General features: G+C 34.8%; 10 protein-coding genes and 1 pseudogene across 11 annotated transcripts; 4 read left to right on the forward strand and 7 right to left on the reverse strand.

Moving 5' to 3' along the window:
- Positions 1-24002: 24002 nt before the first annotated feature.
- On the reverse strand, positions 24003-24527 carry LOC108203826 (uncharacterized). The gene has a single exon (XM_017373019.1). The coding sequence runs from the start codon at positions 24525-24527 to the stop codon at positions 24003-24005; it is 525 nt and encodes a 174-aa protein (XP_017228508.1).
- Positions 24528-25109: 582 nt separating this feature from the next.
- On the forward strand, positions 25110-31718 carry LOC108192689 (protein argonaute 1B-like; annotated as a pseudogene).
- Positions 31719-33655: 1937 nt separating this feature from the next.
- LOC108192271 (dynamin-2A) lies at positions 33656-49207 on the forward strand. 2 transcript variants are annotated; one of them, XM_017373022.2, is made up of 22 exons: positions 33657-34008; positions 36692-36742; positions 36823-36943; positions 37095-37184; positions 39039-39100; positions 39266-39380; positions 39485-39827; positions 40183-40330; positions 40751-40852; positions 40944-41063; positions 41850-41933; positions 42064-42191; positions 43265-43349; positions 43471-43609; positions 44523-44599; positions 45588-45644; positions 46591-46735; positions 46866-47014; positions 47301-47414; positions 47500-47567; positions 47890-48059; positions 48402-49207. In XM_017373022.2, exons 1-22 carry the CDS (start codon positions 33874-33876, stop codon positions 48623-48625), a joined length of 2727 nt encoding a protein of 908 aa, XP_017228511.1. In that variant the 5' UTR covers positions 33657-33873; the 3' UTR covers positions 48626-49207. The 2 variants fall into 2 exon arrangements, 1 of the variants encoding a protein (XP_017228511.1); XR_010287825.1 differs by lacking the exons at positions 47890-48059; positions 48402-49207 and having other exon boundaries at positions 33656-34008; positions 46866-47018.
- A 441-nt stretch (positions 49208-49648) lies between these two features.
- Positions 49649-51316, reverse strand: LOC108203828 (berberine bridge enzyme-like D-1). Its single transcript, XM_017373023.2, has one exon. The coding sequence runs from the start codon at positions 51314-51316 to the stop codon at positions 49649-49651; it is 1668 nt and encodes a 555-aa protein (XP_017228512.1).
- A 2477-nt stretch (positions 51317-53793) lies between these two features.
- On the reverse strand, positions 53794-55173 carry LOC108192304 (NADPH-dependent pterin aldehyde reductase). The gene is made up of 3 exons (XM_064084489.1): positions 54970-55173; positions 54721-54790; positions 53794-53948 (listed from the first exon to the last, which is right to left on the reverse strand). Exons 1-3 carry the CDS (start codon positions 55171-55173, stop codon positions 53794-53796), a joined length of 429 nt encoding a protein of 142 aa, XP_063940559.1.
- Positions 55174-59098: 3925 nt separating this feature from the next.
- LOC108203832 (uncharacterized) lies at positions 59099-62157 on the forward strand. The gene is made up of 4 exons (XM_017373025.2): positions 59099-59800; positions 60080-60445; positions 60642-61186; positions 61489-62157. Exons 1-4 carry the CDS (start codon positions 59161-59163, stop codon positions 62134-62136), a joined length of 2199 nt encoding a protein of 732 aa, XP_017228514.1. The 5' UTR covers positions 59099-59160; the 3' UTR covers positions 62137-62157.
- A 2809-nt stretch (positions 62158-64966) lies between these two features.
- LOC108192288 (22.0 kDa heat shock protein) lies at positions 64967-65850 on the reverse strand. Its single transcript, XM_017373024.2, has one exon. It carries the CDS (start codon positions 65635-65637, stop codon positions 65065-65067), a length of 573 nt encoding a protein of 190 aa, XP_017228513.1. The 5' UTR covers positions 65638-65850; the 3' UTR covers positions 64967-65064.
- A 7005-nt stretch (positions 65851-72855) lies between these two features.
- LOC108192636 (mitochondrial import inner membrane translocase subunit TIM17-2) lies at positions 72856-76223 on the forward strand. Its single transcript, XM_017373012.2, has 2 exons — positions 72856-72938; positions 75383-76223. Exon 2 carries the CDS (start codon positions 75389-75391, stop codon positions 76082-76084), a length of 696 nt encoding a protein of 231 aa, XP_017228501.1. The 5' UTR covers positions 72856-72938; positions 75383-75388; the 3' UTR covers positions 76085-76223.
- Positions 76224-76517: 294 nt separating this feature from the next.
- LOC108192279 (2-C-methyl-D-erythritol 4-phosphate cytidylyltransferase, chloroplastic) lies at positions 76518-85916 on the reverse strand. Its single transcript, XM_064084273.1, has 13 exons — positions 85483-85916; positions 84585-84659; positions 83631-83686; positions 82845-82924; positions 82576-82662; positions 81589-81662; positions 81135-81203; positions 80625-80693; positions 80496-80542; positions 79537-79627; positions 78236-78294; positions 77486-77624; positions 76518-76891 (listed from the first exon to the last, which is right to left on the reverse strand). Exons 1-13 carry the CDS (start codon positions 85693-85695, stop codon positions 76676-76678), a joined length of 1275 nt encoding a protein of 424 aa, XP_063940343.1. The 5' UTR covers positions 85696-85916; the 3' UTR covers positions 76518-76675.
- A 7151-nt stretch (positions 85917-93067) lies between these two features.
- LOC108192246 (protein STICHEL) lies at positions 93068-99085 on the reverse strand. Its single transcript, XM_064085623.1, has 8 exons — positions 98770-99085; positions 96499-98696; positions 96072-96291; positions 94868-95392; positions 94297-94508; positions 93770-94224; positions 93315-93396; positions 93068-93224 (listed from the first exon to the last, which is right to left on the reverse strand). The coding sequence occupies exons 2-8, from the start codon at positions 98662-98664 to the stop codon at positions 93111-93113; spliced, it is 3774 nt and encodes a 1257-aa protein (XP_063941693.1). The 5' UTR covers positions 98665-98696; positions 98770-99085; the 3' UTR covers positions 93068-93110.
- Positions 99086-103427: 4342 nt separating this feature from the next.
- Positions 103428-103986, reverse strand: LOC108203827 (uncharacterized mitochondrial protein AtMg00810-like). Its single transcript, XM_017373021.1, has 2 exons — positions 103711-103986; positions 103428-103604 (listed from the first exon to the last, which is right to left on the reverse strand). The coding sequence occupies exons 1-2, from the start codon at positions 103984-103986 to the stop codon at positions 103428-103430; spliced, it is 453 nt and encodes a 150-aa protein (XP_017228510.1).
- Positions 103987-144179: the final 40193 nt, after the last annotated feature.

Genomic DNA, 144179 nt, shown 5'->3' on the forward strand with positions numbered 1-144179 from the left:
AATATGTCAAACCATTTCAATTAATATACATGTGAGCACTGACATATTCCTACTTATAATAAATGAAGTTACAAAAAATCACCTCCTAGGCTATGTGGCATAATCGAATCTTCAGACAAACACACATCCTCCCCAACTGTAACTTTAACCAATAAATGTGTGGAATTAATTAATACACAACCAACAACATTTCAGTGACAGAGCTTAAATATTCTGTTTATAAATGAGGTAAAATCAGAGAACAAAAGCTGGAGTGTGTACCACGCTCGTCCTCCTCACGTATCAAGTCTTCAAAAGAATATGCAAGCCTGGGTTATCTATTCTCCTTCATCATGGATAAATCGTATTTAACTGCGAATGGATTGCAATTTGTATGAAGCGAAAGATGAAACTGCGAATGGATTAAAACGAAGAAGATATGCTTGAGAAAAATCGAGCAACTTACAAACATTGAGGCTTTTTGTTGATTCAGTACAAAAATCACCATAGTCTTGTGGAATCCTCGTTCCTCCATCCATTCGCTCGCAAGTTTGTAAGAGGCGCCAATTTGAATTTCTAAACAAAATGTTTCAGCTTTGAATTGAGAAGATATTAGGTTTAGTGTGGTACTCTCTTAATCCATCGACACGTCACTGGATTCAATGGTGGATTAGCTGAGTTTTTGGGAAAGTAGCTGGCATCAAACTATGTTTATATTATTTAATTCAAAGCTCATACACGTTTCTGTGTCTGGAAGCTGCATTCCGTATATACTCAGTGGCAAGGGATGTAGATACGTATCCTTTGGGGAGGGCTTTTAGGTATTACACCCTCAAAGAGCCTTCAGGCTTTATAATAGAAATAGATGTATTGATGTTTCTGTGTCTGGAAGCTGCATTCCGTATATACTCAGTGGCAAGGGATGTAGATACGTATCTTTTGGGGAGGGCTTTTAGGTATTACACCCTCAAAGAGCCTTCAGGCTTTATAATAGAAATAGATGTATTGATGTTTACAAACCTTTACAAACAGACTCCTGTTGGAACTCTCTCTCCCATCTCTCCCAACAGAGATTGACAACCAAATACTACATAGCCCGCTAATTACAGCACCATAGCCCGCTGTCTACCTCTTCATCTCGGCGCGAGCACTTGTGCTGCTTTTCATTCCATCTCTCAAAAGCTCTTGTTCTACTTTTCATTCCATCTCTCAAGAACACTACGTAGTTCATCCCCCTGGAGGTATGTTGTGCATACATATATATGAATATGGGTTCTCTATGTTCTAAGAGCATCTCCAACGGTGCTCCTAAATCACTCATTAAACAATAATATAAAATGTGGCTCCTAGTAAGTTAATACACTAGAAAACGTGAGAACTCCAATGCTACTCTTTATATTTGGCTCCTTATTCACATTTTATATTTATTTTATATAAATGAGAGGAAAAAGTCAACTAAAAGAGAGAGAAGATTGAAAGGAAATTAATATAATATTGACTTAAGAGCTACTAGATGCTCCTTAAAAGAAAGGAGAGAGAGAAAGCTCCTAAATTTTTAAAGAGCATCTAAGAGCTCATTGGAGCACTAAATTTTAATTTGCTCCTAAAATTTAGACTTATGAGCTTGTTTAGAGAGCCCATTTGAGTTGCTCGAAATAACTAGCTTTCTTTGTTATCCATTGTTTATTTATTTTAAGTTCAGTAATTTAGTTGCTTATAAGGTTTGATAATTTAATCTTTGTTGTGGTGATGTGCGAACTGGAGACATGTGTCAAATAGCAGAAAGATTATATTCAAACATTCTGTGCTGATTGCCAGTAATTTAATTGTGGCTTAATCATATCATACCATATGGATAACATTATCTTCGTATTAAGGATCCAATTCTAATATAAGTTAAAATCCCAATCTGAGTTGATTTTATATTTGTGATAATTAAAGTGTCTTGTTTTGTGCATAAGTGTGTATCAGTAACACTTTGACAACATAATGTAAAAAACACACAGGAGATAGAGTTTCTGCAACAAGGTAATATAATGTAATCAAGAGTCAGGTCAAATTAAGTTTATACTATACTGCATCCATAGTAGTGGATTTCTTGTTTTATTTTTCCTCTTCATGTTAATATATTCTGTAATTTACCAGCGAAGATTATAATTTGTGGGTGCAATGTTAACAGAAAGTTTATGGAACGGACAACAGTAATCTCAAATTTGTTTAGCAGCCCCTCTTCCTTAATTTACCAGTTTCATTTTTTTAGATTATTAAACACCAAAATTCATCCTATGGCTTTTGTTTGAACAAATTCTGTAATCCCCAACACCCATGTTTTTGTTTAGTTTTGGAGTATAAAACCCCAGAAATCATCTGCTCTGTTTTTCCGACATCAAGTGTCTACAAAAGTTGAAACAATAGTCAGTTAGTTTACTATGTAACCTAGGAGTTTAAAGAATTCTTAATCAAACAACTCCAAGCACCAGATTAACTGCAAAAAATATCTAGAACATTTTAATTACGCTACTGTTAGAGCAAGCAAGATGGCAGTTCGCATTTGAGACCAACAGGTATTGTGAATGGTTTCTAACTATCAGTTTCTACATCTGACCAATAGACAGGGAAATGATACTTTACGTATTAATGTAGGGCTGTGGGAGATATTCTTCATCTCTGACAATACTGAAAATCTTGAAAGATGCAGTGTTGCAGGGATTCTCTGCCTAATAAATCATCCTGACTGTTTTTTGTGACTTTTTTCCTGATTGCCCAAATTGTGTGACATATATTCTTTATACTCTGTTTGACCAAACTTATGTGAAACTATAAATAATGCAGGAGCTCAGAAATATACTAAAGTACTTTAATCTTCTCTGTTTGGGCGATTAGTTATGCATCAGTGCAGAATTTACTTAACTTGTACTGCATTCACCTTCACGTGAAGTGAAACTAAAAGGTGTTGCTCTCCTTTCGTTAGTTACAAGAAAACATCTGAATATATTCATCTTTTTAACGAGATAAGTTTTACAGGAGAAGAACCATATTTGTGGTATGACTAGAGATTGTGTCAATGATCCCCCTTGCATAATAGGAATTTGGGCAAAAACAATCTCACTGGACTGAGACCCGTGGAGTTCAATAATCTAAGAAGTGTTATGGAGATGTAAGAGATTTTTATATGGCATGGTTGTGCATATCATATATCCTGCTGATTAAAATTATTCGATTTAACTTGCTGTGTTCTGTATTGTACAGGTCTTTCTCTAGGAATCCCTTGCAATTAGTGTAACTCCAGCTGAGCATGAGGCCATTGAATGCTTGTGTGTTAACTAAAATCTTTTTCCACCACTTTTTATCATATGTCGAAGTATTATAAGCCTACCATACATCTGTGCCGTAATGTATTGCATATTAATAAACTTCCTCCAAATAACTGGAAGCTTAGCCTTGTTGCATTTTATAAAAAGTATGAGTTGCCCTTAGACACATATTGTCTGTACTAAATTTGTGTTATTCTGTAGTAATATTAGCACTAAATATATTTTCTCCAAGGCAGCTAACTTATTCTGTAGAAAGTCATAACGTTTGTCTATCGTAAACTTTGTCAAAACAGCATATCACGTACTGAAGGGCATCATCAAGGCGAAATACGGACAAGATGACTGCAATGTTGGAGATGAAGGAGGTTAATTTTTCCCCCAATGTTCAGGATAATAGGGAAGGATTTCCGAAAGTCAAAGAAAAGAAAGGCTATGGAGATGGTGCGAGTCTATAATTCAAATGTTCATGAAAGGCCTAAACCATCTTCTGATGAACTTTGAAGCGGCTTCATTTAGGAGTACACAGTTTTGCAAGAGAACCACAACATCTGGCTTTTTATATGTCCTGTATATCCTCTGCTGCCCTACCTTGTGTACTTGCTTCATAGTCTGAGTTTCGGAATAGAGCTTGCAGTAATTTATCATGATGAAATCAAGCCTGCAAGTGTAGTTGTAAATTGATTTGGATGTGAGCAGACGGAAGATATCTTCTTGGATTGCTGTAATAGTGTAATGAGCCCTTTCCACCCATGATTATATGCATATTTTGCCTTTCTCGGTCATACAGAAACAGTGTGTATCACATGCTTTTGTCTTGTCGGATGTTTTCTCTTCTGTGTGTGCAATTTTATTTCTTTTGTAATATGTTTCATTAATCTTGTGGTTTTGTTGATTTATGATATATATCAGGTTAGGGGATTTTTCACGGTTTCTGGTTTACTTGGAACCATGTTGTCATCATAAACTAAATTTTCATTTCCTTCCCTCTAGATTCTATATACTTCCCTTTAATCTTGTGGCTTGATATGTTTGTTGGTGTCCTAAGATAGGTGTTTCTTTGATTCTGAGTTTATTTCATATGTATACAAGCTCTGTTTGAAATTTTGGTTCCTACCTTTGCCTAATATATAATGTACCCATCCTAAGCACGACTAATTTATAGCTCAAAATTTACTATTTGTAATTTAAATTCTAACAAATTGAAATTTGATTAAATTATATTAACTTACTGATATATTTTTTCTTAAAATTTTAGTTGTTATAATATTATATATTTAATACCATTATATTAATATTAATTTTTGAAATTCTATAATTTTTAAATTAGGATTCTTTAATATTAATTATTTTGAAATTCTTCAAAAAAATATTAATTTAGAAATATTTTTTTAAAAAAATAACTAAAATTAAGATTCGTCGTGCTTTGAATCGTTAATTACACGTAGAAAATTATTTTCATTTTTTAACTCATGAATTAGTCCAATTTCATAATTTTAAATACGGATTTTCTAGTCCGTGTAATGGACACACACTAAAAACAACTTTCTAGGTAAGTGTTGCATTCCTATTCCCCCCGCACAAAAATTCACGCTAATGGGCACACGATTGAAAGATTCTTTTAAATATCATCATTGCTAAATGTAGTGAACTTCTTCTTTTTTTGTCATAATCACTTTCACGTGGATGAATTGTACCGAAATACAATACCCGGTAAAACAGAGTTCTTTCATTCAAGAAGTTTATCATCTAACCGAAAGACATGCAAAGATATCCTCGGACATTTAGATAATAAAACATTCAAGTATGAATATAGAACCAATGGAATCTGAAAAAAACAACAAAACTAATGTCAGAACAATAATTATATTAAACTAAAAATGATAATTATAAAAATAACTAAAGATTTACTACTATTAAAATCTTTAAGAAAATAAAATAAATAATTTAATTAAAAAATTATATATCTAATAAATCTAACCAAAGGGATTCTCTTTGGTTAGATACGGACGACGAATTTGATAATTAATAAAAAATTATAAAATGAAAATATATTAATGATATTTAAAGTACTCTAAATTGCAAAAACCTGGCATTAACAATAAATATACTAAAATATATATTCCATAAATAATAACTATAAGCTCACTAGTAATATTAATGATATACACATATATATTTATATAAAAGTATAAATAATTTAAATTAGAGCCAAAAAAGCGGTAAGTGCAATATAATACAATGAATAATACTATAAATAATTATCAATAAAATATACTAATTTTATTAGTCATAAAAAATGACATTAAATTACCTTTTAAAAGCACAATTATGCCATCAATTATGGCCCCCAGAAAATGGTACGCAGGCTATTAAAAACCACTAAACAAGCCATAAGGCTTGACCGCCAAGAAATGGTACTCAATTATCTAACAATCTCCACTAAATAAATCACCCACATTCACACATTATATTCAAAGTCATTCATGAATATTAAAAGAAAATTATATGTTATTTTTTTTTTTGAAACAAAGGTGTTAATCTAATAATAAAAGGTCATACGGCATCTATACCAATGATCGAGTCGAACAAACAGTAAATTGCAATCGCATGTTCTCACAAAGAGATAGTTAAACGATATTTTGAAGAAAATGTATGTACAAATACAAGTACCCACTTCATGCATTCTCGTTGAATTACTGGTACCATCTTCATCATGCCCCGATAGAGCTATCGACCAGAACTGCGATTCCATATAAACTTTCACCACCAAATCAAACCCCGCTTACAATTAAGAAGTGAAAAACAAAGCTCTCACCAGGAAGAGAAAACAACCTTAGATGGAACCACAGAAACAAGAGGAATACGACTGAAATCCACCCACTTGAAGTAGAGAAGAAAGACAGCGAAATCTCCGATGATTTTAAATATAGGAATCCCCCGAGAATAGATCTGGAGCAGAACCACAAAAACAAGAAATCAAAATGCAACTCACCCGCTTGAAAGAGAGACAGCGAAATCTCCGATGGCTCTGGATCTAAGTTTCCCAAGAAGAAGTATTATGTAAAGCATAATGTAACGTAAATGTAATTACGATAACTCAACACAACAAAAGACAGGAAACAATACGTAAGTATAATACAGGAATCTACAGGTTGGAGATTCGATACGAACAGACAAAGACAATCAAGATATCTGAGACAAGCATCCGTCCACTGGAAGAAGTTCATTAACATGTTCAAGCCTCAGTGAAGAATAAAGTTCAATATGTTTCTGCTATCAAGATTGCCTGAAGATCAAGTATCAAAGACCAGAAGATTCCAGTATATTTGATTTGATTATTTATAATCAAATTTATCGAAGCAACATCTAACCCGGAATGACTGATCAAGTACATTATCAAGCAAGGGATTCAAGGAATCATTTCAGTTCGAGTCGTTCGTGAACCAGACCAGTGCACAGAACGTCAGGACATACGAAAGTATTCAGTGGATTCGATCAACGAATTTATTGATCAAGACAATGGACTTGTTAGAAATATTTATATATATATATATATATATATATATTATTAATTGTGAATTACTTGAATACAATTAAATTCAAGTAATTAACTTAATCACAATTAATTATATATATATACATATATGTGTACAAATTATGGGAGCCTTGTAAAAATGTCTAAGTACATATCAAAGGGAACTCTGTTGTACTTGGCGCAAACTTTGACCATGAAAAGTCAAAGCTTGCGCTACGTACAAATACACAAGAACAAGTGATGTAAATTATTCTAAGTTGATACAAGGGACACAGGGGAACCGCTCTTGAGCGCAACCTTTGACCAAGTCAAAGGTTGCGACTACAAAAGCTCATCTAGCGCAAGTATTGTTATTTGTCCAAGGCAGAATACAGTGGTGCACAGTAGGCGCATAGTTTGACCCAACTGGCGCCATCTTTGACTTTTCAAAGGTTCTGTATTACTCTAAGTAATACCTTGACATACAGTGAAGAAGTAAAGCGCAAGGTTTGACTTCCCTGGCGCCATGTTTGACCTCACTCTCACCAAGCGCAACCCTGTGATACATATACATATATTTATATATGTATTATGAATTGGCGCCACTTGTAGTAAGGATATGAGTTAGATTTATTTTTCTAAAACGAATCCGTCCAGGACGAACTCAAGTCGTCCAGGACGAACTCGTTAACCATGGTTAGATTTTGGAAAGCCTATAAATAGAGCTTAGTGTTTTCATTTGAAAACAACTACACACTTTGTAAGTGCACACACTATACACGTTCTCGAGAGTTCAATTAGAAGATCATATTTATCGAGAGTTTGTAATAGAGTGATTGTAGTCTCTGCAGCCGACACTTGTGTTGGAATTTGTAGCACCCGAGGATTATTTCTAATACAAGAATATTCCCCGACTTGCTGGAGTTATTTATTTACGATTGATTTAACATGGACTGAAACAAAGATTATCCGCAATTAAATTAAATCGAAGAAATTGGTAAGACGTATTCAACCCCCCCCCCTTCTACGTCTGATTGGACCTAACAATTGGTATCAGAGCTTAGCTGATCGATATACAGATCTGAGATCCGTAACCAATCTGAAAAGCTAGCTGTCCGTACAATCGTAATTTTATCTAATAACAATGTCGACACACAAGTTAGGAATCAAGGTACCTCCATTTGACAAGGATGACTACAACAACTGGAAGATGAAGATGTTGCTGTACATCAGAGTTGCTAATCCTATGTTCATTGGGATTCTGGAAAATGGTCCATTTGTGCCTATGAAGATTATTCCTGAATCTGTTGAAAATGGTGTTCGTATTCCACAGAAGTCTGTTCCCAAAGAGAAAAGTGAATACACTGACACTGACAAGGAGTACATTGCACATGACCATAATCTGCAACTTATAATTGTTGAATCAATGACCAAGACTATGACACATCTGATACTAAGTCTGAAAACTTCAAAACAGATGTGGGACACTATAGAGGCATTGATGGAGGGATCTGAAGAAGTCAGGGAAAACAGATACGATATGCTGATTGCCAGATATGAAGCATTTCAGGCAATACCTGGAGAGAACATTTCTCAAATCTATGAGAGGTTCATGCTGTTGTTGAATGAACTCACCCTGCATGGAAAGACTTATCCACAGAAAGAGATTAACAGAAAGTTCTCATTTGTTATGCCACCCCATCTTGTTGTAAAGACAGAGACCATCCGGGAAAGAAGCGACTTCAGGACTATGACTTTGGAAAAGCTGTTTGGTAAACTGAAGACGTTTGAGATGGAACTTGAACAAAGAAAGATTATATATGGTGGTGGATCAACAGAATCCAAGAGTATAGCCTTACAGAAGACCACTGCACTTATTGCTGATCAACCATACTTTGGTTATCAACAATTAGTTGAATATGGTATCAATGATCACACTGTTGCTCAGAGTGATTGTTCATCCATCAAGACTGACTATCCTTCTACCAATACTGAGATTGTAGAAGCTGAAATTGATGAAGTTTCTGGAGAACCGGAGGATGAGTTCTACTCTCAGGAAGAGCTGGAGCAGCTGGAAGATAAGTCAATGGCTTATATGGCTGCAAGGTTCAAGCATATCAAGTTCAGGAAGAACCCCCGGTACAAGAAAGCTTCAGGGAACAAGTTTCAGGGTAAAGGAGGATATTCAGGGTCAGGGTCAAAGAGTTCTGGCAGTTTCAAACCAAACATGTATGACAAGAGCAAGGTCAGATGCTACAACTGCAATGACTTAGGGCACTTTGCAACTGAGTGCAGGAAACCCAAAGCAGCTCCTGTCAGAAGCAACTCATATGATAAGAAGAATTCTTATGAGGATCTGAAGAAAGAAAATGAGAAGCTGAAAGCTAAGTTGGAAGCAATGGTGGCCAAGCACAAAGGAAGGGCTTACATTGCTGAGGGAAAAAGCTGGGATGACACAGATTCTGATGATGAACCTGTCCAGAGCAATTATGCATTTGCATTAATGGCTGACACTGTCGAGGAATCTCCATCTCAGGTATCTCCTGAAATTTCTGTTGATGACATGACTACTGCTGATTATAAAAAGACTATAAATGAACTAGGTCAAGAGATGTATAACTTGCACACTAGTTTATTAGCTTCAGAATCAGATAACTGTAGTCTTTCTCTAAAGATAGCTAAACTTGAAGAAAGAATAGATGAATTAGCTTTAGAGAAACTCATGAACACTAACCTTAAAGATAGAATTGAATATCTAGAGAATAAGGAGAAGTGTAATGCAGAAATTGAGGAGTCCCTTAGGTCTCAGATTGCTGACCTAGAAACTAAGCTTAGGGCCTATCAGAATTCTGCTTTTCTACAGAAAGAGATCTTGGATAGTCAAAGGGTTGATAAGAAGGTTGCTATTGGCCTTGACTATAGTTCTTTGGAAAAAGCTAAAAGAAAGAAGAGAAAAGAGAATGAAGGCATATTTGTTTCAGCAGGAACTGAGAATGCTCCTGAAGGAACAAATATACCTAAAATTCTAAAGAACACCAAGACCCCTATCTTTAGAATGGCACAAACAGAACCTCTGATAGAAGAAGACCTTGTCATCAAGGAAGAGTTGAAAAATGAGGAAGTTGTTAAGCCTCAAGTAAAACAGGAATCACAAGATGTACCTTCTAATTCCCAAGTCAGAGATGACTCAGATAAAGCTGGATTAGGAAGTACTAGTTCCAACAAAAAGAAGAACAACAGGAATGGCAAGATAGATCATAAGAACACCAACTCTAGGAATTCTAATGCTAGAAAGGTTTGTAATAATTGCAATTCTACTAATCATCTTACTCATGCATGTAAAGTGATTAAAGTAGATAATTCTGTTTCTAGCATGCCTAATACTGTTAACATGAATGCTGTTCATTTGCCATGTGGTAGAGTAGGATGCATGCTATGTGCTATGAATATGATGTCTGCATGCTTTACCATGATGAATGCATCTTTTTCTGCACCATCTACCATGAATATGAATATGCCTGCACCTTCTGTTGTCCCTGTGGCAAAGACTGCTAGTCCTTCTAAGAAGAAGGAAACTCCCAACTCCAAGTCTAAAAGCACTTCTGCTAAGACTAAAAAGGAGAAGAGTCCAGTCACTCCTGAACAAGCACATGTTAAACCAGTTTCTGTTGATAATCCTGTTTCTACTAAATCACCTGGACCCAAGAACGTCTGGGTACCAAAGAAAGTTTAATCCTTTTGTGAATGCAGGGCACAGGAAGAAAAAGTAAGGTTGTGTGGGTTCTTGATAGTGGTTGTTCAAGACACATGACTGGAGAAAAGTCCCTGCTCACAGATGTGGTAATGAGAACCGGCCCAATTGTAATCTTTGGAGATGACAGCAAAGGTTTTACAACGGGATATGGTAAGCTGAAAGTTGGAAATGTCATCATTGAAGACATCTCTCTGGTGGAAGGACTCAAGCACAACTTACTGAGTATCAGTCAGTTCTGTGACAAAGGATACGACGTAATCTTTCAGAAGGAAGTTTGCTTAATCCAGAACCGGAAGAACAAGGATCTTACACTTCGTGGTGTAAGAAAATCAAGTTTGTTTATAGCTGACATAGACTCAGCAAGTAAGGGGGAGGTCAAGTGTTTCTACACCAAGGCCTCTGCTGATGATAGTTGGTTATGGCATCGGAAGCTCTCACACTTGAACTTTAAGACTATGAACTCTTTAGTCAAAAGAGAACTTGTGAGAGGATTGCCACAGAAAGAATTCTGTCAAGAAGGACTCTGTGATGCATGTGAAAAAGGGAAGTCAAAGAAAGCATCACACAGGAGCAAAGGCATGACTGATATTGGTTCACCCCTTCAACTGATTCATATGGATCTGTTTGGACCAGTCAACATTCCTTCTATATCAAGGAAAAGATATGCTCTTGTGATCGTCGATGACTACTCAAAATACACATGGGTATTATTCTTACATTCAAAGGATGAAGCAGCACTCGTCATCATTGATCATATCAAGAAGATTGAAAAGGAAGCAGATCTGCCAGTAAGGGCAATCAGATCAGATAATGGAACAGAATTTCGTAATGCTGTTCTTAATGACTTCTGTACTGATAAGGGCATTTCTCGTCAGTATTCAGCTCCAAGGACTCCACAACAAAATGGTGTCGTGGAAAGGAAGAACAGAACCTTGATTGAAGCAGCAAGGACAATGATTAGTCAATCAAGACTTCCAATCTATTTCTGGGCTGAAGCTGTGAGTACTGCTTGCTACACTCAGAATCGTACCCTGATTAACAAGGATTTGGATAAGACTCCTTATGAAGTAATGGCCAACAGAAAACCATCACTGAGTTACTTTCATGTGTTTGGTGCAAAATGCTTTGTGTTAAAAGAAGAGCATTTGGGAAAGTTTGATGCCAAAGCTGAAGAAGGCATATTTCTGGGTTATTCTTTGGAGTCTAAGGCCTACAGGGTTTATCTGATCAATGACGACAAGCTGATTGAAAGCATCAATGTAAGATTTGATGATACCAAACTCCCAAGTCTCCAAAAAGAAAATGAATCTGATTCTCTAGAGTTTGAGAATTTAGAAGACATTTACTTAGGAGAAGATCAACCTGAAGCTGATGTGAGGGAACCTAATACAAATGAAAGAAATGCTGATCCTGAACCATCTGGAGGAAGTATTGGTAACAATACAAATGATCATCATGATCACAGTGGTCAAAGTGGAGGATTATCAAATAGAATTAGCATCAGCTCAGGGGGAGTAAGTCAAAGTGGATCTACTAGTCATCACACTCAACACAATTATGATTTTGGTGAATCATCAAGATTGAATCTGCCAAGACAAAGGGTATGGAGTAGAGCCCATCCTGTTGAACAAATCATTGGTGATCCAGACACAGGAGTGCAGACTAGAAGAGCAACTCAGAATGAATGCAACTTTGCTGGATTCTTGTCTCAGACAGAACCAAAGAAAGTTGAAGAGGCTCTAAATGATCCAGATTGGGTATCTGCAATGCAGGAAGAACTCAATCAATTCGAAAGGCAGAAAGTTTGGAAGCTGGTGCCAAGACCTAAAGGAAAATCTGTAGTTGACACCAGATGGGTTTTTAGAAACAAACTGGATGAAGATGGTATTGTTACGAGGAATAAGGCAAGACTGGTTGCAAAGGGTTATTCACAAGAAGAAGGAATTGATTATGATGAAACCTATGCTCCAGTTGCTAGGCTTGAAGCAATCAGGATGTTCTTAGCATTTGCTGCACACTCCAACTTCAAAGTATATCAGATGGATGTGAAAAGTGCATTCCTGAATGGTGATCTGGAAGAGGAAGTCTATGTTGAACAACCCCCTGGGTTTGAAGACAAAGAATTTGAAGACTTCGTATACTTTCTCTTCAAAGCACTCTATGGCCTGAAGCAGGCCCCTCGAACCTGGTATGACACTCTTTCCAAGTTCTTACTTGAAAATGGTTTCACCAGAGGTATCATCGATAAAACTCTTTTCCATAAAAAGCATAAGGATGATATAATTCTTATACAAGTATATGTCGATGACATTATATTTGGTTCTACTAATGATCTTTTGTGCGAGAGATTTGCTAAGTTAATGCAGAGCAAGTATGAGATGAGCATGATGGGAGAATTGTCCTTCTTCCTAGGACTTCAAGTCATTCAGAAGCCTGACGGTATTTTTATCTGCCAATCTAAATACATCAAGGAACTTCTGAAGAAATATGGAATGGAAGAAGCATCTCCTGCCAAAACCCCTATGCCAACTGCTGTCAAACTTGATCAGGACAAATCTGGTAAGTCAGTTGACATCACGAAGTATCGAGGTATGATTGGCTCTCTCTTATACTTAACTGCTAGTAGACCAGATATCATGTTCGCAACTTGTTTATGTGCTAGATTCCAGGCTGATCCTAAAGAGTCACATCTTATAGCTGTTAAGCGTATTTTTAGGTATCTTAAGGGAACCCCCAATCTAGGGATTTGGTACCCTAAAGATACAGGTTTTAATCTGATTGGCTATACAGATTCTGACTTTGCAGGATGTAAGATTGATAGGAAAAGTACTTCAGGAAGCTGTCAGTTTCTTGGACGAAGGTTGGTGTCATGGTATAGCAAGAAGCAACACTCCGTGTCTACGTCTACAGCGGAAGCTGAATACATAGCTGCTGGAAGTTGCTGTGCTCAAATCTTGTGGATGAGGAATCAACTACAAGATTATGGACTCATGTTGAATAAAATTCCGATTCTGTGTGATAACACGAGTGCCATTGCCATTGCCAACAATCCTGTTCAACACTCCAGGACAAAGCATATTGATATCAGGTATCATTTCCTTCGCGAGCATGTCATGAATGGAACAGTAGAGTTACACTTCGTACCTACTGATCAACAAATTGCAGACATCTTCACTAAACCACTAGACGAATCCACTTTCTCTAGACTGGTTGGTGAACTTGGGATGTTAAATATGTCTAATTAATTAGACAAGAAATAACTGCAATTTGTTCGTAAGTTCACAAGTTTTAAAATGTACATATTTTCAGGACTTGTGAATTTACAAAGTGCATCCAGTATTTTACATATTTATCTGATAATTAGTTTTAATTATTTGCCATGATTTATATGATTTGCATGATTATGTGATTATTTGCTAAGTGGTAGATATTTAGAATTAATTTTCTTGAATTATTTAAGTGCTTATATTCAATTAATTAATATCAGTGGTTATTTAATTCATATTTTAATTATATTTGATTAATGGATTTGAAGCAATTCAAATTATTTTAAGTTATCCATTAATTAAATCTTAATTAAAATATTTGCTGCATAATTATTAAATACTTTTTAACTAAATTATAATTTAGTTAAAATTTATTTAATTTAATTATGATATTAACTTGTTAAATTGTTTTGCAGTTAATCAAAATATATTTGATAAAGTTAATATGATTATTTGGGCGAATACTCGTGCTGAAATAATTCTAAGTGCTCGTACATATGATCATTTGATCACAGGCGCAACGTTTGACTTAGTCAAAAGTTGCGCCCTGTGTCAAATACTGTATAAGTACATAGGAGCAATTTGTCTGTATGGTGACCCTAGCGCAACATTTGACTTGGTCAAATGTTGCGCCACGGGCGTGTATGAGTGCATATAAGTCGACTTAGATTTTCTCTAAGTCTCCCAATGTTGCGCCTCCACAGTGTACACTATGGAGGGCAACATTGTCCTTTCAAAGTTCGCGCTTAACCCACACACTATGTCCAGTATGAGGGACACTTTCGTCATTTTCCTTATTGCGCCTTTGTATGTCTGTGGATACATATAAACTCCCTTGTTTTCTTTTACTTCAGTTTATTCACAATACATACACATATATACACGAAGCCAAAACCCTCTCTCTCATTCAAAAACTGTCGAGTTCTTGAGTTGATAATCACATTTTTCACCGACGAGATCTTGTCCATTTGATTATCTGAGACCAGTTTTGGATTCCTTAAGTCTAGAGCTTTCAATACATACCTGTTTCACAACGATTCGTTACGATTTTTCGAAGAGGGTTTTCGAAGCTTTTCATATTCTAGGCTAGTTTTGAACGTGATCAAAGGGTCGAAAATTTGCGAAGCCGATCCCATAATTCTTAGAATTTCAAGGAGTACTACATACTGTAATTTTATCAAAATCTGAAATTCTTGGAATTAGGGTTTTACAGAGCGTTATTAATTAATTATTTTCGTGACATAAAGTGAATATTTGTTCGTGTTTATTCGTGAAACGAAATTTATAATCATTTTTAATTTTAATTAAAAATGGCTGCAAATTTTGAGATTCCGAAAACAAATTTCACTATTGTTGAAAATAATAATTTAATTACGCAAGCGAATTATCGACGCTGGGTTCGTTACATGTCAGAATATTCATTTGCTAGATTTGCCATGACAGAGTCGGTATATCTTAACAAATCTCTTCTACGAGATTTCTTGTCTTCTATTTCTGTTGTGAATGCAGGACAGGTACTTGGTATTACTTGTCAAATTCAGGGACGAACTCTATCAATTACTGAAAACACCCTGAACACTGCTCTGCAACTCCCAACTGAAGACTTTGAAGCTGTTCCTGATCGAGCTGAAAGGATTAATTTTTTCTTTGCTATTCACTGCCAGAGGGAAAATGGTGATCTTCCAAGCAAAATGTACGTAAAGCATTTACCCCGAGAATGGAATTTCTTCTTTAATTCCATTTCTCATGTATTTGCACCAAAGACTGGAGGGTTCCATGGCATCACAACCTTCAACCAGGAGATTGGAATTGCAATAGCTCAGAATTCAAGGATAAATCTGGGACACTTGATCATGGGAGCTTTTCAGGACTCCCTAAGGAAAAACAGAAACATACTTCTCTATCCTAGGTTTTTCCAGATTGTGCTGAATCAACTACTGACTCCTGCTGAAAGAGCTGTCTATCCCAATATAGACAATGTTATCTGCTCTTTCATGACTACCAGGGTCATCTCTATGCTGGAAAACCATCAGAACTACACCAACAATGAAGCTGTGGTTCTTCCGGAGGCAATGCAAGAATTCCTGAACAATCCAAATGTGCCTCCACCCCACATTCAAAATGTTGCTGATCCAGTGGTTCAAGAAGAGGAGGCCCCTGCAACTCAAAGTACTGAAGTCCCTGAGTCATCTCATCAAACTGATATCCCTGAGACTCAAACTTCACAAATGGAAGAAGAGGTGATAGTGGAAGATGCACAGACATCCTCAGATGACAATGCTCAATCTGAAGGAGAGGATTCACTACAAGACAACTCCACTGATTCTGAGGATGAAGTGTCTACTCCTGTTCAAACCACTACAGTTGCACCTTCAAATGATGTGATGGTGGATATTGATGATCTCTTCACCAACACTTATAATCCACTGCTGCAGTCAGGTATCCCTTCTGACTCTGACAACTTGTCCTTTAGTGCACCTGATTGGATTCAGAATCTTTTGGATTCCAATCAGCCTTCACCACCTCTCACAAGTGCCAATGAACTTGAAATCCCACAAGTTCATAACCAAGGCACTACTTCACAAACACCTGAAGCAGAAACATCTCAACCCCTCAGCCAACCACTTCAAATAATTGAGAGCGAGGGAGAAAGTGCCTTAAGTGCACCACAAAAGGAGGCTGTTTCTGAATCTGCAGCTCTGTCTCCTAGTCAGGAAAGGAGAATAGAACCTGAGACAACTGCAGAACTGTCTTTTTCTTCACCACCTCAGCCAAATATTACTTCAATGCACAGTGAGGTTGCACACACGATAGAAGAATTGACGGTTGCTAACACTTTGTCGTCCATGTCAGGGATAGACACTGTTGTTTCTGATCCTTTTCAGGGTCAAGTGCCTTCACAGGCTTCTGGGGGACACTTGGATGAAATGCCACTTTCTACATCCTTGTCTACCCCCCTGGGAGGAACATTCCCAGATCCTTCAAAGGACTCTTCACCTCTCGAAGGTGAACGGCAATCTGTTTCTGAGCCCTTCGTATCAGGAAGTGTGCCAGTTTCAGAGGACTTGTCACAAAGTCTTTCGCCGTCAAAGGCAGTTGTGGGAAACCAGGGTGCTTCGCCTGTTCAAGGATCACATCCTTCGAGCCCTGTGTCTACCCACCCTGAGATTCCAACTCAGGATCCATCTAAGGACTTACTACATTCAAGTAGTTGGCAACTTGTTTCTTATGACTCAGATTCATCTGACGAGGAAACCGAGGACGAAGGCTTACGAACCTTCATTGCACCTTCTGTGACCTCTCTAGAAGAGGCTAAGAAGATTTCTTCTGCAGGTACATCTAAGGATGCTGGAATGTCTTTGAGTGAGAGGGAAACACCAACAGAACTTGCTATACAGAAACCCTTTGACCCACTGAGTGTTCTAGCTTTGAGTGAAACGAGAGAAACACCTACAGAACGCACAAGTGAGAACCCTACAGCCCAACCTACACCACTTCCAACTGTATCTGTGACAGAATTTGAAGCTCTGAAATTCAAAGTTCAACACTTAGAAGCTGAGAATCTTGTTCTACGGGAGGAATTGGTAGAAATCAAATCAACAATGGAACACAGGTTGGCTGCTCTTGAAGCTAAATTGCTGGCATCTCAACCTTCCAGAGAGGATTACTCAACTGAGGGGGAGAGAGCAGCAGAAAAAGCAAAGGGAAAAAGGGTGATAACAGGGGTGTCTGAAGAACTGATTGATTCTGCTCTGAAACATCAATTCAGTTACAGTCATGATGAATACATCCCTGAGTTTGTGGATGACAGGGTGATTAGGATGGTTGGTGCTGAGAATGAAGATCTTGAAGAAGGAGAAATCCCAGACACTGAAGTCTTTGCTGATGAACTTGCATATCATAATGACATCTTTCCTGCTGAAGAATTTGAAATTGCAAATCCACAAGACATTGCTAATGTTGCTAGGGATTATGCTGAGCAAAGGAGAGCAAGGGAGAAGTTAGAAAACCAAAGACGGATTCGAAGGGAAAGGAGACTTGCCAACTTACATAAAGATGGAGCTGAATGGGATGCTGCTAGATCAGTGTTTGATTTCCCAGAGGTCACTCAAGACAATGATGATGACGAAGTAAAAGATATCTTTGACTCCTTCAGAAACAACTACAAGGATTTACATGATTATCACGAGGTGTTAAATGATATCATTTCTACTGTGTCTGTTGCTGTTCTTCCCAGAAGAGGATGGATGGTGAACATATCATTTGAGCTACAGAGAGAAGGCCATGGACTCAAGCATGTGTCAAGTCAGTTTCTCAGAGATCTTTCTTTAACTGAGCTGTTTGTGGTAAGAAACAAGATCATCTCAACCGGCAGAAAGCATAATGAAATATTCAGAGATATGGTGGAAGAATGGATCACTGACATTGGAGTTGAAATTCATGACAAGCCTTCAGTTATCAAGTATTTCAAGAATGGTATGATTCAGAGTATTGGACTCACTGATGAAGCATTATCAACATACAATCCTCGTATACTGAAGTATCTGGAAGCTCAAGTCAGGGAGAAGTGTTCAAGGACTAGCAAGGGAAGACTAACTGCTGAATTGCTATATGCTTATCGTCTGAACTTTGCTGCTCTGAGAGACTTAGACTTGTCAGCCATCAATCGTCAACCACCATATCCACTGCCTCCACTCAACCCTGAAATTCCTGAAAATCCAAATGCACCTGTTGTCACTTACAATCCTACATCTGTACTATTCAAGAAGAAGAAAGACTCTGAAGTCACTGCTATACCACTCACAGAGATTGGAAAACTCAATTCCAAAAGAATCACTCGTGCAGTTGCAGCTGTTAAGTGGTCAGTGGTAAAAGAAGACAAGAGTGTGCTCAAAGATTTGATTGATCTTCTGGAAATAAGAAAAGCTGTAGAGACTGTCCACAACACTTCTAGAGTTCGTGCTCATCCATCAAGGATCATTATGAAAATTGAAGGAATGGAGATGAATGTCACTTTTAAGAAGTTGAAGAAGATGGTTCACCTGCAAACTTTAGAGAAGATGAAGAAAAATCTAGAGCAACCTCCACCTGAGAATACACTGGAGCAAGTGGCACTGAGTACCATTACAGCAAGGATTGAAGAGATTGAAAACAAGCTTACTCAGAAGAGAATAGAGGAAGCTGCAAAGAGGAAAGCTGAGCAGAAGCTGATTAATGCAAGAGCCAAGAAACCAAGGAAAGATTAGTTCAGGCTAGAGGAACAAATGGCTACTTGTATTTACTTTTGAATTCTGGAAAATGTAAGATATAATCCAGACTGTACTTAGTATTATTTCCTGTTTACATTAGTATGCTTTTTCATTGTGTCAGTTGAGTTATCCTCTTAAAGGATTTGCTTGTCGAACTCTAACAAACAAATAGGGGGAGATTGTAAAGCATAATGTAACGTAAATGTAATTACGATAACTCAACACAACAAAAGACAGGAAACAATACGTAAGTATAATACAGGAATCTACAGGTTGGAGATTCGATACGAACAGACAAAGACAATCAAGATATCTGAGACAAGCATCCGTCCACTGGAAGAAGTTCATTAACATGTTCAAGCCTCAGTGAAGAATAAAGTTCAATATGTTTCTGCTATCAAGATTGCCTGAAGATCAAGTATCAAAGACCAGAAGATTCCAGTATATTTGATTTGATTATTTATAATCAAATTTATCGAAGCAACATCTAACCCGGAATGACTGATCAAGTACATTATCAAGCAAGGGATTCAAGGAATCATTTCAGTTCGAGTCGTTCGTGAACCAGACCAGTGCACAGAACGTCAGGACATACGAAAGTATTCAGTGGATTCGATCAACGAATTTATTGATCAAGACAATGGACTTGTTAGAAATATTTATATATATATATATATATATATATTATTAATTGTGAATTACTTGAATACAATTAAATTCAAGTAATTAACTTAATCACAATTAATTATATATATATACATATATGTGTACAAATTATGGGAGCCTTGTAAAAATGTCTAAGTACATATCAAAGGGAACTCTGTTGTACTTGGCGCAAACTTTGACCATGAAAAGTCAAAGCTTGCGCTACGTACAAATACACAAGAACAAGTGATGTAAATTATTCTAAGTTGATACAAGGGACACAGGGGAACCGCTCTTGAGCGCAACCTTTGACCAAGTCAAAGGTTGCGACTACAAAAGCTCATCTAGCGCAAGTATTGTTATTTGTCCAAGGCAGAATACAGTGGTGCACAGTAGGCGCATAGTTTGACCCAACTGGCGCCATCTTTGACTTTTCAAAGGTTCTGTATTACTCTAAGTAATACCTTGACATACAGTGAAGAAGTAAAGCGCAAGGTTTGACTTCCCTGGCGCCATGTTTGACCTCACTCTCACCAAGCGCAACCCTGTGATACATATACATATATTTATATATGTATTATGAATTGGCGCCACTTGTAGTAAGGATATGAGTTAGATTTATTTTTCTAAAACGAATCCGTCCAGGACGAACTCAAGTCGTCCAGGACGAACTCGTTAACCATGGTTAGATTTTGGAAAGCCTATAAATAGAGCTTAGTGTTTTCATTTGAAAACAACTACACACTTTGTAAGTGCACACACTATACACGTTCTCGAGAGTTCAATTAGAAGATCATATTTATCGAGAGTTTGTAATAGAGTGATTGTAGTCTCTGCAGCCGACACTTGTGTTGGAATTTGTAGCACCCGAGGATTATTTCTAATACAAGAATATTCCCCGACTTGCTGGAGTTATTTATTTACGATTGATTTAACATGGACTGAAACAAAGATTATCCGCAATTAAATTAAATCGAAGAAATTGGTAAGACGTATTCAACCCCCCCCCCCCCCTTCTACGTCTGATTGGACCTAACATATTATTCAAAAACTAAGAATAAAACAAAGTAATAAACTGAAAACTGATTCGGGGCTTTCCACCGGTGAAAACCGATGGAAGCCCCAGGCGGCTACGACAAGAGAGAGGATAGAGAGAATTAGGGTTTTTGGGAGAGAGGAGTTACTACGAGTACGTTGAAGTTAGAAAATTATATGTTATTAAAAAATATATCTACACATAATCAACAACATTGATTTAAAAAATTCAAAATTTGAATCTTTTTTTTTTTGAAGAAAAGGAGATAATTTAATAAATAATGGCCATACGGCATCTACAAGAATGATCGAGTTGAACAAACATAGAAAAAATTAACATGCCTGTCTTCATACCTAAGATGAGACAAATAAGCGATGTTGAAATTGACGATGGTACATGTATAGATCCTTGCTCTGTGTTCACCATCTTTTCCAAAAACTTCGTTTGAGCTATCGACCACAAATGCAATTCCCGAAAGGCTTTATCGATGAATCCAAACCACTCTCACAAAAGGAGAGAAAAATCACACACTCTCACCAGGGAGAGAAATCAAACTATAATCAAAACAAACTAAAACAATTAGATCTGCACCACGACGCTCAGGAGATAATCGATCCACTCACAAATCCAAAAAGACTTCTGGAAGCGAATAAGAACGAAAATCGAAAGTTTCGGTGATTTAGATCTAAGAAAACTTTCTCCGAAGGTGGAGATTTATTAAGAAACTCAATGAAAAAGCAAGAACAATCAAAAACTAGCAATCAAACGAAAAGATTTGGGCCTTTTCACCAGAAACCGATGGAAGCCCCGTCGGAGATGAAAAGAGGAAGCGGCTAGAGAGAAGAGAGAAAAAGAAAATTAGGGTTTTACGTCACGTCTTTTTTGAAAATTGTTTCAAAATTTGAATCTTAGAAGCTTGAGAAAAGGAGTCAATTTTCAAAATTAGAAGGGAATTAATTATTCTTTTTCAGAATAAAAATTTTGATTATATATTATTATTCAGAAAAAGAAATTATAAAAAACAATATTTTTAACTACCTGGTCAAAGCACTTAAAAGTGTGTGCCAAAAGTCAAAGCGTCATATAAAAAAAACAGATGGAGTAATATGCAAAACACATTTAAAGAGCATTAAAGACACAAAATTGACTCCAATTAAAGAGTATTAAGACAAATAAATCACACAATTACTAGCCTAAAATATAATTATTAGCAAAAATGGACAATATTAATTTATCGATTTTAAAACATGATAGATATGATAATTGTAAAAGATTTTCATGATCCTTGATAACCTAATCTAAAAAAGTATGATTAACAAAATTTGTTTACAGATTTGTATAAAGGAATCATGGGAACACACACAAACTAGTACATTTTATGAAAATATCTATTGATATCAATCCATAATAATATTGTGACTCATCATCAAAGAACAATAATTAATGTAAAATTCCGTACAATGACTATACAAGCATCACGATGAAATAAGCATATATCTCAAATTCGATAAATTAATAAAATGCACCTTCATGCACGCTCAATCAAGAAGAATGATCCAAAACCAATTTACCTTGTGCAGTAGTCATAAATTACAATAATATCCTTACATTGTATTCCATGTACGATCACACCCCTCTTCCTCTTTAATATTATTTAATGCATCTGAAGATTCTAAACAGTCTCTCATGAAAGCTTTTCAACGGGATTGGTTTGTAGATCCTCATCAACTTCCTATATGTATTTTTTATAAATCGATGTTTGAAAATTATTTTCTGAACACAAATATGGTAAAGATATTATATTTTATAATTTGATAGATTAATAATTTTAATCAGCTAATTAAATTTTTCTCTAGCTATTAATTTGGGGAGGTGTATTATTAATTTATTATAAATATTATATCATATTTTTGAAATTAAATAACATATCAACTTTTTCTAATACTTAATAAAATTATATATATAATATTATATTCTCATTTTATTATTTATACTTCTACTTAGAAAATCAATCTTGTTTATTTGTATATTAAGATATGAAATTTAATATAAAAACAATAACAACAATAAGTAAAAAGAAATAAATAAATGCTCTTTTGATGGTATATAAATTATTTAACCTTTTTCAATTACTCTAAAAGAATTTAGACTCCATTTTAAATAAATTATTCCAAATTTTTCGGAAAAGTTTATATATACTCCCTTCATCTCATATTATGCGTCCTCTTTTGACTATAAGATGGTCAATTTGATCAACTTTTGACCATTAATTAAAAAATAATTATTAATTATTTAAAAAATCTAAAAAATGGATTTTGAAAGGGATTTGATATATTTTCTAATAAAGTAAGTCTTTTAATCTTTTTAGGTCGGATAATATGTGTAATTTGTCGTCAAAATTTAGTCAATTTGACTCTTCAATAGTTAAAACAAGACACATAATACGATATGGACGGAGTATATAGTTATTAGAGAATTTTTTTATAAACTAAAAATATCGAATATTGAATAATAAAAATATATATAAAATCAAGTAACTACGTTATAAATTAAAGTGAACTTCATCAATATATTTTACAAGAATTAAAATATAACTTATTATCAAGAATATATTTTTGTTACCACGAAAAGTTTAATTGATAATGCATGTAGACTAGATGTATTTTTGTTTCTTGAATTAATTTTTCAAATTTCATAACTAGAAGTATTAATTGGCATCATCACCATCAAATTTGGCCACCTCCGTATTGCCATCTTCAAAGAAATCAGACACTTCCATGTGAGTATAGTTGAGTGGATCAATTTGATTTTCTCCACCAAAATGAGTTTCAAGTTGGGAAAGCTACAGGATCATGTTGCTCAGTAAAATTAGTCTTAACACTTTTTTAAAGAAGCTTGGTAGAGATCAACAAGGTGCTTGGAGGTACGACGGGTACGACTCCAGTGCCCTTTCACTCCACAACGATGACAAATGCTTTCAACACTTTGACCCATCATATTTCTCTTAGGCTTTTTCTCATTCTTTGTCCACTTCTGGTGGTGAGGCTTCCTTTTAAAATTTGAGAAGTTTCGATATTTATGACCTGGACCATGCCCAAAATCACGTCCACGGGCATGCCCACATCCTCGTCCAAATCCACGTCCTCGTCCACGTCCAATATCATTACTAGTAACAACATTCACTTCAATGAATGGTGTTGAACCAGTTGACGAGCTTGATGATTTTTCATCAAAAGTTCATTATTTTACTCAGCAAGAAGCAAGACAGAAATAAGTTCAGAATATATTGCGAGCCCTTGTTCACGATATTGCTGCTGTAGGAGCATATTGTTGGCATGAAAGGTGGAATAAGTCTTTTCCAACATATCTTTATCAGTTATATTTTCACCGCATAATTTCAGTTGAGAAGTGATTTTGAACATTGCTGAACTATACCCGCTTACACTTTTATAATCTTGCAAGCGCAAGTGTAACCAATCATAGCGAGCCTTAGGGAGTATCACAGTTTTTTGATGATCATATCTCTCTTTTAGATCATTCCAAAGGTTTAACGGATCCTTAACAATCAAGTATTCAGTTTCCAAGCCTTCATGAAGGTGATGTCGAAGGAATATCATGGCATTTTCTTGCTCAGTTTTCACATTTCCTTCCCTTATGGTGTCTCCAAGACACATAACATTAAGGTGGATTTCAGCATCAAGAATCCACGTTAAATAATTATTTCCGGTGATATCAAGTGCGTTAAATTCAAGTTTCGTGAGATTTGACATTTTTCTTTCTACAAAAATATAATTAAATTAAATTCATGAAAACAAACGCGTATAATCAAGAATACACATTCATATTAAGAAGTAAGCATATATTCATGAATTAACAAAAATTTGACAACCAAATGCATGTATAAGTTTAAATAAATAAATAAGCATGTTAATTAACTATAAACGAAATATATCACATGGCAAAAACTACCCACAAGGTATATTATGCACGAAAAGATCAAATAAGAGAATAAAAATTTGAATAAACCTCAGTTTAATATTTGTTAAAAATATATCAAAATTTATATGCATGGTATAAAAGGATCAAATATATCACTAAAATATATTACCAAGTAAACATAATGTACACGCTAAAAATATGTTATACACTTGGTTGAGAAAATTTCAAAACAAGTATGTACACATTAATCTATTAGAAATACATATTGATAATTGGACATTTAATCTTTTTTTTATACAAGGAACTATCATCTATTATTATATATATAATGCTGCAACATGAGTTTTCTGTGAGCCAATTTAATCATGTGAAATTACGGTCTTATCCCTTCTTATTTTTTTTTATATTATTTACATGTACCGATCGATCTCTTCGACCCTTCTTCTTCCCTTCCCTGTACCATTCACTCTTCACTCTGAAACTCAAATTGAGGTATGTGTTGTGATCAATCTAACTTTATTTTCATATGGGTTATGCATTTTAATTTATTTGTATGTATATATGTGTGTATTTCGATTTGTGATGGTTGTAATTGATGGGGTTTTATTAATGTGTGTATACTCTGTTGTGTAAAGTGAAGAGTGGAAGTCTTCTTATCTTAATTTGGAAGATTTGTCTTGCAAGTATTTGAATACCTGGTGAGACTAGAAGTGGCCCCCTTTTGCGATTTGTTGTTTTTGTTAGAAATTAGCCTCTCTTTATTTACAAAAAAGTGCCTTCTATTTGGGATACTATATTTGTATGAAGTCAATATGTAAGCTGTTAATTTGAGTTCGGAAATGGAATGGGAAGGGTCTTTGGATTCTGCCAATCTCTTACATTTGTTCTGCTTACTACCATTTTTACGCATTGCAAGGTTTGTGGGGACCTTAAGAGTACAAAGAAAGTTCAGCTTGATCATTCTGGAAATCATGAGAAGAGTGGATACAAGTCAGGCAATCAAAAAACATCAAAGAAGCAACATAACGGGCCAGCCGAGGTAAGGATTATACTGGCATTACTAATTGAAAAAAAAATAGGGGAAATTTTTGTTATTTCAAATAGTATTGGTTAGATATGTTAAATTTTTGTAATTTGCTCTGTACCCATTGTTGTTTAAAGATAAAGTAGTTAGATCTAAATGCAGATTTGGTCTTCTGTTCATGTCAATGGTTTGGTCGAGCAGACTTTACACATTTAGGTTCTATTGTGTCTGCTTGCGAAATTGCGAAAGTCTTAAAAATTTGAATTTATGTAAAAAAATTAAATTGATGGGTTATATTTTTCCAGCCGAAGACGGAAAATGCATTTTAAAGGGTGAAAATTGATGAGGTGGAATTTGCTGACAAGAAGCTGCAAGATAATCCTTGCTGAGCAAAGGTATTCTTGAACTTTTGTGTTTTTTTGCATCTCCAACTATGAGATTTATTTTATCAGTATATATGTATATATTTACAAGTATTTTCGTTTCTAAATTGTCTGCAGAGCGGTGCTGAGATTTGATATCTAAAGCACAAGAAGTCTTGGGGCAGGTTAGAGGAAGGTATTCATGTAAGCAGCATAGTAGGCATAAAAGGGTTAAATTGAATGTTTTCCCCTTTATTTTATACTACCTTTTTAATCGGTAAAAATGTATTATTACATTGACGTACTGTTTTTTTAGAATTGTTCTCTCTATAATCTTTTTACTGACACAAACGTACATTGATTTTTTTATGCTAGCATCTATCTATGCATGCATGCTTGAAATACTCCTAACTAGCTGTTTAACATCTATTCTGATTTCTGAATGCTATATAATATTTTGTATAATTGACTATATAGCAACTTTTGTGATTCTTAATTATTATTATTGTTTTCAATATTTTCTACTCAAAACTAAAAACTTCTTATTGATTTTCTACCCATTGTTCTTTTCCTGTGGTTTAGGATAGGCTGGATGGACAACTAGAGATTTTGTTTGATCTGAATGAGAACTTAGTGACGATGAAACAATAGCATTGAGTGTATCTGCAGTAAGCAAGGATGCTAAATACTTGGCATATGCTCTCAGTTCGAGCGGAAGTGATTGGGTAACTATTAAAATAATGGATGGGGGTTCTGGACAAAAAAGTTCACAGTGATACTCTATCATCGGTATGTAGTTTTTAATTGGGGCCACGTCAGATCCACATCAGCAATCACTTTGAACTGTATAAAAACACGATATTAACCCTTCCGCTTCTATTAACCCTTCCACTTCAAGCCTTTTGAGTTGCTCTGAAGTATACGCCTTCCACAGGCCACAACGATCCATTTCTGATGATGATTTATGGAATTCTATGTCTGTAGAGACAGCAGCCATGGAGATGAATGTGGGTTTAACATATCTAGAGAGAAGGAGCAGAGACCTCGGCATCTACCATTACAATGTCCAGGTTTCTTTTTATTAATCGTTTATGATTTTTTCAAGGGTTCAACCATTGATCTTGTTTCTAAAGAGTGAACTGATATGTAAGATACTTTTTGAAATAACAGAAAATTTTCTTTAAAAGTGTTAAATGTTATTAGCATACTACTTATAAAGAGACTGTTTACGAGATATTTTGAGTGTAAGAAGGTACATGCTGAGTTGTGAACGATTATTCTCACGTATATTATCAATGGTGAACATCTTTAATAGTACGATTGTGCTCTTTAGTTGGATTGTGGTCCTTTTGTTGCTCCTTGGTAAGATTTCGCCCTAGGTGGGATTGTTAGGCACAATGCCAGTCTAATCAAGTTTGCGAAGGAAGTGTTAAATAGTAGAATTTATTAAACCTGTATATAAATTTAGATACCTGCACAGCATTGTTACATTGTCGAGTAGACAACTAATTTTAATCTGGTGTGAGGAAATAGGGAATAAAGAAGGAGATGCAACCAACAATGAGAAGCTGAGGGAAGCAATTGAATTACTGGATCAAGAGCAAAAGCGCATAGAAACAGAGCCAGATGTTAAACTAGAGGACAAAATAAAGAGGCTCCAACAGGCGAATTACAAGAAGAGAAAGTCTGCCATCAATGTTGGACAAGAAGATATGCTGATGCTCACAGATGATAACAGCAGCAGGCGTACTTACTTTCTTTATATAGAATACTGCAACAAGGGTTTTCAATGAGCCAATTTATTCCAACTAAGCAGCCACGTCAGATCCACCTTAGCAATCACTTTGCATTTGTGACGATGATCATAGTTAAATCTTTATCCCAATGATTTTCCTATCAATTTTTATGGAATTCTTTCTCTGCAGAGAGAGCAATACGTGTTGGTCATGGTTTCTATAAGTGAAGGTGAGACAACAATGGTGTGCTCTTTGCCTCAATTACACCCCTAATTGCTGGTTATTTTGAGCTACTGAAAATTTATTAATGGCAATCGTTTGTACTTTGTAGCTCGAAGAGAATGATGTAAGAGTTCAATCTCAATAGGAAGCTGCAGAAAGCAACAATGTTGCATATAGAAGCCATCCAGCTGCATACCCTGATCACGGGGTTTTCCAGTCTCTAGAATGCAAAAATACAATGCACATGGGGTATGCCTACAAGCGGAGATATTTAGAAAACTGCTTCTTATACACATTTAGTTAAATATTTACTAATAATATTTCTTCAATAACAAACTTACAGCTACAATTCAGCAATGAATGATCATCAAATGGCTTCTGCATCACCCGCACAGAATACCAGTGGAGTCATTCCAGGGTGGATGCTTTCATCATAAATTCACATTGGTGAATTGAAGAATTGAGCTTGAGCTAAGAAGGTCTGCATATATTCTTTAACCATTTTCATATGTTGCCATTTCAATTTAAGAAAATTAGATCAAATAAACAAATATTACTTTACTAATATTTTACAAAGTTGCTGCTGTCGAAAACTGGAAACTACTTGTGTATTATAAAAATATCAAGGAACTGAACTAAATAAGCCAGGCAGGTTACTATTGGACCAAATTGGCATGTACCTTCTCTTTTCTTATACTTCTTGCTTGGGGGGCAGTGAGTCGCCTCTAACATAATAAAGTAAAAAGTAGTCAAATTACAACAATACAGCTCCCTTGAGTTTCCTTTTGAATTAGGACATGTGTGGTGCACCATACTCTCTTGTCAAACATTTTGAAGTTTTGCATATTGCAGTTTTACTTTTTAAAGAAACCTCTATGTCATTCCTATAATGGTATGTGACTATTATTCGGATTAGTTATGGAATGTATTTAAAATTAATGGCACACATCTTGATTTTTAGAACACAAGATAATATTCTAAAAAGTGTGATATTCTTTTACAAAGTGATTGCTGTCGACCATCTTTACATATTTTCTTATTATTAAAAGATAAATTCTATAAAATGGATTTTTAAAATATAGATGCTATTGATATTGTCTTTATAATAGCTATTAGATATTATAACTTTTATTTATTAAAAAAATTATGGATAAATTATTGTAATAACTAATTGTCGAGATCCTGGGCTCCTGACTAAATAGGAGTCCATATATTTCATTATAATCAATCAAAACATTCCTCAGAAGTCTATAAGTTTATAACGGTCCGATAAAAGAGACATGAACAAAATTGATCAAAATATTTTGACTGTTTCGAGTGATAATGATCATATATTTTCATATGACTGAATATTTTGACTGTTGCAGCAAGATTTTCAAAATAAAGCTGATTTATCATTCATTTTTTTTTATGGTCCTATTGGTTTTTGAGTGCTCTATGTATCTCTTGCTCTTAGCATCCCCTCCCTTCAGTCTGCTACTACTCATGATTGTAGTGGAATCACATGAAAGAATTTTCCTAGAAATATTTCTCAGAAGATTTTATATATAGTAATCCATAGTCGATGGAAAAACAAACCATAATTCAAAGTCTGAAGTGACAGATTCATTTGCATCGTAATATGCAAATATCATTTCATCTGCATAACGGATACATTTGGAGTACAAAGTACATTAATATCCATCCGAATAACGGGTTTTAGAAAAACTAAAGGGATTTTAAATAATAAAAGTGTACTATGTCATTCTCATCCTCATCCTTCAGATTACAAAGTGTAAGCTTGTTCTGATACCCATGCTTACCATTATGGGTTTTAACGCATATTTTAATTACAGACTTGCAGACAATAGTATCTGGTTGACTGCTTTGATATGAGATTTGTTATATAAAATTCAGGTGGTTGCTTCACAAGATTGGCCAGAGATAACAAAGTATGGTGAATTGGTTTGTGCTCAACCCCATAGACAAGAGCTTATTCAGGATCTGTACGAGAGCTGGTAGGATCCAAATAGAGAAACTATGTCAGGGGCATGATCAAGTATGTTCTTCTCCCGACCTCTTATCTAACTGACTAATGCACGATAGTAGACCTATGTGTAATCTTTATGATAATTTTTAAATCAAGCTCTTTACAGTATTAGTTTTGATTCTGTGCTATAGGGAACTCCTTATTTCATTCCGAAATCAACTGGACAGAAACCCCAGAGCATTATATTCTATAGGTATTTATTATTGCCCAGTATTATAGTGTGCTTGTATGGTACTTGTCATTGTCGTGGCCTAATGACGAGCAAACTGCAGGGATGATGTTGGTGAGGGGCGGTTCTATCAAGTTCTTCTGTATGAACTTGATGCAATTCGCAAGGTGGTATTTTTGTTGCTCTAAACTTTTGGCCCTCTAATTTAATTGTTACCATTATCTGTACTTTTTTTGTTTGCTTAAATGTGTGACTCGTGATGTCCAACCTAACATATCTGTCGCATTTTTCATGACTGAACTTATTAAACAGGATTGTGCTTCATTAGAGCCAAATTATCAGCCTGTTGTTTGCCAACAATCATCGCAACCGTAATTCAGTTGATGGGAGTGGAAATATTTTGCCTGGTATTTCTTTGTTTTTCCGTGCATCCTGATCTATGTTGTTATACACACTGTATCAGTATTAAGAGTGTTTCCCTGCTTGTGAAATAACAGGGACTTGTTTGGATTCCAAAATCTGTTACCCCGCCGAGTTTGACTTCTATCTGACGACCATGCTGACAAAATGTGTGGGGGGGGGGGGGGGGGGTTCATGACAGATGGATTTAGTCCCTTGCTAACAATCTATGTTGCACGTAAGTTCACCTCTATTACTGTTTGCTCATGAATAACATATTCAAATTAATATATAAAGTTACTGCATTTAACTGGCTTCATTTTTGTGTCTTGCAGTTAGGCCAGGTGCACAAGATCTGTTTCAATAGGTGAGTAGTAATGTTTACTGGTTCTATTTTCAAAATTTATATCTGATTGTCGTCAATTTTACTCAACTTGCCGTCTAGACTTATAATATTTTTGACAGTTCCACCAGCATATTATGCTCACTTGGCAGCATTTCAAGCTCGCTTCTATATGGAACCTGAAACATCTGATAGTGAGTCAATGGAAAGTGATGCTGCTGGTTGTCGTGGTCGTGGATGATTTGGTTCCGGTTGTTTATCTTGTGGCGATTTGGATCGCACCTGCTCATGAAGGGTTGGAGCTTGGAAATAGGAATGCCAGTATTATTAAAGCGCTGGCTGAAGCTTGTGGATGCAATGAAGCGCGGAATAGGAAGCAGTACAAAGTAATGAGAGAAAGTCGCTAAGGTCTTTAACACATTTCAGCTCATTGCCGAGGTGATCCGGTCTGACTTCTGCTATTTGGTTTAATGTTGAGCTATTTTGGCATTGCAGTGATTATTACATAGAAGAAGCAATTTGGGAATGGAGTTGAAATTGATTAACATAATAACATTCTTAGTCAAACAAATATTGCTTAATGACAATCTATATATTATGATCATCTATAGCCACTATTCAATATTGTTATATAACATCTCTGATATGAAGCTACTTTTAAATTCCAATAGTACTTGCCACTTGGGCTGAGGTTTCAACTATTGGAGTTAGGAGAAGAAAAAGAACCATATGAAGGCACTCCCTGTTGCTGCTCCTGATTTTGAGCCTCTATATATGACCCGCTTACTGCAGGTAGATATGGATTCAGCTGGGGTCTGAGAATGTTATGCTGACTACTATTCCTTTAATACTTGGTTGAGTTAATGTGTACAGACAAAATTATGAATTGGTTTGGCAGAGCAAACTCTATTGGCTGCTCTGGGTCATGCTGCTTATTACAGTGAAAAGTGTTTCAAACCTCCTGAATACAAGCTTGGGAGCATGAAATACATCGACATTATCTAAGCTACAACTTTTAAATAAAACAATAGCAATCACAACACCTCCGATAATCAATTCTCCCAATCAATATGCACATCAGTAACATGTTAAGTTAAAACTATGCAATGCAAATCATAAACACGTTAGGTTAAAACTATGCAAATCAATAACACGTTAAGTTAAATCATGCCCGTGCCTCGCACGGGCTATAAAGCTAGTTCCTAATAAATACGAAACACATAAATATAAATTCAAAATTTAGATATACAAGATTGACAACTAATGCGTGTATGTTTCTGTACCTTCTCTACTTTAATTTGTTGTTCTCCTAAAGTCCTGGTAAGGACATAACATTATACCATTATACCAGTAGATAATAATAGCAAGGTATCAGAAAAGAAGAGAAAAAGTAGCATATACTACCAAGTACCCCCCCCCCCCCCCCCCCCCCCCCCCCGAGTTACTCTTTTCAATTTAAAGTTTGCTCAGAATGAGATCAATGTCATGGTAATATACATCAACAGTGTTTAAATTTTTACTACCTCCGTCCCATTTTATGTGAATGAGTTTGATTTTCACGGAGATTAAGAAAAATGTAGTAAATGTAGTTGAAAAGTGGGTAAAGTGATGGGACCTATCAATATTTAATAATAGATTTGAGATGGTGGAGAAAAGTAGTGGGTGTAATAGTGTTTAATATAGAGTTAGTGGGTGTAATAGTGAAAAGTAGTGTTCAAAAATAGTAAGTATTCTAGGTTCATTCTTTTTGGGACGTCCCAAAAAAGAAATGAGGTCGGACGGAGGGAGTATCATGTCATCAATATTTACCCAAGAAATCTTATCCCGTCGAGGAAAAAAGGAACAAATGCAATCCCTAGAAATGTGTAGACTGATATGACCAATACTCTACAAAACAGAAGTTGTGTGCAGTGGGAATGAGATGTGAACCTCAAATATATACCGCAAATTCCCGAACTACTAATAGCATGATATTTCACACATAAGAGGGAAGGAAAAGAATGAAGCAACTTAGATTAACGACAATGAACGTTAAATGCTTGGGCCAAATAAGTACATAACATCTCCGCCAACTATTTTCGGAAGTTTATATCAAAAGCTATAATCTGTAAGAAGTTTATATCGTTTAGGCCACACATGAAGCTAGTGTTTTGCATGTGCTTGGTGATGCAATTTTTAGTGCGACTTACATTAGTTCCCCAGATGATGAACCTTGTTTCCAATATCAGTTGAATGATAAACCGAAAAATGTAGAACTCGTGTTGATAACATGTTATGAAAATAACTACAATATAACTAGCTCAAAGAGTATAGGAAAGAGGGAGAAAAAAGACTTGTATTATCATTTTGTTGTGTTCCATTAGGAATGTTATGAAAATAACTACAATATAACTAGCTCAAAAAGTATTGGAAAGAGAGATGCAAAACTTGTATTATCATTTTGTTGTGTTATAATTTATATGATTTCTATCTGAAATACTAATAAAGTAAGAATTAGGTAATTAATAATATACACACATATATTATAGAAATGAAATAATCTTACAAAATTTTCGATATTAATATTATATTATTCTTATAATATGCATTTATTAAATATAAAAATCGAGAAAAATAGAATACGAAGAAACAATCAATATTCAATAGTGGCTTGTTCTAATGCAATCAAACTTTCGCTTCTCATGCTCACCAACATAGAATAACTGAATAACATTTACAATTTCAAATATACATGCATACACACATACGTTTGATTGTTTACTGTATCTCTCGTTTCATTTCAATCAAATCGCTGGGGCTTTTCTCTCTCCACAATCTCACAATACATTCATCTCTCTCTGATAAACACATTGTTACAACATTGATTTGTTTGATTGTATTTGATCGGTGATCAATGGAGGCGATTGAGGAATTGGAGCAATTGTCGGATTCAATGCGCCAAGCGTCGGCGGTGCTGGCCGATGAAGACGTCGACGAGAACTCGCGCCGCCAATCGACGTTTCTCAATGCGGTTGCGCTGGGCAATACGGTGAGTTTGTGATTATTTGAGTTTGATGATTGTTATGTGGATCTCTTCATTTAGGTGTGTTTCGGTTGTGTTTTGATTGAATTTGGCCGATCATGTGTGTTTGAGCTTATTCTGTGTAGGTGCATTTCGAATTTTCGATATATTAGAGTTTAGTGTTAGGTGGTTTTCGGCGTGTTTGAGGTTTGGTATTAGGTGGATTTTGGTGTATTTCAGTGTGTTAGAGCTTAGTTGTAGGTGCATTTTGGTGTATCCGAGAAATTTAGTTTTCACGTGCATTCCTCTGTGTTCGAGCTGTAGTTGTAGGTACATTTTGGTGTATTCGAGAAATTTGATTTTTACATGCATTCCGGTGTATTTGAGCTTAGTTTTAGGTCTATTGCTGTGTTTTCTAGCTTAATATTAGGTGCATTTCGGTTTGTTTGAGATCAATTTTAGGTGCATTTTGGTGTTCTGAGATAAATAGGTGCATTTCGGTGATTGGGATTAGTATCAGGTGCAATTTGGTGTAACTGAGATTAGTATTAGGTGCATTTTGTTGTATCAGAGATTGATTTTAGGTGCATTTTGGCATATTGAAGCTCGGTTCTTGACTGCCAGGCAGGTCTAGGTGTATTGGAGATTAGTTTCAGTACTTTTCATTGTGTTCAAGCATACTATAAGGTACATTTTGGTGTGTTCGAGCTTAGTTTCACTGCTTTTCAGTGTATTCTAGCATAATTAGTTGCATTATGGTATACTTGAGCTTTGTTTAGGTGCTTCCCGGTGTATACAAATGTCGTATTAGGTGCATTTTGGTGTCAACAAATGTTGTTCTTGCTAGTGCATTGATGGTGTGTGTACTTAGTCTACTCGGTTAGCAGTAGTTAGTGTTTAATGCTTATAGTGATGGGTTATGGGTATGTATGAATTGCTAACATTGTAGTCCAAATAATTATTGCAGAGTAGCTGATAAGGTAGTGTCCACAATCTAGGAATAGGTAATACGGTGAATTTATTTGTTCTATTCGATATGTTGTTGATTCTCACTTAATTTAATGATTATTTGTTTGGCTCAGTGATTTTGTTATTTAGATGTCTTGATTTAGTTGCAATTTGATTTTGAATGATTAAATTTGATTAATCATGGTGTTTTTTTAGCTTAGTTATAGGTGCATTTGATGATTTATTGGTAATTGCTTTCTGGTTCCTTTCAAGTCATAGTATGGCATGCATTTAAGGGACTTCTAGTCGTATCTACTATGATTTTGTGGGAAGTATATCTATTAAATGAAGTTACATTGAAACTTTACAAGTCAATTCTGCTTTTGAATTTGCTATCATGATAAAAGATTGATCCAGCATATATGGCTAGTTTTTCACCAAGTAAGGAATCAAATGCTGGTGACTTGCTGGGTATTGTAGGTATAGTAAACCAGGTGTTGTTATAACATGGGTTCATCATGTTAATGGCATGAACAAAGATTTAGGCTTTTGTTATCTAAATGATGAATGTTCCTCTGTAATTTGAACTCAATGAAGAGAGATGTCAAATATATAAAGGCTCAGTCAGACTTTGAATTCTTAATAACTGAAAATTTGATATTTCTTGCTGAATAGATTATGATTACTTAGCGCTCATCTCCATAATTTTGTGCTCTCTCCGTACTGTACATTGGGTAACTTCTCTGTTCAAGTTAATCCAGGAATCTGGTGGTGTGTTCTTCTGTATATATTTGACTTGCAGCTGAATATCAAACGTCTGTTTCCATAAGCTAAATTTTGAAGACATGATTAATTTTCATTACCTCAAAAACTATTATAACACCTAAAAAGTTAGGGTGCATGAGGATTTTTTTGCTAAATCAATGCAAAATTGTGTTTGCAGAAGAATTAAATTGAATGAACTTTGGATGTCATAATTGCTAGTGAAAAAGTTATAGTTGGAGAAACCAAATTTTCAGAATAAGAAGAAACAATGAACAGGATTGAATTTTACATCATGTTTCAAGGCTTCCTTCTATACTGTTTTAAAAGGTAAAGCGTAAAACATTAAGATTCCCCATCAAGCAAATATTTTTGATTTAATGACATCGATAGGTAACTGATTAATATAGATTAAGGGGCACGATGTTGATGAAAAGGGAAGACAGTGTTTATGTTACTAATATACTATTATCGTGTGTTCTGATGTTGGGTTTGTTGTGCAACTTGTTTTTACATAATTGTTATAGTATGCTGTTATGTTCTCTTCATGTACTGTGCATGATTAGATATAGGTTGGTGTATGGGCCTTTGGATGATGGTGCATATTTAGATTTTAACTAAAATTAATAGTGGTAGTGGCAGGTGTCTTCATACTTGGATTGCTTGAATTGGTTAAACATCATCAAGAAGTTTAACACTTCATGTATCTCTTGGTTCTTCCTTAATCATGGTTCTTCTGTCTGAATAAGCTATTTGAACTTCATTCTCAGTTGAATTACTCTGATCGGCTTTTGATATTAAATCGTCATAGTATGAAATGAATCTAGGATTCTGTCTCTCTGGTCTTTGCAATCATCATGGGTTTCTGTGATGTTTGTATATTTTGCAAATTATCCTGTTTATAAGTATTGTCGTCCATATATAATTAAAATTTCTTTATTCGTTCTATTGACATCTGCTGCTATTAAAATATTATATTCTTACTGTTGGGTATTTTTAGGGTGCAGGTAAATCAGCTGTTTTAAACAGTCTAATAGGACATCCTGCTTTGGTAATTTTACCGTTCTCACTCATTTTCTTTAGTCTGAAAGCATTTTATGTTTTTTGAGGGTAATGAACTCCTTTTGGCAGCCTACTGGTGAAGGAGGTGCCACTCGTGCTCCTATATGCATTGATCTAAAGAGGGACAGTTCCCTAAGTAGCAAATCAATTGTTTTGGAGATTGATAGTAAATCTCAACAAGTAAATGCAAGTATGATCTCTTACAGTCTTACTAGTTACTACCAGTCAGATTCTTTGTTTTGAAGCTAATAGTTGCCCTTGAACTTTCATTTACCATAAATCCATGTATCGATCCTAAACTGACATCTGCATTGGTTTGTGTTTCTTTCGATCTGTTTTAGGTGCACTTAGGCGTTCCTTGCAGGATCGACTCAGTAAAATTTCAAGTAAAAGTCACGATGAAATACATTTGAAGCTTTGCACAAGTACAGGTTAGTCTGGACTTTTTTTTTCCATGCAGAAATGATGCGTACAGTTTTTTCTAATAGTAATTTAGCTTTTATTAACTCTCCTTGCTGCACATATGTTTGTTTTTTCTTTTAATATATTTTTGTCAATTATTCGGAAAACAATTGTCGTGACCTTGAATTTTCAATTTCTTACTATTCCATTATATATCATCTTACTTTGTAGCTGCCCGAGAATACATTTGCTGTTACAAGCAAAGGAGGGGAGACATACGTTAGAATTTTTTATTAACCCCCCCTTCCCCCAGCAAAAACACCCCCCAAAATAGAAAAATATACAGAAATAGTTTAACCCTCCCTTCATTTTTAACAACTAAGAGGCTCTGCTTTTGACGTTGACACTACATTAACGTGTAAATTAAATGGTTATATTTAACATTAACTATAACTTTTACATCCAGTATATGTGGTTTGATTCTAAAATGTTAAAGTATAATACTTTGTACAACTATAACTTAATAACACCTCAACATTGTCACATACTATATGAGCTTAGAAGCTTACTCAAAAGGAAGTTGTCAAAGTTACACTTATTTAGCAACGGAGGAGTATCAAAGTGGCGGCTTGGTGTCTATTTAAGAGCTTAATATAATAGACTAGAAGGATTAGGACAGTGGATATAATAGTTATAGTACTGATATTTTTAATCATGATTATAGGATTAGGAGTACAAGTTCACATTTTTTTGCTTGTTATATCTCGTCAGTTTCAGTCAGGGAGACCTTATCAGTTGTTTTAACCTTGTTTATGTAGATAGGTGAAATTATGCTGATAAATTCTGATGATGATAGCAGGAAAGGTTTCCAATTTAGCATACTTTTATCTTTTGGTCTGGGCCAAAGCATATACAGGACATTTCCTGATTTTCGATATAGTCTAATATATGAAACTATTATATATGAGATGAACTGTAATTATATGTTAAATACATGTACTCGTCAAATTAGGAGATGATCCTCTTTGAAATAACTCACCTTCATCTGAACCATCTTTTTTCCATGTTACATTTTTAGCTCTCTTTAGAGAAACATACAAATGATACAATCATGTTCTTAGTGCACTCCTTTGGCTTATGATTTGTAAATCCAGTGTTCATTGTTATCTGTCCAACCATGAACCACCTACTACAAAGAATTCTCAGCTGAGACTTAAAACTCATAAATGATTCAGAACAAATGACGCAAAAATGTCATAGATCAATTGCAAAATATTTAAGTGAAACTAACTATTATTCTTGTAGCAATTAGATTAATAGAAATATTATAGATCTTATTCCAGACCTTGTATTAGCTGTGGTTTTCTCCTTTTAGTAGGATCCATACATGATCCAAGTTGCAGCAAATGTGATGTAGGACGAGGGTGTGAAAGGGGTATTGCATAATTCCATGCTTGCTTTAATATGTTTGACAGATCCAATCACAATGTCTAGACGTTATGAACTGAAAATGAGTTGGGCACTATATGTGTGTGCTTATTACCATGGAAATGCCATTGTATACTCTCTTATATCTCTATACTGCTATTTTTTGTCGTTTCCTGCATGAAGAATTGTTTAAACATTTAAATGCATTGCACATACTTTGTCATCAAACGATAGGAGGCTATACATCTTGCGGTTGATACCTTCGGTAAGCTATACATCTTCTTATCTGTAGAGTGGAGCTAGTGTTTGAAGCAAGTTTAAGTGCTTTGTCTTTCTTGAGAACTGCATTGCTGCATTTGTAAAGGTTAATGATAATTGCTCTTTTTTTGTCTTATATTTTCTTTATACCACAATATCTTTACTTTTAGTTTTGTTATTCCATCGTTGAAATTCAGCTCCACCACTGAAGTTAGTTGATTTGCCTGGTGTGGATAAAGGAAATCTTGATGATTCACTGGTGAGTTTTCACAGTTGATGGTTAACAAAATTTGTTTCTGCTTTGACTTGATGGCTTTAATTTTAAGTTGCAGATTATTGTATTTTTCAGGAACAATCTACGCATTCTGATTTACTTTTTAATTGTATTTTCTTGAAATAGTTTTACAAGGTTTTTTCTTTACAGAACAAGTATGTGGAGCGCAATGATGCAATTCTGTTGGTTATTATACCTGCGAAGCAGGCACCGGAAATATCTTCTGCTAGAGCATTGAGAATTGCAAAGGAAGTAGATGGGGAAAGTGAGTGAATTTGAAACCGACTCATGAATTTTCACAAGGACATAAGAAATTTGTTAATTTTTTGTATAATGAAATTGATCAAAGGTGTGGTTTCTATATTAAAGGTACCAGGACGATTGGTGTAATTAGTAAAATAGACCAAGCCGCTTCAGATCAAAAAGTTCTTGCAGCTGTCCAGGCTCTCCTACTGAATCAAGGACCAAGTAGTACAACTGATATTCCATGGGTTGCGTTGATCGGTCAATCTGTGTCTATAGCATCAGCACAGTCAGGCAATGTCGGATCTGATGATTCATTAGAAACAGCTTGGCGTGCTGAGACTGAAAGCCTAAAATCCATATTAACTGGTGCCCCTCAAAGCAAGCTTGGCAGATTAGCTTTGGTTGAGACTCTGGCCCACCAGATACGTAACCGCATGAAAATCAGGCTCCCAAATCTCCTATCTGGGTAATTCCTTCTGTTTTAATTCCTCCTTGATAAATCATCGATTAGTTCATATTATCTTGCAGATTCCTTTTCTATGCACTTGCAACTTGTACAATTTAATCCTCTTTGTATATCTTCTTCCTCATTAAGAAAGTACATTTCAGAAATTATTCCAGCAGAACATACTTTATGATTGCATTTTTTTCCTTTGGCAACTTGTTTTTAAAGTTTGGTGTTCACAAGGTGTACAATGTTGAGTACTGTTTTTACTGCAGGAGTGCAACTACATCCAAAGTTGTAACACCTACTTTTTCCCTAGGTGTCGAATGTTCTAGCTATAAATAGTTTGTAACATTTACCCTTTCTTTCTTTGCAGGCTTCAGGGCAAGTCACAGGTAGTACAGGGTGAATTGGTAAGGCTTGGTGAACAAATGGTTACTAGTTCTGAAGGCACAAAGGCTTTAGCTTTAGAGCTTTGCCGTGAATTTGAGGACAGATTCCTGCAACATATTACAACTGGTGAGGTGAGTATATAATTGGAATTCCTCAAACTATATTAGTACATACTATTTAGGGTCTGTTGGTTTCAAGTCTTGACTGGGAGAATAATTTAGCCAAACTGAATATGCTGACATTATTGATATTGGATTAGTCTTCTCCTATATTGACTTAAGAAACTGAAGTGATCAAACATACATATATATAATGTTTCAATAAGCATCAATTTATTTGAAGTTCGAGTTCTGTTGCGTGTTTTGTGAATAGGTGGAAGTATTAAATTTCGTGTTCCCAAGTGTCCTTCGTTCGTTTGTTCCTTCCTTTTAGTGTGACTATATTAGCTTAAATGCCAATGCATGTATTTCAAAAGTCCTCTATGCTGTTGTCATCTTATTTAGGTTCTTTACTCGGAGATTTTCTATAAACTTGTTATTATTTTTATCAAGGGAAATGGATGGAAAGTTGTTGGTTGTTTTGAGGGAAGCTTCCCTAACAGAATCAAGCAGCTTCCTTTGGACAAACATTTTGACATGAACAATGTCAAGAGGGTATGTGGTTCCCATTTTAATATGCTCTCTATTAGCATCTATGCTCTCATCTTACCTTTTTTTAAATGATACACTATGAATTTTGCGGCAGGTTGTTCTAGAAGCAGATGGTTATCAGCCCTACCTTATATCTCCTGAAAAAGGTTTAAGGTCATTAATAAAGGGTGTTTTAGAACTGGCTAAAGAACCATCCCGCCTTTGTGTTGATGAGGTGCACCTTTATATAATTTATAGTTCCTGTACATATTTATAAAATTGATTTTAGGTGTTGGGTAATTATAGTGGCAAAATCCTTTCAGTTGTCAACATTACCCTGTTGTCTCAACTTGTTTTAGACACTTATAGTAAATATTTGACTATAATTGTGCTTGTTTTTTCGGAAGGTGGTATTTTTTTTAATTATCGCTGCATTGCATTTTCTTTTCATTCCAGCTCGTCGGTTTTCAATTTGTTTTCTTGGACACGGTATACTATTTTACGCCCTGCGGATATTGATGTTGCTTTTTATAAATTGCGCCATCAAATATTCTGTTTTTAATTTATGATGATAAACATGAAATGACACAATCGGCTGACTGAATTATTTTAATTTGTCATGCCACCTATTCTTGCACAAACTCCCTTTTCTAGATTAGCGATACAGTATATGAGTAACTTTGCATATATGTTTATTCATATGTGTCTATATTATAAGCATGACATGGAGGGAGTATGATGCAGATAATTGATTTGCTGTGCAGTACACTTTTATTTACACTACATTCTGTTGTTGAGAACCACCACCACATATAATCAATCTATGTTAGGCTTGACTTTTAGGATGTTGGGATGCTTGTCTCCACATCGCAAAGCTGTTTGATGTTAGAAGCTAACTCAGTGCCGAGATAAATCATATTATTGTTGATTATTTTATTGTTGATTATTTTATTGTTGATTATTTGCTTGTCCTTTTTTCCCCTGTGTATTTTGATTGATGCACATGGATAACACAATATAGGTGCATCGTGTACTAGTGGATATAGTTTCAGCTTCTGCAAATGCTACCCCAGGACTTGGAAGGTACCCTCCTTTTAAGAGAGAGGTATAATTTTTTAGAGCCCCAATAAATTTGGATATTGTATCATGTAAATACTTTACTATGTTATTGGCAGAATAAAATTGTGAGAATCACAACATACTTGACTATTGTATATTGTATATTGTATATATAGGTTGTGGCAATTGCTACTACAGCACTTGAGGGTTTCAAAATTGAATCAAAGAACATGGTTGTTGCGCTTGTTGACATGGAGCGTGCATTCGTCCCACCACAACACTTCATTCGTCTTTTGCAAAGGAGGTAACTATAACAGCTAAAAAATCTCTGAAATTTGTGTCTTGTAATTAAATACCCAAGTATTATGCTTTAAAGTGAGGTTAGTTATATGGGGTTTCATTTGGTGTCTTTTCTTAAGTCATTGTTGTTAGAACGTGAGGTGCACGTCCCTAGCCTTTGGATTAATTAATTATTTTATTATTTGAGTTTCAGTATAATTTAAGTAAACTAACTTTTCTTTACTTGTATTTGCTTTCATAATACTATGAATGTCATTTCAAAACTAAGGATTTTATAGTTATTTAATCTTTATTTTAGTTGTATCAAACAATTAAAAACTAAAATTTGTACTGTCACAAAATTAAAAAATAATTCATCTTCATGAAGTTATAAAGTCGTTTGTCAACAAACCAAAGCATAATTCGTATCTGCAGCTTTTAAAAACAGGGCATGGAGGGGTAAAATGAATGCAGACCGTATCTCTACTTTAAAGTTTAAGTGCAGAGAGGCATGAAAGTGTTTGACCACATTTATTAGTTAGTTTGTTGATTTTTTTTTTTGATCTGCTCAGTGTTTTTAGAGGAGTGCACAACGTTCTGACACATTGTAAAGTTTTCAGATATATACATATGTAATCACCATTACAGACATATAATTGATTAATGATTAGTCAAATTCCAAACAGTCTTCATGCAATTATATTCACTGATAGAAGCAAGATCAAACTACAAAATCTTCAAACTGTAGTTGATATATATAGTCAATTTAATTTATGATTTAATAAATATACATACAAGTTATTATTCAGTAATATAAAATTGAAGTTTACACTACTAATTTCATATTTTGGAATTGTGTGTACATCAGTATCCCGACTTTATTCCGACTTTAATAACTATATTTGAGGATATATTATGCAGTTATTATAAGTTGGGATTTAATTGATTAATATAGTGGACTAAGTTAATATTATATAGAAATAAACATATTTGATTTACATAATTTTATTTATATGTTTTCAGATTTCTTTATTTGATTTCAACTTATGTTATAGTACTTAAAACGTTGTACCTACATAATGGAGTAAACAATACCAGGATGGAGAGGCAGAGGCGTGAAGACGAGCTAAAGTATCGGTCTTCTAAGAAGGCGGTTGATGCAGAGCAGTCCATATTAAGCAGAGTAAATCACAATTCACTCTTGATCACTTAACTTTCTCCCATTTATGATTTAGTGGAAAGAGTGAGGATTTATATATATTTTTTAATATAATTTATCAATAATCTTTTATTGAAAAATGAAGGCGACTAGCCCTCAAACAGGTCAGCAGCAATCTGGGGGAACCTTAAAATCAATGAAGGATAAATCAGGCCAGTCAGAAAAGGATCCACAAGAGGGACCAGTATTGAAAACTGCTGGCCCCGAAGGGGAGATAACAGCAGGTTTGTGCAGATATAGTACCCTGAACAATTGTACTCCCTCCGTCCCACTAGGCTTTGCACGCATTTTGAGGCTGTTGTAAAGTATAGTTCCATAATTGTTTTTCAAAATTTTCCTTTTTCGAATAAAAGTTTAAATATAAAATTTTTATTCAGAGAAAAAAATTTAAAAAATATATTATGGAACTATACTTTAAATGAGGATTGAAAAGCGTTCTAAAAAGTAACCCATGGACACCCCTACTTTCTATGATTTAGTGCCTGATATTGGTTCTGCAGAGGATTTGTTTAGTACTAGAAAGTTGTTCGAAGTAAATGAGTGAAATTAGTTCTGATTTCTGGTTTTGTGTACAGTGCTTTTAGAAAAGTGAAGGGCCCTACTTTAGCAGCTAGCTAACATAGTGAAGAAACACAAGCAACTAGCAAGCTTTACCTACTAATCTCTGACATTTGTTTTCCGTTAACTATTTTTGTCGAAATAAATCTCTGAAATTTATTTTCCAGTAACTATCCATGTCCACATGGATTCTCAAAATGTGTTTCCTATCTTTGAAGATATTCTGAACGCCGGCTGCTACTACTGTACATCATTGAATATTAAACTCAAAACTTTTACTGGAATGCAGAATATCATCACTGTAATTCCCTTGATTGCATATATAATTCTTGCCACAAAATATTCCTTATATATTGCTCTATTGCATGATACATGTAAATCTGTTTAGTGAAGGTAAAGTTGAGCCTTTAGTGTAATGGCCTAACTTGTGTTCTGTTGATAATGTGATGTTTTATTTGAGTAATTGTTGGGGACTCAGGTTTCCTTGTAAAGTGCCATTGTCTTTGTTGCTGTAAAATGATTACCGTTTCTGTATGCGTGTGCAGCTTATCTTGTGTTATTTTATTTTGTTGTTGGAAGGGTTTCTATTGAAGAAGAGTGGAAAAGCCAGTGGGTGGAGTAAGAGATGGTTTGTTTTGAACGAAAAGACGGGAAAGGTAGATGTAATTTATCACTTATTATTAATATCTGAGGTTAAATCCAGATATGCATTTGGATCTTTAGCAGATCATGTCTAATCTTGCCTTTGTCTTAAAAGGATTCTTTTTCTGTTTGCTAGATTAAGGTTACCCTTGCCGAAGAGGAAAATTTTCTTATCAATATAACCCTGATGATTAGCATTGTAATATGAATTAAATTTGTGTAAAAGCTAAGTTCGACATAGTGTTAAATTTGTATGATGGAAATCTTTACATTTTTAAAAAAGGACAAGGATTAGGATTACAGTTATTCAGACGTCGAGGGAGTGTCCATAATACTAAATATATTTTTTAATTAAAATAATTTACATGAATTTATTTCTCTCAACCACATGTTATTAGTTGCATCCAAATGCATCGCTAATTGGCTGTCTAGACGTGATATCTCTGCTGCTTATTTTACAAACACAACATATGTGACTCTGAAGAATGGAAAAGCTATATAAACATAGCAGAAGAATTATAGAAAACTCATGTATGAAGAAAATATTTGCTATATAATATGTGTATCTTATTACTTATGTATATATTTAACTATATACAGGATAAAAATATCACAAAGCAGTTTTACCCTTTTCCAGTTATGATGATGTCTAAATTTTATCTAATTTGTAAGCCTTTTTTGTTATACCAAATTTCTTGAAAACGTGTATTTTTACTGACTTTTACCTTCTGAATTGACAAGTATCTTGCTCTATTGTGCGTCATGAGTATAAATTTCACATTAAGATCTCATATAAAACCTACTCTTTTGAATATACTTTAAAAAACATATCCATTCAAGTGTCTTGCAACTGATGTTTTCCGTATCTTGTTAGTTCTGTGAATATCATTTTTAAATTATCTGACATCTAACAATAGTTTCTTCATTTGAAAATTTAGCTTCTTGACTTGCTTACAGATGATATTTCTTGATAGACTGTATGCTGTTATCCTTGTTTTGTAGCTTGGGTACACTAAAAAACAAGAGGAACGACACTTCCGCGGAGTCATTACTTTGGAGGTATGATCACCATTGTTAATCTGATATACAAATTAGTGGTGCTTTTTTATTTGTGTGAATTTTTTAAAACTGCATACTGTATTAAATAGATGATTATTGTCTTATTGTATTGACTTCTTAATGTTATGCTATAATGATATATCTCGGAATACATGTAGACTATGATGTTGCACGTGAGCATGTTTACTACACCTCCATTTACAAAAGGGTGTTATTGGTAGATGATAAACTTTTTCTAAATTGATTGCTACTAGAGTTCATATGCGACTGATGTAATCTTATGGCATCTCTAATGCTGAAACTGAAAGAGTAAAAGTTTCTTTAACTTTATCTGTTTGTTAAATGAGCCTTATTGCATTTTCCTGAGGTCGAAGGAGTCATGTCGTGAAGGCCTATTTAACTCCCTGGTTTAACACAACCATTTATCTTGAAGACAGTTTGGCTCACCCCTTGACTGGTTCTTCGGAAAGTGTACTGTATAGTTGAATTTTGTCTTGACTTTTAGTATTGGTTCTTACATTCTAAATTTGTATTTCATTTTCAGAGCATCCCCACCCATCGAACCCCGTCAATCCACAATTCATTTACTTGATGTAGTTTGTTATGCAATAAAAATTGACTATCGTATTAGTTTTAATACAACAGTTAAAAATCGCAATGGTTATCGTTCATTGAATCAACGAATCGATGGACTTTTATCTATGCAGCAGCCGTTTATTGGTCCGTCCATCAATCTATCAATCCATCACTTACTCCAATTTTTGATGGAGTACTTAACAGATTGATGGACTTCAAATTTATTGATGGACCTATAAAAAATTGTTGCATTAGCATACTCCGCCAATCCGTCTGATGGATTAACCATTGGTGCATATGCTCTTAGTGTGAAAAGAAACTTTCTAATAGCAAATGTCAAAACTGATGTAATTTTATGCAAATGAATTAGGACTGTGTTATCGACGATGCTTCTGAGGAAGAAGCAGCCCCATCAAAAAGCTCCAAGGATAAAAAAGCTAGTGGCCCAGATGCTGAAACACCCAATCTTGTATTCAAGATAACCAACAAAGTTGCATACAAGACTGTGTTAAAAGGTAACATACTATGTGACCTATAAACACACACACACATGGACTGGCAAATTGATGCATGTATGTGCATGCATTTTTTTTTTCCCCAAAACTTGGCTTCCAGACAAATTATTGTTTGAAACATGTATTGCAGCTCAAAGTGATGTAGTATTGAAAGCCGAGAGTATGGCAGAGAAGGTTGAGTGGTTGAAGAAATTAAGAAATGTGATTGGTGCTAAGGGAGGAATAGTTAAGGGTGAATTTAGTGTTCCGATGCGGCAAAGTCACTCTGATGGTTCTCTTGTGAGTAAGGATAGGCTGCAAGTGTTTGCAATCATGATTATTTCTGCCTTCATTTTGTTTTATTAATGTGTATTCTTTCTTTTACGATGGCTAGTTTTCAACTAGCTGCGAATCAAACTTCCTTATCTTAAGAGACCTGTTAAACTTTATTGTAGTTTTTTCAGTTATATAAGTGTGATGAGAGTAAAGTATCTAGTTGCACAAGATCTGTGGCCAGTCCTTTAGCCTTTACTTTGTCGAGTCTATCCCGCTACTTGATAAAAGTTACTCTTCTTGCACAATGTAGGATGGAATGTCCAGAAAACCTGCAGATCCGGAAGAGGAGCTTAGATGGATGTCTCAAGAAGTTCGTGGTTATGTTGAAGCTGTACTGAATAGTCTTGCTGCCAATGTTCCAAAAGTCTGTATCTTTGGGATATGCATACTATATTTTGTCTGCTAGATATCTTACCCACTCAATCTATTTGATTCATCTGATTCTGCAGGCTGTTGTTCTTTGCCAAGTGGAGAAAGCTAAAGAAGATATGCTCAACAAGTTGTACAGTTCTATCAGGTTAGCAGTTTGTTGATCTCGTTGGTTAATTACTCAGAAGCAATATATTCTGTAGGCTCTCTTCCTAGCCTTATCTTTTGTTGTGAAAGAAATAGAGGAGATGCTTAGATGTTTACAATGTAATCCCAGAATTTAGTGAAATCGCATCTATTCCAACAAGCAGCAATCTTTTCTTTTTTCTATATGTAGTGCACAACAGTGGGTCTTTAGACCATGTCCATTAGAAGAGATTCTTATTTATTTCATTAATTCACTCCCACGATCTTTAACTTGTTCCGTTACAGTTTGTGGTAGTTCAATTTTAATCTCTTTCTGTTGATAGTTCCCAGAGCAATGCAAAAGTTGAAGAACTGCTGATGGAGGACAAGAATGTAAAACAAAAGAGGGAGCGTTATCAGAAACAATCCTCACTGCTTTCCAAGCTTACGCGGAAACTTAGCGTTCATGATAACCGAGCAGCTGCAGCCTCCACTATGTCAGATGATACATCAGGTAGTAATGCATGATTCTGTTTCAGAAATTTTATGCATCAACATTTTATATTATTACACTGCTGCCAATAGTCATACTTATTTGATACAGAGAACCCTTGTACAATGATAAACATGCATCATGACCTCTTTTATTTGGGCCATATAATTTTTTATATTTTAAATAGAAACATGGAACTGAAATTGTGCAACTTCCAGTATTGCTTTCTGGTGTACACTACACTACATTTACTTTGTGGAGAGATAAGCAGTTTTAATCACCTATTGTGGCATTATATCATTTCCTATGACTATATTATTATTCTCTTTGCTAAATAGTTGTATATTTTTTTCTCTTATGCAGAAAGCAGTGCAATGACCAGTGGGTCCTCGTCATCGGATGATTGGAGATCTGCTTTTGATTCAGCTGGCAATGCCAGATCAGACTCCTTTGGTAATGGCCACAGTCGTCGATACAGTGATCCTTCCCAAAATGAAGCAGGATCGGGCTCAAATTTTAGTGGTCGGAGGACACCAAATCGATTGCCACCTGCACCGCCCTCATCTGGTTCTGCTTATAGATATTAGATTATACATCATAATAATTCTAATTCATGCATTCTTGCAGGCTAGGTGTTTCCTGCTCTTTGTTGGGTTCCTTTTGAACTCATACAATGCTCTAGTAGCCTAGTAGGCTTTGTAGAAGACTTACCACGCCTTGTATATATACCTCGCAATGTAGTATCATGGGCCTTATGTCTGCGGTTTTTTGGTTCCCCACAGCGTAGCAGCAGCACCTAATTTGCACCCTGGGCTTAGGATCGGAACAGGACATAGATTTTGCGGATTGCGACATCACCTGTATAACGGTGGAAAAGCAATTCAATTTTTGCAAATTATTATTTTACCTGTGCTCCAGCAAGTGCTTTTACTATGTAATGACATAGCACATAGTTACATAAACAAAAAGTAGTTATCTATTTAGTTTTTTTTTGACAAAAGTTATCTATTTAGTTAATATCTGGATTCCACTTAAATTTGGTCAATATATTACAAACCAACCACCGGATGCAGTATATCTAATTTTTCTATTTTATACAAAAAGAAAATATTGTTGTCGCAATAATTTACATGAAAGTAACTGTGCTGGGCGTTGATGTTTTTGAGTTATTAATATTTTGGAGACATAGGGGTTGTTTGAGTTAGCTTAAAATAAGTGACTTCTTGTTTAAATTAAAGAAGTGGAGAAGAAGTGAGAACTAAATAAGTTAATAAAGTGTTTGGAAAAGAAGTAGAAGCTGTGAGAAAGAAGCTAGTACTGGGGGTGTTTGGTTTTCAGAAGCAGAAGCTGCTTCTAGCTTCTGCTTCTTTTGACCCGTTTGTGTAAATAAGCAGAAGCACTTTTAAGAAGCTGAGAATGCTAGTTTCTCTCTCACAGCTTCTGCTTCTTTTCCAATCGAAGCCGTTTCTGCTTCTCTAAACCAAACAGACCCATAATCTGCAGAGGTGAAATAGCTGTTGATTAAAATATGCAAAATTCTTCAATAATTGGCTTTGCATTATCTTTTCATTTATTTAAACCAAGGTGTGGCGGCAAAGTCTTGTAGTGAACTACTCCTCAGACTTGAATGATAACAGTGGCGGCAAGCTCTGTTGATGCCTGAAAACATTGTGTGGATCAATTATACTCTTGGCCATCACCAATCTTTCATAGTTCTTCACAAAATACTTCTCCCCCCAAGGTCTTGCCTCATCCACTCGAGAACTCAAATCTGGGCCACTACTACTACTACTACTAACAAATTCCGTAACTTCTCCCAGGTCAAGATCCATGTAGTTGACATACGCCGCTCTGGGATTTGCGGAAACATAGGGTGTCATTGCATCGTAAAACCTTCTTAGCCAGTTAATGTACTTGCTGCTTTTGCCGCTGTTGTGATCCTTTTCGTCCCATGTTATCGTGTACTCGATTGAGAAAATGTTGCCTTTTCTATGAGGAAATGCGATGGCATCACTTGTCGTGGTTTCCATGATTCCACCGTAGGGCTCGAGCAGGGCATACGCTTTTGGTTGCTTCTGGAGGAAGTTTATCAGAGTGTCGATCCCCACGTTTGGTAACGCCTTCTGGACGTAATCGGATTTTGTTTTGAAGTAGGATTTGCCTTGGAAATATCTTTCTTTGAGGCCGGAGATAGAGCCCTGTCCGCCACTGAAATCGGACAAGTAATCCACAGACTCTATCCAACTCATTTCTTTGCAGTCCTCTTCTGTTATTTCCATCAACGGGAAATTACTAGTTAAAATCGAGATGGCCTTGTTTCTCGGACCTTGATATAGTCCTTGAATTATCAGAGCTATTCCTTTTTTCCCCGGAACCAAGCCAGAGCTCACGAAAACCAGGATATGAAAATTATCATCCAAGTCCTGAACAGCATCTTGGAACTGCTGGATGATTTTCTCGACTTGATTTTTCTTATGTTGCAGCCTGGCCACGGAAAGAGCTGTCACGATTTCGGGGACTTTTACGAGCCTGATTCTCCAGGCAAACACAATTCCCCAATTTCCTCCACCTCCCCCTCTAATAGCCCAGAACACATCTTCTCCCATTGCATCTCTATCGAGAATCTGTCCTCTGGCGTCCACAAGCAGCGCATCCACTATATGATCCGCGGAAACGCCATATTTTCTGCCTAGGAATCCATATCCTCCACCTGAGAAGTGCCCTCCAACTCCCACTGTAGGACAAGCCCCTGCAGGGAAGGCATGAACGTTGCTGGACTCCGCGATTGCATAGTAAGTCTGCCCAAGCGTTGCACCGCCTTCAATCCACGCGGTCTCAGACTTCACGTCGACTGAAATCTTGTCAAGGCTCATCATATCAATAACTACAAATGCAGCAGACGTCGTGGTCTGATTACTCGATGATGTGCTACTTATGCCCTCATAGCTGTGCCCTCCTGACCGAATTCTCATGTCGAAAGACCATTTTCTGCAGCACAATACTATGCTGGAAACCTCTTCTTTGCTCTTCGGTATGATGATGGCTGATGGTTTTGAAACTGAAATATCTGAAAATCTGAGATTTTGTAACGAGAAGTTGAGGAGATCAAAGTACTTAGATGCCTTGCTAGATGAGTATAAAGTGAAGTTGCTAATTTTTTGACCACGAAAACAAGAAGCGATTTCATCGAAATTTGTAGTAACACTACACAAAGAAGGAACAAGATAACATGCAGTGATGATCAGAGGGAAGTGTAAGCTCAACAGAGATTTGGCCATGGTGTTAAGTTTTTCTACAAAGATGCTAGGAAGATAAGCCCTTCAATTATATCGGAAAATATTCGATGTTTTGTGTAATGTTTCACATTTTTCAGCTGCCAATAATGGGAGAAAAGGACCCTGATCTCATGAAAAACACAAGTAATGTCCTAAATAAACAGACTTGAGAAAATGGCCCCTACTAATGCCGGATAATTTAACGTTTTCAATTTTGGAAAGAAAATACTAAATTGTGCAGTATTTTACTCTTTTAATCCAGGGAAAACGTAATACGAAGTTGTTATGTTTTTTAACCCTAACAAAATGCTACAGTTTAATAGAATGTTATACGAAATAGCATTATGTTCTTGTAACCTGATGTGTATGCTACACGATATAATCTCTGTTCTAAAACTCGGTGATTAATCACGATTATTCACCGATTAATCCTTGTTCCATAACTCACCGAACTGATTAATTCACCGATTAATCACCGATCAATCCGATTAATTCAATTAATCCCCGATTAATCCTTGTTTCGTGACTTCACCGATTAAGTCCGATTCCCGCTTTTTACAACACTGGATATAATGTTAATAAGTGATATTGAGGGTGGGTCATTTTCTCATATGGTAATATTTGAGGCATGAATGTTTTAAATTGTGATAATGAGGGCCAACACCCAAACATCCGGTCACAATAGACAGTGATGATCAGAAAGAAGTGTAAGCTTAACGGAGATTGGCCATGGTGTTAAGTTTTTCTTACAAAGATGCTATGAAGATAAGCCCTTCAATTATATCGTAAAATATTCGATATTTCCTGTAATTTTTCACATGTTTCAGCTGTCAACGGAGAAAAAGTAATAAATTTCTTTTATATTACTGCGACAAGATCAGAACAGATCATGGCCAGACCCCCACAATACCATCAATTATTTTGCATTATCATTGGTGTAGCTTTTGGAGCCTTGTTGAGTTTTAGCTTTTTCTGATAATTAAACACACTTCACGCACTCATCTTGTTTTCGACAAGATTCGAACCCTCAACCTCTGATAAGCCGAATTGCCATGCACGAACTCTAGAGTCAAGTTCAAAATTGGCCAGCCGGCAACGAAGGCAATATATCAATTTAAGTTCAACTTCAACATAGATAAACACTTAAAGGATGGCACTTTGTGGAGATCACAATGTGACATGAGAACGCGAAGATCACACAGTGAAAACTGTTTTTCAGCAGAAGTACTGCAAACATTCATATATATAAAGGCATGCGGATACTAGGTATCTTTATTTAAGCATCCAGCACATCAACTGAAGATACGCGTGTTTACCATACTCATAGAACCACCGATTCCTCTTTTAGCTCAACCGTCAGACACTCAGAGAAGCGCCATTGTCTGCAGCTGTAAGATTAAGTATAATTGCTGCTGCTTTTGGAGCCCTGTCAGGAATTAGTTTATCAAAGAATATAAGTTATGCTACACTTGTTTCCTAAATTTATGCTAGCATGCTTATTCAGCACAATGCTTTTAACAAACCATAAGTGACATTGGAGTTTCATTTTTAGCATGTCTTATTCGACGATAAAAGAATTCTGATGTGCAATACATACCATGCCTGAGGCTGCTGGTACAGACATGCCGAATCACCATAGAAAGAAACAAGCATGTCGGTGTGAACAACACCTGGATTAAGTGCCACGATTGCTATTCCACTTGGTAACTCCTTCGCAACTGATTTGCTCAGACCTTCGACCCCCCATTTAGAAGCACAATAAGGTGACACCTGTTAATTTTATACAAATTTATTAACAATTTTTTTAGTCTGAATGTTCAGGAATCATCTGCAAATTGGGAAAAGGCTTATGTCATAGTCCTTCTTTCCTGTTGCCTTGGTAATATGAGTACTTTTCCGCAAACATTGTGGCACTGTTTCAGTTTATGAAAACTGCTGAGATTATCAAGATGCATATAAGATCCTACAAATTTGTGGCTAACAGTATATATTAACTGACATTTGCGGGGACTAACATGATATATGACAGGTACAAACCATGAAAATCAAGTATATCAGCAATCCTCGAGTTACCTGTGCTGCAGCAGATCTTCCCCATCTAGATGACATATTGACGATGACCCCTTGCTTGCTCTCAACCAGTGTTCTAAAAATCCCCGATTTAACCGATAAATCCCCGATTAATCCCCTGCAAGGTCGGCCACCGATCCGATTTTTGAAATCCGATTAATCCTTATATATATTTCATAATCGAAGTATATGTGATAAATTATTAAAATTAAAATACTATATTACTTTAAATATGAATAATTATAGAGTTTATAAATATAGTAAATATATTAGTTACTAAATAACTAATATAATAATAACTAAATATTAAATAATATTTTAATATTAAAATAAATCCGATTTTAACTCCGATTAATCCTTCCGATTAATCCCCGATTTCCGATTAATCCTTGAATCGGTAGCTCAACCGATTAGGTCCGATTCCCGATTTCTGTAACACTGCTCTCAACCATTAAAGGAATAAAATGACGTAACATATTTGCTGTTCCTTTTAAGTTTGTGTCAATGACCATATCAAACTCCTCCTCTGGTACCTCCCAGATTCTGTTCTTCTGATTTACCGTCCCTGCATTATTTACTGGCACAAAAACATATTTAGGCCAATAAACACTTTAATATAAGGCAGAATCAATACAATTTAAGTGATCATGGTCGTCATGAAGAACATAAGGAAGTAGAGACTGGTGCCACTGCAAAAAACAGTGATCCATGTTTTTTCAAGTTGACATCCTTAAAGGACAACAATATGAACAGATATCTACAAATTCCATTAATCCACTGTTAAAGTATAAGTATAAGATCCATAAAGGGGCCTACTCTAACACCTTAAGGTTTTAGATGGAATGATCTCTACATCCACGGTATACCATATGTTGAATAATATGATCCTGTAGGCTGTAGATGAGTTGGTTACTTAACAAAAGTGAACTTCCAATTCAGAATCTTTCAGCTTATCTTAGCTAAAAAAATCTCTCAATTGCAAGAATTGTCAGGAACTACACGATTACAAAAATTTTACTCAACAATTGTTTAACAATTGTATTATCTTCGTGCCATTAAGAAAATTACCAATTTAAATAAACAGAGGAAAACTGTACTTTGTATTTTATTCGTTTCTTGATCATTAATAGGACTCCTGAACTTCCTGACACATACGCACTGCCAATCCTAGCAAGGTAATGCTGCGGTGCATGTCAGATTTTGTCTCGGATACATGTTCATGTAATCATATGTGCAAATATCAGTGTATTCATATGATCAGATTTATGTATATGGTATGCCAGATATCCAACCAACTATTCTTCGTACGAAGAACAATACCACATCAAAAATTATACCTATGATATCCGGAACAGCTTTCTTTTCCAATACAACCCGTGCCAACTCTGCCACACTACTATCTGACCTCTGCACATACACAACAAATGTAACAATTATATCATTTATCAGCATCTGGAACAGGAAATGAAATCATCTGAAAAGAACATGGAATAACAAGCTTACATTCTATTTTTTGATCAAATTTCAGTAAATTTTCAGAAAAAATATACTAATAAATATAGCAAAAAGTTACAGAACTAACAGACCACATCGACGTTAATGAAAAGATGGTTGCTGAGTTTTTGATCATCCGACGAGAGTTGAGTCTGAAGATCATCAAGATTCTTCTCTGACCGAGAACACCCGATTATGGTGTGCCCAAGTCTGGCAAATTCTAAAGCTAGTGACTTTCCGAGACCTCTGCTCACTCCTGTTATTAGCACTCTTCTGCTCTCCGGCACCTCAGCCATTTTTGCTCCACAGGAAATGACAATGCAGTTCAGCCGAGAGGCGCTATAGCAGTAATGTGACACGTGGAATAGCAGTTATGTGACACTTGTGATATAGCAGTGCAAATGCTGGAAACTGCCGTCACTGTATTTCTTTTAACTGAACTACTTCATTTTCCTGCGTATGTTACCATGTCAGCTTCAGCAAAAATAGACAGAACACATTAGTTTTATCATAGAATTTTGTTAAAGATATCTTTGTTGTTAAAGCTAGCACTTCGATCTCAAACTCGTTTGTTATTTACTCAAACCGACACAAATTTTCTCATACGAGTTGTACTTTTGGATCACATTCATATTTGTTTATTATCTACACAAATTGTTATCAGTTTATTTATTTTATATTAATGAGTTTTATATATTTATAGATTACTAGCTATAAGTTGGGTTGCACTCCACACATAACTCTTAAAATCAAAAAAAAGAACAAGAAAAAACACTATCATAAAACTATTTTCATAAAAAATGATTTATTAAGATTATAATTATATAGCTAAACACAAATTAAATTATATGAAATTTAACATAGAATTCATAATGGAATCCAGAATATATAATTTTTACACCCTTAATATTACATAGATTCATGTTATTTTTAATCCATGTTTATTATTAGTTATTATTTATAAATAAAAGTTAATTAAATTAAAATTAGAATTTAATTTAAGTTTAAGATGAGATTCTATATTCAACGAGTTCTTTGCTGAGTAATAGTCCTTTTAAATTTTGTAATATCCAAACCTGACGAAAAAGAGATGCTTGACCCGCCTTATTTCAGTTCGACTTGAGTGAAGAACGGTTGGATAGCTCACTTGTTAAGAGCTTATCCTCTGTTGTCCCAAATTCTAGATTCAACTCTGACTCACTCTGAGAATTTATTATAACAGATACTCATTTGTAAGATTATAATTTGTCATAAAAAAAAATTCGACTTAGACTAATATTGTATGCAGGTTGAATAACAATTAGGGGTGTTCATCAAACCACCCACACCGCATAAACCGCCCGCACCACACCACAAAATGCGGTTTTCATATTCGTTGTGCGGTTGCGGGTTGAATTTTTAACAAACCGCGCGGTGCGGTGCGGTGCGGGTTGCGGTTTGAAATTATACGTGCGCGGTTCAAACCGCATCGCACCGCTATTTTCTAATATTAAAAATATATAATATATGATTACAAATAATAATATTATATAGATAAATTATTTATTACGATGTTACCTCCTATGTGTGTGTATATGTGTGTATAAATTTTTTGAATGTGTAAACCACACAAACCGCATGAACCGCACCACACCGCACCGCAATTTTCTGGTGTGGTTTGCGCGGTTTTTATATTACGCAGTGCGGTTGCGGTTTACGAATTTTCTCAAACTGTATGCGCTGGTTGGTTTGCGGTTTTAAAAAATAACTGTACCGCCCGCACCGCGAACACCCCTAATAACAATTAAGTAGTGAAGTTCCAACTACTTTCACTTTCTTTAGGCTTCCACTTTTTTGGCTTACCTCGATTATTTTTGAAAACATTCAAAATTACAAATCAGATGAGCAGATTCGAGACCTTAAAGCTTCAAAACTTGATTTCAAAGAGAAGAGAAATGCGCATTTTGCTTAGTACATCTGAGCTTCAAGAGCTGATATAGTAGGATTTAAGAAACAGACACTTGTTTTGTGGGGGAAGATCAACAGAAATTCATACAACTTGTATATCCATCCTTAGACTAAGTTTCCATTATTATGTTCACAATTGTGAAAACCTATAAACTATACCAATCAGGGGTCGTTTGGTCCGAGGGTATCTAATTAAACTCACGTATGTGGTTTGTCTATTAATCCAAACCCATACCTGGTGTTTAGCTGGAAAAAATAAAAACTCAATATGGGTTTTTGATATCTAAGTGGGGAGGTTGGTATGAGATGTATTCGTTTTTTTATTATTTTTGGTTTTTATATAAGTAATGAAATATTAATATTTGGTACAAAATTAAATCAATGATGCAAAATATATAACAATAGTATTTTTATTAATATTTTTAATTATTATAAATTAATATCTTATTTTTTACAAAAATTATATAAATTGATTACAGCACTCAACCAAACACATGATATCAAATATGAAACCTCAAACTCATACCAACTTAACCCGATTTCTCATTTCAACCTCATACCACTCCTCGAACCAAACGACCCCTAAATATACATCTTGAGCACACGTAACAAACACAATATGACTATATATATATATATATATATATAGCCATCTCAAACTTAGTTAAATCATAATCTAATTATAAAATACCATTCTCCAGTCATAGTCCAGTTCCGATTTCTAACTCAAATCACAATTCAACTCAGACACGGCTAATACAACAATCTTTTTCATATTTTATGACGAAGACATAACTTTTATAATAATTGTCTAAACATAAAATTATTATTATGCATATATGCTTTGGATCACCCAAGTCCATGTTACCATTGTAATGGGCTCATACCTAACAATCCTCCCCGAATAAAACAGTCACCATAGACGACTATCCACCAATGTCTCCCTTCAAACAAGAATCTCCCCTTAATTCTATCTGATAAAACCTTCAAGTGAACCGTCATACCGTGCGTAACTTTGTCTCTTCCTAGTTTCTTAACTTCTTGCTGACAAAACCTTCATTGTACTCTACATTGTTAATTGAGTCCTAAATTTTCTCATCAATCACGATCCTGATCTTTGCTCTTGATACCACTTGTTAGGGACAAAAATACGAGATTCACCTTCTAATGCAAAACACACAAATAAAAATATATTACGCGGAAAATCCACATTCCAACTTGTATTATTAATCAAAACCGTTATCAATAATACAATTCAACAAACTGGGATATTCAAGCCTAACAATACTCAAGCATCCGCCCTCGAGTGATACCTCAATCTACATCGTGAGCACACATAACAAACACAATATGACTATATATATAGTCATCTCAAATTTATGTAAATCAGAATCTAATTCAAAAATACCTATTTGTAGTCATAGTCCAGTTCTGTTTTCCAACTCAAATGAGAATCCGATTCATACTTGATTAATATCCACCAACCCGTTCCACATTTTGTGACAAAATCATACCTTTTATAATAATTATCTAAACATACAATTACAATGTATACATGTTATCTAAGTACATGTTACCATCATGGTTTGATACCTACACTATATTAATAATAATATTGTTATTATTATTTAACAATCCATTAATTGTCCGATTGGAACAAAGATAAAAAAATAACAAATGAATTATTGCATTGACCGAAGGAAAGACTGGTAAGCATTAATTTAGTAAATAAAGGTGACCGAGTGTAGTCAATGACTACTTAGTTTTATAACTATATAAAAGTAACAGAGTTGGTGTAACAAATGTAGTCAAAGGATTGCTTTATCATTATTATTATTGTCCTCTCTATTAGGAAATAATAATCGCTTGATTTTTTTCACGTATTTTTAAAAGTTTTGACCATATATTTATAAATATTATTTCTAAAATCTTCTTTTTGTGAATAAAAATATTAATATCATTTTTTTCCGTAAATAGAAATTTTTTAAAAAATTATTTATAAATATACTATCAACTCTCTTAAAAGTATGTGAAAGAAAGTTAAATGACTATTATATCCTAATAAAGTGAATATATAACAACCCATTAATTGTCCGATTGGCGAACAAGAATATACACAACAAATGAAGTGACAAAAGGAAAGGTGGGTGTGGATTAATTTAGTGAATAAAGGTGACTGGACAGGGTAGTTAAGGACTATTTTACTTCTAAAAATATATTATAAAAGTAACAGAGTTGTTGCAATATGGCAAATTAAAAATTGTTGGAGAAGATTATAAGTGGCATTATTTCTTCATATATAGAGATTGAAAGATTTTATTGGAATACATACGATAATGGATGAGAAAGCTTGGTACGAGAATGCTTTGATCGAGAAAACCATGCATGATTTGTATGAGAAAGCCATGCATGGAGATGCTACTGCCATATCAGAATTGAAGATGAAAGCAGATGAACTTGAGAAAGATGGAAAAACTATTCTCCTCAGAGAATGCCTTCTTGGAGATACAGAGCGTGTGCGATTCATTTTGAGGGAGTTTGCGGACAGAAACATCCTGGTCAAGCCCAGCTCATTTAATGATACTGCACTCTCGTTGGCAGCATATCGTGGACACACTAAAGTGGTTGAGGTTCTCATTGAAGCAGCTACAAATTTTCCTTGGGCTTCTGCAGCTGATAATCCGATTACTCCTCTTCAAGCTTTTGTCAGGCAACCTGATAAATATTCAACCACGGCCTTACATTGTGCAGTAAGGTATGGTTCCGTGGGCTACGTGGATATTGTCAAGCTACTAGTAAAGGCGGATCCAAGTGACAGACATATTCCGGACGAGGAAGGTAAAACTCCCATCTACTGGGCTGCAGAAAGAGGTTTAAAAGATATAATGGAGGTGATCTGTACAACTTCGGCCGCTCAGTCTTTAGAGGGTCCTGGCACGACTGCTTTTCACGCTCTTATTAAGGAGAACGGACAAGGTGTGCACTAATATATTTATGATTAATTCATTTACAAAGATCAAAAATGTCTTTTGGAAATAATTTTGGATTGTTTCTGGGAACATTTATTTTATTTCAAATTCTCACCTTTATACTAGTATTTGAATGTTCTGGATTTCAAAAAAATTCAAATCCAACTTTTACTCGGTATCCAAACATGTCATTTGATCAAATTCAGCAAGTTGCCGATAGGTCATTACAGATTTTGTTCAAGGTTATTAATTATGTTTATAAATAATATTTTCACTTGGCTTGCAGCGGAGAAGAAAGATATAACTATGATGGGCGTCATCATCAACGCAGTTAAACGTTGGAGCAGTGCAGAGGGTGCATCAGAAAATGATTTTGAAGCATTATTCGATATCACTGATGATTCTGGTCGAAATGTTTTAGATCTAGCAGTGGAAAGGAATAATTATGACGCAGCTCAGCTAATATTACAAGAAGATCCGGCATATCTTCGTGGAAGTAAAAAAACTGGTCTCATGCGTTTAATTTTCAAACTCATTGATGAGGATAACAAGGATCTTCGCAAATTACTCTCTAAAACATACCAGGCTGGGATCGACTCTCGTTATAAAGGTGTTCACGATTTGATCCTTGCTATACAAAGACGTGATAAAGGTATATGATATATGGCCCTGAAATAACTTATTGGATATAATTTAGTAAAATATTACATTCCGCAGACGCAAATTAATGAGGAGAAAAGGGGATATGAAGAATTGTTATTGTAAATTGAATACCGAATATTTTTTTCTTTGTGACTTTAGCTCTGAGTAATCTATGCACTTGATATATTTGTTTTGAAATTTTTCAGAAAGGGTATTGAGTTTCTTGAGAGATTCTAAACAACTTCTAAGTTTTGCTGAAGAAGAAGGGTGGACAATACTTCACTATGCTGCTTATCATGGATTTGATTCAATATTAGATGTTATAATAGAAGGACAAATGGATGTTGGATATCAATTTGAGTACAAAGATAAAGTATTAACACCGCTTCTTGTAGCAGCCGAAAGAGGACTTACTTCTACAGTAATACGACTTATGCAGTTATGGCCAACCTCGTCACCTGCATACACAGCTATTAATAAAATTGGTAGAAATATACTTCATATAGCGGCAGCTGGAAATAAACTGGAGATGATACAAGGGATTTTGAAATATTGTCCTGAAATATTTAAGGACGAGATTTTGAAACAGCAAGATGACAATGGCGATACACTTCTCCATCTACTTATCTCCCACGGTTGTTTTGTTCCGGAACTTATAAAACATACGGGACTTGATACAATGGCAAAAAATAAGAGAAACTGGACTCCGCTGGACATGCTGTATCTAAGGGACGATATTATTGCTGACCAGGTACGAAAAATCGCAGTTTCTTTTCTATCTCTAATTTAGTTATAGATTTTTGGTCTTGTCTGCACAAACTAATAATGAAGTAGCATGAAATTATAAACTTTAAATCTTGCTTACAATGAGTATGTTGTAAATGCTTCGCTTTTTATGTCTCATTACACTTATTATGTTTCATTAGACAATCAAAAAGACGTCTTTGAATGAAATTATTGATTTATTTAACAAATAATATTGAAATTATTCGAAAAGACATTGACTACAGTATTATCACAATCATATGTACTTTATGGTTTCTTTTTGTTTAGGTACAAATAAAATTTGCAATAAACAATATCTGTAAACAGTCTCCAAGATTTTGGCCGGATATATCAGAAAGTATAGTGCCCTTCAATAAACGGGAGAAAAAAGATGTGATATTTAAAGAAAAGACAAAATTGTTGATGGATGAAGAGCAAGCACATAGCGAATTAGAGAAGAAAAAACACCTACAAACGTACAAAAAGAGGACAAACACCCAAATTATAGTAACTGCTCTCATAACAACCGTAACTTTCACGGTGGGATTTACCATGCCTGGTGGTTTGTATCAAAGTGGAGGAATTGACCAAGGATTGGTGATTTTTTCGAAAAAGGCAGCTTTTAATACCTTTATGGTATCAGATGCAATAGCTCTACTACTGTCAACATCTTCATTGGTTTTCTACTTCCTGGAATCTATGAATGAAGATCCTCACCAAGTTCGAAAACTCAATGCTGCATCTACTGGGCTTAATATTGTTTCTGTCATAGCTATGATGTTAACTTTCATTGCAGGAACATATGTGGTGTTATCCAAATCACCAGGCCTCGCCATCAGCGTTTGCGTTATTTGTTCTCTTTTCTTTCTTCTTATCATTGTTTTATCGATCAAGATATTCTATAACGGTCGGATAAAACGAAACAATACAAGTTGAGTGTGCTTGTTTTTCTTATCAGGAGTATGCTTGTCATTATTTCTATATATTTTTATGAATTATCAATTTCAATAATGTGTTGACAATACTCATATCAAAGAGATTATATATGAGAAAGGGATTTTTTTTTCATTTATGAAATACGAGAGTGTTCAATTGGGATTGTTTAAAATCCATTAAAATCTTGAAATATTCAATTGAGATTTTAAATTATGTTACCAAATCTGGTGGTATTCAATCAAAATTTTAAATTATTCTTAAAAATTCGATGGTATTCAATTGAGATTGTTTAAAATTTATAACATATATAGCGAAAAGTTACAGAACTAACAGACCACATCGACGTTAATGAAAAGATGGTTGCTGAGTTTTTGATCATCCGACGAGAGTTGAGTCTGAAGATCATCAAGATTCTTCTCTGACCGAGAACACCCGATTATGGTGTGGCCAAGTCTGGCAAATTCTAAAGCTAGTGACTTTCCGAGACCTCTGCTCACTCCTGTTATTAGCACTCTTCTGCTCTCCGGCACCTCAGCCATATTTGCTCCACAGGAAATGACAATGCAGTTCACCCGAAAGGCGCTATAGCAGTAATGTGACACGTGGAATAGCAGTTATGTGACACTTGTGATGTAGCAGTGCCTAATGCTGGAATCTGCCGTCACTGTATTTCTTTTAATTGAACTACTTCATTTTCCTGCGTATGTTACCATGTCAGCTTCACCAAAAATAGACAGAACACATTAGTTTGATCATAGAATTTTGTTTAAGATATCTTTGTTGTGCAATTTGTTTCAGGCCGATAACAAGCTAGCACTTCAATCTCAAACTCGTTTGTTATTCACTCAGTCTCAAATCGACACATATTTTCTCATAGGAGTTTATTATTATAAGCTTGGTTGCAATCTACACAAAACATTTTATTTTTTTTAAACACAGAACATTATTATAACACTTTATTTTTTAAAAAAATGATTTATTTTTGCAAAACAATTGAGTTAAGTTCCAACTACTTTCTTGAGGCTTCCATTGTTTTTGCTCAGCTCGATTATTTTTTATAAACATTTAAAATTACAAATCAGATGAGCACATAAGAGACCTTAAAGCTTCCAAACTTGATTTTAAAGAGAAGAGAAATGCCCATTTTGCTTCGCACATCTGAGCTTTAAGAGCTGATATTGTAGGATGAAGAAACAGGCACTTGTCTTGTGGGGAAGATCAACAGAAAATTCATACAGCTTGTATAAATATCCAGGGAGAGCAGGGTTAAGCATATAAGCTCTTGATTTTAAAATTATGACTTATGAATTAATGTGGCCGTGACAGTTTAAAATGTCTTTTTGGATAATTTTGATTTATTAATGATTTATAGATTATTAATAAATTTGTCATATTCAAGGATGGGGTTCGAAGGTTAAGAAATATTTAAATAGATCCCACGTCGATATTTTATCGTATATGTGACATCTTTTATTATATAAAAACGTTTTGAAGCCAACACTTACAACCGAACTAAGACAACCTTCTTTACTCTGGTTCACATTTAGTCCCACATCAGGTCACATTTAGTCCCACATCAGAAAGATACAAGAGATTTATCATTTCCTTCTTTATATAAATCAAGGCTATAAAGCCAATACTTGAAAATATATTAACTAAAACTTGTTGTTTGGTCTTTTCAAAAAAAACTTGTTGTTTAGTTTTTGGATGATATTATTTGTCCCATATCGAGAAAATTTTGAAAGAGATTTCATCTCAAATCTATATACGTCTATGTACTAGTAGCCCCACCGCTTCCCATAATTAAATATGAATAAACTCACACCACATCCCATAATTAAATATGAGTAAACTTGAGAGTTGTGTCCAACATTTACACCGATTTTCAAAAAGTTGTCGAGAGCTTCAAATTTTCAGAAAGATAGACAAATTTTGGCTCCGCTTTTCAAAAGTGTGGCTCCATTTAAACAGTAGTCACGCTTTTGAAAAGCGGAGCCAAAATTTGGCCATATTTCTGAGAATTTGGAACTCAATATCATCCCTTTGAAAAGCGGAGCCAAAATTTGGCCATCTTTCTGAGAATTTGGAACTCAATATCATCCCTCCATCTGTTACTCTCGTCAGTGACATTTAACGGGAGCCACATTTTTAAAAAGTAAAGCCATGTTTGACTACTTTTTTGAGAATTTGGGATTTTGGCCAACATTTTATGTAAACTTTGAGCACAACTTTGAAGTTTACTCTTTAAATATTTATGAGAGACTTGCTATCAAGGCAAAACATCATCTCACTAAAATAATTTTCATTAAAATACACATAAACCCTTAAAAGAATTTCATCCCTCAAAGAGGTACACGCTCTGAACTTGCACTCACAGTGAAGTTGCATGTCTGTAGAATACTTATACTTCCATACTTTCGTAGAATACTTCCATAGTTTCATAGTTTCAGGCTTCTCATAAACAACATATCTCACTCTCAACAATGTGGAGAATTCTGCTCTATCCGAAATGAATGAAAACACATCATCACATATAAAAGTTCACATTATCATATCTAGAATATGTTAAAGATCAGACAACCATATATGGTTTGAAGACACAAATAGGTTGCTTTCCTTCAGGCTCAATTCGCACCTCTCTCTCATGCAACAAGGTTTTTGTGAACTTCCTCTAAGATACAATTAAGTCTGATTTTAACTTTGTAACAAATATTTTTATAGGTTCTTGATTCAGATTCAAGATTTTACAATATTGTAGTTAAAGAGTAGAAATACAACATCTTATTTCTATCAAGCCAATTACATTACTTACATTTATTGACACAAAATCAGCAAACCTCAAATCACACACAAACCACAAGCTCTTCTTCTACTGTTACACACACACACAACAAAAAGTTGAGACTAGATCCACAGGTATGGATCCTTCTAAAGCTCGGCTTTCGATGTCTTGACACTCTCACCAGAACTCCCACTGTCTCCGGCAATACTAATCACCCTCGGCTCCTTCTTCTTCTCCTCAGCCAGCTTGGGCACAACAATCTTCAACACCCCATGATCAAGATTTGCTGAAACTTTCTCCAAGTCAGCATTTCCAGGCAACCTAAACTGTCTCCAGAACTTGCCACTAGTCCTCTCAGCTCTATGCCATTTCTCCCCTTCAATCTCTTCCTCTGCTTTCAGCTCTCCGCTCACTCTCAACACTCGGTTCTCCTCCACCTCGATCTTCACGTCCTCTCTCTTGATCCCCGGGATCTCCAGGGAGATGATGTGGGCTGTTGAGGTCTCCTTCCAGTCAGCCCGAGCCATCGCCACAGATTCCACAAGGCCTTTTGGCATTGTCATCGGAGTTTGTTCAAGAATTCTGAAAGGGTCTTCCATTGGCAGCATTAGCATGTCCAGGAGGCTCTTCCCAGCATAGGGTGCCAATGCATCCGTCTTCATCAAAATTATTGCAAATAGAACTACAATGGTGATGGGAAAAGATCTCGAAATCGCCATGTCTAGACAAGGTGTGGACTTTGGATATGGTGTTTTGCAGTGCTTTCTAATTGGCTTATGATTTGATAGTAAAGGCAGGAGGGTGAGCGCTTCATATATATAGTGTTATTTTGGAGGGTAAAGAAAGCTCTGGAGTCTTCAGCTGAGTTCTTGAAGTGGAGAGAGACCTACTGGCCTCTAGAAGTGACTTTTATTGAATGCAAGTTGAGCCTGGAATGTTCAAGAGTTGAGTGTAAATGAAATTGAAGACACTTAAGTTACAGACTTACAGTCCCACACACTTTCGAGAAAGAACATGCATGTTCTAAAACATTTTTCTGATCCGTAAAAAAAAAAAAAAACATTTTTCTGATATTTAATCCTATATTGCAGATGAGTATTGATATTCGTGGCAACAGAGGATAAAATCGTAATTTTGACTATGTTCTTTATACTAATGTTTGCATCTACAGTATCACGTATAGGGCGAGCCTTTTTATTGAAAGAGAACATAGATAAACTTTGACTGTTTTGTTCCGATAAATAATATGTTTAAATTTTCTGTGTTTTATTCTTTGAGATTATTTCTAAATATATTTTTAAAACTGATTCAAATATCACAAGTGATTTTACAAATTGTTTTTGCAATTTACATAAACTATATTTTAAACCAAACAATCATTTTATTTTCTCATATGGAAAATTAGTTATGCATATATATTTACTCTTTTGGTACCCAGAATGAAGATATAAGCCATTCGTTTATAATGAACTGAACGATACTCCATGATTATTCCGAAACAGGAGGTAGTCATCATTTGATATTTCCTCAAAGGAGTTGCGAGCCGACTTTTTTTTATGTTAATAGGAGGTGGTTTTAAAGATGATAATTAGTAATAATTATTTGCATGTTTTTTATTGTTATTGTTGAGTAGGTTTAACCCAAATCTGCCAACGAAAAAATAAAAAAGATATGTTCTTGAATATAAATGGCCAAAAAATTTCTACTAATACGAGACAGGAGTTCAAAACAAATCCGTGTGGGTTTTGTCACGGCCCATAACAGACAATACTATTTTAATGCGGAATTAGCGGGTGTTGTACGACGGGCATTAGAGTCCATGGTTAAGAAGGTGATCTGGATGTGTGGGCTATGATTAGGTGATGTGAAAAGTTTTCCTAACTAGCGGATTAATTAGGGCGGCGCGGCATGAGAATCACACCATTGGGGGTTCTGGGATTGAACGTGTTGGGTGATATACGATAGTAATTAAACTTTATATTTACATGCAATTATTGAAAATAAATGTATATAAAAGTTATATGACAATCGTTTGTTAAAATCCAATACATATACAGTGATATTTTATGAGTGAAATTAAGAGGGAGCTGCATAATTTTGCGAGTCACGTAGTTGATGAGTTGTTCGAGCTACCTGTAAAATATTTAAATTTTATTTAAAAATTCCAAAATTCAAACAATTCAAAATTGGTTTATATTTATAATTATTTGGTTCGGGAGACTCGTAAGCATAATCAAACTTGTATCAAAATTATTATAAATATATCATTTAAATTCAATTTATATATTATGTTTAAATATTTAATATATTGTGAGTTAGATTGTATAAAATCTGTATTTAGGTTGGAATATTAGATTACTAGTCATAATTTTTAGTTTAACTATAAATAATATTCTTGATTATTCATATATATATATATATATATATATATATATATATATATATATATATATATATATAGCCTTACTCCAATAGAAACCAAATTAACCTAAAAACTAAAAACCAGTTTCTGGATAGTTTTTTATCACTACTTTTAACTACAGAAATCACTAATTTGTACATAACATATCACTAATTTATATATAGCATATCTCGCGAATATAAATATATACATATATATATACATATCTGCAACGTATATGACCATTATCTTCACCCAAATCGTAATAATGGATCTCTTACCACCATTACCAAACGTTTCCATGACTTGCCACCATTGTCTATCATCACCAATAGTCACATACACTTTCCATCATAACTTACAAAACTAACGACTACTTACCATCACCATACAACTTATCTTGCGGCTTTCTACCACCAAGAACCTTCCTACGGATGAAATTAATCATCTGTAATCGATTATCAATAATTTAGATAAGTAGATTTTCTCAATTTTAATAATAAAAATCGCTCTTTACATACTGTATAAAAACAGTAATTAGTGCAATATAAATTAGTGATACCCGTAGTTATAAATAGTGCTAGGGAAACTGGTTTCTAGTTTTTATTTTAAGAGTGGTTTCTATTTGATCATGAGCATAATATTTTGCTACTTATAAAAATAATTATCATATCTTTTGATTATAATAATTATATTGTAGAACATTTGTCGGATGTTCACAAATATCGTAGAACAAAAAACATTAAAATTAAAACGATGAGTTGATTATATTTTATCTAATTTCGAACTCTGACACTCTAATATTTTGTGAACTCTATGAAACTTGGACGTATATTATATATCTAATTGAACCGAATTCGAGTCGAATCTATTATAATTTTTAATTTGATTTGAGTTTTCGAGTCAAACTCCAACATAGCAAAATTCTATCAAAACAAACTTAAAATTTAAATTAGTCGATCTCAAAACATTTTACCACAAATTCATATCCTACAAATTAATCTTTTATCAAATTATGGAATCTAGACTTATTTTTCGTGATCATGATGGTAAGGTTCTCCAAACATCCACTAAGTTTATTTCATTTGTTCATGATATGTTGTTGGCCGAACTAAATGCAATCGAGGAAGGTGTGATTTTGACTACAAGTAAAGGTTGTAACAATTTTTTTATAATGTTTGATAGCCAAAATGCAGTAGCTGCTATACATAACTTCCCCAAATATTGCAGTGACTTAGATCCCCTTTTGTCATGTATTGTCAATCTTCTGCCTAGGGTTTGTTTTGAAGGTTTTTATATTTAGGTCGAGAAACACTAATCGTGTGGCTCATAGTTTAGCCAACTGTGCTTTGCATGCCAAAGTGTTGTATGGTAGGGGTGATCGCGGTGCGGGCGGTGCGGTTTTTCGCTAAAACCGCGAACCAAACCGCGCATGCGGTTTGGTTGAAAACTCAAACCGCAACCGCACCACGTTAGCATAAAAACCGCGTAAACCGCACCACAAAAATGCGGTGTGGTGCGGTGCGGTTTATGCGGTTTGTATGCTTAAGAATAAATATTTTTAGTTGAAGTTCGAAATAAAATTTAAATGTACAATAATTAAAATCTTTTCTTGTAATAAATTTATATGATATTTATCATTTTAAAACTACATCAACTACTAAAAAATACAAAGAAAAGTGTAAATATGATAATAAATATGAGCACTAAATACAAAGAGACATATTATAATAATATAATCATTTCATAAAAATTTGGTATAATAGTAATGCGAGATTGATAAATTAATATTTAACTATTATTTGAAGAGATTTAACAAATATATATAACATAATTATAAATAATATATATGTATATAATATAATTTTATTTGACAATCACTAATATATATATATATTATAATATCGCGGTGCGGTGCGGTTTGAACCGCACTACTAATATGTTAAACCGCAACCCACACCACACCGCGCGGTTTGTGAAAAATTCAAACCGCAACCGCACCACGAAAATTAAAAACCACGTTTTGTGGTGCGGTTCGGTGCGGTGTGGGCGGTTTATGCGGTTTGGGCGGTTTGGGCGGTTTTCTGATCACCCCTACTGTATGGGGTGTGAATCTTATCTTAGTTGCTGATCAAGTTTTAGCACTAAATTGGCATACCTCTTTGTATCAAAAATCTTTGTATAATGAAGTTTTTTTTTTTTTTAAATGAGAATAAATCTCACAAAAATGAACCGGCAATTCACCGTGATAATTTTTTCATTCAAGAAAGCTTATTATCTAACCGTCGGACATGCAAGTAGATGACCGGGGAAATTTAGACAATAAAACTTTAATGTCCGAAAAGAAAAACCCGTCTTCTTCCAAGAATCCTGAAAAATAAAACAAAGAAAACAAGAAGAATATAAGTCAATATATAACAAATTATATATATTATATAAATAAAAAATATATCCAATGATTAATTATTAATAAAATCACGTGTATATGCCTGTGGTGTTTAAAATATTCACGCAATTATGATAACTCATAATTGAGACAATTAAACTCTTAATTACGGCACAATTAATAAAATATTAACGCTCTTAATTAAGACACAATTAACGCCCTCAAATAAGGCACAATTTACGCCCTCAAATAAGGCACCATAACCGCCCTCATTATGAGGCACAAATAACGCCCTCATTATAAGGCACACAATTAACGCGCCAATTAACGTCTTCCTTTCCGAAACCGAATCCCATGCTTACCGTGCTGCAACCCTCAGACACCACCGCTACCACCGCCACGCTATCTCATATCATTCCAAGCAGCACACACAGACGCAGCAAAACCAAAGCCTAACCCTGAACTCGGGATAGACTCGGCAACTGACTCAGTAAAAGAAAACAACAAAGTCAAACTACGCAATTGAACCCAGACATACAAACTCGACTCGGACTATTCTACACAGGACAGACTCGATGCTAAACAACCACCCAACTCGGCTACGAACTCAGCACCTAAACTCAAAGCAAGACAAATCAAATGACTGAATAGCAAAACTCGTAACAACCCAACAAGCAACAGCCATGACTCGATCGGCGAAAACCTAAAACCATAAAACTCAACCAAACAAACAATTACACCCATTAATCTGCAGAACTCAGCGACTACACAACAACTAATAAAGCAGACTCGGCGAAACAGACAAGGGAAACTAGCTACTGACTCGGACAATGACTCGTCGAAGCAACAAACTCAGTATAAACTCAATAGAAGAAGACTCGGACTATGGTGACTACAGAACTCATCGCTTTAGCATCTCAAAATCAGAAAATACGAGACCTTTGCATATTTAATTCATTTAAGATCTAAAATTTTTGAGAACTAAGAGTGAGCATTGAGCATATGTTTATTGACGAGGATACATAATTATAGATTTTAGATAGCTTTGAGTGACTATTATCATACGTTACTAGTTGATAAACCGCGCGTTGCGGCGCCCTATTAAATTTATATTAACGATTCAAAATTAGTATTTGTAAGATAAAATAAATGTTTGGAAATCTATAAAAATTATATTAATGATTCAAAATTAATATTTGTAGAATAAAATAAATTTTATATTACAAAAACATCTCGATGCAATACCAATATTAATATATAAAATTACAAAATTGGACTATAATTCATGAGTGAAAAAATGAAAATAAATTTTTACATATAATTAACGATTTAAAGCATGAAGAATCTTAATTTTAGTTGTGTGTTTTTTTTTAAAGTAGTCATGTATTTCGCTAACATTGTCATTAATTGCCAAACACTACTTCTTTTACATATACAAGATGCCTTATATCTAAAAAGCATACGGCTCTTGATTGATGACATCGACCAATAAAACAAACAATAAGCTTGCAAGAACATAAGTGTGTAAAGGTCAAAAAGATATTGAGATGCAACTCCGAAACCATCTCCAGTTTTAATATGGATGAACATTATGTTCTAATTATACGAACATTAATCATGTCGGTACGTTTGAATTCCAATCCATGCAAGTGTATCTTAGTGACTCCTTACTCCAATTTCTTTGGATTCGTCATTCAAACGTCTATCATAGTGTAACTCATTATTGTATTAGATGGAGAAGATAAATAGACAAAGAAAAATTGTTTATAAAGTATATTTACCCCCTCACCATATGTGTAGAACGATAGCTTCTTAGGATAAAACGGGTTACGATGTCGCTGCATAAGAACGACACCACCAGCGAGTAGGTTCGTGGTATTGAGAGAGAGTATGTTGTGTTTAGATGATCTAAAACTTACAACCTATAGGGATATTTATAGGTGCAGAGAGACTTGTGTGCTACTCTTTTTCCATAATTAAAAACAGAATCAGATTAATTTATGTCAAATAATCTAAAACAGAATCAGATTAAAAAACTTGCAAGCTACTATATTCCATAAATAATCTGAAACAGAATCAGATTAATTTATGTCAAGATATATTTTTTATTTTTGATATTTTTCATCCAAAAATTTCTGAAAATTAGAAAAATAGGACGGAGCAATTTGAGATGCGCCACCTATACGCCCCATGCTTCTCCTTTATATAAGTATATTGATATTGATTAAAAACAGAATCAGATTAATTTATGTCAAATAATCTAAAACAGAATCAGATTAAAAAACTTGCAAACTACTATATTCCATAAATAATCTGAAACAGAATCAGATTAATTTATACGCCCCATGCTTCTCCTTTATATAAGTATATTGATTTTTATTTTTGATATTTTTCATCCAAAAATTTCTGAAAATTAGAAAAATAGGACGGAGCAATTTGAGATGCGCCACCTATACGCCCCATGCTTCTCCTTTATATAAGTATATTGATTTTGATATTTTTCATCCAAAAATTTCTGAAAATTAGAAAAATAGGACGGAGCAATTTGAGATGCGCCACCTATACGCCCCATGCTTCTCCTTTATATAAGTATATTGATGATTGATGATCGATGATTTGTATAATGAAGTTGGTTTCCTTAAAAATAAATAAATAAATTAATTAAGAGTAAACTTAATTGACAAGAAACTAATTTTGTCACGTATATGCAATGACAATTACTTTTAATAAAAATTACCATTTTATTATAAACGGTGTCGTACTTATTCTCCTGAAACGAGTATTTCAGAATCTATACTATCTATACTATACTATAATAAGCCAACATGGGTATAATTTGTAGTCGTACAAATTTTTGGTTTGGTCATATTCTTTTTGGTTTAGTACTCTCCTTATACAACTAGAAGTCTACAACATATGTAGCTCTATTACTCTTCTTTTATTAAATAATTTCAAATACTAAAAACACTCAAAAACTTTATCATTATCCTCTTAAATATAATTAGTTAAAAAAATGAAACTACTATTAATAACATATATTAATACTAAAAACACTTATAAATAGATGTTCCAATTATACTAAAATACTAAAATAATTTTAAAATTTAACTTATAAATAATAAATTATGAATTAAATACTTGCCCGTGCTTCGCACGGGTTAAAGGCTATATTTAATTTATTCACAAACCGTCTCAACTCTTTCACTTCTCCGGCGATATTCTCCAATATATTGGTATGTGTGTATATTGTATCTCCTCCTCCATGCTCTTCATTAATCTGTTTATATTGGTATTGATCTCATGTTTGTCTGTGTTTTTTTAGCTGCTTTATTTGTTATTTGTTATATAATTTATATGAGCTTAAATCACGAGAATTAGTAATATAGGGTATAGGTTTCTGATTTATGATTCTGGTACATGGGTTTTGTTCGAAATCGAAATATTGAAATACCCTTTTGTTTTTGTGGGAAAAGATCGAGTTTTGTTTGTTTGTTTTGTAAATTCTGGTGGATTTTGGTGGAGGAAGATGTTTTCTATCTTAGGGTTTTTGGAGAACACATTGAAGGTTCAATGTTATCTCGTTAGAAAGATCAAAATTTGATTAGTTGTCTTGATTTTTACGCACTTCCAAGTCAGATATTTTAAAACGAAGAGGAAAATGTTTGTATTTGTATGGCAAGACTGTTTTTGACAGTATGTCTGTTTTTTCTTGCCTTATATATGGACTGCTGAGAAATGGGGTGTTGGCCCTGTTAGTCACAATTACCAACAGGAAGGTCCTATTAGGCACGATCCGTGTAAATGGCCCTGGTTGTCACCCTAAAACGCCTCTTCAACTGGCGTTTAACTGAAAACGTGACTTCGTTCGGCGTTCTGGTGTGAAACACAACTGAACATAAACGTTGGTTCAAACAACTGGAGTGCTCGTTTTTAATCACACACAAGGATATGCTACAATTTCCCTAATTCACAAGGATATAGATAGAGTAATACCTCGAAATTCATATTTGCAGTGGTTACAATGACCTAATTGAACAATTGCAAGCTGTCTCTTATCACCTCTGCTATCTCCCTCTCTTTTCGCCTCTGTCTTCTTTCTCCCTCTGATCGCCTATGTTTGTAAGTGAATGTTAGTTTGGTTTATTTTATCTTTTATATGTAAACAGCCAAAACGTAGGTTCGTGTTACGTTTTGCCTTTGAACTAGACCTTTAAAACGTTACTGCCTGTAACGTTTTGAGACAATATAGTAACGTAGCTTTATGTCGCGTTATAGTGTGACAGTGAGGACCATTATTTGTTAACGTGACAACTGGGGCATTAGATACACAAATAAAGACACTGAGGGCCTTTTCTCTGAGAAATGTAGGAATTTGAGTTTGCTGTGGTAATTTGGAAGATGGGTTATGTTCTACAATTTTACATTTTTTAGAAAGACCAGATACCTAGTTTTGTTTGTTTGTCTCATGGTGCAGTAAATGATTTTCGAGTAGTTTTATGAGGCATTTGAATAGCTGATGAATATAGTATAGTTAAATCAGTAGGAAGGGAGTGGGAGTCATTTCATATTCCCTGAGACTGAATTGTATGATTAAACTGCATTTTTTCCCTGCAATAATAAGGATTTTTTAGATTGAATGAATCTGTAATGGATTCACTTATATGATTCTGAGATCAATTAAGGCTGGACCCTTTGATGATAAGCTATTGATAATGTTTTAGTTAGTGTTAATGTGGGTGAGCTGATTTTACTAATATGCAGATAAAGTTGTAAGAAATTTTAAACCTGATCGGTGTCAATGTGTTCTGTAAAGTACCTTGGTGTGATGTATTTATAATGACTTAGACATAACAGGTCATGTATCTCAGAGCTCATAAAAAGTCATATTACTGTTATCTTCAATCTATCATTGTTTTTTGTAAGGTCACAGGGAACTATTAATTCGTTTCACTGGTATCTGTGCGTAAGTGCCCTAGCATGCATTTGTTTGATGTGTAAATGTCTAACAATTAAAGATGGAGTATTTATAATTGGAAGACAGATCTGGTCATGTTATCATATTTTCTCAAATTCTGTGAAGACGAACAATATCAGAGAAAGAAACCTGCACATGGTAATCTGTAACCTAGCTGCAATTCGACTTTTAATGTCAGTGTGAATGATGAAGGTGTATACACACAACTTGAAAATATTGTTTGGAGTTAGGAGATAAAGATAGAGGCCTAACAGAGATATTAATAAGATTTAGCAGTAAAAGGGTAATATGGATTGTTGAAACGCGGATCGGAAGGACTTGAGAGAAATTATATCTTGTGATGTAGTTTGTAGTCTTTTATAACTTGTCAAAACCTAAAACAGAGGGGTTTTCTTAGAGCAGGAAACCTATATATCACTTAATAATGGGACTCTAATTTTGTTAGTCATATAATACTAATATAAAGTACAGTTGTGAACATGATTGGAATATTCATAGAAATTTAAACTATATGAACACAATGAACTAAAAAGCTCATTCTGTCTCAAAAGTCAATCTGTTATTTTGTTCAGAATGAATTATTGGGAGCATATATGGTTGGTTCTTTGACTGTGACCAGTATGTGGTGTGTTGTTTGGCCTACTGGATTTAACTTTTGATGTAGTCATCCGACCTTTTTTCTATTCTTGTTTTTTGCCTCAGTAATTCATGGGCACCCCGGAGACTTCACGTGAACCTTGTCCTGATCGTATACTTGATGACATTGGTGGAGCTTTTGGCATGGGTGCCGTTGGAGGTTCAGCTTTCCACTTCTTGAAAGGAATTTATAACTCACCTAAAGGTGAGCGCTTCGTTGGAGGGACTCAAGCTGTGCGTATGAATGCACCTCGTGTAGGTGGTAGTTTTGCTGTGTGGGGTGGCCTCTTTTCCACTTTTGATTGCACAATGGTCTATGTACGCCAGAAAGAAGATCCGTGGAATTCTATCATTGCTGGAGCAGCCACTGGGGGTTTCTTGCAGATGCGTCAGGGTCTCGGTGCTGCCTCTAGATCTGCAGTTTTTGGTGGAGTATTACTTGCGTTGATTGAAGGTGCTGGAATTATGCTGAACAAATTGATGAGTAATGTGCCGCAAAACTTTCCTCCGATGGACGAACCTATGCCTAACATGCCTGGTATTCCTGGATATAATATGGGACAACTTCCTGGTCAAGCACCAGTAAATATTGAGGGCATGGGCAGTGGACAATCGGCAACATCACCTCAGCCATCATCTTCTTCCTCATGGTTTGGCGGGATATTTGGTGGTGAAAAGAAGCAGGAGACGGGTCAAAGCAGTGGAAGCAAGACAGAAGTTCTGGAGAGCTTTGATTCTCCAAACCCTCCCTCATTTGATTACAAATGAGAATGAATATTGTTGCTTGGGAGTGACATTTCATATAAAACTAACTTGTAAGGTTGGTGTTTTTGTTTTTGAACTTCTGTCCTAGATAAATCAATTTTGTAATACACTTATATATTTATCAAACAGTTTGCGGCTACAATTGCATGAGTTCAGCAATGCCATATTTTAGCTATGTACTGTGAGGTTATATTTTCACACAAAAATTCCAAGCACCTGTCTACTGGTGTTGTCATCTCTTCTATTCTGTTATAGGAATTCATCTAAAAATCACTACTGCACACTATAACTTGTAATGAAAACAGAGTACCAAATCAGGGTGCTTTGATGCTGCCTAGCGCCTAGGCCGCAGCCGCCTAGACCGATTTTTAGAACACAGAAACTAATCAATCTCTGTTTCATTAGCAGCCATTTTGCAAAATACTAGGCAGCCGACTTTTTAGAACACAGGACCCAATCAATCTCTATTTCATTGGCAGCCATGGTGCAAAATACTTCTACATTCAGTCTCAGAAATAACCTAGCAAGGCTCCTAGTTAACATCAGAGGTTACCTCAATAATATATACATATATTTGGCATGCTATACAGTAGATTACAAATTAATCTTTGGTAAAAGTACTTGATTAGCTACAAAAGTTTCCATCATTTCGACTCGTGGCATTTCTTGGTTAGCAGCTGATGGTAGATTACTCTTCATGGTTTCAGTACCATTGACAGCTTCTTGCTTTAGAGTTTGTAGCTTCTTAACCTCATCTTCTAGCGTTTTAATATAGTTTGCTGCTGCTTCAACGATGGTTGCCTTGCCACTCTGAAATATTGCATAAATGGTAACTTGTATAAATAGCAACATTAAATTAGGAAAGGTTGGCGGAGTGTAATTTAAGAATTCATGTAAAAACTATGTTACTACAATAAGAAAGAAAATGTGTTTCACCAAAAAAATATATGAAAGTAGAGAACTATAAGAACTCTAGCTAGCTACAAAAATGAAGTCCATTATATAAACAGTGTAACGTGTTTTTAAGTAGAGACCTTAGTTGGATAATTTATCCTTCACCCAGAAATTTAAATATTCAAGAAACAAAATCATCGGCAAATATGCTATTAGAAAACATTTCTGTATATCCACAATAAATGCACATGTATTATATAGTTTTAATATTTATATTAATTCAAAAAATGGAAAAGAAGTCACAATTGTGTATGAACAATTAAGAACTTACCATAGACATTAAGCACTAGCTACAGGCATGGTGCGCCTATTTGTACCGATGATGAACAAATAATCTTGTGAACATGCACATACGAGTGCATAGATATAAAGTAAAGATAATTTTACTATGGCTACACACATACATGTCCCGTACATATGTGTATCAGAATATAATTTGAACATATGTACCTTCGCAGGAAGATGAGGGAGCATTGCATGGAGACGAGCGACTTCTTCTGTTTTTAGAACTATGTACTCTTGTTCTGATGATGGCTTAGGTACTGGGACCACCTCATTTCCGAACGATGTAGCACTGCTACTGGCGTCGCTGCACCAGAAAGATCAACAGCTAAATAATCGAAATCGAGATGACAAATTAAACCTCTGGATCACAGATCACCCTTGCAAATGTAAGAACATTTCCCACAAGTTCGACACTCGGGGACCAATTAGAAGATTAGTTGACTAGTCACCCGCCTAGTCATTCATTATATATATTTACTAACCTAGCGGCAAGTATTGTCCTAAGAAGATTAGCCAAATAATTATTCAGACCAAGGATCTTGCAAGTAGACCATACTGTACTAACCTAGTGGGAGCTTCAGGCTTTTTCTTACAGATTAAATTTTTTTTTCTGCCAAAATGTGAACAGAAGATCATGAATTTGACTAGCGCATGAATTTTATTGTGGGTGGTCAGGTGTATGTATAGGTGTATATAAATTTCAAGGAGCAAATTTATAATAGTCACATAGACTCCAACACCAACTAAAGATTATTTTTGCTCCAAAGTATGACTTCACGGTTTGCTTCTAAGAATGAAATTTTAAGCATACATAATATGTTCTTAACCCGATTTACTGCTTAAGTGGCTTATATATGACTTGTTAAAGATGACTGTGTGTATTCAATTATTTATTACAAAAAAGAGGAATATTACCAAGACGAAGTGGCATTTAATATCTTTTCAGCCAGTATCATATCATCCGGGGTTGTAACCTGCGAAGCACAAGACAACATTCATTGGCTTGTCAATAAATAAGATTCCAAATTGTAGACACAATTTTCAAAATTTCAGGCTGATGTGCGTACTACGCATAAAAAAAACAGGATATCTAATTAGTCTAGGTCCTCTAGGATTATATATGTCGAGATTTATATGTTTAGAGGACAGAATATAGAGAGAAAAGAAAGATAATGAACACGAGATTGGTGCAGTGCACTGTGTGTATATTTCTTATACTACTACTTCTACTGCGGTTTTTTTGTTACGTTGTCTTATTACAAGGAAGACTAAGCCTCTTTTATAGATAAACTCAGCTTCCTCCTAAAGCTTGCTACAGTTGTTATTGGTGAATACACATGCTACAGTAACTATGATGTCATAGTGAAATCATCTTGCTTACCTCACTGCCTAGCTTATATTAAGTATTAACATGCCCCCTCACTCGAAATCCCAATCTTGGTGGGACGAAAGACCTATCTTGGATTGAAGAATGGACACCGGTTGCCCCTGAGTGTAATCTAAGCGTCCAACTAAACCCTTGAAATTACGTTAATTAGTTTTGGGATACCGGGACTCGAACTTGCAACCGCGCATTATATTTTAGACCCTGTCCAAAAGACAGGAGGTATCAAAGCATAATCCTAGGATTAACTTATCTTGAGATGGAAATATGACAACGCCTGTGGTGGTTTTTAAAAGCTGGATTCCACTACAGTAGCCCCGTTCGAGCTCTACACTGGCCTGTATTCAAATCTAAATTAAGTTATGTTTTGTGTGGGTATAGGTTAACACTATATGTCTGGTTCTGGGCAGCTTGTATTTTCCTTGAAAACCACAAGCTTCACTGGAAACTCCTCCTTGCTACTCCCGCTACGATACCATGTCCAAAGTTATATGTTTAGAGGACAGAATGAAGAGAGAAAAGAGAAATATAATGAACACGAGAGATTGGTGCAGTGAACTGTGTGTATATTTCTTATAGTAGTACTTCTGCTATGGTTTTTTTTGTTATCTTGTGTTATTACAAGAAGGAAGACTAAGCCTCTTTATATTAACTCAGCTTCCTCCTAAAGTTTGCTACAATAGTTACTTAGTGGCTACACATGCTGCAGTAACTGTGATGTCATTATAGTGACATCATCTTGCTTGCCTGACTTTCTCACTTATATTACAACCCTCCCCTGATCGAAAAATTAATACTGCAACTACATAATTTTATACGAAAAATTACTTACCTTGATGTTGGTGTAAGAGCCTTCTGTGATGTAAACTGGGTGTTTAAGGTGCTCCACAATTGACACATCATCAGTGACTTCCAGGCCTTCCCTGCACAAACATACAACTTATGAAATGATAGACTATCCACTATCCAGATTCCTATTCATAAGTGGGACACTGAAAGAACCACTTACCGAAATATACAGTCTTTGGATGGACACATTTGTCAATTGGGCTTATTGCTAGTATACTATATTATTATTATAAAGCATGATATGATTCATGAAATAAAAGAAAATATTCTCTTCCAGTGAAGATGATGAACTCCATAAGCATTTTATATGGGAGGAATAAACACTACTGTATAAAAATTAGCAGAGTATCTTAAGTCGGTATACAGTAACTGTTTTTCACTTGTAGATAAAATAAAGGGACATATATTCTTATAATTTATAGCCAGTCGTTGTTAGCTACAGCTACAATTACAAACAGTTCTACTTCTACATCCTATTGCCATCCTGTGAAGGTACTGCATGTCCACATATTTGAATTTTTCATATCCATGCCATCCTCGTTCATACTACGAGATAGCAAAACCCCTCATTTCATTGCACATCTCAGAGGCATGTAACACATTTTCATCTGTGCATTTCAACAATTCATGTAACTTTGGTCAGGCCGGGTCATTTCTCAAGAACACTAGCTAAAGGCCCTGACACTACCACTTGGATGACTCATTTTGTACAGATTTTGTTTTTTGCAACGTTGATTTGATCCTAGTGAGCCAATATGCTACGGTATAAAGTTAACTTGAGGTCATGACAGGTCACTAGCTAGCTTGCTTACACATATTAACAGGTGGCTCTTACATCCACTTTCATTACTATTGACTCCACAGATTTACGTATCTGTAAAACTTAAAGTTAAATAGATTGGAAAACAAACAGATGCTCAATCCCACATAAATACACAATACCTATTAACAAGCTCAAACCCCTTCTTCAGTAACCCCGGCTTCATTACCTGGAAATTAAAAAGCATGAACTATAATTGCAAACCCTTCTAAGAACTCATTTATAGAGTTGCAAATAATCAGTAACAAAACCTGTGGGGTTTGCACTTCCCAGAGTGTTTTCCTGTCCAGAGTTTTTACCACAAAAGACTCCATATTTGCCTGCATGGTAATATGTAATGGATGTCAGCCTGCAGAAATATACTTATAATATATATCTATTCAAGAAGAATGGATTGATGCAAGCAAGATCTTTTGAAGTCTTTTCTAGTAAAAATGTCACCGTGCTATTGTTGCTCCAATAAAAAGGAGAAACATGCATCAGAAGTTAAGCTGTCAATATGAGCTACATATCTAAACACCTTGCTGTATAATTATAATGATATATTTGAAAGGTGGGTCAAAACTTGTTCATTGAGGGAACATAGAATACATGTCACTTCATATATTAGTTCTGATACTGAACTCCCAGTTAAGGATAGTGGGTATTTTTTGTTTGATTTTGCCATACTTTGAATGTCTGAAGGGCAAGTAATGATCTAGATGAGGAGTTTCTAATTGCAGGATGTATGAAGGAATGTAACATGGGTTCATTGCTAGCACCTCTTTAATTGTGGCTTTGGCAGGAACACCAAGGACAGCTGCTCCAGTAAGCCAACCATCTATCAGAACCTGACAGGAAACCACTTCAAGAAAATTAGGTGTTCTCATCCTCCTGATACATGCCACAACTTAATTGTCAATATTGTGTTTACAACCTCAATGAAGATACACAAAATCGAATTCAAAATCTATTGAGAAATGGTGGCAGGTAGTCCTTGGAACATGAAAAGTACCATCATTTTGTACAAAATTAATTCTAAATTGCATACATGTTTTGCTTTTGCTATGCAATGTACACCTTGATAAAGTGCAATGAAAGACTCTATCACGAAGATCATGAGACTTCACAGCACTTCTTCTCATTTGACTTTTTACCATGTCCACATAAAATTGGCACTTCAATTGTTAATGCATTTAATTAAGAAAGAGAAAAAGTTTAATTAATAACACAAACCTTTTTTGTATCACTCGATGACACTAGAGGTCTTGCAGAATCATGGATGCATAAGAGGGAAGAATTCGGATCAACTACCTGTAGAACATATATATCCTGTATCACTTAAATTGCTACTCAATTTTACAAGGACAGAGAATCTAGTGCTGTTCAAAGAAATGTAAAAGTACAATAAAATATTATTTACATCATTCAAAGTTCAAACTTTCTACAGTAATGTAGATTGCAAGGAATATTATTAGGCACCATATGATCTAATTAATTACGTTACAAATTAACTCAAGATACAAATTAGTTAGAATGGAGGCTGCTGAACAGAGAGTAGCTATCTATCTAGAACGTCCATCAGTAATAAAAGTATCAGTACTGGCATAGGGCCTTCCGTGAAACCTACTAAGATATTAAACAGATCATGTACAACGTTGTGCCTGGGAAGATCATGCATCCACTGATATAAAATTGCCAAAGATTTGAAATTCTAGATCTCTACGCTGATAGAAATTGCCAAAAATATTTAAGAGCTGAGACTAAGGTTAAAAATCAACATAAAGGAAGACATTAATAAATACATTGGGCACTGTAGCATTACCACTATCTGAAAGCAGATTCCATTTTTCATAATCAAGGTACTTTGCTACACTTAACTTCTTTTAGTACTGATAAGCAGCTGATTCCTTTTTTCTACGGCGGACAAAAATTATCTCATGAATCCATCTTTTGCCAGAAACACCATTCATTGTATAAAGAGGTCATGTAGATATTTAGATTAGATGTACTGATGTTATCTATGATGCACACACAAGTACAAAAATTTGGACACAGTCACACAACCAGAATTGTCTCCAGAAAAGAAGGTACTGTATTAGGACTATAATAGGCCTACTTAACAATCTATGTAACATTTCATAACACCTTTTTGATGCTTAAACTTGTAATGCAAACTTGAATACAAAATTTGGAGGTGATGCATCACTTAAGCAATATCACCTACCTGTAGTCCACTATAAACAGAATCTTGTCTTTCCTTTCCAGGCAATGCAAATTTTAGGTCCACGTGAGTATTTTCTTTAGCATCTGAAAGATATGGAGCTAGTTAAATATTCATTATTTGGTTTCTAGATCACCAACTGATCAAACAAAAACCTTTGCCATTCCATTGTAAGTCAAGAACAGAGAAAATAGGGCATCTATAAAATAAGATGCATGTGCAAATACGCATCAATTGTATATAATTCAAAAAGAAAGAAATCTCTGACCTTCAAAGATGTCTTGGTAAGAAGGATCACAAACCACAATGATTTCCTTGACTTCAGGCAAAAGCGAGAAAGTATAGAAACTGGACATGGGAAATTATATGCAGTTCAAAAAGGCAGTAAATGCGATGAAAAAAGAAGGGTGAGAAAAAATGAAACCAGTCTGCTTTATGTATTTTTAGTTTTGCATCCTTGTTTTAAACCACACTGAATAACTCTGTCTTAGCAGATAAGCATTGAGACATAAACAGAGGAAATTTATGGCTTTTAAAAAATGGCAAGTCATGGTTTACTGTAAATAGGAAATATGACCTCCTTTAGTGGAACAAAAATGTTCTAAAGATTGCCAACAAATTGTTCAATATACACAAGATATCATAGCTCTTACACAATTCTGTATACAAATTAAAAAAAACTCATACAGAAAACTCTAATTTGTGAGTTGTGACGACTCAAAATCGGTAAAGTACTACTGTACTAGTGCAGTATAGTAAATCAATTTGATCTGCACAGTTTCCAACTTAAAGACCATTAACAACATTTCGTGAAACGGTTTTGTGAAAAATACAGACCTAGCGATTCAACCTTGATATAAAAAAAAACATAATACTTTAACATGAAGACTCAATTTTATAACAATACAGGGCACCTCCTCCTATTATTATCTTTTGACTATACATGACCTTCTTCAGTACATTTAAATATAAGAAAACTTGATTCTATCAGGTGTACAATAACAAGTGAATGAAGATTACTGTAATCAGCATCAGAATATATATAGATATATACCTGTATAAAGCAATTGGTTGCCCGAAAAGTGGAAGGTACTGCTTCGGCATGCTCGCCTATGTGCATAAATATGACAAAACCATTATCAGCTAGACGAAAGCAATTTGGATGGAAAATTATACTTTATTAAAACTGGGATGTGTAGATAAACACATGTCTGCACATGGACAAGATGCAAATAAATATCAACCTAATCAAGATTAAATTAACTTCTAGTAAACCAATATATAACAGAAGAAGAAAGATGTTAGAGATAGGTAAGAGAATACATCTCCCTGTAGCCTTTACAAATTTCATTTGCACTCCAACTCAAAAAAAAAAAAAAAAGTCACAATAAACTGTTATGGCATATAATTCAACAAATGTCACTAGTTTAGGGCAGAATGAATAAGGCGATGCAAACATGGCATGTCTTGTTAGTTTACAAAAACAAAGAGCAAAATAGAAGATAACACTAAAACCATGAAACTCATCACCTAGATTATAGAGCCTGCCCTTCACATTATCCAGTTACTATCAAAGTTAGCAAAGGCAAGATCAGTCAATGAGAACTAACCTGTCACTAAAAAGGGGAACAACCTGGACTCTAGATATTCAATAAGCAATATGAAAAAACTAAATAGCGAAGGATAGCAGTAAGATAGGTTGGTGGAGGGGGCTCTTTGTTGGCTAAACAGAATCCAAAGTTAACAACCTTTTGCTACCCAAAAATTTAATGACATGAGGATATCATTATTTTCCCTCAAATTGAAGCTATATTCAATCTAGAATCATAATGAGCAAATAGTTTTAGGAGATACATTTTTCATAGGACAATTTTCATTCAGTATTAACCAATGAACCGAGCAAGTTTGAACAGATATTGTTTGACCAAGACAAATAGTCATGTACACAGAAGAGCACACATAGGACTCAAAATTTACACCCGATGCGCAAGAGAGATGAGGGACTTACACCCATTCTTTTTCCTTTGCCTCCAGCCAAAAGAATCACCGAAACACTTTTCTTTTCCACGAATTCATCATAATCCTATATAAACAACCCAAACAACAACATTACTAATGACAACAATTCTTTTCTTTTTTAAGAAAAGGAGACATGTTTACCAATTATCTATGATATATTTCTTCCATTAGAGGAATTTTATATAATAGTTCAAACTTGAGGACATTTCTTATCACCATCAGTTGAAAATGGACATGCTAATTTACAATCTCTCCCAGAACATTGGGCTATGTTCTGCAAGCATTACAATCCTTCAATTAAATAGAATTTGAAATCATTCTCATTTTTCTTTCTTTCTGGGCCAGGAAAGTTACAAGAAAGTCAGATAGTTATGCACGCATTTGTCTGCACTCAAACTCAAAGCTCAACCCCTGGTTACCCGAGGGTGAGGTTCTCCACTGTGCTATAATGCTAAGGAATTTCACTCACTTCCTGTGGACTATTTTCTCTTATCACTTTCTACTTTATTTTAGGATATTTAATTCCGCCCCTCTTCAAAGAAACGAAACTAAAATGATTTAAAATTATCAATGTCTGCCACTCCGGTCGATTAGCTCAACCAGAGGTGTCAATAATATTATACGACCACCAATTCATTTATTTTCAAACCGACACATTAGTATCTATTTTTGGGGATAGCTCCGATAAGCTAATAGTCCTGAATTCTAGTTTTTGCCTAACAAAAATGGCCTTAAAATGATATCTCACAAGAAATTTGGTTGGACAAAAAGGGAATATCTAGAGCTAAAAGATAAATAAGCAGCACAACTCCACATTTCAGTATATCCAATCACCTACTTAAATATGCAAAATTATGCAAAAAATTATATTTTTGAGTGTTTCTCACCTTGCTTAGCTCAGAAGAACTTGCAGAACAGCTGATTCTTGAACTTGCACCACCATTTCTTAAAGACAAGATTTTGGGATAATGGGTATTAACAAAACTACAATTCTTGGAGACCGGAAGAAAAATCTTGGAATTTGGTAGAGAATTGAGGGATTTAGAAGAAATTTCAAGACTATTCAATTGGGGGCAGCAAGAGAATTTAAGAGCACTCATCTTTCTCAAACACACACAAAACACACACTAAATTCAGTTGATGTCAGAGTTATTATATGTTGAGTGGCTGACTGGAAAGTGTATGGTGATTCATTCTTAAACATTTGATGAATTGTTAAACCAGTACTTGTGATTGTGTTTGAATGAACGTCACAAACGTTTGTACACTACATAATATCCTTTTCTTCCACTAGCCAAAGCACTCTTATTTGACCACGGATGGTAAAATGGTACTCCCTCTGTCCCTCTCATTTCTTTACAGTTACTATTTTGGGATGTCCCTCTCATTTCTTTACATTACCATAAATAGTAAGTATTTTCCATCATTACACCCACTATCTTCCCCCACTATCTCATATTTAACAATAAAAACTACTATTACACCCACTACTTTCCTCCACTATCTCAAATTTATTATTAAATATTGATGGGTCCCACCACTTTACCCACTTTTCATCTAACTTTACTCATTTTTTATACATTGTCTTGGTCTCCGTGTCCCCCTCCAATGTAAACAATTGAGGGGACGGAGGGAGTACTCACTACTCCGTCTGCCCAACAATTTTTTTTACAATTTCATTCTTCAAAGTAGCTTTTAATGCTTCACGTTTCACGATTTATAACACGAAAATTAAGTACATTCACTATTTTTCTCTCATATATATGACTTTATATATTAATTAAAAGGCTGCCCTCAACGCAGAATTTTAAATAGATTTTAAAGATCCAAAACTAAATACATGTTTTTTTATCGTTGTGTGTGATCAAAAATATATAATTTTAAAAAATAATATTTAAACACAATATTTTTTGCATGTGCAGTTCTACTGCAGAACCCTAATGTATACTAAAATAAGGCTAAAGATTCTAAGAATTCTTAGACTAAGGGTTTTAGGTGGAACATGACCCAATCAAAATTTATATATTAACCATTTTCATCATTTTACACACTTTTTCTTCTATTTTAAATTTATAAAAAAAAATTAAATTAATGGACCCTCCACCTCTATTACCACATCTCTGCCCACAAACTTCTACCAACACTGCCACCCATGTCATTGTTTTCGATTTCACTATCATCATCACCACCTACTGCTGATATGTTTACAAAATCTGTTAATATCCTGATACACTATTTAGTGATATCAGCTATACATTTTTGTAAGCAAATCAGCAACAGGTGGTAATGATGATGGTAAATCGAAAACAGTGACATGGGTGGAGTAGTTGTTGGGTTGTAAAAAGAAAAGATTTTTAGTTTGTATTTAGAAAGTGGTTTATATTTGATCACTACCATGTGTGTGTGTGTGATATTAGATATAGATTTGGATTCAATTTTTAACTTTTGATTTGGATTTTCGATATTCAATTATATATATAGAATCCTACTCCAATACAAGCCAAATTAGCCGACAAATTAAAATCTCAATTTTTAGTCACTATTTTTAACAGCAGAAATCATTATTTTGTATATCACAGATCACTATTTTGGATATAACATATCTCTAAAATATAAATATATACATACATATGTATGCAACGTATATGACCATCATCTTCATCCAAAACGTAATAATGGACCTCTTACCAACATTACCCGCCATTTCCATGACTTGCCATCATCGTCTACCATCACCAATAGTCACATACACTTTTCATCATAACTAATTACCAAAACTAGCGACTATATACCACCATCACACACCTTCTCTTACGGTTTCTTACCGTCATGAACCTTTCTACGACTAAAATTGATCATCTATAATCGATTACCAATAGTTTGGTAAGTAGATTTTCTCATTTTCGAATAATAAAAATCGTTGTTTATATACTATATAAAATAGTGATTAATACAGTATAAATTAGTGATTTCTATAGTTATAAATAGTGGTTGGGAAACTGGTTTTTAGTTTGTGTTTAAGAGTTGGTATGTATTTGATCACTTGCATATATATATATATATATATATATATATATATATATATATATATATATATATATATATGGCATTGCTCAAAAAAGAACACTTTTAAAAGAAGAACACCACAGAACACTTTAGAATCAAATTTATAGAATCTCATCTAAAACTTAATCTTCTTTTCAAATTTTAAGTTGATTAACTTTTTATTATGAATAATAATAGAATCCGTCATGTTTAACAATAAATTTGGGTTAAATATACCATGATTCTATGTAAACTTATTCATGCAAAAAATTATATATATGATTTTATTCTGAATTCTATTTTGGATTCTAAAATATTTCATAGTAATAATGTGGATGAATTTGGATGTTAGATTTCATATATGAAGTTTAAATGGTGTTTAATTAACTATATAATTATAACTTTAACAAATCATTCTTTGTGAAAAATAAAGTGCTATGATAGTGTTCTGTGTTGTTCTTTTTTTAAGATGTTCTGTATGGAGTGCAACCCATATATATATATATATATATATATATATAAAGATGATCAAATGGAAACCAATATTAGCCTAAAAAAATCCTAAAAACTAGTTTTAAAATGATCAAATATCTCCTTATACTTTTCAAAAATTACAATATGCACCACCTATTTGGCACGTAAATTTTTCATAACTTACACTTTTTACCAATTGTCACGTCAGCAATGGGACCCACCCAGATGCCGCGTCACCCGCCACGTCAGTGGCGCCCACCCAGACTGTCACGTCAACTCCAAGTCAGCACTAGGGGCCCCCGGACTGCGACGCAATCACTGGGGGCACCCAGACAGCCACGTCAGCATGACGTCACTACCACATCAGCAAAATACTGACGTGGCAAACTGCCACATCTACAGCCCCACCACGTCAGCGTTGGGCCTGCTACCACTTTAGCAGTGGGCCCCCAGAAATTAAAAAAAAGGGTAATGCTACGTGTACCCCAAAATTTATTCTAAAACATTTTACCAAATGGCATGGTAGACATATGACGATTTTTAATTGGGTGATTGATGTGCATGTAGAGGGTCCCATTATTATAAGTGTGAGAGAAACCAATCATACATCGCCTGATCGCCACTTGAATTTGGAAAAAAAAATTGGGAACACTTTTTGGGGTTCCTAACATTTTCCTAAAAAAAAATATGAAGTCATGCAGTGGAGTGCAGTTAACAATTATGGAGTGGGTATTGTAAAATTGGGAGTGAATTAACCTGGTGATTTTTAGTTTGTAGGCTAATTTCGTTTTTATTGGAGTAAGACCTCAAAGAGATGATCAAATACAATACAATATTAGCCTAAAAACTAGTTTTAAAATGATCAAAGATTTCCTCTTTTCAAAGCTTACAATATGCACCCCTTAGTTGGCACATCAATTTTTCAAAACTGACATGCATGTTCTAACTTCTATCCAATCGCCTCGTCAACAATGGGACCCAACCAGATGCCACGTCACCCACTACGTCAACTGACACGTCAGCATTGGGGGCCACCTAGACCACCACGCTAGCTACCAAGTCAACATTGGAGGCCACCCAGACTGTCATGTCAGCTGCCACATTAGCAAAGTACTAACGTGGAAACCACCACATTAGCAACCCGCCACGTCAGTGCTAGCCTGCTGCCACGTCAGCTGTGGGCTCCCTAGAAATCAAAAAAATGAAGTCATCTAGTGGAGTGTAGTTAGCAATTATGGAGTGAGTATAATAAAATTACGAGTGTACCTAGTGGTTTTTAGTTTGTAGGCTAATTTGATTTGTATTGGAACAAGCCCATACACACACACTATTAAAGTCAAAAAATTGAAAGTTTGGTCGGTCGGTTGGTATTTGGGCCGAAATACGGGCCTATCTATATAATCAATTATTGCTTTTAACTAAAATATATTGTCTTTTTTATATTTTCTAACTAAAGGAATTAGTAATTACTTTTTTAACTAAAACAAATTATCTTTTTTAGATTTTCTAAATAAAAAATCGATCTTCTACAATTAACACGGGTGTCATATATGTAAAAATATAATATCGTCATAAATAATATTAATAAATAATCAGTGATATTTTTCAACCAAAATAAATTAACATTATTTTTAAATACTCTAAAGGACTAACTTTAAAAGTAATATTATAAATCTATATTAACATATTATTATAGTATTAAAGCCCAAACATGAAAAGTTTAGTTGATCGGCAGGTCAGTCGAGTTTGGTGAGTTGGTTGGTATTCGACCCACATACCTTCTTAATTTATAACATGTTATCATATATTTTTTATATTATCAATTAATTTAAAACATTAAAAATTGGGTTAGTATGATGGTTCTGTATTTAGGTTTACGCGTCACTTAACTTAAAATATGTTTAGTACTATATTATTAATTATTAAATAACGAAATATTAAAAGGGTGATCGCTTGATTTATATCTGGGTTTATAGGCCTCCTTAAATTATAACAGGTGAAAAATATATTTTAACATTCTCATTGAAATATATGTCTGCGACCTAATTTTCAATTCGCCATTTGACGGACTTAACTATTAACAATTTATCTAGTTGTTAAATAAAAAATTTATTGAACCAAATTATTCTATCATAATTTTACTTTCGTAATAAAATTAGTTAATTTAAAATATATACGATAAAATAACAAATATTATAACCGTCCGTGCATTGCACGTGTTATAAGCTAATATGTGTATATACATAAATACACACACACATATGTATATAATATTTATAGAAATTTATGTTCGATCTTATATAGAGGACAAATTAAAGATACACATGTCATGAAACATGTTATGTTTAAAACTATTTTATGTGCAAAACATGTTACATGACATATATCTTATAATTAATATTTTATATAAAATATTTTCATAATATTTTAGAATCAGGACATGTTGCAGGGCATATGAATCTCTCATTAATACTTTCTGCAAGATCCTGCATCAAACATCGACCAATTATAAATTTTATAATGACGTATAAAGGTTAATGTCTTGATATTTTAGAAAATCGAGTTTTAGATTTACCCAAATCAAATAGAAAAATCCATGAATTCGTTCAGATTTTCAAGTTCGGATAGTTATCAAGTGCAACCCAGGCTCTAAAATAGATAAAATATTTTAAATTTGAATTTGGATTCTGTTTTATCTAACCTGATCCAACCCCATTATTATTTCTTATTTTTTTATCGAGCTCTCGTCATAGACGAATCATTCATGTTATAATCTTCTACATACTCATAGAAAATTCTTACAATTGGCTAGAATCCCTCTTTTTTCTTTAAGAGTATATATATATATATATATATATATATATATATATATATATATATATATATATATATATATATATATATATATATATATATGGTAGAGTCGCGGAAACGCTTGTTGACTTCTGTGTTTATAAAACAGAAACTCATATTGAATTGGGTGGTAGAGTCGCGGAAACACTTGTTCACTTCTGTGTTAATAAAACAGAAACTCATATTGAATTGGGTGGTAGAGTCCGCGTATAATTGGTTAAACTCGCATTAACATTCGAGTACGTAACACTACTCTTCAAATATGACAATTAAGTTTTAACAAATTTCACTATTTTACTCATTTTGCTTATTCTTTCGCCGATAAAAGTGAGAGTATACCGTAAAATACCTGCAAATTTGTCACTCAAATGCATTTAATCTTAAACTTTTATACGTAACAAACAATTTTTTTTTCATTAAGAAAATTGATTGGGGATTAGGACTTAACAAGATTGACGTGTAAATAAATCAATAATTGCCTATCAAGTTGCCAAGTACTTACAACTTCCAAAACAGACCACACATCAAATTCTAAACAAACCGGCCAATCATCTGGTAGTACCTCCGTGCCTCCATCTAACTTATGGTAAGTGCCAGCTGACATGCATGGGATATTTGGATCTATATAGCACAATGCATGTGTCAAATTGTCATTGTCTGTTTAAAAGATAAACACTGTGAGACTACATTTATAAAGTACTAGTATTATATTCAGCAACAGGGTATATTCAACCGGGAGTTTTTGAGAATTTTTTTCATTCATGATATTCGAATTATGCTAAAATTCATTAAAATGTTATGATATTGAGTTAAGATTTTAAATTATGCTATAAAATTTGATAATATTCAATCAGAATTTTAAATTATGCTTATATTTAAATGTGATTGTTTAAAATCTATTAAAATCTGATGCCATTCAAATGCTGATGAATTTTTTCGGATTTAATATGATGGATTTTATACTATTGTTCAGTGTATTTTAAGTTTTTTGAATTTCACTAAAATTAATGAAATTTTAAAGCATGATGCTTAATTCTTGAAAAATCTATATCAACTTTGCCACATTTTATGAAGAATAGGCATAAAATCAAAATGATATATATAGTCAATGGAGGTTGAATTATTTTGAACGAAATTGTCTAAAAAAAATAGATGTTGAGTTGTTTCTTATTATTTTAACGGTTTTTCTGTGGTGTGCCCATGGGCACACACTAAGCGCTAACTTTCACGAGTATGGTGCATTTTTATTGGTCCTCCAATCATAAATATGGATGGCCCCCCTGCATTTGCACCAAGTCCACCAATAAAAACCCACCAAACTAATCAAAGTTAGTGTTTATTGTGTGCCCTTGGGCACACATTAGAAAGACCCTTATTTTAATATCACAAATGACACATCCTCCAAATAAATTATCAAGTCCAAACCGCTGATTCGTTTTTAAAAAATAGTCCAAACCTCTGATTAGATTACTTATGAGATGATTTATCGAATCACACCTAATTGTAATTTATTCTCACACCTATTCTGCTGAAATTTTACAAGAACAATACTCTAAAGATCTAATATTCATTGATTAAGATCTGATAGTCATGGGTTTAACTTCTTATCCTGTGTTGAGTAATATTAACCTACTCTATAACGGGATAACGGGATAATTGAGCGTAAGGGGTTGTTTGGTTCGACAAGTGGTACGATGTTGGAATGAGAAATCGGGTTAAAACAACACTCTTGGGACCCTCTATACTCAACTTTCTGACACCAGAGGCTGTCATGCAGCAAAGTACTCATGAAACTTTAGTTTGTAAGCAAATGTACCATCAAACTTCTTAGTTACAGTAGTATCTACTTATCTTTGTGTCATAAAAACCCTGTTTTGTTGTAGTCTAGGAACTTCACCTCTCTGATTACTTCGAGCTAGTGTTGGCAAAATGCAAGAAGCTTCAAGTGTATGGCAGCATTGTGTTACACATTGATTTTTCAATAAAGCATCTGCGTTACATATGGCTGGTAAATAAAAACCTACATGACAGGGAAGGAAAAAGAACAAGACGAAAGCTCAAGAAATTAGACACCCTATTTTATCAAACTTAAGCCAGTCTACTATCTTGTAAGTTTCCCCTTAGTCGACTTTGCACAATCCCATCATATCTTTCTATGTTTATCCTTTATTTTAGTAGATCTTGCACAATCCAACCACAAAAAATGACCACCTTTGGGTTTGTGCTTACGAACTGGAGCCCGTGTCTGTTGATTAATCTGTTGATACATACAAAAATTAAACATATTAATGTAACACTTAAAAAGACAAATGTTTTAAGAAATGGTGCACAGATTTCTGCAGCCTACCTTTCCCTTTGCACGATGTTTGTGGTTATTCCAGCAGAACATTCCACTACATCTTCCAGCTCCTGAGCTCGATTTATACCCCCTAGGACAATACCGAAGAAGCCATTAGTTTCACAAAGCATTCAAAAATTACAAGAGCATATATTAGGAGTAATTTTCCTCATGATGAGTCTAACACGATGCTACTTAAGAGTCACGATTGTTTTTAGATCATTAAAGTTGTTTCAGAATAATGCTTATGCATGTTATTTCTAAATTGAATGCTTTTAGGTGATGGCGCATGTTAACAAACAGACTGCAGCTATAGCTACAGGTGCATTTTGCATTTAATACAGGGCAAGTTCAGAATCAGAACAAATATCGACACAAGAAAGTTTCCTATTAGTTTGAAATGAATAACTGCATTTTAAAGCATAATTCTTCGCAAGTGTAGAAAATAAATTGTTATTACTTACGTGCTTTCTCTGCTGAGATCACTCACATAGCTCCTATTGTGCAATAAACTTGGAGACATCGGATAAAGGTCGAATCTTGGACCAGCTTGACTAATTTGAGTTGCCTCTTTTACATCATAGATTTTCAAGGCACTAAATTCCTCTTTCAACTCATCTTCCCAACGCTGAGAGGTCAAGCTTGCAGGATCCATGAAATCCATCTGATTTTGATGGTAGACGTCAACTTGGGGTAGAACTTGATTCCTCTCAGGTTTGGAATGATTTAGTGATCCAGGACTCACTTTTTCTGCAGTCTGCAAATATGCAGTTTCTAATTGCTGTTCATGGTTGACCGACTCAATCCTGGGAGCAGGGACTTCGGGCTTCGTTGATAGTGATCTTGAAGTAGATTGTAAATTTCCAGGTATATCAACATTAAAATCGTTCAAGCTTGCTCTTGATAGCTTTTGTGGTACCTGGTATATTATCAAGATCAGAAAAAAGGTCCAGTTGGTTGGATAAAATAATCTAATGCTGCGTATCTATACCTGAGTTTCGTGCTCTTTGACCATGGGATCTACCAAAACCAATTGTCTTTCACTATTAATGAAGGGGTCATCATCTGGCAAAAGTACAATCCTGACCTCTACATTGCTGCCTCGCATAACAACTTCAAATGAGTTTGTGATACTGCTAAGAAATCTTTCGGCTCTGAGTTTCATATTACTGTCAGTAAATGCAATGTATGCAACAAAGCTACCTGTAACCAAAAGAGAAGAGAATCAGAAGTTGCCATGGATAATAAAGGTGCTGTATAGAAATTTCACCCGATAAGGTTCAGACCTCATTAAAAATTTAGTAGCACATCTTATCACAGTCAATGCACTAGTAAATTAGATAACTTAGCATACAGAACATGTAAAAGTACATACTTTAACACCCAATTTAGAAAAATTTAGGGCATCTTAGAAAATATATGGTAATGCTATAAGTTCTTTGCCCATCCAGGAAATTTTAAGGAATATTGATCATCGAGGAGCGGAAGATTCGAACATTCCATTGTGCATTAGGACTCAACAGTGACTGAGACACAGAAATTGTATCATTACTTTAAAGTACCTTCAACTTCAGATATCAACACAAGTTTGCCATAATTATGAAGCAACTGCCTCAGTGTCTTTGAATGACAGCTTTGAATACATCGGATCCAAATATCATCCAGCATATTTGACCTTGTTTCATCCCCAATATTTGCATGGGAGACATTCAATGAATTACCATTCTTAAATTGGCTAAGAGCAGGATTTGAATTGAGATCAAGTCCATCATCTTGACTGGTTGAATTTCGGTGAGTGGCTTTATGTAAGGACATTGGAGAGGCGGACCTTCGTGATGTGTATTGAGTGGCGGGCCCTAGATTTTGAGAAATACCGTTATTGAAAGTACTTAATGGATCCTCAGTTGTTCTAGAGCTTTGTCTCCTACTGCTTTCTGTTTGAGTGGGCACTGGGGAAGGTACAGAGCCTAGCTGCAAAAGGGTTGCAGTAAACCATGTTGATCTTTCACTTGAAACCCTTAGATGCTTCTGAGCCTCGGAGAGAAGGTGTAAAGCATGTTTTAATCTGTCTAGTTCAGCTTCATTCACTGCAGAAAGTTCTCAAATTTGAATAAACCTTTTAGCAGAATATCAAATTGTATATGACCATAGTAACAACCAGTGCGGATTAATTAAACCATACACACATTTTTCCATAACATCGATTAATCATACAGAAACATAAGACACATCCATGTCCGATCTATTCCACATCATATATAGAGAAAGCTAATATACAGTAATACTAACCATTCACGTTTAGCTAATACCCGAACACTGATACTTCTATACCAAATAACCTAGACCATTTCTTATGTTATAACTACTTCAAATTATTAAGCTGAAATAAACTATTATATATTTCTTTATAGAAATATAAATGAAATCTAGCCAAGGTAAATGGTAAGAGTTTGTTCTATGAACTTTAAGGATTAGATACATATAATGTGCCCAAGGTAACTCTAGATAATATATTACCATCTGTTTGAGGCGAATCAGTGACAGATGTGGCAAAACATTTTTTTAGTATCCTCCTTTAAATACTTCTTAAATAGAAGTAAATCCCCTAGACAGGTCAACTAAGTAGCATACCTTATATATCTTCAACATTTGAGAATTAAATGATACCCTAACAATGGAATAAGCGAATGAAGAACAAACATTATTTCGGGAAGGAAAATGTTTTCTATTAAACATCAGTGTGATAACAATGTACATGTTACTTACAGCTTCTTCCATCAATTAAGGAGTCGCTGTATTTGGCATCAACAATCTGGTAAGTTCCTGCTATAATATCCATAATTAGCGTGGCCAGCTGGGACATTAATAGTAATGGATCATTTCCTGAGTTCATCAGCTCTCTCGCTCTCTTTACTGTTCCAGCTGTATCTGATGACATAGCCGACTCCAATAGCTCAAGCAGTATCTCATCAGATACAACTCCCACCTATAAAAATGACATGACACAAGCAATCTTGAACCAACTGGGTTATCCACTAATAGAAAAACAATTAGTCGCGATTTACCATCATGCAAGTTCAATAAAAGAGCTCACTAGCCCAAAATCTGTCCGTCATACAGATAAGGTAACAAAAGACAAATAGATAAACAGAAAATCACTCTGTAAAAAATGGATAGGGAAGCACAAACTCACAAGTTCATTGACCAAAGACGTGGTGATCCTTTTGCCTAACAAAGACAACTGGTCCAACATAGTTTCTGCATCATGGAGAGAACCATCTGCATTCACCGCAATCAAATTCAGTGCATCTAATTCAGCATCTAAATCCTCTTCATCAGCAATATTTCTCAACTTTGATGCAATGTCACCATCTCTGATTTTGATAAAAAGGTACTTCTGGCACCGTGATAGAATAGAACGTGGAACGCTGTCAACATCGGTTGTTATAAATATGAACACAACACGCGGAGGGGGTTCCTCAAGAAACTTTAGGAAAGTTAACCATATCTTTGCAGGTAATAGGTGACACTGATCAACAACAAAAATTTTGTGAAGGGTAGAGGTTGATGGAGGATCTGCTGACAAGATTTTCAAGAGATGCCTAACTTTTGCAATGCCATTCTTGTTGGAGCCATCAACTTCAGTAAGTTCCTTACATTTTCCTGAAAGAAAATCAGTGCAAATCCTGCAAACCCCACAAGGCTTGCTTTCATCATTGGCGAAGCAATTCAAAGCAGTCGAAAAAATCCTGGCCGCCGACTTCTTTCCCGTACCACGATGACCATGAAAAAGATAAATTGGGGCAATCCTTCCCCTGAGAATTGCATTCATAAGAGATTGAATAACAATATTCTGGCCTATCAAATCTTCAAAAAACACTGGCCTGTATTTTTGACTCAGGCTTCTAAGATTCTCAGGAGTGCTTTGTGATTCTCCGTCCCCATTCACGGCTACTAGCTCCAACCCTTCTTTACTCCGGCAGCTTGCTGACCATCTCCTTCTATCTAGACGATTCAATGCCTCTAAATCAAGTTCTCCATAGTTACTTGAGAGCTCTTCATTGCTAACTCCTAGTGAAGATCCACCTATGCCTGCACCGCTACTGCTGATCAAAGGTATAAGGCCTTGATCAGTTCCAACTCTCTTCTTATGGGAACTTAAAGAGAATCCAGTACTTCGCTTATTATACATGCTTTGTCTTCCACATAAAATGCTCCTTCCTTTACTCCTAAAAGTATCAGAAAGCGATGGTGAAAAACTCCTACATGCCCCTCTTTTCTTTGGTGTGCTCCTTCTAGACCAGTAACATGGTATCCCACATCCCTGCTGACCTACGAAGTCGAAATGATCATCCACCTCATTTTTACCATCATTGTACGAGTTGGTAGTAGCATCCCAAGACCTAACAGTGCTTGAATTTTTAGTGCCATACAACTGCAACGAACTTGTAGACATTGCCGGGGTGCCATATGAATACAAGGATTCCTCTTTCCGACTGCCTCCTAACAAGTTTGTCGACTTAACCCGTGCCAGCAGAGGTGATTCAGCGGCGTACCGACGTAAATCATCAGAATTGAAGTAATCACTTGTATCAGATCGGTCGACTAAACTTACCAAGTCATCCCGCCTCAAATTCAGAGGCACGTGCCCTGATCCCGGCTTTGAACTCTTCCTAACCACAATCTGCTGCTGATGTCGCTTCCATAAAGCAGCAGAATGTGCACTCGTTTTTACCCTTTTTTTCACTATATTCCTTTTACCAGAATTGGTATTCCTGTACTTGTATAGCATTGAGGCATACCTATCCCCTACATATCTACCACTCTTCAAGGCCCCTCCACCGCCATCTCGACCATCACTCATGCAGTCATCAACACTCTCTCCAGGAAAAATGGAAGACAAACCATCACCACCCTCACTCTCATCGTCACTTCCACTAGCCTCACCACTTCCCCTATACCCACTTCCCTGACCCTTTCCTTCACTCTTTCCGGGCTCCGATCTCCTAGCTTTCCAGTTACACAAAAACACCCCTTTTCCCTTCCCCTTCCCACTACAATCATCATCATCATCTCCAGCCTTAAGAAAACCCTCATTACTAATACCATCACGACTAATTACATTATCATTACCACTATTCCTACAATGATGATAGTAATGATTATTCACATTCGATATCGCATCCGAAACATGAGACAAAGCTCTACCTGAACTCAAAGGAGACCTCCAAGCAGAACTTGTGCCAGGGTCTTTAAGCACCTTCGAAGCTTTCTTAATTTGAGTAAATTCCTTCTTCAAATGAAGCTTGCTTGGATCAAACCCACCATTCTTTCCACTCCCACCATGCATTTCTGCCATCAAAATTCAATCTTTTTCTCGCCCTGAAAATTCTTGAAAAACAAGCTCAAAAAATCAATAACCCCTCTGCTTAAACACATACACAAACCAAATTATAATACTTACAATCAAAATCAATGATTTTGAAGTAATGGGTATTGAGTAGCAGATCTGAAACAGGTATAGATTCTTACTAATCAGTACTAAATAAATTTAAACAAATTATGTAATGTGAATTACAAAGAAAAGGGTGTGTATAATGTTACACAGGTAGGGTTTTAGTTGGAAGAAGGGCTTGTGAGATAGCAAGGAAACGGTAGAGAGAGATATTTGAGCAATTTGAGAGAGAGTGAGGGGGAGAGAATCTGAGAGAGAGACAGAGATTTTAGAGAGAGAATTCCCTCCACTTTGGCGCTTATTTTGGTATCTTATATCTTTATTTGCTGTGATGATTACATTTCTTTTTGTAATTTTCCATTTTGGTGCATGATTGCATCAAATCTTTTGTTCTTGCATTCATTTCAAATGTTATTTCCTTCTTTAGTGCGACTTGCCTTGACGCCTCTTATTTTGTTCAAAATTTAAACTACAATTAATGTAATATTTTTTCTCATAAAAAAGGAAATAATTATAATAATGACACATTATTCATTTATTTGCACAAGTGTGCCTAATTGTTTTTAGGATAAGTATGATATATTATGAATTAATATCAATCAATGAGAAATAATAACAACAAAGATCAAAATCAATTAGCATAAAAAATATTTGAAACTGTTTGCGTGAAAACTTGCTATTTTTTGAAATTTTATACCCTCTACATATATTATATAATGTTCTTATTATTTTATTGATCAATAATTCTTCAAATAAAACTTTAAAATATATGAAACAAAAGGATAATAAATTGCACAAAAGGTCTCGTTAACTTGTGAATTCCGGTTTTGGAACATAAACTAATTTGTGCTATTTCTTTTATAATGAAAATATTTTGCGCTATTTCACTTTTACATATTCAAATTTTCAATTTCTAGTATCGTATATTCTTCTCCGGTGAAAATACGATGGTTAACCTGACAAAATGATGCAATGAATCATACCAAAGATTTCTATGATAACAAACTAATATTTCATCGAATCTGATTTAAACGCGAGAATCTCACGCAATTATGCACTTTTATCAATGATCATTTGAGCGATGATACAAATAAATATACTACTCCGTCTATAAGATAAATACAGACTTGGTATATCATGCGCCGACGGATAAATACAGAACTGATATATATCATGCGCCGGTATATCATATATGAATGAAAAAAATCTGATTGAATAACATACAAATATTATGAATATTATTCAAGAATACGAATATAAATAAATGAAATAAAATTATAATAACATGTTTTATTAGATTAACCAAGATTATTCATTAGGTAATGTATAACTCAATCTATACATATAAAATAAAACATCTACTCTGGTATACATAAGTAATTTTGTTTCATAACTATAAAGAAGCACATTAAGCACACTAGTTCATACACAAATTTATAATAATGAACTGACTTATTTTGCATAAAGGTTCATTGGCTACATATCATTGTTAATTTCCCACAATTATATCCAAAAACACCTTCAATATATATACAAACAACAATTTGTGTGTTAGAGCACTTTTTATAGACAGAGCCACCAGTGATAGAGGAAGTATTTAGATACACATTTTTTAATTACCTCTGTTGCTTTATAGCCACCTTCTTAATCATTCAATCATTGTTGGACGGGATGGCGACGGTTCGGATCGGGTCGGGTTTCTTGAGATCCAGACCCGATCCATTATATTTCGGGTCGGTTCGGTCCGGGTCCGGATATCCAAAATGAAGATCCAAATCCGATCCGTCGGGTTTTTTTTTTGGGTTTTCGGTTCTAGTTCGGGTTTATTTTGGGTTTAATTTAAATACTTAATAAAATAAATTAAATAAAAATTAAAAATTGTATACCTATAAAAAATGTGATGATTAATTTATTTTAAGATTTAGGAATATAAAAAAGGGGCTTCACATGTTTCATTTGGTACGATAAATACGTGAAACATGCTAATTTAATTATTTACAATCATTCAACTTATTGTTTATATATTTTTTTTGTATTTTGATTATTTAATGCACAATAATTAAGAAAAATGCAATATTGGTGAAATGAATGTTACTTACGTATCGTGCATATAAAATTAGTAAAATTTTTATATACATAACTGATAATTCATAATAATTCAATATATATACTATACATTTAAAACACACACACACATAATATATTTGTATCGGGTTTTATCGGGTCTTAGGTTCGGATCGGGTTCGAATCGGGTTTCAGATTTTGGACCGGGTGTCGGTTCAGAATACTTAAGATCTAGATCCAGATCCAAACTATTTCGGATCTAAAAATAAGATCCATATCCAGATCGGGTTCGAGTAGATCCAATCGGTTCAAAACTAGTAAGATATCCATCGGGTCGGGTAAAACTGTCATCCCTAGATAGCAGCCATGAAATCTGGTATCCAATCTTCTCATCCCTAGATAAACTCTTCATCAAACTCATAGTTTACCCAAGATGGTAATTGTTCTTCGCATACAATTAAATGATGGGAAATATATCCGTTGCTTCTAAAATCTAGTAGAGCCACCTAAGATTGTTAGTCAGAGGAACTTTTACGGGCATATTGTTCAAGAGTGACATTTTGTGCAGCTAATTCATCATTTTTTGGCCAATTTTGCACAACCGATTCTTCAATAATATGATAACTTTATGATCATTATGGTCTCTTAGAGACCATCTCAACCGTCAAAGACTTTCTTCCTAATGAAAATAAGTAGTTCATGATCGGTCAGATCATGGTGAATTGATTGCACAAGTAGATTTTATAAGCAATAACTTGACAACATAGCCATATTTCTCTAGAGAGCAATTACTACACCCCGTGAATTATCTATTTGATGAAGACTTTTCAAAATCAAATAATTGAATACCAGATTTCATGGATCCCATCTCAACTAAAAATGATTGAATGATGAAGAAGGTGGCTATAAAGCAAGGAAGGTCATTATATAATGTGTACATGACTACTATCTATGTCACGAGACACTCTTTCTATATATAAAAAGCGTGGCAACACAAAAATTTCCTTCAATATTTTATATTGGTGGTGTTTTATGATATAGTTGTGCGTGGTTAACATAGTCTTCGGACATAAACTATTATGTAAGATATTGTAGTTCATTACTATGTACATCTACAACTATTATGTAAGATATTGTAGTTCATTACTATGTACATTTGTGTATGCAATACGGTCCGTTTATGTAATTACATAAGTGTGAAGAAACAATTTAGTTCTGCAAATTATAATAGATGTTCTATTCAATCTCCATGCACATCCATCTAACTGATATTATGGGTCAACGCAATAAAAAATGTATTTATTATTTCATTTCAATGTCTCTATTCAAATTGTTGAATAATATTCATATATGAGATCTTTTTTATTATTCTATATAAAGGAATAACAATCATCATGATTTTTGGATATATTGGTGCTAGATATATTAGAGATTGATAATACAAAATTATATGAGATTATGTTGTGGAAACCTTCACTTGATCCTAGCAAATTAAGGTGTTCATCTTATGGATGAGAGAAAAATGAGTGGTGGGAAGTTAAAGACAATAAAATGAGGATATATGTACAAATGAGGATATATGTATAAATAAATTTTATAACATAATAGATATGATAGCTTAATGTCGTGGTGACACTTAAGTCGGCCACGATGTAGTTCCATTTACATGTAGATTTGGAAGCAAATGAAGCTGTTCCTGAGCATATCTTTTCATATCTAAATTAGATATAAATTTACTTTTTATAATCATACACAATCTATTTTAAGAAGTATACAACATGCAAAATTGTAATTCATGGTTTGATGATATTACAAATAATATTGCCATTGTTAACCTAGAAACAACGTCCTTAATTCTACGAATAATTTGGATAGAAATGAGGATGTTCAATCAGCTTTGTACTAATAAGCCAAATAATTATTTGGGTGGCAAACTATGAATTTTCAATGTCAATAAAATGATGTGGATGACCAAAGAAAATCCACCTTCTGCAAAGATAAAACAACATATAACATAAACAAAAATCTTTTAAAAATAACGTTAGTTATTTAAATTAGAGGAGGTTGCATAATAATTGCTTTTCCTATTTTAATATACTGAGGGGCAGTTCATTTGGATAGGACATGGGCACTTCTATATTCTCTAGTTTAAGTTCCACACTATATGTATGGATACCAATATACTAGTTGTTTAACATATTTAAACTGAAAAAACAAGTTTACGTGGAAGTCTCTGTCTTTTATTATTCTGGAAAAGCGGTGCATATATGAAAGCTGATCGATAAAATTGAGTGGCTAAAAACAAGGAGCCCCTTGCAAACATGCTCCTACTTCAGCTGAAAAAAACTAAATTTAAACATATTTAAATTTCAAGTTTCAAAATAAAATCCAACAATCATCCCCTTAGTTTAAAACTTGTCCTGCTAGCTCTTCCACTCCTGGTAGACCACGCATCTGTTCAAATTTCACAGTAGTAAGCGCCTTAGTCAAGACTGCACGTCTGAGGTGATATGTTTAACAACAATCTCCTTTCTTTCGACACACTCGCGAATAAAATGGTATCTAATATCTATATGTTTACTCCGCCCATGAAACACTTGATTTTAAGCCAAATCTATCGCAGACATGTTGTCAATAAACAGAGTTACTGAATCTGTATCTTCACCAGTACTTTTCCTATCATCTGTATAGAACGCCACCCCACCTGTTCTTTTCCTATCATCAGTTTGGCTTCCCAAGTCACTATCTGAGTACCCTGTAAGCATGTTGTTGCCTCCTTTCTTGTGAATGAATCAAACAAAAATTAATGGTTCCCTTTACATACTTGAGTATGCGTTTTACTGCATTCCTGTGCATTGATATGGGCTGCTGCATATAACAACTGACTATTCCTACTGAGTAGGCAATATCAGGATGAGTGTGTACGAGGTAACGTAGCCCTCCTAACATGTTTTTGTATTCAGTTGGATCCACCAGCTTGCCTCCTTCATCTTTAGTGATATGTTCCTTAAGATCCATAGGATACTTTGTGGGATTGCACGCCTCCGTTTCAGCTTTTTCTAAAATCTTTTTTACATATGCTGTCTGTTTCAACTCGATGTGATTTTTCTCCTGATGCCATTCGATTCCCAAATAGTAAGAAAGCCTTCCAAGATCATTCATCTCAAATGTATCACTCTTCTATTGTTTGAACTGATTGATGACTCCAGCATTAGTACCTGTAATTAAGAGGTCATCCACATATAATCCTACGAAAGTTGCTTCTCCTTTCTCTCGTTTCATATACACTGCATGCTCATGCGGACATCTGGTAAAGCCAAGTTCTTCAAGCGATTTATTTAGCTTTGAATACCAAGCACGTGATGCTTGTCGCAAACCGTAGAGAGCCTTAATTAATGTGTAAAACAAGTGTTCTTGACCTTTCTTCACAATCCTTCCAGCTGTGTTACATAGAGTTCTTCATGAATTTCACCATTTGAAGAACGCTGTTTTAACATTTAAATGGTGAACTTTGAGAATTACTTTTTGCAGCTAGTTCCAGCAATAAGCGAACAATCTCCATTCTCGTGATCGGAGAAAATATTTCATCTAAATCCACCCCCTGCTCTTGAACATATCCTTTGGAAAGAAGTCGTGCCTTCTACTTCACTATATTTCCACCATCATCTCATTTTAGTTTATATATCCATTTCAATCCAATCACCTTTCGATTCACTAGGCAATTCTGTCAATTCCCAAGTGTGGTTTTTTTTCCCAATGGATATCATTTCACATACCATGGCCTGCCTCTAGTTTCGCTCATTTGTTGCTTCTTTATATTTCTTGGCTTATCAATCCCCATTGGAAGTAGCTCATCATCTATTTCAACCTCCTTTGTTTCATTGCAAATATTTGTGAGTGACCTGAAATTCACCGGTTCACTGTCGCAGCTACCTAAGCTTTTGAATTTTGATTCCTGTGCACCACTTTGTGAATGTGGTCTTGCAGTCTGCTCTTCACTAGAATCACTACCAGCTTGCTATGTATCAACTGATTCCTCGACAGTTTCTTCGTCAAAAAGAGTGCGAGGAGTAACAATAGTGAATGTTGTGATCTTATTAAAATCCATGCTCTTTTGCTGATCCTATGTCCAAGTCTTTCCTTCCTCGAATATCATGTCTCTGCTCACCAGAATTTTGTTACTTTCAGGATTAAACAAATGGTATGCTTTGTACTTGGTTCATTTCTGAGATGTATCGCCTTCATGCTTCGATCGCTCAGCTTTGTGGTATATACTCCAGGGATTTTCATGTGAGTTTAACATCCAAAGACCCTTATGTTTCCAATGTTAGATATCATCCCATTGCAGTGGTAACATGGACTTTGGTGATCCAAAATATATAAGGATGATAATTGTATGTTTAGACAATTATTATAAAAGTATGTCTGGGTCACAAAGTTAGAAGAGGTATTGTTGGGTATTCACCCAGTTAGAATTGGATTTTGATTTGAGTTGAAGATTTCAGAATTGGATTCTAATTGCAATTATGTATTCCAGAGTTAGAGTTAGATTCTGATTTGTCTAAGTTTGAGATGGTTATATATACATAGTCATATTATGTTTGATAGGTGTGCTCAAGATGTAGACTTAGGTATCGCTTGCGGGCGGATGCTTGAGTAGTAGGCTTGAGTATCCAAGTTTGGTTGATTGTATTATTGATAACGGTTTTGATTAATAATACAAGTGGGGATGTGGGTTTTCTGCGTCAAATATATTGTTGTGTGTGCGCTTTTGCATTAGAAGTTGAATCTTGTATTTTTTCATTAATAAGTGGTATCAAGAGCCGAGGTCAGAATCGTGATTGATGAGGTTGGAGTAAAATTCGGGATTCAATTGATAATGCAGAGTACAGGGAATGTTTGTTAGCTGGAAGAGACAAAGTTACGTGCGGTATGACAGTTGATTCTTACCGTGGATCAATCATGATGGACTCAAGATGGAAGAAGATATGATTGTTCTTTTGGAGGCCGAACTGATTGTGAAAGAAAGGATCGGGTAACTCGTCAGATGGAAGGGCGGGCACTCTTGGTTGATGCACGTGATTTTGTAGATGGATATACCGTTATGATGGAGAACGGTGGTTGGGAGTTCATTAAAGTGAAATTTGGTGATACTCAAAGTTTGGAAGAACGAGAAGGGAAGATTCTAGTTCAAGGGGAGGAATTGGCGGATGGACGTCTGTGTCTTGGTCGTAACTGTTGATTCGGTTATGAAATTGTATTGGGTTGAAAAGGAGGATTATTAGATATCAGCCCATTACAATGGTAACATGGACTTTGGTGATCCAAAATATATAAGGATGATAATTGTATGTTTAGACAATTATTATAAAAGTATGTCTAGGTCACAAAGTTAGAAGAGGTATTATTTGGTATTCACCCAGTTAGAATTGGATTCTGATTTGAGTTGAATATTTCAGAATTGGATTCTAATTGCAGTTAGGTATTTCAGAGTTAGAGTTAGATTCTGATTTGTCTAAGTTTGAGATGGTTATATGTACATAGTCATATTATGTTTGATATGTGTGCTCAAGATGTAGACTTAGGTATCGTCTGCGGGCGGATGCTTGAGTAGTAGGCTTGAGTATCCAGGTTTGGTTGATTGTATTATTGATAGCGGTTTGATTAATAATACAAGTGGGGACGTGGGTTTTCAGCGTCAAATATATTGTCGTGTGTGTGCTTTTGCATTAGAAGTTGAATCTTGTATTTTTTCCCTAACATCCAATGCTTGGTTTTACTCCCTTCTATGCCTCATATGGTGTCCTTCCAATAAATGCTCGAGTTGGCAACATGTCTAATAAATAAACTGAGTGTCTGACAGCTTCCGACCACAATGCCAAGGGCATTCCCATCTATTTAAGAAAACTACGTGCCATTGAGACCACGGTATGATTTCGACGCTCAACTATTGCATTTTGCTGAGGGGAATAAGAATACGTCGAATTCCTTTCTATGCCACGTTTCTCGCAAAAGCGTGTGAATTCCTGAGAACAGAACTCGCCTCCTCAATCAGTCTTGAAAGTCTTTACACGTTTCCCTTGTCCATCCTCAACATGCGCCTTGAACCACTTAAAAACATTCAGTGCCTCGCCTTTGCTATTCAAGAAAATATTCCCACATAACCCGGCTATAATCGTCATCTAAGAGCATAAAATACTTGTTTCCACCATAGATTTCAGGAGGGATAGGACCACATAAATCACAATGTACAAGTTCTAGGGTTGTTGTTGCACTAAATTTACTTTGACAGGGAAATGATTTTCCGAACTGATTAGATATTAGACAATTTGTACACACATCTTTAGGTTGTGTAAATTTTGGCAAGCCTTCTATCATATGAGTGGATTGCATCAATGTCATAGATTGGAAGTTTACATGGCCCAAACAGGAATGCCTAAACCAAGATACTTCATCTGTTTTGAGTACCAAACAAGCAGGCTAACTAGTTTCAATAATGAGTTTGTACAGCCTGTCATGAGACCTCTTAGCTACTTTTGATAACTAACCAAGACTAATACTGTTGATACAAAGCATAGGGATATGGTATACCTCATCAAGTGTGTGTTCTTCTCGTTTATACAGGTGAAAACCACAGAGCCCTTATCTTTAATTTAAACAATTGAACCGTCTCCAAATCTCACTTGACCTGTCACCTTTTCAACCAAGTCTCGGAACTTTGGTCGAATTCCAGTCATGTGGTTACTCGCGCCATTATCCAAATACTAAAGCTTTGACTCTGTAAGAACACCATCTTGTCCCAACTTAGGCGTCACTCTTGTCTCATTAAGCAAAATCAGGTCATCCCCTTGTTCTTTGTGTTCTGCTAGTAGACGTGCAGGCTCATCGTCTTCCATTTGAGCCATATTTATCTCCTGTTTTTGTTCCTTCTCCCTTCGTGTTTTTTTACAATCTGCAGCAAAATGACCATAAGAGCCACAATCATAGCACTTCAGTTTACTTTGTCTTGAAATACCCGACCTCCATCTCATCCACTTTGTGGAAACCCGTAAGCGAAAAGAGGGGTGAAAGTACAAGTCAAATACTGACAAATCAGAAAAAAGAATTACAAGTACATTTTAAGTACTATTAAATCTAACTTCAAAAATTATTTTAAAAGCTGGTGTATCAATTTCTTGTAGATCGAGATTAAGAAACTAATTACTTATGAACAAGAGGTTAAAGAAAATCTAATGGTCAGTGGAGGCAAGGATCATGCACACAATTGGCTAGTAGGAAGAGGTGGTACAAAGCAAAATGGTCAATGCTCTCGATCGTTCGCCAGCAATTCCTCTGGAGCACTATGTGCAGGAGTTGACGACAAAGATCAAGCATGACCTGGAAATTTAATTGGAAGCAACAATTAACCGCAAAGTGCAGGAAAATTTAACTTGGGTGTTGAAAAAACTAGGGGATGCAAATCCCAATCTAAAACTAAATATGAGGGACTTTTGTGCTACGGTGTCGAGCGATCAAGATGACGACACTCGTGTGACTCAATGAAGGGCCACCCTATAGCTATATTATTCCATTATTGTCTAAAACTATTAAGAGTTGGTTGTTTTGAAGTAAATATATGTAGTATGGAAAATTTATGTTATTGTCTTATCCCATGGAAAGATTCCGTACTTAGATATTTTGTTGGGTGTCGTTTTGTGACTGTTTGGTATTATGTTAGGAGAGTTTGTGACTGTTGGTTTGTTGAAATATTATGACAGGGTTACTTTTGTAGTTTGATGGCTTGTTTAGGAAGGAATTCATGAATGTACAATACGGATTGCCAAAATTTTATTGAAAGTGTTGCATTTTACTTTTGTCAGTGTTGCAATTTCTGTTTATTTTTAAGTGTTTCGTATTTAATCTATCAGTGTTGCAAATATAAACAACCTAGTGTTGCATATTAAAATATATGGTGTTGCAAAAGATATGTGGGACCTACTAATTATTTTTAAAATATTTGGACCATGTGGGACCCACCCATGACGTGGAAAGTGAATCATCAATGATGTGGCAAGTGGACCTAACTAACGTGGCAGGCGGGATTCAATTGTTGTGGTATATGGAGTACTGTGACTAACTTCTGATGTGTGTCCACCTTTAAAGTTAACACGGAGTGATGCTGCCTTTATATATGGGTGGTGTTGCATTATATGTATATTGCAATACTTTCTCCGTGTTGCATTCAACAGCTAAAAGCGTTGCATTATAGGTCAAAGGCAAGGCTCACATATGCAAAGGCCCAAAAAGTGTTGCATATCTCGATTTACGGCCTAAGGCAACATCATTTGGCATATAAGGCAACATGACTGACCGTTGCATATGAGCGTTTATGGCGTAGTAAGTTACCCTAAAAATGTACCTTGGGACACCTACAAGCCTCACTATTTCTCGCCAAAGGTATATCAATCCATTGTGAGATATTGGAATTCTGAAAACTTGGAAAGGAAACCCGTAAGCTTCTTGAATGTTACTCGCGCATGGGGGCAATACCGTATGATGTGAGACGGGAGGTATGCTTTTACTTTTATTTTAATATTAGTTTCCATGTTTTCTTTCTTTGTATCATATGTTAAGAAAATTAGTGCAATGATTTTATTATATTTTATACAAAAGAAATTTCATATAAATAAAAAGGCAAGAGGGTTATCACGAACAACAAATGTAGAGTTTCTGGATTTCATATATGATCGTGTATAACAAATGGTGGTAGCCCTTTTACTCTAATTTACTTTGAAGTCTGAATTAAATTTTAAATTGACACTCGTGTACACACACACACATATACATATATATATATATATACACACACACACACATACATATACATGTATGTATGGGTCATGTTCTGCTTAGAACCCTTAGCCTTACTTTGTAGTTTTAATTAGAGTTGCGCAATAGAACTGCACATGAAAAAATATCGTATATATGTATTATATTTTGAAATTATTTTTGAACACACAACGTTGCAAAAAATGTGTTAGAATATATTTGAAATTCAAGTGTTTGCTTTCTTTTGTAATCAGGTTTGGACAATTGGAGTAGTTAGACATATGACAATGAGGCTTATGACCTTAATTAAGATTACATTTTACGCCATCTTAAAGTTAAAAATCTTGATTTGTTCATGTCTTCGAGATGAAACTATGTGGAATATATATAGGGCATTAATGGTAAAGTAGTATCATATACAGTTTCATATACTTTGTCATAGAATTTTATGATTTTGTATTTGTTGTTACCTTTTGTGATGAGTTTAGTTAGGTAAAAAATTTCATATGCTTAATAACTATAAAATTTTACAATATAAGAGCAACATTAATATTTCTACTTAAATAACACATTTATCTCTTTGTAGTTATTATTCAAAAAAATCATGAAAATAATGATCGAGAGTCGAAATCTTCTAGGATTTGACACTACTACGTGCTTACAAATACATAGAAAAATAAACAAAATGTTCATTACTAGCACACATACAGCTTCGTGTTCGTAGACAGGAAAATACAAAGAAGTTACCTAGTTAATAAGTAAATGACAATAGCCTTGGTAATAATGTAGAGATCAATAATAGACCTAAACTTTTTAGTCTTCCTCTTAGGACCAACTGCTTCGTTAACATATTCGTTGTGGCCGATATCAGTCTTGATAGAAGATGAGCATGATATAATAATATCATTCTTCAAAGAACGGAGGTGAATTATTTCATTGGTCCTTCAATTTCTTCCTCTTTTATGTAAATCATTTATCTTTTTTGTGGTCTTCCTTTTCATCTTGGTCATATGAATCATATATGAATATGATCTCACCATTTTTAGATGAAACTTCCCTGTTACTAGAAACAAGTAGCAACAAAAATCATTAGTTTAAACAAATAATATAAATTGCAGCATACATTATGAACTATCACATGGACGTCAATCTACAAGTTTTACGGTTAATGCATATTTATACAATGATCTATGGTCTCACCAATTTTTACTTATTAAATTGTAGGAGAAAATGATGTTAGAGATGTCTTCTTTGCCTGATGCAGTTGAAATTATAATTGATTTTCTCATTTTAATATATGGTGTCCTAGTTCATTTTAATATAATTGTACATATATATAAATGTTTCAAACATCAAGGATAATCACATTAATCTTTCATTATTAAAAACTCAACAAAAATCTACTAAAAAATCTTCTATTCATTCATTATAGTATGGTGAAGAAAACTAACAAGTAACACTTAAGTTTTAAAAAGTATTCTAACTTTTACAAACTATATTACATAGAATCTTAATTATCCTACGAATACTATTTTGATTTAAAATTATTATTTGTATTTTATTTATTAAAAATTACTCATATTAAAATAATTTAAAATCATGCAACAATAACAAAAATTGAATATATTCACTTACTCAATTAGAAGTTATAGTGTGAACTTGGAGCATCTTTTTCATTGCTTGAGATATAGATCCAAAAATAACTCATGGTCACCAATATCAATATTTGTGTAACCAAAATCTTAATATTAGCATCATAATAAGAATTGCTAAAAATATTTATAATTCTTGAAGAAACTTAGAAAAACAAATTAAGAATATATTGATTTATATCTCGAATAGTACTAGGATGAAATTGAATAATGTCAACATGATTATTGAGGATATATTAACATATATTAGAGATCTATAACATATACATGTAATAATCTATATAACTGGAGAATACTTACACGGATGGGAAATCATATCACTGGAAAAGATCTTATTACAAAATGTGTGGGATATTCTACACTATAATGAGAGAACTAGACTTATAAAATAGAGGACCTTTAACATCGATGAATTATATACAAGAGATTAGGGTTATGTTGCAAAAAGCCTTTCTTGGTAGCCCAACCCTCTAACAACGATATATTATATACAAAAGATTAGGGTTATGTTGCAAAAGGCCTTTCTTGGTAGCCCAGAACAAAAACTTTAACGAGTTCTTAAAATTGTGTATGGGTCTAACTCTATACCATTTAGGCCTAATCATATTGTGTATGGGCCTAACTCTAATCCATTTGGGACTAATTTCTAATTCTCCTCAAATTTCAATTTACGAGGCACTATAAAGAGGCCAACCCTCCTAACCCCTGTTTGTCTATGAACTAGATTATGGAACAATTTTCTATAGCTCAAAGGCCAAAGTGAAAATAAAGTATTACTTAAATTTAATGACTTATAATTATATCACTCAATAATATTCATATAAGAAATAACAATCATCAAACTTTTTGGATACATTGATGCTATACCCCAAATCTATGAAGAATACTCGTACATAATCTTTTTTTTTAAAAAAATGACAATATCAAATTATATGAGATGAGTATGTTTTTTGTTCTATTACCAAAAGTGATTTGTGCATATATTAACATTTTCTTCTCTTCAACTTCCCATAGCTCATTTTTCTCTCATTCATAGTATAAAGACCTTAGCTCGATCAAGCCAGGGGTCCACAATATATATACTCCTTTCATAAAAAAAGAATTTAAAATAGAAATCTCCAAAAATTTTAAGTCCACGGCCAATATATCCAATAAACATGATGGGAGTTCTTTCATGACTCCTAAAAGAACCAAAATTAAAGTATCTCAAGGATCCTATATAGATATGGAGTAGGACAAAAGTGGCAAAAATCGTTGCTCCTAAGACATATAGATTAGTAGATATGATTGGGATCTATTGATAGAGGTGAAGAAGCTTCAAAGACTTATTATTTTTCTTCATTTCACAAATATGACCAAGATCGGCCACATAATTTTTCTAATGATAAAAGGACTGAGGTTGCTAGTGAGGCGACTCGGTTTTTCAGCAATTATTTATTAGTTTGTTATTGATTTTCTAAAACAGGAAGAATAAATTTTTTATACTTTATTACTGTTAGGTTGATATTCGAAAAAAATTGTTTTATTTAATTATATAATTAGTTCCATGTCGAGTGTGATGTGGGGACTTTTTGTTATTCGAATATTATGTGAATAATAATTTTTGGCATTTATTTGAAGATTATCTCAATTTATGTGTTTAATTGATTTAATTGCGGTTCATTGTTAAATGAGCAAATTTATTAGTTTATTTTCTATCAGAGTGAGTAGTTTAGAATTTTGAATTATTTTATTATTTTGATTTCAAAATCAATATTTATATTTATATGAGCTCAAATATTTTATCCGATTAAAATTACCGAAATATTCAAATTTTAGTATTTTTATATTTTTCTCGGGTTTAAAAATATTTAAAAAGGCCGCAAAATTTGAAAAATATTTTGACGCCCCAAATATATCTTATCGTTAAAGTAATTTTTATTTTAGTAATTGGGGGTATTAATTTTTTTTTTGTCAAGATCTACATACTCGTAGATGAGTTGTATATCAAGATACAATAGCCGATACAAGGGATTTCATTCATCCAAAAAAGATTATCATCTAACCGAAAAACATGCAAGATATCTTCGGACGTTTAGATAATAATACTTTAATGTCTGAGAGGAAAAAAAACTCATAAAAATCTCTACCAAGGATCCTGCAAAAATAACAAACGAAACAGGAACATAAGTTCATATATGAAAATAATATACATTATACAAATTATAAGGGATAATATATCCAAAGAGAAATTATTTCTAGTATATATATATATATCCTAAAGTAAAAAAAAAAAAATCTCAACTAAAGGAGGATCTTTAGTTAGACATTAAAATAACTAAAACATAGTTAATTGATCCTTATAAGCCGAAATATAATCTTTTATGGCCATCCATGAATGGTACAAATACGCCTCAATCCTCTGGTAATATACCCCGTTGATTAATATAATTTAATTCATAAATATTAAAATACTAATAAAATCACGATTTAAAATGACTTTATTTCCATCCTCTGGTGATTGCCCAAAGTAGGGATAAAGTATACCTCACATAGAAGTCGGTCTTCTCCATTCTTGCATTTTATACCAACCGTCAAGCCATCTCCAAACTTAACTTCTCCTGTAACAGTCTCATCCAAATCTCTGAACTTTGTCTTTTGACCGGTCATGTGGTTACTGGCGCCATTGTCGAGGTACCAAAGATGGAATACAAAATCCCTGCTAATATGCAGGGTTCCAATTACTAGATCATACAAGCGATTTCCCTTTGTTCCAGGTTCCTTTCCCAGATACAAAACTGCTTTACTACGATCATCTAGCTTCTTCACATGTACCTATGGTACTTTCATGTGTGCCATACATCCAAATAATTTAATATGATCAAGATTAGCTCCTCGCCATAGCTGCTACTGTTCTATTCCTCGGCTCAACCACCCCATTTTGTTGCGGGGTGTAGGGGGCTGTATATTGCCTTAAAATACCAGACTCTTCACAGTAAACAGTAAACTCTCTTGAATAGAATTCTCCACCTCTATCTGTTCTAAAAATTTTAATTTTTTCTTCCTAAGTGCTCTAAATTTCTTGAAAGCTACAAGCGTCTCATTTTTCGCTTTCAACATATAAACCCACATCTTTCGGCTAAAATCATCAACAAGTAAAAGGAAATATTTATTTCCTGCAGGTGTGGCTGGTGAAATTGGCCTGCAGATGTCTCCATGAATCAGCTCTAATACTTGCTTAGCATTATAACTTGCATGAGATGGGAAGGGTTTTCTCGACTGTTTAGCCATCAAACATCCTTCACATGTTTTCTTAGGTTGTACAAACTTAGGGATTCCATATGCCATTTCCTCCTTTGACATAAGTGTCAAAGCTTGGAAGTTTTCATGTCCGAGTCTTGCATGCCAAAGCCATGTTGACTCCTCTTCTTTTGTTAACAGACACACAGATTTACTTTCTTCAAGAATAATCTTATATAATCTATTAACAGACCTTTTCACCTAATTCATTAACAATTTACCAAGTTCATCATAATAGACTCATAAAAGTTCACCATTTAAAATGACTTTATTTCCATCCTCTGATAATTGCGCAAGACTAATTATATTGTTGCACAAAGTAGGGATAATGTATACCTCACGTAGAAGTCGGTCTTGTCCATTCTTGCATTTAAACATTATCGTCCCTTTTCCCTTTATACTAACCGTCGAGCCATCTCCAAACTTAACTTCTTGTTAGGAATCAATAATTTTTGATGATAACATAAACATTCTGTAACATGTCTTACTTAGAATCTTTATCAAATTTCAGTTGTAATTGTTACATTTCTTGTCTTTGGGAATTATCAACGGATGGGTAGAATAGGATGGCTAATTGTAAATATCCAATGCCATGTAATTTTATCTAAGTGAAGGATATTCAACTGATGAGATGTAATTGTTCAACTGATGAAGACTGGATGATGTTTCAACTGATGAAAATCAAGCATTCAACTGAAGACAAAGTGTTCAACTGATAATGCTGAGGAATTCAACTGATGAGACTGGAACAGCATTCAACGGATGGAGTTTGTAATTCATTCAACTGATGAGCCAGGCATTCAACTGATAAAGTCAATAGCAGTTGAAAGCAAACAGAACCTTCAACTGATGAAGCAAAGAGCAGTTGAAAGTGACTAGAGCTTAAGTCTGACAAATCACATGGATCGAATTACACTAAAATAGACATGGAAGCCTAATTAGGAAAATAAAGAAGAAGCAGAAACATACTTATCTCATGCAGTGCAATCTGGATCAAATCAAGATGATGGTCAAAGATGAAGACATCTCAGAAAGCATGCATAAGACAAAGTTGTGCAGCATTGTTTTTAGATTAGAGTGCATTTTGTAATCTAGCTAAAAGCTTTGTAAAACTTGGAGTATATAACCAAGTTAGTAGCATCAGTTGAACTTGTTCAAATTACTTGAGAGAAAAATCTGAGAGTTAGAACTTGTTGAGTGATGAACCAGCAGCTGTGCGAATTGTAAACAATCCACAGATTCTTCTATATAAAATCTCACGGGTGGATCATTCAATCCACCCGTATTTTTAATACTTGGTGTTTTTCTGTTTACTGTGTTTTTAGTGTATCATTCTTGAATCTTTTAAATTTGTAAAAGATTGTATTCAACCCCCCCTTCTACAATCTTTCTCATAGTTGGTGTAAAATAACAATTGGTATCAGAGCGAGGTTCCCAACAAACAGGGAAAAAGATCAACACTGCTAGAGAAAGATGGGAAAGAAGGATGCTGGAGTGAAGATTCCTGTTCTTGACAAAGACAACTATTTTCACTGGAAAGTGAGAATGCATCTGCATCTGTTGTCCATTGATGAAAGCTATGTGAACTGCATTGAAAAAGGACCTCATGTCCCCATGAAGGTCTGCACAAGCATGGGAGCTGATGGTGAAGACATGGTAGGTAAGATGATTCCAAAACCTGTCCATGAATATTCTCAAGAAGATACTGAGGAGGTGCACAAGGACAAGAAAACCATGAACCTTCTGTTCAATGGTTTGGATCAAGAAATGATTGATAGTGTTATTAGCTGCACAAGTGCCAAAGAAGTTTGGGACACCATCAGGACTATCTGTGAAGGGAATGAGCAAGTAAGAGAAAACAAGATGCAGCTTCTGATTCAACAATATGAGTCATTCCATTTCAAGGCTGGTGAAAGTTTGAGTGATACATTTAACAGATTTCAAAAACTGTTAAATGGCCTAAAGCTCTTTGGAAGAATATATCAAGTTAAGGATTCAAACTTGAAATTCTTAAGGGCTCTTCCCAAAGAATGGAAGCCCATGACAGTCTCTCTCAGAAATACACAAGAGTTTAAAGACTATACTCTAGAGAGACTGTATGGAACCTTAAAGACTTATGAGCTTGAAATGGAACAAGATGAAGAGATTGAGAAAAGCCAAAAGAAAGGGCATTCATCTGTGGCTCTAGTTGCATCTCTGGAGGATACTGTCAAGGACAAGGGAAAGTCTCAAGTTGAAGAAACTGAGAAGTTGGTCAAAGAGGAGAGCTCAGAGTCAAGCAAAGGAAGAAGAAAGGAGAAAGAAGTAGCTGATTCTGGTGAAGAAAGTGATGGAATTGATGAACATCTAGCCTTCCTGTCAAGAAGATTCTCCAAACTGAAATTCAAAAAGAATTTTAATTCTGCAAAATCTTTTAAAGGCAATCCCAAGTCTGATAGAAGCATGGTAGACAGATCAAAATTCAAGTGCTTCAACTGTGGGAATGCAGGTCACTTTGCAAATGAGTGCAGAAAGCCTAAAGTTGAGAAGAAGTCAAGTGAAAACATTGACTACAAAAAGAAATATTATGAACTTCTCAAACAAAAGGAAAGAGCATTCATCACAAAGGATGATTGGGCAGCTGGAGATGATTCTGATGAAGAGGAGGAGTTTGTCAATCTAGCTCTAATGGCCAACTCCACAGATCAAGAAGAAAACACTGGAAGCAGTAGTCAGGTATTCACTACAAACCTAGTTGAGTTAACTAAAGATGAATGCAATGCTACCATTAATGAAATGTCTACTGAACTGTATCATTTGCATGTTTCTTTAAAATCTCTTACTAAGGAAAACAGTAGAATTAAGGAAGCTAACACCTTTCTTAGTGATAGAAACAGTGCCTTAGAAGCTCAATTTATTGAATTTGAGAAGCTGAAGATTGAGTGTCAGACAGCCAAGGATGATCTCTTGGTTGTTCTGAAGAGAGAAGAGATCATAAGAAAGCAGCTTGATAAGGAACAAGAGATCATTGCCAAATGGAAATCTGGTAGGAATGTTTCCACCAATATCATCAACATGCAAGGTAGAGAGACCTTTGTAGAAAATGAGTGGAAGAGGAATAAGAAAGTGCTTGAGAAATCTGAGAATAGTTCAGGTGATGAGAATACTGATGATGATCATCAGTTGAAGAACAAAGACTCAACTGATGAGAGTCATCAGTTGAACAAAAACTCATCAGTTGACAAGAGTGTTCTCAAGAAGCTTAACAAGAAATATGGTCCTGTTAAAAAGAATTTTGTTAAAGGTGAGAATAGTTCTTCTGAGACCATTGATAGTGTTAATAACACTCTTCATTCTAGTAACAAGAACAAGAAGAAGTTGGATACTAGTGAGCATAAATCTGAGGAGACTAAAAAGAAGAAAGGAAATAGAAATGGCAAAATAGGAGTTAACAAGCACACCAATTACACTCCCAATGCTAGTGCTCTTAGGAAAACCTGCAGTAAGTGTGGTAGTGTAAATCATTTATCTGCTAATTGTAAAACTGTGGTTGCTCCTAATTTATCCTTGCCTATTCCTATGACATCTGTTCCTCACATGAATTTATCTGCTATGAATATGATGCCTGGTTTATTGCCTCACAATCCCTATTCTCAGCCTAACATGCCATATATGTTTAATCCTTATTTCAATGCCTTTAACATGCCTCAATTTCATTCAAACTTGCATGGTATGAACAATTTATGCATGACTCAAAGGCCTGTGTTTGAAAACAGAGTTGATGTTCCAATTTCTCAACCAAAACCAAAGATTGAACCAATTCAATCCAAGGAAAAGGTTGAGAAAGTGGAAAAGGCTGCTAAAACTAACAAATCTGGACCCAAAGCAATTTGGGTACCAAAATCAACTTGATCTGTTTGTGATATGTGTGCAGGGAAACCACAAGAAGAATTTGTGGTACTTGGATAGTGGATGCTCCAGGCACATGACTGGTGATTCCTCCCTGCTCACAAAGTTTGTGGAGAAAGCTGGCCCTAGCATTACCTTTGGAGATGACAGCAAAGGATATACTATGGGATATGGCTTGATTGCAAGAGAGAATGTCATCATTGATGAAGTTGCATTGGTGTCTGGTCTTAAGCACAACTTGCTTAGCATCAGTCAGCTCTGTGACAAAGGTTACAAAGTAAATTTCACTACTGCAGCCTGTGTTGTCACCAAAGGAGATGACAACAATGTGGTTCTGATTGGACAAAGAAAAGGAAATGTGTATGTAGCTGACTTCAATTCTGTCAAGTCTGAATCTATCACTTGCCTTCTCAGCAAAGCAAGCTCAGATGACAGTTGGCTATGGCATAAGAGATTGTCTCATCTAAATTTCAAAACCTTGAATGAGTTAGTAAAGAAGGACTTGGTAAGAGGTCTACCTAAGCTGGAATTCTCCAAAGATGGACTTTGTGGAGCTTGTCAGCTAGGAAAGCAAAAGAGAAGCTCTTTCAAAAGCAAAACTCTTTCATCAATTGTGAAGCCCCTTCAGCTCTTGCATATGGATTTGTTTGGACCAGTTAACATCATGTCTATTTCAAAGAAGAAATATTGCCTAGTGATTGTTGATGATTTTTCAAAATTCACTTGGACTTTCTTTCTGCATTCTAAGGATGAAGCTGGGAAAATCATCATCAATCATATCAAGGCATTAAACAACAATCCAGATGTCAAAGTTGGAAGGATAAGAAGTGACAATGGGACAGAATTCAAGAACTCTGTGATGAAAGAATTTTGTGAAGAAGAGGGAATTACTCATGAGTTCTCTGCACCAAGAACTCCACAACAAAATGGTGTTGTTGAAAGGAAGAATAGAACTCTTATTGAGGCTGCAAGAACCATGATTAATGAAGCTCAACTTCCAACCTATTTTTGGGCTGAAGCTGTGAACACTGCTTGCTTCACTCAAAACATTTCACTAATTACCAAACCTCATAATCTAACTCCCTTTCAACTCTTCAAAGGAAAGAAGCCAACAATTAGCTTTCTTCATGTATTTGGATGCAAGTGTTATGTTCTAAGAAATCAAGGTGAAAATCTTGGAAAATTTGAGGCCAAGGCAGATGAAGCTATTTTTGTTGGATACTCTGATGGAAAATCATTTAGAGTATATAATCTGAGAACCAACATTGTTATGGAATCAATCCATGTGGTTTTTGATGATAAGAAGATTCAAGGATTCTCAGATGAAGGATTTCATGATAATCTCAGATTTGAGAATGAAGGTGAAGGTGATCTGTATGACAGTGATGATGATGATGACATTATTCAAAATGTTGGAATTAATCCTGGAATTAATATTCCAACTGATGACTCTCTGGTGCAAGAAACAACTACAATTGGAAATTCAACTGAAGCATCAGTTGAAACTACATTGGAGGGATCAGTTGAAACTCCTCAAGGATCATCAGTTGAAAGAATGTCTCAAAGTTTCAATCAGTCTAGAAATAATGAGATGTCAAATTTAGGGGGAGCTTTCCAACATGGAAACCTGAACTTCAACAATGAAGCCACATCATCAAGACAATCACTTCCCCCACAAAGAAAGTGGACAAGGGATCACCCTTTTGAGCTGATTATTGGAGATGCAAATGCATCTGTACAAACAAGAAGAGCAACTCAAGATGAGTGTTTGTACAGTGCATTCCTTTCACAGGATGAACCTAAAGTCATAGAAGATGCTCTCAAAGATGCTGATTGGGTTCTTGCTATGCAAGAAGAATTAAATCAATTTGAGAGAAACAATGTATGGAAGCTGGTACCCAAACCTAAAAACAGAACCATTGTAGGAACAAGGTGGGTATTCAGAAACAAGGTGGATGAGAATGGAGTTGTCACCAGAAACAAGGCAAGGCTTGTTGCTAAAGGGTACTCTCAATCTGAAGGAATTGATTTTGATGAGACCTTTGCACCAGTTGCAAGACTGGAAGCAATAAGAATCTTCCTGGCCTATGCTGCTCATGCAAATTTTAAAGTTTATCAAATGGATGTCAAGAGTGCTTTTCTAAATGGTGAACTGGAAGAGGAGGTATATGTCAGTCAGCCCCCTGGTTTTGAAGATCCAGAATTTCCAGAGTATGTTTACTTTTTATTGAAAGCACTCTATGGACTAAAGCAAGCACCAAGGGCATGGTATGACACTCTGTCTCAATTCTTGTTAGATAATCATTTTTCTAGAGGAACTGTGGATAAAACACTATTTTACAGAAATGTAAATGGTGCCTTTATTCTGGTTCAAATTTATGTAGATGATATAATTTTTGGTTCTACAGATGAGAAACTTTGCAAAAAGTTTGCTAATCTAATGAAAAGTCAGTATGAAATGAGCATGATGGGAGAGCTCACCTACTTTCTTGGTTTACAAGTTAAACAAGTAAAGGAAGGTATATTCATAAATCAAACTAAGTACATTTATGATCTACTTAAAAAGTTTGATTTATTGGATTGCAAAGAAGCTAAGACTCCCATGCCAACAGCCACTAAATTAGAATTAAGTCCTAATGAGAAATCTGTGGACATCTCTAATTATAGAGGCATGGTTGGTTCTCTTCTATATTTGACAGCTAGTAGACCAGATATTATGTTTTCTACATGTCTCTGTGCTAGATTTCAATCTAATCCTAAAGAATCACATCTTATTGCTATAAAAAGAATATTCAGATATCTTAAGGGAACACCAAATCTTGGTATTTGGTACCCTAAAGACTCTGGATTTGATCTAATTGGATATTCAGATGCTGATTTTGCAGGATGCAAAATTGATAGAAAAAGTACAACTGGCACTTGTCAATTTCTTGGTGACAGATTAATTTCTTGGTTTAGCAAAAAGCAAAACTCTGTATCAACCTCTACAGCTGAGGCTGAGTACATTGCAGCTGGAAGCTGTTGTGCACAATTATTGTGGATGAGAAATCAATTACTTGATTATGGATTAAATCTCTCAAAAATCCCAATATTTTGTGACAACACCAGTGCTATTGCTATAACTGAAAATCCAGTACAACACTCAAGAACCAAGCACATTGACATCAAATATCACTTCATAAGAGAACATGTGATGGCTGGTACTGTTGAAATGCATTTTGTTCCAAGTGAAGAACAGATTGCAGATATTTTCACAAAGCCTCTTGATGAATCCACATTCACAAGGTTGGTAAGTAAATTAGGTATGTTAAATTTCTCCTAATTTAGAGTGAATTTTTCTGTAATTTGGCAGCCAGAATTTGATTAATTTTGATTTATCAAAATTGAATTAATTATAATTCTGGATAAAGTCTATAATATTTCAACTGATGAACTAGTGAAATTGTTTCAACTGATGATTGAAACAATATCCTCTTGCGTTGCTTTTCATTCAACTGATGACACCAGTTGAAGACGCCTTCAACTGATCTTCATCAGTTGACTAGGAAGTTTAAAGAGGCGCTTATTTCATCCGTTGAAAGTATTATCAGATCTTAGCCGTTGAAATTTCTTTTGTCTCTCTCTTACTTTATATACACGATCGTGTGTGTAATTTTTGTAGAGATAAATAAGAGTAATTTCTTCTCAACGGTAATTTCTCAGCCAATCACAGCAATTTTCTGAGAAAGTATTTAAGTGTTTTAATCTATTTTCATTTCTTTTCATCTTACTCTTTCGAATTCTCAAAGCTCTCTTCTCTCTCTGTGCAAAAGCAAACTCTAATTTTTCCTCAAGCTTTCTCTGTAACTACAATGGCACCCATGAAGAAGTATACTGCACCAAGTGGGTTTATCTATGAGAAGAACAACTTTGCGTCATTTGTGGATACCAAGGCTGTGGAGGAGAAGGAGTATCACAGGATGATGGAGTTCATCAAGTCAAGCCAGCTCTCTTATGCTATGACTGAAGCTCCCATCATCTACCATGAAATAGTTGAGGAAATGTGGACCTCTGCAGAGTTTAATAGTGAGCATGAAACTCTAACTTTCTCTGTCAATAATAAAACTCACTCTGTCAATGCTGATGTTATGAAAGCATGCTTTAAGATTCCTGAAAATACTGTTTTATCTTTGCCTAGTGATAATCAGTTGGTTAATTTACTTTATGCCATGAATTATGTTTTGCCAACTGATGCCTTAGGTAAAATAGAAAGAAGGGGTCTTAGGAGAGAATGGAGTTACTTATGTGATGCATTTATTAAAGCATTTTCTGGTAAAATTAGTAATTTTAATGCCCTTACTTCCCAGATCTTACAAATGCTTTACATGTACCTGACTAATGAATATTTCAATTTTGGTGGTTTGATGATCCAAGAAATTGGGGAGAAACTAGGTGATAAAACTGATAGGCCTAGGAATATTTATTATGTCAGATTTCTTATGATGCTAGCTAATCATCTCAATGATAAGCTAGTTATTACTAACAAGGAAGCCAAGCTTCCCAGTTTTGTGCAGGAAAAGAGGGTCTTTAAAGACCTCTTTAGGATGAATTTATACCCCTCCTTGGAGGTGGTGTACCTGCCAACAATGGAGGCTGGAAAGCACAAAGAGGTACATGGCTTTCCTACTACTCTTTCTCAACCCTCACCTTCTTTGCTTTCTGCTATCAGGGCTGTTGAAGAGGCCCATCAACAGCCTACACAAGTAGCAAAACCCTCTAAAACCAAGTCTTCTAAACCAACCTCAGATGCCTCCCAAAAGGCATCTGTTGTAAAAACTAAGAAACACAAGCCTGAGGGGAGTGTGATTGGAGGAAGTGAGGGGGAGGGAAAGGGTGATCATCAAAGAAACCCTAAGGATAAGGATGGAGAGGTGAGTGCTAACCAGCCTAGCCACTCTGCAGTCTCCCAAAAGACTGTAGATGTTAATATGGATTTAAGCACATCCCTAGCAGCATCCTCCCAAAAGGATGTTGTTATTGAAAACAGTCCTCAGCCAAGGACACAGTCAAAAAGGGGGAGGGACACCACTTCTTCACCAATAAAAGCCTATGGGAGAAAGAAGCCAAGAAGTGACAAACTGAAGCACTCTGCACACACACAGGCATCCATTCTGGATTTTATGCCTTTAACTTCTCAAAGTCAGATTGATGTGACTCCAATAAATGTGGAGTCACAGCCCCTCTCTTCATCTCAACCAATCACCCATATTCATGATCTTACTATTTCCACAACTCAAACACAATCCCCAACCTCTTCTGTGGATGTGGAATTGATCCACACCACACTTGTAAATTCTCCATCTTTAGATTTCATGGAGAAGTCCCCCTCTGAGATTGATCATCATCACTTTGATGATTTGTTGGATCTTTCTCTTCCAATCCCTTCTTTTGTGACAGTGTGCTCTGTGGATATACCATTAAAATCAATCACCACAGACTCAACTATCACAGCCTCTAAACCTATTTCTTCATTTTCTTCAACTGATCTCCCTCATCAGTTGACAAGTGTTTGTCCTTCAACTGATCTGCTTAACAGCTCTCATCAGTTGAATGCATCCCCTACTCATGTTTCAACTGATGTCTCTCATCAGTTGACAACTGCTGCTACTTCAATTACTTTACCTTCTTCTACAGCAGTTGATCACATGGTAGCACAAACACTTTTAGGATTGAGTGGAGTGAGCTATGGAGTGGAGAGGCAGCCTAGTGAGCTGGCAAAAGGAGAGGGTGTGGAGAGTCTGGCATTTTCTTCTAGCCAGGAAAAAGGAGAGGATAAGAGTGACCCTTTAGTAAGGGTAAGTGAGGGAGAGGTGAGTTGTGTGGTGAGCCAAGGGGAGCCCTTGATGCAAGAAAAGAGAGATAATGAGAGAAATGCAGGTGTCAATGAAGGGTATAGTGAACAAGAGATTCAAGCTGAATATAGATCCATTTTGGATAGTGTTTCACTAGACCCTGAGACTTTTACTCATGGGATGTCCTCTATTCAAGAATTTGCCAGATTGGACAATCAAGCAGCTGAGAGGCACCTCAATCTGATTCACACTACATCTTCTATGCTTAGAGCAAAGGAGGCATTTACAGCTCTGCCTGCCAATGCTGGAGATGATTTTCATTATGATGATAGTGATGAAGACCTCAATGATGCTCTTGAGGAATCTCTTGGTGAACAACCTACAACTTCTCTACCTTCATGGCTCTCCATGCAGTCTGCCAATGCAATTGTTGTTAGCATGGAGCTGGAAAGGCAAGCCTCCACTCTTCTTCAATCACAACCTGGAAGCTCATCCTCCTCTCAAGCCATCTCTGCCACCATTGCCAGTCAAGCTCTGGAAAACCTCAAGCTTCACAAATATCAATCTCTCCACTTTCAGAAAGAGATAGAGCATCTCAATTCTCTCATTGCCTCTGTTAAGACTGATCTGACCAAACAAATTGATGAAAAGCTTCCAGCTCAGGTCAAATCAGCTCTTTCTGGTTCTGAGCAAAAACAACTGCAATTGGAAAAGCAAGTAGAAGCTCTGGAAGGCAATGTCTATATCTTAAACTCTAGAATGGATGAGATGTTGCAGCATCAAAGAATTCAGACTGGACTCCTTCAACATCTTCTTCTTGCCTCTGGTGCTTCTCTTCCCAGTCCATCCCTTACACTTGCTGCTAACAAAAAGGGGGAGAAAGAATTACCAACTCCTGCAGAATTAATCAGTCAAATTCCTCCTCCTTTCCACACTGAAAGGGAAAAGCAAAAGATTGAAAGGATGAAAGAATTGGACTCCATTGCAAAGAGAGTGGCTCAACTGGGCAAGAAATCATCTACATCTTCTACAGCCACCACAGCTCAAATCTCTTTTCCAACCACAACCACAATTCTCAGGGTGATTACACCTGAGATTGTTATTCCCTCCAAGACAGAGAAGGGTGAGCCATCATTTCTGAATGAGTTCAAGCCAACTCTGTTTCCAAACAATTGTGGTTACTCCAGGCCTGGAAAAGACTCAAGCTCAATCTACTTTCCTTTAGCCAGGCCTGACAAAAATGAATACAAGCTTTTGGGCCAAGAAATCAAAAGTTATAAAGATTGTGCAGATGTGGCCTTAAAGGCTCATTTTGCCATCATCTACAGAGAAGGCCAGAAGTTGTTTATTGGAACTGGCCATCCTCATTACTCATATGCAAAAGCTGAAGAGGTGGCCAGAGAATGTGAAAAAGAGGAGTTTGAATCCCAACTCTCTTTAAACCAAATAGAGGTGGATGAAAGGTTTGCTATTGAGCTGGAAGAGGAGTTGGCAGCTGAGCTTTTAAATGAGAAAGGATTGCCTCTTGAATCTTCTCCAAAGAAAAAGAGAGTCAAATCTAAAACTAAGATGCCTGAGGCAGCCAAGAGAAGAGAAGAAGTGCCAGAAAAGCCTATCTCAAAGCCTTCTTCTCCAATCAAGGATACCACAGTAGTACATCCAGATGTCAACTTCCATGATGAGCCAATAATGCCAAAGGAGGAGCCAATTGACTTGGAAGATATTCCAATTCCAGCTTTTCTTGTCCAAGAATCTTCCAAGCCAAAGAAGAAGGTCAAGTCTGTGGCTAAGAGAATGGCTAACCCTCCTAAACCTCCAAAAGAACCTGAAAATCCTGATGACTATCTGATCATTGCTAACATTGAAGAAATTTCTGAGTTGGAGCTGGAGCTGGATGATCTTCAAGAAGTAAGAGGAATAGAAGCAACTTCAAAGTTACCTGAAAGATTGGTATTCTCTTACAAAAACAAGGGTGATGTCATCTGGCCTCTTCACAGAGTTCTGAATTCTGAGGGATTCAGTTCTCTAACAAAAATATATGGATCTATGAAGAGGACTGGAGGATTTACACCACCTGCAAAGCAAATGGTACTAAAAAGAATCCTTGAGATCAGGAAGGAATGGAACTCAGATGCTAGTCTACAAAGAAGGCTGAAAATTCCCTACACTGGAAAGAAAATTCATCATGAACCTACTCCAGTTATGGAATTTAGGGACAATCAAGGTGTTAGGAGATTTTTCAGACCTAAAGATCAACTCAAGGTTGCTAGCTTGAATACTCTGAAGACTCTCCAATCCAAGCTCAACAGACAAGATAGTGATGAAGAATGGTTCTACAGGATCTTTCAGAAGCAAATTAATATTCTTGAAGAAAAACTTAAGTCCAGAAGAAGAAGATCTTCTAGGAACAAGTAACTGCTCAGTCTAGAGGAGCATAATCATCTGTAATCTTTTCTAACTCTTGTATTTAAATTCTGCATTTTATTTTATTAATGTTTTTGTTATCATCAAGTGTAGAATTTATGTCTGCATCTTCTCCAGTCATAAATTGGGGGAGATTGTTAGGAATCAATAATTTTTGATGATAACATAAACATTCTGTAACATGTCTTACTTAGAATCTTTATCAAATTTCAGTTGTAATTGTTACATTTCTTGTCTTTGGGAATTATCAACGGATGGGTAGAATAGGATGGCTAATTGTAAATATCCAATGCCATGTAATTTTATCTAAGTGAAGGATATTCAACTGATGAGATGTAATTGTTCAACTGATGAAGACTGGATGATGTTTCAACTGATGAAAATCAAGCATTCAACTGAAGACAAAGTGTTCAACTGATAATGCTGAGGAATTCAACTGATGAGACTGGAACAGCATTCAACGGATGGAGTTTGTAATTCATTCAACTGATGAGCCAGGCATTCAACTGATAAAGTCAATAGCAGTTGAAAGCAAACAGAACCTTCAACTGATGAAGCAAAGAGCAGTTGAAAGTGACTAGAGCTTAAGTCTGACAAATCACATGGATCGAATTACACTAAAATAGACATGGAAGCCTAATTAGGAAAATAAAGAAGAAGCAGAAACATACTTATCTCATGCAGTGCAATCTGGATCAAATCAAGATGATGGTCAAAGATGAAGACATCTCAGAAAGCATGCATAAGACAAAGTTGTGCAGCATTGTTTTTAGATTAGAGTGCATTTTGTAATCTAGCTAAAAGCTTTGTAAAACTTGGAGTATATAACCAAGTTAGTAGCATCAGTTGAACTTGTTCAAATTACTTGAGAGAAAAATCTGAGAGTTAGAACTTGTTGAGTGATGAACCAGCAGCTGTGCGAATTGTAAACAATCCACAGATTCTTCTATATAAAATCTCACGGGTGGATCATTCAATCCACCCGTATTTTTAATACTTGGTGTTTTTCTGTTTACTGTGTTTTTAGTGTATCATTCTTGAATCTTTTAAATTTGTAAAAGATTGTATTCAACCCCCCCTTCTACAATCTTTCTCATAGTTGGTGTAAAATAACACTTCTCCGGTAACAGTCTCATCCAAATCTCTGAACTTTGTCTTTTGACCGGTCATGTGGTTACTGGCGCCATTGTGGAGGTACCAAAGCTGTGAATTTCCTCTCCCTCCTTTATCCGGGCTTAGCCACGGCACCACTCCTTCCTCATTTAACAACACCATCATACCTTTAGCTTTTCTACACTCTGACAGTAATAGAGCAGGTTCATCCTCATTTATCTACGTCAAATTCACCACACTACGAGCTTCCTTTTCTCATCCTTCCTTTTATCGTCTTTGGCTTGCAGCACTCAGCTGCAAAATGTCCATATGACTGGCAGTTAAAACATTTCATCTTACTCTTGTCTTGACTCTGGGACTCATTTTTGCCTTGAGTTCCTTTACCCCCTGATCTGCCACTGTAATTTACTCTGCCACGAAATGAACCCCTGCCTCGATTCCTTGAAAAGCCGTCTGACCCACCCCTGGTTGATTGTGTAAGCAACAGCTTTTCTTCATTACTTTTGTCCTCAGACCCACGTACTCGCTCCTCGTGAGCTTTCAACCGGCCAATAGTCTCTCCGACAGTCATTGTCTTAAGATTACCAAATTGTTCTATGGTAAAAGCAATTTGTACAAAACTTGTGTGGGACAGCAGGCAATAATTTTTTCACTACGTAGGACTCTTCCATCGTTTCACCTAGAGTGCGTATGTTTGTCACAATACCACCTAGTTTCATGTAAAACCCGTCCAAACTCTCTGTCTCCTTCATGGACAAAGCCTCAAACTCAGACTTGAGTGTCTGCACCTTTGCCTCTTGAACTCTTTCTACCCTCATACACATAGTCTTTATTGCTTCCCACGCCACCTTAGCCGTTTTCTTACCGGCCAGAGTTAACATATAAACTCCTCTAGAATGCCTTGATAAATCGCTGCCAACGCCATTTTATCCATCTGTGTTTCAATGTTCACCTTCAGGTCACTAGGCTCCACAGCCTCCCAAACTCCCTGAGCTTCCATGAAGACCTGCATCTTCATTGACCACGCTGTGTAGTTGGATCTTGACAACATCGGATAGTTTATACTCACTGAACCATCCTTGCCTATTGATGCCTCCATAGTCATCAATCTTGGCATATATTTTGGCATAAAACAACCTCGCTCTGATACTAGATGAATGTCAGGAATTGAGATGATTAGTATTAATACTGCAAGTTGTAGTCCAGGGGTACTATAGTCTTTACTTAGTTACTTAGTAGTTGCTGGAGTAGTAGTATAAATATCAGTTGTATTGTTACTTAGAGACTATCAGATATATGAAATGGAATTCTATTCCACCACTTCTTTCTCTCTCTACTTTTCCCTCCCTACTTTCTCTCTCTATAACAAACTCTCTCTCTGCTATCTCTCTCTCAATTCTATCTTGTTTCTCTGCTGATTTCCTCTTAGATTCTACTGTAGATTACTGTTCTGCTTGCATTTCTAGTTACATAAACAGAAAATCACAAAAACATCAGAAAAACACAAAATCAGGAACCCTAGTTCCTGACAAATTGGTATCAGAGCCTCAGTTTCGATCTATTACTGCTTTTGTTGTGTTAAGCAACTCATTCCGAGTTGAGCGAGCTATAGGAAGTAGAAATCGCAGCCACAAGTCCAGAGAATTCTTCAGAACTACTCAGGTGCTCTGTTCTGTAACTATTCTCTCAGATCTAGTGAATTTCTGTTATCACCTGCTGGAATTGAAGGTGTGTAGGCTGTTTGTGTTGCTTATAGTTAAGAAATTGCTATTCTCTGTGCTGTGTTGATATTGAGTACTGGAGTTGATTACAGTTGATTGTTGTGGAATTGCTTTGAGTAGTGGAAGTTAGGTATACTGTGATTGAGTCCTTAGAGAACTGCTTAATAATTGAGAAGTTCTGTTGTTGCTTTGTAAGTGTTTGATCTATTGCCTGAGAAGATGAGTTATTCGAGGAGTGAAGAGATTCCTGAGACATCTCATCAAGGAACCTTAAGAATGATTCAGCAGGATATGCAGGGGTATATGATAGGCACTGAAGAGAAAATTGAAAGACTGCAGAAGCAAATAGAGCTGTTAGTCAAAGGAATGAGCAAAAATAATGACTCCAATGACATAGAAATAATCAATGGCTGGGATGAGGAAGGAAGTAAGGAAAATATGATACCTGGATCGTCTGGAAAAGGAATGTTTAGAGATCCTTTACATGCTGCTTTTGAAAGGCAGAGATTAGGGCACAAGATGGGAAAGGAAGATGATAGAGAAGTAATGAAAGAGAATCAGAGTTTAAGACACCTGAAGCTCACTTTTCCTTCTTACAAGGATGGGAGTGATCCCTTGGAGTGGCTCATGGATTGTGAAGAATATTTTGCAATATATGAGGTGATTGATCACAGGAGAGCTGCAATCGCAGCCATGCACCTGACTGGTGTGCCAAGGTCTTGGTATAAGTCCTTTATGCTAGGACAAGCTAGAGTGACTTGGCAACAATTTTCAGATGCATTCCTAGCGAGGTTTGGTGAACTAGATACAGACCTCATTTTTGATAAATTCAAGAAGCTGCAACAAGTGAACACGGTCGAAGAATATTATGACAGCTTTGAAAGGTGTAGGGGGCAGCTATATAAAAAGATTCCAGGCCTAACTAAGGAGTATTTCCTAGAAAACTTTATTGGTGGATTGCAAGAGGAAATCAAAGGGATGATCAGGCTCCTGGAACCTCAGTCATTAGATCAAGCTCTAAGGCTAGCCAGGCACTATGAAAAGAATTTGCAAGAGCAACCTAAGAAGTTTAACAGTAGCTTCAAGACAACAACAGTTGTGCAAGCAAACACCAAGCCTGTTACAGGAGTGGTGTCGAGTAAAGGCTCTCTGCTCATTCAAAACAAGTTGCCAGAAGTAATAAGCACAAAACCCAGGCCACTGACTTACTCTCAGAGGGAGGAAAGAAGGCAGAAAGGGTTATGTTTCTATTGCGATGAAAAGTTTTCCAAAGGCCATGAGTGCAAGAAGCCTCAAGCGTTCCTAATGATAGCCGAAGCAGAAGAAGAGGACTATGACGAGGCTCCTAAATATGACATCTATCCAGAAGAAGACAAGGAGGATGACACAGGTCAAGAAGTCATACTTGCAGCTCTAGGACTTGAAAGGCTGTCACAAAGACAACCTCTGCACTTTGAAGGGAATTGTTGCAACAGGCCTATTAAAATGTTGATAGATAGTGGTAGCACTATCAATCTGGTCAGTAACCAGATCTGTGAAGAGCTGCATTTAATCTTGGAACCTCAGAATCCAATCTTCATCAAAATGCCTAATGGAACTAACATTGACAGCCATCATAAATGTTCAGCTTTCACATGGAAGTGGGGAAATGATGAATTTGCAACAGATGTATGGGTGGCTGACCTACAGGAGTGGGATGTAATTCTAGGGGTGGATTGGTTGTCCACTCTGGGAGAGTTTCAATGCAATTATAATACACAAACCTTGAAATTTCAGGTTGGGAACAAACCAAAAGTTCTCACTGCACAGTCTAAAGTTGAGCTACTGGGAAGCTGCCAACAGTTATCAACCATTGTTCCCCTCTGGATGGAACAATTACTCTCAAGCTATGAGGATGATCCGGAACTACAGGAGATAATAACTGAGTTAGCAGTTAATCAAAGGGGACCCCAACAATACTATTTACAGCAAGGGCTGTTGAAATTCGAAGGACAATGGGTGGTGGGAAATAAAGGAGAGCTGAGGAAGCAAATCTTTGAGGAATTGCATGGGAGCAGTATAGGAGGTCATTCAGGAAATAGAGCAACCTATAAGAGAATCCGGGAATACTTTTATTGGCCCACCATTCGACAAGACGTGGGAAGATGGGTAAGAGAGTGCGAGGTTTGCCAGCAAATAAAGGGTGAACATGTGAGGAGCCCAGGCTTACTAAAACCTTTGCAAGTACCACAAGAGCCATGGAGGGACATTGCCATGGATTTCATCACTGGGTTGCCAAAATCCAGGGGCTTCGAGGTGATTTGGGTGGTTGTGGACAGATTTAGCAGATATGCACACTTTGTGGCATTAAATCATCCAATTACTGCTAAGGGATTAGCACAAACTTTCTTTGAGCATATATACAAGTTGCATGGGTTGCCTACTTCCATCGTAAGTGATAGGGATAGTCTTTTCTTGAGTGAATTTTGGCAGACCTTGTTCAAGATCAGTGGTACTAGACTCTGTATGAGCACTGCATATCATCCTCAATCTGATGGATGCACAGAAAGAATTAATCAATGTCTGGAGCAGTACCTCAGAAGCATGTCTAGCCAAGTCCCAAAAAACTGGTCATCATGGTTGACAGCTGCTGAGTGGTGGTATAATACCACGTTTCACACTGCTTTAAACTCTACTCCTTTTCAAGTAGTGTATGGAACCAAACCTAGACACCTGGCTTGGCAGGAAAGGGAACACACTAATTTGTCTTCGGTGGAGAATTTACTGGAGGAAAGGAAACAACAGTGGAGTGTACTTAGAGAGCTCCTGGAAGCAGCACAAACCAGAATGAAGAACTATGCTGATAGTAAAAGGTCAGAAAGGACATTTGAAGTGGGAGAAAAGGTTTATCTTAAACTTCAACCATATAGACAAGTGACAGTGGCCATTAGGAAGAACCTGAAGCTATCAGCCAAGTACTTTGGACCATATGAGATACTGGAAAAGATAGGACCAGTTGCATACAAACTGGATCTTCCTGAGACGTCAAGAGTACACCCTGTATTTCATGTTTCTCAATTAAAGAAAGCTGTAGGGCAAGCTACAGTTCACAGGCAGCTCCCTCAAGTAACTGAGCAGGGAACCTTTGACTTGAGTCCATTAAGGCAGCTGGACCAAAGGAGTGTGATCAAGGATAGCAAGGTGATCTACCAAGTCTTGGTACAGTGGAAAGGCTGTAGCATTGATGAAGCTACTTGGGAGAATGAGGAGCTACTAAAGATCAATTTTCCAGAATTCTTACCCAAACCATGAGGACATGGTGCATTCTGAAGGAGGGAAGAATGTCAGGAATTGAGATGATTAGTATTAATACTGCAAGTTGTAGTCCAGGGGTACTATAGTCTTTACTTAGTTACTTAGTAGTTGCTGGAGTAGTAGTATAAATATCAGTTGTATTGTTACTTAGAGACTATCAGATATATGAAATGGAATTCTATTCCACCACTTCTTTCTCTCTCTACTTTTCCCTCCCTACTTTCTCTCTCTATAACAAACTCTCTCTCTGCTATCTCTCTCTCAATTCTATCTTGTTTCTCTGCTGATTTCCTCTTAGATTCTACTGTAGATTACTGTTCTGCTTGCATTTCTAGTTACATAAACAGAAAATCACAAAAACATCAGAAAAACACAAAATCAGGAACCCTAGTTCCTGACAATGAAGGAAAAAAAAAGAAGCAATGTATGTGTGTAGATAGAGCGTATGTTTGAACTTGAAAACTGGGAAAACAAATTGTATTCACTTTAGATAATACTCCAACTGATTACATGCAGATAAATAACAAATACAAATATAAGGTGGTAACAAAGAAATAGCAACTAACTTACTTGACTCCTGCAATGACTCCAGTACTTTTATTCTGATCCTACCTCTCCTAAAAAATCTCTATCACTTCTAAGACCCAGTCTAACAACTGCTATCAATGCCACCTAACAGCTGATACATTTATTTTAAATATGTTTAGAATAAATTCCAACAATAAGGTATTGTCTCTCTTTCAAATTTAAGGTATTTGATTATAACCAATTCAAATGTGAGATGTGTTCGGTGAGATTTAATCTGGTTCGATTTTACTTGTTTGTGAAGGACTCTTTTAATTATTAATTTACTGGGGTTCTTTCTTGTAAGTGTTCTCTCTCTAGGAATGAAAACTAATTTGTTGTGGTTGTCATGGTGTTTTCCAGTGTTTTCAATCATATTAATGAACTTATGTTTATACAGGTGGTAAGATATCAGAATATTATGGGTGAAGTTTGTCCTGATAAATGTATTAAATTAAGCACAATGTTAGTAATCAATTGTCATATTGTATTCCCTAATATATAAAACTTCACGAAAGAAGTTTCTAGAATTAATTTCTTTATACAACCGAGTGAAATTTAATGTAGAAGGTTTCAGATGCTAATTTCTGGAACATCACCTTGCACATTTTCTTTGGGGTGCCAACAGAGTCCTCAAGAAATAAAATAGCTACTTTAAGGGAATTCTATGGTCTCTTCTTCTATCAATGGATTCTTAATTAGCAAATATTTGATGTCTTCACTCTTAAACTTTCCTTTTCTTTGCTTATAATTGTCTTGTTTTCTTTTTTGATATCTACTATGGCTATTATATATCCCTCCCTAAAGCAACTTGAAGACGACATGACTTTGTTAAAACAAAAGAAGAATGATACTCAGTAAGTTGAAGTTTGTGTCGATGAGAAGGGAAAGATCCCTGGGGAGATGAGGAATGTGGAATTTACATGGAAGCTTGAATAAGCTGGGATTTGCATGGAAGCTTGTACAAATGTTGTCTTGCCTAACTGCGGACACTTATTGTGCGCATAACCTGTTTCAAGGACTGGTACTAACAACTTATGTAGATAACTGTCTGCAGCTTGTTTCATGATACCTCTCTTAATTGCAAATGTAAATTAATGTTTTATAGTTTCACTTTAATGAGGTCTAACACGATTGCACGATCTCGGTTGTGCCTTTTCTGTTTGTAATACGGTTAAAACTAATATTACACATGATTCATCTCTGACAGTTTACTCCACAAGATGCGTCAACAATGCTACGATGGGATCAAAATTCGATTAATTTTCTGATAAACAGCGGTGGTTAAGATCCATGATGGACTATACAATGTGATCAAGAACTGGAACTATACTGCACTCCTTGACGCCATCCACAATGGTGAAGGCAAATGAAGGACTACTAAGGTCAGTCTTAGTGATCAGAAACGCAAAAATTATGAGCCATGATTACTTCCTAACAACAATGAAGCCATTTGTTGAATTCTCTTACACACTAAGGTTGTGTTCACTTCATGGAATGGAATGAGGGGAGAATGGAATGAAATATATATTATAAATTGTGAGTGATTAGTGAAATTGTTTATAATTTTCATTCCTTCACTCATTCCATTCTAACTATTTTAACTAAAAATCTAACCCAAATGTTTTGAAAGGAATGTTGATTCCATTTGTTCATCATCTTTTCTTATCATCTTCTTCATGAAAAATTTTAATTCACTCATATTTAATCATTATTGCCTCATACTTTCTCCAATTTCCATAATACTTGTTCATATAGTTTCATTCCATTCTCCACTCATTCCATTCTATGAAGTGAACACAACCTAAATAAAATCTTGAATATAACTATAGCTCCTGACTATGCATCTGAATAGGATTGATGCATGAGGCCCCGGTATAAGCAGCAATTGTGGTTATGCAGTAGCAAGCTTTCCTATACAGTTGCTTGTTTATCTTGTGCATTGTAGTTTTTAAAGTGTAAACTATTTCAACCTTTTGTATTCTGAATGCTTTAGTAAACACCAAACTCGAATTATTTTAGTGCCCTAGATTTTTTTTTAAATTTATATATTGTGCAAGATTTTATGGCTTAATTTTTTTCAAATATATTGTGAGCATATTTTCATTTTAGATGTTATTGTGTGTGAGCATAAAAGTGTTGTGTGTAGGAAAATATGACTATGATTTGTAAAAAATAAATGAAAAACCGTCGTCCTAAATGAAGAAAGACTATAATTCAAAAACTAGAAACAGTTGTATATACTATTTCCCGTAATGGTTTTTAAATTGATATGTTCATAAACCGTCGTTATGTATTCTTTGACACAATAGTTTTATTTCCTAAAATTGTTGTTACATATGATTACCCACAATGATTCTAATTTGTCAATATCGTTGTGTGACATGCTTTCATACATTGGTTTCTTGTGTAAAACTATTGTTTAAAATTTTGTGCAACTTTGGTTTAGTTTTCCGAACTGTTATGTCACCAGCTATTCAACAAGTATTAGAAATTGTCGTTGTAGATATTGTTCAACAGCAGTTAGATTCCCGTTCTCTGATACATTATCAGACGACACTCAACGTGAGATTTGGTGGTTAGACAAAAGTGACAAATCGTTGTGGGAACTTGTTTTACTTGTAGTGTTAATTTCAGTGACTTATATTCATATGGTTGAATAATATTCATATATGATATTTTGTATTATTCTATATCAAGAACAATCATCATACTTTTTGGATACAATGGTGCTACACCCCAGATCTATGAAGAAGGCTTGTACATATTTCCTTTTTATGGAAATGATAATACGAAATTATATGAGATGAATGTGTTATTTGTTCAGTTAACGATCCTTGAACTTGGTTCTTTGTGGAGTCATGGAAGAACTTCCATCATGTTTATCGGATAAATTGGTCATTGACTTAAAATCCATGGATATTGCTAATTTATATTCCTTCGTTAAGGGTATTGTTGTACAAAAATAAATAGAAGGAGTATATTATGGAGCCCTTGCTTGATCGAGCCAAAGTATTTATACTATGGATGAGAGAAAAATCACATGTGGAAAGTTGAAGTGGTGAAAATGTTACTATGCACCCATATCGAGAAGAATAAGGGTGGCAGAAATCGATGTTCCTAGGATAGATAAACGGATATTGTTAGGATTTTTCTATACAGGTGAACTGGCTTCATAGGCTTATGATTTTTCTTTATTTCACATATATGGCCTAGACCAGCCACATAATTTTTTTAATGATAGAAATCCTGAGGTTTCTAGTGATCTCATTGCTCAGAGAAATCCGCTACTAAACTACCAAATATTGAAATATATACTTTTGTAAGAACTCTTAAACATCGTGCAATTGTGAGACCAACAAAATGGTCAAAATGTGTAATATCGATCAAATTATGGTGGAATGATTGCGCATAAGGTTACTCTTGAACCCATTGCCACAAGCAATGTTTGTGAGGTGGAACCTAATATCCCTAAACTAAATTTTACAAGCAACTGATTAGGAACAGATCCATATTTCCCATCATCTAGACGTGATGAGAAATTACTACCTCGGATAAAATATCTAGTTGATGATGAAGAATTTATGAAGGGATGAGATGATTGGATACTTAATTTCATGATTGCACGGGCAGGTATAATTGATTGATGAAGAAGGTGGCTACAACCCAATGTAAGATATTATATAAGGTGTATTTTAATACTATCTCAGTCTCTAGACAGCTACAACCCAATGGAAGATATTATATAAGGTGTATTTTTATACTATCTCAGTCGTTAGACAGTCTCTTTATATATAAATGTGGTTACATACAAATTTCTTTGAGAAATTTATATTGGCGGGGTTTTGGGATATATCTGCGCATGGTTAACATGATTTTGTGCCAAGAACTATGTAAGATAATGTAGTTCATTACTATGTACGTCTGTGTATGTTGTCCTTCCATGTAATTATATAAATTTTCGAACTATTTTAATATCAATAATTTAATAACCAAGGAGAAGAATGCAATGAAGTGTTTTGCTACGTACTCAATGTCAAAAGCTTCTGGTATTCAATATTGTAAACAACATACTTGATATATCCCATGTTTATATTGGCAGTGATATACAATAATTAAGACGTCAGTAGTAGAAATATAATTTTTCGCGTCGCCTCTTTTGCGTCGGTTAAAGGCAGAACTGATGCTTATACTTATTAGAGCGTCGGTTGTCAGCTTAACTGACGTCATATGTCATTTGTTCAGCACTTTATGCGTCGGTTGAACATTTTAACCGACGGTATGGATACTTTTATGAGTCGATCAGGAAAATACCGACTCCAAAGATTATTTTTAGCGTCCGTCATTAGAATGCCAATGCTATAAAGTCACTGGTTGCGTCGGTCAAGAAATGACGACACTATAGAGTCACTTGTTGCGTCGGTCATGAGTCATTTATTGTGTTGTTTGTGCATAATGCCGACAGTGCAGGTGTTCAATTTATTTCAACATTAAATTATATATAATATTATTTCAAGATTATATTTATAATAATATCGTATGAAATATAACTAAAACTTTTAAAACAAATTAATAATGATATAATCTAATAATTATATCTATATTAAATTATATGTATTTTAATTCTAAACTTATACTTTTATTATAATTATAATTCTGTATTATATATGAATAATATCAGATATAATATAATTTTTTAATTGTACTTAAAATTATATCAGATAGAATCTAAATAAACATATATTATATATAATATAATTTCTAAATTTTAATATAATATATAATATATGTATCATATAATTGCAAAATTATATCATAGAAATATAAGTAAAACATTTCAATTTTATTATTCATAATAATATATAATATTTTAAATATAACTAAATTATATATATATTATCTCTTTAAATTTTTTATCACAATTATATCGTAGATAATATAATTGAAAAATATATTATAATATCTATGTAAATATATTATGATATATAATTATATATATTATAATTTGAAAATTATAATTAAAATAAAATTATATATAATATAAATAAAATATTTAAAATATAATTTTAAAATATAATATATATATATATAATATTAATTATTTTACTGAAATAAACTTAAGATTGTAAATTTTCTTTTCAATTTGATAAAAATATAAAATATAAACTTCTAAATATTGGGCTGGAGTTGGGTTGGGCACACTCGGGCCTGGACTAAAAGCCTATAAACAAACATGACGGATGCAACCTAAATCGAGAATATAAAGTTTCTTCGTAAATTATAAGGGACCCACGTTTTGGATAGGAGGCCCTATCATTTGGACTTGGGGCCACGACCTTACAAGGCCCATTAATTCTAAATAAATGGGCTATGGCGTCTACAACTTTTCCATGGTATTTTGAAAAAAAGTTGTATGCTTCTAGGTGTAGGTGAAGGAGGTTAGGAAATGCTTAACCAAATTCAGTTAATAAATCTTTAAGTGAAAATATACTAGCATGAATGAGGTATTTTTTTACCTCGATTAGCCGTGGGACGGGCGGCAGCCGGCTCGGAAAGTTGAGATTGCGGTGAAGAGCCGGAATCTGCCATTACTTTACTTGCAATGAGTGCTTGAAACCCAAAAAAGTTGAAGGAAGATGTAGATTGAATGGAAAACTGGAGAACTCTTGAAGATCGCCGAAAACTTCGCCTAAATACTCGGCTGGAAACTTGAGAATTTGAGAGCTAGATTTAAGAAAAAAAAAATTTAGATGGGAGAAATGAACTTCGAGCCTCTCGTTTTATAGGAAGTCCCCAACCAGTTGACTTGGTGGCTAACCCTAGGGTTACCGCTCACATGTGGTAAAATGGGCTTTTTAATCGGTGAATAGGCCGTAACTACGCGGAAATCTAGCTAAGTTTAATTTTGTCAGAAATATCCACGCAATTCTGGAAGGATCTAGAGAATTCTCAGAAAAACTGTGAAAAAATAAAGGAAAATAAGCTTTTATAGGCCTGACAAGTTATAGACTTAGACCCCCGACATATAACGTGGTCATTCTCCTGGCATGCATGATAGGATGCCTCCTAGGGGGGTTTCACCGAATGAAGGAATAATAGTTCGTTATTATAAATAAAAAAAATTATTGTAGGGTGACCCACGCCAAGGAAGCACTATTTCAGCAAAACAAGACAAGACTAATCTTTTGCAATGCCTTGAAAACAAAACACCTAAGCGTGTTAGTAACATGTCTCCTTGACGGGGGTGACCTACGCCAAGGAAGCATAGCCGACCTCAGCCTATTTGAAGCTAATGCCACACCTACATTAAGGAAGCTTATCCCCTTGGCGTCCCGCCAAGGAAGCAACTCCATTTGTGAGGTAAAAAACCACCCACGCCAAGGTAGCAAGTCTCTTTGGCGTTGTCTTTAGGATGCCTCATTTGCGTGGGTCACCCACCCCAAGGAGACAAGCCATTGGTGGCCAATCTGCACCCACGTCTAGGAGGCATGTCTCCTAGACGGGGTACTTAAGTGCCTCCTTGGCAGGGGTGACGCACGCCAAGGAAGCATACCTGTGTAGAGCTTGATTAAAAATAAAGGAATTAAATTCTGTTTATAAAAATATAGGAGAATGCCGAAAGAAAGGGAAAATGTGGGAAAATCCTGAAAAATTCTAGGTAAATGGTGAGAAATGAAATTTAATTTTCAAATTATTTTGAAAATTAATGAAAGACTCAAAAAAATTCTGAAAAATTTGAATGTAGTTGTAAAAATTTCAATAAAATAGAACTAAGCCCCAGAAAAATACAAAAATGCTTGAGAGAACTGTTATAGTGATAAATTCAACAAAAATACACGTTGTACAACATAAAAGACTCGATAAACTTTAAGTAAGCTGTATAAAACTTCTAAATTTTTTTAAAAATTCTTATGAAACTTATCAAAAGTTGGAGGGCAAATGATAGGGGTTGAAATAATTAAAAAATTATTTATAACTCCGAAATATAACACTCCTATTGATAAAGGCCTACAACACTAATTAATTTCGTAAACAATGAGTATGGGATGAGTAAGCCCAATAAGGGTCCATACCAAAATATGTGTGGATTATACATATGCATCTCGAATTCCGAGAACAGTCTAAAAAGCACGACGCTCCACTCTCGTTTTTAGATCCATAAAAGTCATGTTTTATTACAAGAGTGTTAATTAACACCAATGAAGACATTATCTTAGATAAATAGAAATGAAATATAAATATATTATTTATTGTATATTTATCGGTGTCTCTCAAATAAACATCTTGATAAATTATAATATTTTGTGAGTGAATAAGTTCTTCTATTTGCACGTCTCGATTAAATTCAACTAAATAATCCAATTTATTAAGTGAAATCAGTTAAATATCACTTCTATCTCTTCGACAGATCACAGAAGCACTCAGAGAAATTACTCAAAGAAAGTTACTTTACTAAAACATACTTGAAGATGAACGGGCAGGCAGTACTCTTTGGAAACCTCATCTTTGTTCTCTCTAATTAAGTAGAAGGCAATTTGACAAGTACATTGTAAGCGATTACTTGTCGTTGTAGGAACCTACAAACCTCACAAATTTGGTTTAGCTACCAACGATTTCGTGCTCCAATTCTAATCAATTTGCATTAATTGTATTGTTGACTTTGACAACTCAGGACAAAAATTATAAACGTGCTTAAGATTAATAAACACAGAGAAATTTCACATTTTAAGATTGTTATATAATTTTAATCTAATATATTTGATATCAGTCACTTTTTTAAGAATTTGTTTGATGAAAATTTGGTGAAATCCGAAATACAAGAATTTAAAACTTAGATATATTGGAATTTATTTGATAAATTTTTTGTATAACATAAATACTAAAGAACATTTAAAACATATACTCCCTCCGTCCCCTCAATAGTTTACATTGAGTTTGGGCACGGAGGTTAAGAAAAATGCATAAAGTAGTGGAAAAAAAGAAGGAAAAATAGGTGAAAGTTTTGTAATGTAAAAAAATGAGGGAGATATCTAAAAGAGGAAACTGTAAAGAATTTGGAGGGAAAGAAGGAGTATAAAATAGTGCGAGGTTGCTGATTGTTTTTTTGGCCGAATTGTTGGAGTTGGTTACTTGGCTGCGTATTCCCAAATGGCCAAGTTGCAAGTCATTTTCTGTTTACTGTAAATGACTAAAAACTGAACGTGTGAAATTTCGTTTGACTTTTCATTATTGTGAGTTGATGCACATACGTTTTTAGAAGAATTCTTGGAATAATCAATACTGGTTTGTTGGATATTGCGTAAAAGTACGTGGAAGAATGGTTCGCAGATGTTTTGGATAAGTAGAATATGAAAGAGATACACTAAAATGGGGTATTGGACTCGGATTTAAAGTATTTTTTATTTATAAAATCTGTTCATATTTAATTTGAATTTTGAAAAATATATCAAAAATCAAATTCAAAATATGTCACACAATTTGATAGTATATAAAGTGTCATTGTATTAAACAAAAATTTTAATTACACTTACAAATCTCATAGTATTTGAATGAGATTGTTCAAAATTCACTAAGAATTGATTGTATTCAAATATTGATTATTTTTTTTGTATTTTATAAAATGATAGATGTTGGAGATTGTTCAATATATCTTAAATTTTTTAAAATCACACTAAAATATGAGATTAAAATATTATATTAAGCCTGCATTTTATTTATAATCTATATACAATAGAAATCTAATAAAATCTATTAAAATAAATATCATATATAATCGATTAGAATCTCATTTTAATAAATCTGTAAGACCTATATTTATCTTTTATATTATATTAAATAAAAATCCTTCACGCTCTCCAATTGTATGATTTACATTTATCTTGTTTATAGAATTCCACTAATTTAAATGTTAAGTTTCATTTCCGATGACCTAATTTTTAGGAAATGAAATAATTAATAACATAATCAAATTAAAAATATTTTTCAAATATATGGGAAATTTCTATTTATATGAATTATATATATATTTTTTTAAATTCATCTCCAATTTTCTTTTCTAAATTCCTAATTTTTAATCTTTATTCAGTGATTATATATAATAAGCATAAACATAATAATTTAGTTGTTCCATATGGTATCGCATAATAAATAAGAACTATTAGATCTTATTATTTGACTTAATTTTTAAACATATATTTTAAATTTATACAAAAAATTTAATAGGCGTCTGATAAAGACGGCTTATCAACCGATTTGTAGCAATATACTTTTTTATGATAATTATATATTTACGATAATAAACTAATATGTATATATAAAGATAATTACTCTATAAAAGGTCATCGGGAAAGTTAAAAATAATTTAAAATTTAAGCATTTTTTTTAGATTTCATATTAATTAGTTATTTGTTAAATATAACTTTTCAGAAAATATAAATAAATTAAAATTTGTGTTGGATTACATGAAAATTTCTATAACATTAGATTTTCAAACTTATATGAATTTCAATATTAAAGTTGGAATATTAAATTTAATTATAACGTAATAATATATTTGTTACACAATATATATAAAAACAATATAAAAGTTAAGCCATCATTGCAAAATACACAATAATAAATTTTAAGTGAATTAGTGGCAACCTTTTCGTATCTGAACTTGTTTAGACCTACGTGTGATAATAGGCTATTTAATATGCATTTTTATTTTGATTTTAATTTGACTTGCAAACAGTTAGGTAGTTTGTTAATTAATTATTTTGTCAAATTTGACCATAGCATACTTTAGAAGAACGGTCGTGTAATATTTAATTAGTTCTCATCTCGATTATGTTTCATACTCCCTCCGTCCCACCCAATTCTTTACATTGGGTTTGGGCTGGAAAGAGAATGAAAAGTGGGTGAAGTGGTGGCACCCACTGATTAATATATAAAAGAGAGATAGTGGAGTAAAAGTAGTGTGAAAAGGAAGAAAAAGTGGGAAAGTGGTGGGACCCATTAACTATTTTGGGAAAGTTTTGTAATGTAAAGAAATGGGTGGGACGGCCAAATAAGGAAACTGTAAAGAATCTGGTGGGACGGAGGGGGTAGGATTTTGAAAGTTTGATTTGACAATTCTCTAAAGGTATAACACGTAACACCGTTCATGAATAGACTTTTTAATTTGTTAGAGTTACGCAGAAGGTCTTCTTAATACTATTCCGTCCCATACTACAAGTATTTTGAAAAGGTTAAGCATATTAAAAAAGTATTAATTATATAATATTTTATCACTTATTATATACTTATATATAATAAGCGTAAGGGATATAATTTTTGCGTAAGGGAAATTATTTGGTCAATGATTGTACGGTCCAAAACCTCCGTTGTATCGTATATTAAACAAATAAGATTACAATAAGATTAACTTTATAATTTCTTTTGTGAATCTAAAACAAATTATGTCTTTCACGTGTTTATGATTTTATTTAATACAAAATAAATATTTCCTATCAGTTTTGTCGCATAATCATATAAATCGCTCCGTCACAAAATTATTTTTATCTAATATATTTTAAAATTTATTATTTGTAAATTAAATTTTTTTACACAATTTAAAAATATATCTAAAAAGTTTATAAATAATTAAAAAACTCTCGTGCCTTGCATGGGCTATAAACTAGTATTCCTAATAAATGCATGAATGTTGACACTTATTTAAACGGATGGTGAAGCCCTGGTGATCATTATTTTCTAGTATAATTATATAATTTTATTATTCGAATATATAATTTATCATGTTG

Source organism: Daucus carota, chromosome 9 (genome assembly GCF_001625215.2).
Source record: "Daucus carota subsp. sativus chromosome 9, DH1 v3.0, whole genome shotgun sequence".
Classification (NCBI taxonomy): domain Eukaryota; kingdom Viridiplantae; phylum Streptophyta; class Magnoliopsida; order Apiales; family Apiaceae; genus Daucus; species Daucus carota.

Excerpts from the sequence above, each read along its gene's own strand:
- LOC108203826 (XM_017373019.1), bottom strand. The coding sequence starts at position 24,527 with ATGTCAAATCTCACGAAACTTGAATTTAACGCACTTGATATCACCGGA.
- LOC108192271 (XM_017373022.2), top strand. The coding sequence starts at position 33,874 with ATGGAGGCGATTGAGGAATTGGAGCAATTGTCGGATTCAATGCGCCAA. Across the intron at positions 34,009-36,691 it reads CGGTTGCGCTGGGCAATACG|GGTGCAGGTAAATCAGCTGT; the intron begins GTGAGTTTGTGA and ends GGGTATTTTTAG. Across the intron at positions 47,568-47,889 it reads AAGTTGTACAGTTCTATCAG|TTCCCAGAGCAATGCAAAAG; the intron begins GTTAGCAGTTTG and ends TTCTGTTGATAG.
- LOC108203828 (XM_017373023.2), bottom strand. The coding sequence starts at position 51,316 with ATGGCCAAATCTCTGTTGAGCTTACACTTCCCTCTGATCATCACTGCA.
- LOC108192304 (XM_064084489.1), bottom strand. The coding sequence starts at position 55,173 with ATGGCTGAGGTGCCGGAGAGCAGAAGAGTGCTAATAACAGGAGTGAGC. Across the intron at positions 54,791-54,969 it reads TTTTCATTAACGTCGATGTG|AGGTCAGATAGTAGTGTGGC; the intron begins GTCTGTTAGTTC and ends GTGTATGTGCAG. Across the intron at positions 53,949-54,720 it reads AGCTGTTCCGGATATCATAG|GGACGGTAAATCAGAAGAAC; the intron begins GTATAATTTTTG and ends TAAATAATGCAG.
- LOC108203832 (XM_017373025.2), top strand. The coding sequence starts at position 59,161 with ATGGATGAGAAAGCTTGGTACGAGAATGCTTTGATCGAGAAAACCATG. Across the intron at positions 59,801-60,079 it reads TATTAAGGAGAACGGACAAG|CGGAGAAGAAAGATATAACT; the intron begins GTGTGCACTAAT and ends CTTGGCTTGCAG. Across the intron at positions 61,187-61,488 it reads ACGATATTATTGCTGACCAG|GTACAAATAAAATTTGCAAT; the intron begins GTACGAAAAATC and ends CTTTTTGTTTAG.
- LOC108192288 (XM_017373024.2), bottom strand. The coding sequence starts at position 65,637 with ATGGCGATTTCGAGATCTTTTCCCATCACCATTGTAGTTCTATTTGCA.
- LOC108192636 (XM_017373012.2), top strand. The coding sequence starts at position 75,389 with ATGGGCACCCCGGAGACTTCACGTGAACCTTGTCCTGATCGTATACTT.
- LOC108192279 (XM_064084273.1), bottom strand. The coding sequence starts at position 85,695 with ATGAGTGCTCTTAAATTCTCTTGCTGCCCCCAATTGAATAGTCTTGAA. Across the intron at positions 83,687-84,584 it reads GCAAAGGAAAAAGAATGGGT|GCGAGCATGCCGAAGCAGTA; the intron begins GTAAGTCCCTCA and ends TTATGCACATAG. Across the intron at positions 82,925-83,630 it reads CAACCAATTGCTTTATACAG|TTTCTATACTTTCTCGCTTT; the intron begins GTATATATCTAT and ends TCCCATGTCCAG.
- LOC108192246 (XM_064085623.1), bottom strand. The coding sequence starts at position 98,664 with ATGGCAGAAATGCATGGTGGGAGTGGAAAGAATGGTGGGTTTGATCCA. Across the intron at positions 95,393-96,071 it reads CTTAATTGATGGAAGAAGCT|TGAATGAAGCTGAACTAGAC; the intron begins GTAAGTAACATG and ends AACTTTCTGCAG. Across the intron at positions 93,397-93,769 it reads GATCTCAGCAGAGAAAGCAC|GGGGTATAAATCGAGCTCAG; the intron begins GTAAGTAATAAC and ends GTATTGTCCTAG.
- LOC108203827 (XM_017373021.1), bottom strand. The coding sequence starts at position 103,986 with ATGAATGATCTTGGAAGGCTTTCTTACTATTTGGGAATCGAATGGCAT. Across the intron at positions 103,605-103,710 it reads TTGCCTACTCAGTAGGAATA|AAAGGAGGCAACAACATGCT; the intron begins GTCAGTTGTTAT and ends TTCATTCACAAG.